The sequence below is a fragment of the Panthera uncia genome, chromosome C2 (assembly GCF_023721935.1).
Source record: "Panthera uncia isolate 11264 chromosome C2, Puncia_PCG_1.0, whole genome shotgun sequence".
Taxonomy (NCBI): domain Eukaryota; kingdom Metazoa; phylum Chordata; class Mammalia; order Carnivora; family Felidae; genus Panthera; species Panthera uncia.
The window spans coordinates 49,175,656-49,319,834 of record NC_064810.1 but is presented as its reverse complement, the minus strand read 5'-3'; positions in this window follow the sequence as shown (position 1 = coordinate 49,319,834).

The window sequence follows — 144,179 nt, the reverse complement described above, 5'->3', positions numbered from 1 at the left end:
GTGATTCCAGTAGTGGCTTCCAATTACTACATTGATCTGCGATCAGTGCCATGGAGGTTCTATATGATCCATTCAGACCATAGCACAATTACACTATCCTCAAGCCAATATGTAGTATTGGTATAATAGGTGAACACTTTTCTAACCTGCTGTAGAGTCATTCTCTGAGGGTTTGTTTTATTTTGATATTTATGTTTTTTGTTTGTGTGTGTTTGTAGTTGGAAAAAAAAAAATCCCTTGGATTATAAAGCTCAAGAACTGCCAGCCAACACAGTTCTATTTTGTGGGGTTTAGTGGCTAGAAGTATTGAAGTCAACATGCAAAGAAAGAGAAGGAAAATACAGTTACTAGTCCTTGAAGTTCTTGGAGAAGTGTAGGACCCACTTTCCTGAAGCTTGGTTTCTTAGCTCTTTCTTCAATTTAGTGCATTGAATAATGTTTATTTTTACATAAGTTAATTTCTGTTGCATTACCAACTTCCTTGCAAATCACACACCTGGGATCACTTGATTTGTGCAAATATACAGGATGGTCATCTGTAGTACCCTGGCAGTGATACCCATATAATATCCAATTTAGAGTCAAGTCAATTATTCTGAACTTTCAATAGAACTAGCACCAAGTGCTGTTTGCTTTCAAGTATAAAAATTAGCCCAACTCAAATCACCGGTATTAGCATTAGGATCATATTTAAATACTGAAACTCATATTGAAAAATCATTCAGGTTACATCTACCCTCAACTAGGGATCCTTTCCCTCAATTAGATTAAAAATCTATTATCACTATCACTTGTTCCTAAAATAGCTATCTAGTGAATTTTTCTATATGGTCAATTTAAATTATGAGACAGGTTCACCAATTTTATACAAATAAACTCATAACCTTTTTGACTTTTTACTATTTTATTTTAAAACATACTATCTCACCAATATCTTAGGGATCATCTAAAACTCTGTTGATTCTATCACCTTTCACAATAAAGTAGAACCTGAGTGAGATTAAAAAAAGAAATGAACATGTATCTCTGAGTTATATTTTCTATTTTCAATAATAACTTGCTTAAAGCCTGCATAATCATCAAGGATTTTAAAAATTCTTTTGTATAGTGTTTATAATGTAAGATAAACAATACTACCAAAATGTTTGCAAGTGAAGGCTTTTACAGACAGTCTGAAGGCTTTCCTATATCATTAGGATATACATTAATAGCCAAGTAGTTTCATTTTTGTTTTTATTTTTTGTCATTTATTGTAATTTTCTAGAAGAAACACTAAGTGCTACCTAAATTCAAAGTGTCACAGAAGGCTTCATGGAATCAGTGGAATTGGATTTGAGATTTGACACGAGTAAAATCTTGTTGGATATGCTTTAGCAATGACAAATGGGCAAAAGTATAAAAGCCATGTTTAGGGAATTGTGATAGAATAGTTTGCTTGGGATAGATTGATTAGCATGGAGCAAGTGAAAAGATAAGGCAGAAAATATGGGCAGAATTCAAATTATGGAAGGATCTGAATATCAGATATTAATCACTTCCTGGCCTTTTGGCTAAGAGCAAGTGAATATCAGATGTCAATCATTCTATCTGTCAATCAAAGTCCATCTTGAAACCATATCTACTGAGTATGTACCATATGCCAGGTATTGTGTTTAGCCCTGATAATACAAACTTAAATTTAGTCCTTAGAGCTATTAGGAGAATGACAAGTAACTTTGACATGATGAGGGATACTGAGGACTGAGAAGTTTTTCTGCAGGAATGGATATCTGAGATGGGTACTGAAAAATGATAATCCTTGACAGGATACTGGAAAGGCAAGATTGGAAGAGATATACTAGCTGAGTGCCAGAAAGAGGGGAGAAGGACAGAGCCAGAGGGAATATGACGTTCAGAGAATTACAAATAATTACAAAAAAATTCTGTAAACTTGATGCTTACAGTGTAGAAACAGAACTCAGAAGCTATATTTGGAGACTTAATTATTATGCCCTGCTATTAATAGGAAAAACGAGCTTAAATATCACCTAGTTCACACTGTTTTATTCTTACAAAGTTAATAGTAGTTTTGTGCGTATTATTTATGTAATCACTTAGCTTAGGAAAAAAAAAAACATTCTTCATAATATTCTTTAGTCCAGTTGTAGCTATATTATCCCAAAGTGTTAATTAGCTTAGTTTATGTGGTATGTGCCTCAAGGGCAGGATGCTTACCTGTTCTGTTCGCTGATGCATCTCAAGATCTTAGAGATAAGATCTCATCTTAGAGTAGTACCTAGGACAGATAGAGTATTCAGAAAATGTTGAATACAATTAATAATATATTAATATATTCTCAGAGACGTAATGTTTTTTTTTTTTTTCTCTTTACATGATGAGTGCATTGAAGTTTTTAAAAAGCTTATCATTGAGTTTCTGGGTTCAGAGATGCATAGGACTGAACTCCGTTTAAGAATAATGGAGTTTTATTTGTCATTCTGCAGTTACCTTTTGGATAAGGATCCCAGGGAACAAAACTCCTCCCCACTCTGATTGCTCCATATTGTCTGGGAAAGACTTCTCAAAGAAATACACTGAATACAAACCTGGACTGCATATGATCTGGGCCAGCTCTCAGCTTTGAGCATATTTAAATTAGTCAAATGCTTACTCTAAAAAGCACTGATGTGGGAGTACTCAACTTCTGATGCATTTTGGTTGAGCACTAATCAGCTGCTAGCCTCCTGTTACTAATTAGCTTTTGGTTTTCCGATGAGTTCAAGCTTAAAACTTGTAGAAGTTTATATTTCAAATGTCTGCAAATAGTTTAACAGTCTCAAACTCAACCTTTTTAAACTCTTAGAGGAAATAAAACAAAAATCTGTTAGTGTTTTTTCTTGTAAAATTAAACTCATCACAACATTTATGAAGGATATTAGAACTGTATAATGTGTACAATTGCCAAACAACCAAAGTCCCTTCAATCCAGAGCCCAAATTTCTTTGAAAAATAAAATGAGTACACTCAAGGATAAACTATCTGAAAGAATAAAGGCTTAGGATATAGAAGATAGGTGTCACTGTAGCAAGTATACATGTTTCACAGAAAACCCCTTTCTGTACCTCTTGTGCTCTTTTCCTTAGTTAATTAAAAGTACTTTGAGCACTCATCGTGGGTAGATGACTATTTATTTTCTCTGTCTCAAATATAGAAAAAAACCTTTTCACAAGTAACATATATCAATCAAGGGACATCCTTGCGAAGGCTTGTTTTGATAGCTGTTGTTTTCTATTTATTTCCAATTTCCGAAATCAGCCAACCTCTCTTTTGCCACAGTTTGGCCTGTGGTTATATTATACTTTCCTTTAGATGTACAGAGGTTATAGTAACATAACAATGACTTCATAAACTCTTGGATATATGGTGTGCATTTGTGCCTGAATATTTTCCAAGTAAATTAGCATTTATCAAGTGGTTATTACATGCTCCAACTGTGAAATGATATTTAATGATTGATGTTTAAGTGTATAGTTCTGAATTATTTATAAAATAAGATAAGACAGAATGCCAAAGAAATACCATTTCCATTTAAATTGAGGGACAGCAGGGGTGCCTGGGTGGCTCAGTCAGTTAAGCGTCCGACTTCAGCTCAGGTCATGATTTCACAGTCCGTGAGTTCAAGCCCCACGTAGGGCTCTGTGCTGACAGCTCAGAGCCTGGAGCCTGCTTTGCATTCTGTGTCTTCCTCTCTCTCTGCCCCTCCCCTGCTCATGCTCTGTCTCTCTCTGTCCCAAAAATAAATAAAAAACGTTGAAAAAAAATTTAAAAAAAAAAATAAAAAAATAAATTGAGGGACAGCATAGTGTAGTAAGCATACTATGACTTCTGAACTTGAATGATTTCCTATATTTACTAGCTTTGTGTCTTTGGGCAAGTTTCTTAAGTCTCTTCATGTCTCTTAGCATCTGTTTCCTCATCTATAAATTAGTGATAATAATAGTAAAGATAATACATTAACCTGCTTAGAACATTGCTATAACCTAGGAAGTGTGAGAAGGGAGATGATTCATTTTCAGAAATACCAAATAAAAGCGGTGCTGTCTAATTAACAATAGGTTTGCAACCTGTTGGAAATATGTATGAAACCCTGCCCCTTGCCCCCAAATGGAGCCCCAAACTCTTGACACTTTACTTCCTGGTTCTTCTTCCCCTCCTTGCTTCCCAGGCCAATTTCTCACATTTTGCAATGAGCATACGCGAAAGAACAAAGGGAGGAAGGACTAAAATTCTCTGCATCAGCTCAGGAAATGTACATTTGTTCCAATTAGACTGCTTTTTTGCCTTACGTGGGCATAGGCAACGCCCTGGTAAGGCTGTAACCTCTGTAGGACTCAGCCAATGAGGAACCGGGGGAGACTTACCTGCTAGGAGCTAAGTTGCCTGCTGTAACTGCCAATCCATTAGACACTTGCTCTTGCTAGAATGTTGATTAGAGCTTTGCTCCACTATACTTGGAATCTCCAAGTATCTCCTTTGATTGGGTCGATGGGCTTATTTCTAACAGAAGGAGTTAATAAACTCTAGCTACTATATCAAAGTGATTCCCACTGAAAAACTCCAGGACTCATTATTGCACTTTACTCATAGTAAATAACAACAAAGATATTTTGTGATAAAAAGAAAAAAATTAGTCATCTTTGGGAAAATGTAATTATCAGTTATATAATTCACAATTTAAAACAGAGAAAATCGGAGCATCTGGGTAGCTCAGTCAGTGAAGCATCCGACTCCTAGTTTCAGTTTAAGTCATGATCTCACAGTTTGTGAGTTCAAGCCCTGAATCAGGCTGTGTCCTGGTGGCACAGAGCCTGCTTGGGATTCTCTCTCTCTCCATCTCTGTCCCTTTCCCACTTGCTTTTGTGCATCCTCTTTCTCTCTCTCTCTCTCAAAATGAATAAATAAACTAAAAATAAAATAGAGAAAATAAATAAATTACCCAGAAGAACAATTCACTTTGGTGATAAGATCAGCCAGTAATTTCTTCTAGGGCTCCTGATAAAAAAAGCCATTGTATGATGAAATAAATAGTGCTTTTCACAACAGCCATAAAATAAGCATAATGACAACTTCAATCCTCAATATAGGCCGATGGCATCATAACAGTGCCCAATTCAGAACAACAACTCAGGAGAGGCAGTTTTGCAAAGGGTTGCTCTTCGTTCACAAAATTGGAAGCTTCCCAGGTGAAGTCTGAAACTAGCCCACATACATGGAGGGCAAGGAGAGACAAAAAAAAAAAAAAAAAAGAGGCAAGCCACTTCAGATTGGTTCAGATTGGTAGGTGGAGGTTTAACAAGCAAGGGAACTAACCTCTGAGGCCTATTGTGGGTGGTCACAGGACTAATAGATCTCTGCACTGGCCTGCCAGAATCCTAAGTTTATATAGATGCCTTCACTAGGTTCAGTCACATTTTCAGTTCAGATGGTCTCAACAACACCTTACTCTCAAGGCTATGTCTTTGAAATAGCTCCTAGCGGTGGAGTGGTGGGCAGACATACATTCCAAGGATGGGTGGGGTGAGAAGCCTTTGATCACCAGATCCAGCTCACAGGTCAACCAGCAGTCCTGTCTTCTCAGTGATTCCTCCAAAAGACGCTAATGAACTAGACAGCCTGCTTTCTGCTGTTTTAACTTCTTCTAGCAACATAATCTATATTATCTATAAAAATGCCTGACATTTAAGCAATCCTCTTTGAATATTTTTTTCCATCAAATAATGTTTTGAAAAATGAGTGACAGAGTTTGAGATGGTATTCTTGGCAGGGTAACTAATCCATGCTGCCATTTGAGCATACATATGTCTTTCTTACCAAATCATGAGGTAAAATCATTTTGTAGAAGCTGAGCTGTCCCATAGAGACAGTGACCTAAATATAAAGCCACACTATCTTTGCTCTGTAGTGAAGTTGTCAAGTATTTTCCACAGATGGGCATATTAAATACAGCCCCGCACACAGGCACATTAGAGGTCAAGTATCCAAGATTTCACTCCACGAAACACAAAGTTAATTATTTTATTTTGAAAAAAAATGTGGTAATCATAAACAAGTGCCTTGGGCAGAATAAACTGTATCTGTAGAATGCCTACTTGTGAGCAAAATAACTTCTAGATAGACTGCTTATGAGAGAACACCAAAGTAACCAAATGAGGTAATTTATTTTATGGCTTTGTCTTTTACAAACCTGTTAAAAGCCGGGAAATGTCTATCAAAGGTAATTGGTTCTGTTTTAGAAGCAGGGTAGATTGTTTCTGAACAAATCAAATTCAAGCTGATAAAGTTATAATAGACACTTATGTGTCTACTATTCAAAAAGTAGTGTCAGCTCATTAAGAAACCCACTTTAAAGAAAGGATAACAAAACATACCTTTTCACCCCTTTGAAAACTTCACTCTGGGTTAGAAGACTGTTCTTACCAGTTCTAATTACTGCATTACCAAATGAGGTGCAGCTTTTCCATGAGCAGCAAATGGGTCCGTAACTGTAGTTGCAGCCTGCCTATTACTAACTCACTAACTGATGACCACCAAGGTAGGAGTTTAGAAAACAATATGTAGATTTCTTTTCCTGGGAGTTTCCATGAGTTGATAAAGAATGCAATGCGAGTAAAAGCTATTCCTAAAGCCCGCCCAAGCCTTGGATAAATATTATCCTGAATATCAGAGATATTCAGATCAGACTAGCACCAAGCAAGCAGGACAATTTGGGATATCCAACCAACAAATTGCTCTATGCTTTACTTGGAACTGAGAGTTTTCCTTTTTGAAGTGAAATAACCATCTCTTAGATGAGATCTAAGACCATGCCTGTTGGTTAAAGTAATGAATGATAATAGGCAAGATTCCTTAGCAGCCTTACACAGGGTGAGGAAGAAGGGAGAGAATCTTCCTTAGATGCTTTATTCAGCAAATATTTTAAGAACAAAATGAGAAGGACCGTTAGTAGGATCCACTGAAAATTACATAGCATTTACAAAATTTAGAAACTGTTTTCTTTTGATTTTTTTTAATGCTTATTTATTTTTGAGAGAGACAGAATACAAGCAGGAGCAGGGCAGAGAGAGAGAGAGAGAGACAGAATCCAAAGCAGGCTCCAGGCTCTGAGCTGTTAGCATAGAGCCCAACGTGGGGCTCAAACTCACGAGCAGTGAGATCATGACCTGAGCCAAAGTCAGACACTCAACCAACTGAGCCACCCAGGGCTGCCCCCCACAAATGTAGGAACTCTTTATCTTTTTTGTAGAACTAAGAAAAATGAGTCCCCATGATGTCGTTAGAAACACAGGATCCTATACTCTCACCTCTTAGTTCTCCTTTATACCGGATTTAAAACCTTTAATCATACTACTCAATAATATTTTGTACTAGCTTAATTTTTGAAGCACTCTGAAATGTACAAGAATGTTACATATGTATATTAAAAGCATTAAATGTTCTAAGGTCTCATATTTTAATATTTTTTGCCTGATGCTTCACTAGCCTCACTAAAATATTTTGGCCTTCTGGTGTTCCTTGTCAATCCAAGTAATCACTAGAGTCTTGATAGTGTCTTGCTCATTGGTTCATCCCCAGGGTATTCGCTAGCAATAGTATCGTCTCCATATGTCTATTGTTTTGGAACCATGAGTTAGTATAATAGGCCTTATGCTTGTTCTGACCTTCTGGAACTAAGAATTATTTTAATTTATCTGACAGTAAGAAAGAAAATAAATTTCATCCTGAAGACACCCAAATGGAGTTTTATAAATCCTTTGTCAAAAAGCATTAATGAATAGAGATGGAATATTAATTCATTTTAATTATTTTTTCCCCTGGCTTCTCTAGTTTATTCATTTGTCCTGATAACACTCTAATGTAGAAATGATAAGGCTTAAAACAAGGGGAAATGGTATTTCTTTTTTTTTTTTTAACCTCAATCTACAACATGCATTTTAAAATTGGCACAGAGCAATAATGCATGGGATGACTAACCAGAATGTCATCTATAATGCTGTCTCTCTAAGTCAATATGTGGGTAACATTTCCCTTACATCTATCCTATATAGCATTGTATACCACCACCAAGTACTAATAAAAAATGAACTTACTGAGAAGTTTCCTATTAATAATAATGCATATGCTTCTCTGAATGCATGTCTTGCAGTGAAACAATACTTTCATTCCTGCCCAAAGCAGAACACTTTCAAACCTGACACCAATCCTGGTACTCAGAAACCTATAAATGATTATCTCAGCCATGGGCTACATAAAATAAATTAAGTTTTAAAGATCATAAAAACAAAACCATGTGTCTAAACATATGGCATGTTCATTGGCAGTGTAAGTGCTCATCATAAGAGAAATCTCATCCAGTTTGTCAGGAAACGGAATCAAATTTTTCCTCCCATGGAAGTCAGAGAGCTCAGTAGCAGCCCTCCCTAAGGTTTATGGTGAATGCACCCATTGAAATACTATCACTGACAGTACAGAGGTAAAAACCCGAAACCATAAATGTGGGAAAATAAAATTCTAAAATCAATACTTAGAGGAAATTCAAACCTCAAATGGATGCTCTTCCCCTACCAGAAAAAAAAAAAAAAAAAAAAATTGAACCATCCTGGTAATTAGTAGATTGGCTAAAGACTAGAATAAAAATGGTACCAGGCATTTAGCCACAAAACATCAGTACATCCTCTTATTAATGTTTCTTGAAAGTTTTAAAACCATCTGGTTTTACAGCTAAGTCAACCCAGAAGGGAAGAAAATTAAAGTTCCACCTGCTGCTTCTTAAATGTGTCCACCCTAGAAGTGATACACAATACTTTCCACTTGAATATTATTAGCCCCATCAAATCTCATGTGATTACTATCTTCCCACATGCATGGAAATAGAGCAAAGCTGGGTATTGGTATAGGCTTGTTACTACAATCAGACAGGACTTCGGGATTTGTGGAATTATATAAATCCACCTCTTTCCAAAGTACCTAACTATACCCTTGACTTACAGGAGAGTAGCCCCTTTAGCAAAGTATTCAAACTATGTCCACAATTATACTTGGGTCCAACAGACTTAAAAGGACTTAAAGTGAATTATGTACGTTGGTAAGAACCCAAATTGTGATGAGGGATAATGAAAGGGAGGGAAGAAGGCATCTGGCATTTTTGAGTTAGTCTCAGCCGTCAGGACTAAGGACTGTAGGCAAATGATGAGACCACAAACAGTTTAGTGATTATTCCATAATTAGCATGGTCCTCTTCTACCACAAAAATGCTTAAAAAAAATAAAAAAGTTTCTGGAGTAGCATAAATTTCCAAGGAGTCAAATGTCATTGTTTCCCATTCTTACATCAATCAGCCTTTAAAGACATCGGCTTATATAACTTCACAGTAGTCAATGAGTATTTGCCCTTCCTTATCAAGAATTCAATGACAGCTCCTTATCATGACTGATCCAGCATGCTCTCTCAAGTATATGAAAACATAGTTAAAATTGCCTGCATCCCATTCTTCTTCAAAATAGAAACCCTTCAAAATGGAAACTTCTTCAAAATAGAAATTTGATTTTTCTTTTATTTATTTATAGCTCTTTGCAAAATTTCAACTACCAGAATACAATCCTGAGAATAAAACAGATTTTTTTTCTAGATGTGAAGATCATAAGACATAGTAGGAGACATTTCCTCAAACTGGTGGGTTTCAGTTGCTATTTTTTCTTTAAAAAAAGAAATAGAAGAATCCTAAAACAGGCAAGTGAAAATAACCAAATATGTAAATGAGTATTACAATCCTCCTAGTGAAATTCTATGTCCAGTCTTCCTTTAAATAGAATTCCATGTGAGAACAGCTGAAATCCTAACCTACTCCCAACTGGTTGTAGCATGATCTTTAAATCAAAACACAGGCAATCAACTTAATGTGTCCCAAAAGGTATGAGATAGGGTGCCTAGGTGGCTCAGTCGACTAAGTTTTTTACTTTAACTCAGGTCATGATCTCAAGGTTCACAAGTTTGAGCCCCACATCAGGCTCTGTGCTGACAACACAGAGCCCACTTCAGATCCTCTGTCTCCCTTTCTCTGCCCCTCCCCTGCTCATTCTCTCTCTCTCTCTATCTCTCTCTCTCTCTCTCAAAAATAAATCAACATTAAAAAAAAAAGTACTAGTGGGGCACCTGGAGTGGGTCAGTCCATTAAGCCTCTGATTTCAGCTCAGGTCATGATCTCATGGTTTGTGAGTTCCAGCCTCACATCAGGTTCTGCACTAAAAGTGCAGAGCCTGCGTGGGATTCTCTCTCTTCTCCCTTTCTTTCTCTTTCTCTGCCCCTCCACCTCTCTCTCTCTCTCTTTTTCTCTCTCTCTCTCTCACAGGCATGCACATGTGCTCTTTCTCTGTCTCAAAAATAAATAAAATTTTTTTTTTAAAGATCCAAGATTTATAACTTAGTTTCAAAATCTGTGATGTTTCAGTGATCTTAAGTTAACAAATGCAAAATATAAAATCAACCTGTTTAAAACTTCACAAAACTAAATGTATAAATAAATAAGTAAACAAAAAGAATGAGTGGTATGTGCTAAATATCCTCAAAGTATTGCAACCTTTAGGAATGAATCTAAGTTTCCTTTCCATAAAATTCAAGTGATACCAGCAGAGTTAAAATCATCTGTCCCATGCCATCATAAATAGCATGATAAATATGCTAGTCATTCTGTTTTTTTTTCTCTTAAGAACTTAATGTTTCAGGAAACAATTAGGAACTGAAGCTAAACAATAATGTCTCAGAAAAAAAGGAATAGAGAGAGAAAGGAAGAGTATGCTAGCTAACAGTCCAACACAATGACTCTTAAATGGATTAGTTTAATAATTCACTCAAGAAGCTCATTTTGATTTGTACATTGTGCTGAAATGTGTGTATTTGTTCTCTTTACAGTGATGATACCATCTTCAAAAATCTCAATCACAGACTTGAGAATTACGTCTTTTAAAAATATGATAGAGTTTCATAATGGTGCTTTGACAGAAAAGAGTTAAAGACTGAACAATAAAAAAAAATTATATGGATTAAGATAAAGGAGTGATAGTTTCAGTTTGAGAATATTCCTTATTCTCTTTTAGGAATTATACTAAAGTTTCTTATTATAGGTCTTTATAACAAGTTATTTTCTCTGTGTTCTAACTGTAACAAATAGACTTAAATTAAAGCTTATGGGATCTTAGTTAGATATCTGGAAAGATCTGCTGACAGAGGGGTCTGTTAAGCCCTGAATATAAGTTTGGAAAATCTTTTCATTTATTAGGTTTTAAAAGGAGTGTGGAATGGCTTTTCCAACGGAATTTGCCTAAAGACAGAGAAGGCAGACTAGCTGACATTTCTGAAAACTTTTTCAGCATTAATTTTCTCTGATATGGTGATTATGTAATTAGATCCTTGGCATAAATATTTCCTTTATTGCTTTTCCTCTACTCTCAGCCATCACTACCATTCTTCACCATCTCTGAAAAAAATTTTTTAAACAGTTTCAGTGCAGAAAAGATAATGAAATTCAATTATGTTGTGTACATGAATTTATTATATAGGGATATATATATTTCCCAATGAGGGAAATTAATAAGACTTTATGTGACTATCAGTATTTAGGGATATGTATATATACATACAGCGAGTGGTTAAAATAATTGAAGAGCTTCACTCATTTTCTATATCTCTGGATTTTTATTTTTATGCTCCATTTGGCCATCCTATTCATAATTTTCAAATAATATATGTATGAATTGGAGATTCAGCTTTGCACTTCACAGTAACTGATTTCCAGAGGCACCCAGGTGATTTTATATACAAACAAAGTTGCTGCCTGTGTATTTCACTTGAGAAGTATCTTGGAAAATCTTTTATAATGCTGACTTGAGTTGGGTCTATTTAATTTGGTTTGGTCTCAGCTTTCATGAATTTTCTATTTGTGTCAGTGATTTTCAAAGCCCTTCTAGGATTTTTGTAACCTTCCCATCAGCCATGGAAAAGAATCTTGTTTGCTAAAGCTTTGTAAATTACTTTATGTCACACCCAGAGTGCAAAAGATTTTACCAGGCAGCCAGACCAAACTTACAGTCATTCAGACTACATTTGATTTCAACGATTCATCTACTTTCTTGTATGTGATCGCTTGTTAAATGTAATCCACCTTTTCCAGAGAGTTTTTGGGTAAGTTTGTGGTAGGAAGTTCCATTATTTCAAATATCCTATGTAATCCTTTACTATGATTAAGTGCTTATTCCTGATCTAGGTAAATAAATCTATTCCACAAATTTCTGCCTGTAATCTAGAAGCTCATGATAAGAGTCTTCTTTTGCTCCTGAAATGTTACATACACATGTCATATTTTAACTCACCTTCTTCTATCTCTTCTCTTCCTCCTAGTGAAATTATTATGCTCTTAGTTGATATTTTTTCCTTTCCCTTTGGTAAAACCACAACTAATCTTTTCCGAGCACTCCCTAGGTAACAAAACTCCTATCAATCACACAGGTTCGATTTTGTCATTATTTCAATTCAGTGAATTCCACTTACAATTGTTCTAGACATAACACCCTTTCCCTAAATATTCCCAGCCTGAATTCTGTATTCATTTTTAATTCCATTTTAAACTCCAATTTTTGGTGCTTTTGTCATAATTCTAAACACAGATGCTAATCTTTGGTGCTTTCTCTACATTTAAAAACTAAAAACTCAGGGGTACCTGTGTGGCTCAGTCAATTAAGCATCTGACTCTTTGATCTTGGTTCAGGAACTCATGGTTCGTGAGTTCGAGCCCAGCATTGGGCTCCACCATGACAGTGTGGACCCTGCTTGGGATTCCTTCTCTGCCCCTCTCACACTTACTCTCTCTCTCAAAATATATAAATAAATTAAAAAATAAATAAATAAAGTAGGGGCACGGGTGGCTCAGGTCATGGTCTTGGTTGGGGTTTGTGAGTTTGAGGCTGTCAGCCTGTGCTGACAGCTCAGAGCCTGGAGTCTCCTTTGGATTCTGTGTCTCCCCTCTCTCTGCCCCTTCCTGACTCATGCTCTCTCTCTCTCTCTCTCTCTCTCAAAAATAAATATTAAGTTTTTTTTTAATTCAACTGAGTAAATTTGAAGATCTAATTGGCTTTATTGAGCCATTCATGAATTAGGAACCCTCCCAACTAGCAGGTAGAGTGCTGAAGAGTTGTACCAAATGGAAGGCTTTTATAAGAAGGAGGGTGGGGCAAGAAGTCATTAGCAGAAGAAAAGGAAGGATTGTTTCAAGCTGGGTTACTTTCCCTTAGGGGGAAGTGCAGGGAATGTTATAAGGTGAATAAATCCACCTTCCTTTAGGCAATGAAAAGTCACAAGGACAGAATCAATGATTGATGCTGATCAGAAAACTCCAGATTCATTGGCTTAAAATTCCACTTCTGGAGAGGTTGAAATTGCAACTACTCAGTTTGCTATCCCAGGGGCAAGTGACTCCACCTTGGGCCTGTAGTTTTCTCTAGCAACAGTTAGATTCCTGCCATTCTGTCGTTGTATGCAATCCTTTCCAAATTGTGATCCATGTAAATCACAAAGCAGGTATGTCACCTATGGTCCCCCAGCAAAGGGGGACAAGAAAGAATGCTGTTCCCCTTATTCCTCCCTCTGTAAATCAAATACGATGTCATCAAATATAGCTCTTCAGTCCAGAATGTTAGTTCCGGAACGATACAGCTAGGACAGTGATAGAGATAAATTGGGGAGAAGCCTTGTGAGAGAATGGCAGAAGTCAAAAATACTGAATCTGCCATAACATGCCTCCATGGCTTCTTCTCCTGCCACAGTCTTCAATTAGCATTTCAACAACCAGCATATAAGTACAAAGAGGGAAAATGTGCATCAGGGCTTGATGCACAGCAAAAATGTAATTATGGTAGTAACAGAGCAATTCCCCGAGTGCCAAACAACCTAGAAAACGGAGGAGGCTGCTATAGGTAAATCCTTCTGAAAACGACTCCCCTAAACTTCACCCAAGTCATCCACTGACGAATGAAGTCCGTTCTAACAGCCTCAGCTGCATTCTGTGTGCTCCTACATTCCTTAGGACATCATAAGAATCTTGGCTCGTTTAATTCCAATTTCTAATTTGTTAATATCACTAATTTTTAAAAGTTTATATTAAATGAACTCTGAATGTCAAATTTTCTAAAAGTTTAATTATCGAATGGCTGGTAAAAATCTGAAACAAATTTTATAGTAGATTTTTTAATCTCTTTGTTTGATCAGGTACTTTTTTTTTTTTTTTTTTTTTTTGGATAAGGTACTTTCCAATGTTTTCAATGATATTAAACAAGTTGCATACCTACAGACACTATTAAAAAACAGAAATGTTTCTCCAACTCCTATTAAGTATGAAAATGTGAGTTTTGTCCAGTATGAGAAAGACTAGTATATTTTGGATATATCTGATATTGAAAGGAAAAGTTATGAATTTAATTACTTGATGGAGCTGATAAGCAGATATGTATTCATCTTAGGTTAATCATTTTGATTCAGGCAGTGACTGAAAGAAATTTCTTACAACTCTAACTTGACATTGCTGAACTTGGCCAACTCAAAGAACCTGCTCCTCTCCCTCTTCTCTCCTCCTCCTTTTTAAATTTAATTTAATTTAATTATTTTTTTAACAACCCTTTAAAAACATAAAAATGAGTCTTAGCTTGCTAGCCCCACAAAAACAAGCTGCAGGCCCCATTTGTCCTGCCAGAATGAGCTATAGTTTCCTGACCCCTATATTAGATAGACAGTGATTATTTCCATTCCATTTTCCTTCCTCCATAAAAAGCTTACAGATACTTAAATGGAGAGGCTAATACTATCTATCGATATCATGGAGTAAATAATTTCTCAAATTTAAAAAGTTTTTTTTAACTTTTTTTAAAATTTTATTTTTTGAGAGACAGGGAGTGAGCAGGGGAGGGGCAGAGAGAGAGAGGAAGACACAGAATCCAAAGCAGGCTCCAGGCTCTGAGCTGTCAGCACAGGGCCCAATGTGGGGCTTTGAACCCATGAACGTGAGATCATGACCTAAGCTGAAGTCAGATGCTCAACTGACTGAGCCACGCAGGTACCCCTATAATTTCTCAGAGGAGCCTGAGCAGGGAAATATTTTCAACGTTTATAACTCATGTCTATGTCCAGAGAAATTCAATTACACTGTTCCTTTATCATTTAGCACATGGAACATTTTTATGTTACTTCTCTGTTAATATGATAGGAAAAGATAGGATTCAGTTGGCAGAGAGGAAAAGATTAGGACCTGAGGTCCCTGGGTGGGGAAAAACACATTTTGGAACATTGGGAGTGTCTCACCACATCAAACCCCCTCAGGAGTAAGGCTCCTCTTAAGAACATAACAAGACACCATCTATCCCCCACTCAGGTTCCCCTCAGGAATTTGACAAAAGACCTGACTAAAACTAAGTAGACCATGAAACATATGACCCACAAGGGATAGTATGGCCATTGACTACCCCTCATACTATGGAAACCAACCCATCAGGAAAGACAACCCAGCACCTAGAGTTACCCAGCCAATAAGAGTAGAACCTGAGAAGGAACCAGGTAGGGGGATTAGAATCATACAAAACAAGGACCCTTGCCTATAGTCCCCGGACATTCACTTTCAAATGCCCCCTCTCTGTAAAGAGAGTTTTAATACTATACTTCCTATCTGATCTTAAATTCTAATATAAACTTTTGCCTACTGCTCATTTTGTGTCCACCTCTTCATTCTTCTAAGCCATGAGACAACAAATCCCGGATATTGAGGTAAAAAGTACTGCAACATTAAGATTTCTTTAGTAAACTTTTGTGTTGATTTGACCATTCTCTACAGAGTTTACATACAATGTATTCACAGAAAAGATGACTGTAAAATATATTAGTTTCTAATATTTGATCCTTTATTCATCACAGTGTAAGGTACTGGGAATATTAGGTTAAATATCACCAAGTATCTGCTTTTTCCACAGACTAGTAGAAAGGATAGACAGGTAATAATTAAAATATTTAAGCTAAAGAATTTGAAATTTAAGCAGGACTTGGATACATTTTCAAGTGGCCAGGTGCATGAAACAGAAACATATATTTATCTAGGACCCAGAAAAGAGATGTGGCCTAGAGAGATATATTTGGGACTTTTCAGTGTATATATGAGCTAACATTTTATACATACACAAGACCCCTCAAGGAGAGGGCATAGAGAGAATAGTGGCTGGAGGGACAACACCTGGAAGAGAAGGAAATGGTACACAGGAAGTCTAAACAAGAAAGGGTTGCAAAGAAGGCATGATCAACAAGTTCCAAGGCTTCAGGGAGCTCAAGTAAGATAAGGCTGGAAAGTGGCATTAGAATTTGCCAGTTGGGAGCCATCTCAGTGAGAAGACTCTGGGGAATGATGAGGGCTAACTGTGAGACATTGCATTAAGATAGTGATTCTCACATGAAAATCAGCTAGGGAGCATTTTTCAAAATTGAAGTACCTTGCTCCCAAAGGAAATATCAAAATGCAATATGGTAAAGAAAATGTGTTTTAAAATAAGCTTTCCATTGTTCTGCTACCTGCCTTCCTCACAGGGTGAAAACTAATGGAAAGTGGAGAGCTTGAGACAGCAAGTATTATCTTATTTTTTGAGAACCATGGCTTTGTTAGAAAGAAAAGAGATAAAACCATAGTGAAAGGGGAAGATGGGATTTAGGAAGAGCTTGCTTGGTGGATGTTTAGGTTGAGAAAGCTTGGAGAGCTACTAAAAGAACAGAAGCTAAAGATAAATGATAGGGAAAAGGAATCAGTGTCTTGTCCTGTCCCTAAGGCAGTGAGAAGTGATAAAATCCAAAGTAAAGGCAGAAGGGCATGTTAAAAGGTTTTCATACACGAGAAAACAATTTGTTAAGCAAGCAAATTTGCACAAAAACTTCTACGCAGCTTCAGTACTAAATTCCTCCACTTTAAGTTACATCTGTTTGAGAAAGGAAACTGAAAGGATGGAGGTGTCACCAGCTAGACCCTGAGATCTGACCGTTACTGCCCACCTGCTTGTATTCACCGACTTTTGTCTCACATTTTTCCTTAAACTCTTCTTTCCAGCCATCTCTTCACTCAGGCAAATGGAAAGCTGCCCCTCTGAGTGATAGAGACTGCCTTGACGAGACCTCCAGCCAGCCCAAGACCATCCATGGCACAAGCCTCATTTACATAACATACAATATGTGTATAGGAATGTTTCCTTAAGGCACATGCATACCACCTGTGCCCACCTCTTATCCCCTGACAAGACATCCCTATCTAAATATTTATCCTAACCCTAAATAAAAGGAACCCATCCACCTTTTCTCAGAGAATCAGGGCTTTGGAAGCCATTTCCCGTGATCACCTAACATGCTGCAAATAAAGTTTTTTTTACAAGAGAACTCACCTGGGCAGCTCCTGTGATTCCCCAGGGAGACAACTCATGTTGTTTCAGTTACAGAGGGGACGAAAAGCAGATTATAGGCTGATCTGTATAATGGATTTCTATTCCTTATTTCTCACGGTATTATAGTATTTTGGGGTCATAAGGGGAAAGAAAACTTATTGGTTTCATTTGGAAGATGATGCATAGAAGAAGCAGAGGTGAAGTTCACAGTCTGGACACCAATAATGAAATTAACAAGAACAGTTCATATGCATAATCTAAGTATTTCATTAACTAAATGAAATCAAAGCTGTGAGTCCTGATGCAGCAGGCTTGGTGACAAGTGTGGCACTTTGGAATACCACTGAGGATATGGAGACAGAAGGTCGCTGACAGATGTTTTCTAATCAAAGGAAATATTTAAATAAAAGTTTTTGTTTTGTTTGTTTTGTAGTCATCTGACAGATATCAAACATTTTATGGAAGAACTAATATTGCGAGTGTTAAAATTTAATAGTTTTCCCATTAATGCTGTTTAAGTGATATTTCAAGATCTAGCATATATTTGGAATATGTAGATTTTGCCTATAAAGTGTTAATTCGCTTGAGAAAATAGGATCTATGTCTTTGTACTACCTACAAGTCCACATGGAGAAAATAAACCACTAATATAATGATGGAGTATGTCCAAGTGCCATTTAGAGGCTGGTCAAGCACCTTGTAGGTATATGGCCCTTAAAATTCACATGGGGTGAGGTTATTGGGAAAAACAGGAAGGGATTCTAGAACTGATACAAATCATACAAAATATGTGATTATTCAAAGCTCCCACACTGCAGACTACAAGGGAGAGATGCTACTCCAGTTCTCCTTCCTTTAAAACATTAACTCATGTTTTCAGCCAAGTGGCAGCACTGAATCAGTGTGTGATTATGGGCATTAAACATTCTGTGTGCCATTTAAGCACCTTCAGCATCAATTTTGCAGCTGGCAAACTATTGCTATTTATGTTTTCAGCACATTTGAAATAATCTGGAAGTTATTTTACTTCCATTAGACATTAAGAAAAGAACCAAATGTAAAATCATTACTTTGCCAATTTACTGCGAAACCCAAAGGAAATCTCTCAAATGTATCATTTATTGAATGTAAAAATGAAAAAAGAAAGCAATTCTTGAAACTAGTTAACAACATTTTGGTCAGGTAGATTTATCAAAAGTATATTAAGGATTTGGAGACTTTTCCCATTTATATTGCTATAAAAATAGCATAAAATAGCTGATTAAATATCTCCTATATGCCAAGTATTATTAGTGATGTTATATTCCTTTTAATACTAAAAACCCAGCAAGGGAAGCGTGATCTCTATTTTACACATAAGGAAAACAAGGCTGCAACTCATTAAATTAGTGATAGCCGAGATTCCAATACAGACTTTGGAACACAAAACCAATGCTCTTATATTCTCAAGTGAGACCCTTTAGGGATTCAGATATATATATTTAAAACTCTGAAGATAACAGATACCTATATACACAACAGAATAAGATTAGAGTTAAGATTCCTTAGGTAAATTCCTCAACTTTCTTACGTCTTATTGTGTGAGAGGTGACAAGGTACAACATGTGAAGCTTCTGAGGTCTGATTATCAGTATAGTCTAAACTGTTTCAACTGCTTATCAAAGCGCCACAAATCAGTTCTCACTCCTCCACCTCTCCTGAGTTTTGTTTTCCCCGTTTTGCTTGAGCTGAGCATTGCTGGAGGAATATTTAGAAGCATAAAGATTTGATCCACTATAAATTTATCCTATTAAGCATCATCCAGATCCTGAATATTAATTGTCATCCTTTTATACCTCCTTTTTGAAATTCTCCTAAGCCCCAAGACTACATTTCACTTGAAGACTAATTTTCACTTGAAGCTTCCCATTGTGTACCTCTTTACCTTATATTGTCTCCTTCCTTGATCATATATTCTGAGCTCCAGCTTTTACCTTTCCTATTTCAGTAACTCACTTTCTCCATATATCTATGGATAGATGTCTGCTATCTTCCTTCTCTCCACAGGTAGACAAGATGACCTACCTCTCCTGACTCAGCTTAACTTGTCTTCAACAGCTGAGGCAACTTGTTATTATATTTTTCCTTTTCAGAGATTCAGTCTGTTCCTCTTCACTGAATTCTTCTACCTCCATTAATTCTTTACCTTCTCCCTACTTTCTTGATAAAGTGAACTTTTTATTCTCACAGTTTTACTAGAATTGCTCTCTTGGAGGCCCTTAAAAGGTAGTTTTCTTACCAAATCCATTGGAAGTTTTTCTCCATTTCTTCAACATTGTTACTATATCTGATTCTGTTGCTTCTTTTTTTTTTTTAATGTTTATTTATTTTTGACAGAGAGAGAGAGAGAGACAGAGCATGAGAGGGGGAGGGTCAGAGAGAGAGAGGGAGACACAGAATCCGAAGCAGGCCCCAGGCTCAGAGCTGTCAGCACAGAGCCCGATGTGGGGCTCGAACTCACAGACTGTGAGATCATGACCTGAGCCGAAGTTGGATGCTCAACCGACTGAGCCACCCAGGTGCCCATCTGTTGATTTCTTCTTACAGCTTGAAATTAGTTTTTTCCTTGGTTTTTCTGGTCTTAAAGAGGCACCTGGCTTTCCCTCTTTAGATTATTAAGAAAGGTGTGGCTACCTTGGGCTGTTGTCTTAAGAAAAGTTGATCTCTTCTGGGCGACTTTGAGACCAGTAGCTTCCTGTTTCTCTTTCACATCACTGCTTCCTTCTTCAAAAGGGTGAGAGAGTCTCTTTATTCTCAAGCCCTAATGCCTTTGCTCTTCTGTTAATTAACCTTCTCAGGCCATTTACTTGAAAACTTCAGAATGAGGGCAACACAATGATTAAGAGTGAGAATTTTTTTTTATTGAAGTACAATGGACATACAGTGTGATAATAGTTTCAGATGTACAACATGTTGATTTGACCATTCTATAGATTACTCAATGCTCATCATGGTAAATGTAGCCTGAGAATTTAACGGTGACCTCCTAAATTAGTTTTGCTTCTCTTCTAAAACAGCTGAATCAACTAGATTATATATGAGAAGAAAATTTTACTGATTTGAGTTTGTCTTCTTTGTGTTATTAAACGATTGAAGATTGCAACAAGCAAGGAAACTTCAAATAGTAAAGAGTTCTGAATAATCTACAAACTAAATAATAATACCTTGAATCTTTGGGTTAGTCATTCAGCCATAATTGATTTTGTTGACAAATGTGTAGTCAGTAAAAAAAATGTTTCTAAAGATCATAAAGTAGTTAAAACATGCTATTAATTTAATTCCAAGTGAAACAACTATTAAAAATGTATCATTAAAGATACATAAAATAACCTAAAGACAAAAAATATTTTAAAAAATTTACTGAGGGGTGCCTGGGTAGCTCAGTAGGTTAAGCATCCGACTTTGGCTCAGGTCATGATCTCACAGTTCATGAGTTTGAGCCCTGAATTGGACTCTGTGCTGACAGTGAGGAGCCTGCTTGGGATTCTCAATCTCTCTCAAAATAAATAAATACATTAAAAAAAATACTGAAATATTAGCAAGAATTAAGTACTATAGTTTTCTTTAATATTCACATATTTGTTTTATAAATTTTCTTTTTTTCCTAAATTTTTATTTGAGAGAGAGAGAGAGAGAGAGATCAAGAGTAGGGGAGAGGGACAGAGAGAGAGAGAGCACAAGAGAATCCAAAGCAGCCTCATGGAGCCTGACAGGGAGCTCTATCCCACGACCCTGGGATCATGACCATGACCTGAGTTGCAATCAAGAGTCAGACCCTCAACTGACTGAGCCACCAAAGTGCCTCTAAATTTTCTTTAAGTTTACTTATTTATTTTGAGAGAGAGAGAGAGAGCAGAGGAAAGAAAGACACAGAGTGAGAGAGAGAGAGAGAGAGAGAGAGAGAGAGAGAGAATCCCAAGCAGGCTCCACACTGTCAATGCGGACCCCAACACAGGACTCAAACTCCCAAATCAAAGATCATGAACTGAGCTGAAATCAAGAGTCTGGACACTCAACTAACTGAGCCACCCAGTTGCCCCTGTTTGTTTGTTTTAAAGGAAAGATTGGTTTTATTTTATTTTATTTTATTTTTTGCTTATTTTTGAGAGAGAGCATGTGCATGTTCACTAGCAGTTGAGGAGTGTGCAGAGGCAGAGGGAGACAGAGGATCAGAAGCAGGTTTTAAAACACAAGCAAGGGGCACCTGGGTGGCTCAGTCGGTTGAGCATCTGACTTCGGCTCAGGTCATGATCTCACGGTTTCCGGGTTCGAGCCCCACATTGGTCTCTGCACTGACTGCTCAGAGCCTGGAGCCTGCTTTGGATTCTGTGTCTCCCTCTCTCTCTGCCCCTTCCCTGTTGGTGCTCTGTCTCTCTCTCAGAAATAAATAAACATTAAACGATTTTAAAAAATTAAATAAAAAAGAAACAAGCGAAACTCAAATGGAATTTCCCATCAAATAACTTGTTCTCAACTGGATAACTTAGACACAACTTCTCCATGGCTCCTGACACTTAACATGTGTCACTTACTTTCTTCAACAAGCTAAACTAAGAAGCAATTTTGAACACACATTATTAGGGCTATCCCCGTGCTTTTTATCTTTTAGGCAACGAGGCACACATTGAATTATTTTTTAACCCATCCACACAAGTTTTATGAGCTTTTTAGGATGTGCTGTATGCACTTTAATAAATAAGTAGCCAACTAATGATATTTTTCTAATGCTTAATGAATCAAACAATAAAATACCACTAATATGTAATAAAGTGCAACTTAACAGAGTCTGCCTTTTTCTTTTTTTCAGCCAGAAATGCATGCTGAAATATTTATCTTTTTAAAAACCAGCATTTAAATATCTAAAAAGTCACTACAAAAGTGAAATAATCTCTACAAAAGTGAAAACACTGCATGTGAAAGAAATTCATCTCCTAGACAAAAAGCCCCCCATCACCACTGAAATAACATGATAAATCTGTGATAAACAGCAATGACAGATGCAGGCACTTTCCAAAACAATGCAAAATGTGGATTTCAGGGACATGTAATTTAATTTGCATCCCGGGGGTATATTTTCATCTTCTTGTCAAAGAATTTACATTCATAACCTGCCACACTCAATTACAGTAAAGAGAAGTCTGTGATGTGTTTGTGTTTCTTTCTTTCTTTCTTTCTTTCTTTCTTTCTTTTAACCAGGAAGCATACAACGATAACTTTGGAGTGCTGACCATAGTAAGCAAATAATTTGAAATTTTTCCCCTGTCATGCTAGCAAAGTAAATAATCCAATTTGCAAATTCCAGAGGTTTGGGGGATTACAGCAGTACTAATGTTTTGGACCACAGGTCCCTGTAGGCTCATACCTTTTCAAATCAGTGTTTTTGTAGTCACTACCCCTACTTCTCCCTTTCCACATAAATATTTACACATACTGAAACAATGAGATTCCTGGCATACCCATAGGTCTTCTTAATCTCTCTTTTGTTCTGCTTCTGTTCTCTGGCAGAATGAGAGAAAGGGATTTTTTTTCCTTCGGTCTTCATTTTAGTATAGCTTTTAAAAACTGAATGTTATTTACATTTCCTTTGAAATTGCTTTTTCAATTCATCACATTGCTGTGTGTTGATTTCCTTTAAGTTTGTATGCAGCTAAACATGGTCTACAAATTTTCTCTGGGCAGAGTGGATGCAATGTTGTCCAAACTTGATCCTTCCTCTTGAATTATAACTGATGTATTGACATTTAATTAAACCCTCCCAAGTAAATCACATTATTCATAATCCTTAGAGCTATACTGTCCAACACAGTAACCAATAGTCATGTGTAGTTATTTACATTTAAGTTTAAACTTTTTGCAATGTGGGGTGCCTGGGTAGTTCAGTCTGTTAAACATCTGACTCTTGATCTTGGCTCAGGTCATGATCTCACATCACTGTTCATGAGTTCAAGCCCAGCATTGGGTTCCATGCTGACAGTGTGGAGCCTGCTTGGGATTGCCTCTCTGCCCTCTTGTTCTCTCTCTCTTTCTCTCAAAATGAATAAATTAAAAAATAAAGTAAGGGCACCTGGGTGGCTGAGTCGGTTAAGTGTCCGGCTTCGACTCAGGTCATGATCTCGCAGTTTGTCAGTTCAAGCCCCGTGTCAGGCTCTGTCCTGACAGCTCAGAGACTGGAGCCTGCTTCAGATTCTGTGTCTCCCTCTCTCTGCCCCTCCCCAACTTGTGCTCTGTGTCTCTCTCTCTCTCTCAAAAATAAATAATAAAATATTAAAAAATAATAAAGTAATTGCAATGAAGTGTAATTTAATTATAACTAAATATAATTACATTAAATATAATTTAAAATTTAGTTTCTCAGTTGCACTACCCACACATCAAGAGCTCAGTCACCATATGTGGCTAGTGGCTATCATATTGGACAGCATAGATATTGTAGAACATTTCCATCACCACACAAAGTTTCATTGGACAACATTACTTTAGAGGAAGTGTCATAAAATGAGGAACTACAAAGCTGGCCTTCTTGAAGTGAATGAGGTCAGAGGTTTTTTGTTCCTTACCTAATATAGGAAATGCAAAATATACCAGGTAGAATGTGTTGATTATTATGTAGGTGGAAAACAAAACTGCCATGGTAAAATTTATTTACCAATACACATTACACAAAAGGGAAAACAAAACATCCAAGCGATTGTATACATACATTCCCTGCTCCTGATTAAAACTCTGATTCTTTTTTTGGGGTGCCTGGGTGGCGCAGTCGGTTAAGCGTCCAACTTCAGCCAGGTCACGATCTCGCGGTCCGTGAGTTCGAGCCCCGCGTCAGGCTCTGGGCTGATGGCTCGGAGCCTGGAGCCTGTTTCCGATTCTGTGTCTCCCTCTCTCTCTGCCCCTCCCCCGTTCATGCTCTGTCTCTCTCTGTCCCAAAAATAAAAATTAAAAAATAAATAAATAAATAAATAAATAAATAAAAATAAAACTCTGATTCTTTTAAATAATCCTTGGTACTGCTGAGGCTCATTCAATCCTAATTTATTACACACCCACTATGAACAAGTTGAATCTGCACATTTTGTTTTAGAGGAAAAAAAAATTGAGAAAACATCCTCCATTCTAATTGGGAAGATAGTCATGTACTTAAATATAGCATAAGCAGGGGCATACTCAGGCTTTGTAGGGCCTTGAAACTCATGCAATTTGGAAAACACTTAAAAAAAAAAAACAAGTGAACCTCTCTCCCATTGTAAATACATAAAATTATGATCACATGAACATCTTGGGAAGGCTACTCCCAGAATTTTGGAAGGAGCCTTACTGTAAAGCCACTTCTGAGTATGAAACAATATAACAAAGGACTATCTGCAGACAGCAGGAGAGATTAAAAGTAACTAAAAGTACCATGAAAGAGTAACTAGAGATGGCATTTTCACAGAAAAAGGATTGGGAAAAACGAAAACCACTTTGTATTTTTAAAATGATAGTGGTTGCTCTTGGTGTGAGGAATACTTGAGGGCAGAAAGGATTGGTTCCCTATTTTACTTTTTAAATTTCTCACAACTTTTACATTCTCATATTTACATTGAAAATATTCTGTGTAACTTGTGTTTAAAAATAGAGTCTGCCCCCCCCCCTTTTCTTTAACACACACACACACATACACACATAGAAACATAATACCTGAAGTAAGCATTGAAGACTGATGTGATAAAAGACGGCAGAGCGTCTTTGGCTCAGGCCACTGTGACAAATCCCACAGACTGGGTGGCTTCTACAGCAGACATTTGTTTCTCACAGTTCTGGACGCTTGGAAGTCTGAAGTTGGGATGCCACCATGGTGAGGTTCTAAAGAGAGCCCTCTTCCTGGCTAGCAGACAGCTGCCTTCTCGTGGTATCCTCAGATGGTGGGGGAGGGGATGAAAGTGTAGGAGAGATCTGGTATCTTCTTAAAGGACACTGATTCCATCATGAGGATTCTCACCTCATGACTTCATCTAAATCTAACTACCTCCCCAAAGACCCATTTCCTAATATCATCACACTGGGGCTTCCACAGACATTACGGGGGTTACAAATATTCAGTCCACATCAGAGAGGGTCAATCTGGAAGCAGGGGATAGAATTTGCGAGGATATGAAGTGAAAGGTAAGGAGAATATTCTAAGGTAATGCTGTATTCATGCCTCCCTGGTTCCAAATCACAAAATTCTCCACATGGGCATAATATAACCCCCATCTGCAATCTCATCTTGACATCCTCAAGGGTCATCAAGCTATAAACAATTAAAAAAATAAAGATAAACTATATATCCTTATACATATATTATTTTCCAGTCCTTGTGTCATCCTGGGCCTCTTTCAGGGATGTGTATTAATTTTTTTTTCTTTTTCGTGACATGAAGTAAAGATATACTGTGAAAAATACTGCAAGTTCCAAAATTTAGCTAAATGAATATTTTGAATAAAGGGTATCATAAATCTTTTCTCTGGGTGTTTTGAGAGAGACAAGAGAGAGAGCACGAGCAGGGGAAGGGCAGAGAGAGAGGGAGACAGAGGGTGAGAAGCAGGCTCTGGGCCGATAGCAGAGAGCCCAATGTGGGGCTCAAAATCACAAACCTGAGATCATGGCCTGAGCTGAAGAGAGACACTTAACCAACCCACTCAGGTGCCCCCTGAATCTCTTAATTCAAGGTTTAATTCAAGAACTCCAGTTATTTTTCATCTGGAATACTGATAGTCCCCAAGCAGGATCAAGATTTCAACTATTAAAAGTCATTCTATCAATGTTTGTGAAGCAATGACTTTAGCCAAGACACTCTCCTACAGTACGAATAGAAAACAATAAAACATAGTCCTGCTCTTCAAAAAGTCACTCTTAATTAGGTAACAGGAACTAAATGGGCAATTATGGGATAGAGTGAGAGAGCCTGTGATAGATGTTAGCACTCTGCATTTCTACAACAAGGTGTGCTACTGAGCTCCACCAGACAATGAAATAAGTAAACCAGGCAAAGAAATATTAAAGGTAAATTATAATGCAAGATGCTGACCACATTTTTTCTTGAATATTAATTCTTACAATCATAATTTTACATAACATATTTATTGTATATCCATATTTTGGAAAGAAATTGTTTCTGTTCATAGAATGGAATTGTCTTCACAAATTTCAGTGTTCATTAAAGAACATGTTGTTCTACCAAAACCATTGATAACTTGAACTGCTCCCACCAAAACTAGAATTGTAAAGCGCTCTTCCTGACTGACAGGTTTCCACAAAATTTACATGTAACCCAAATAGCATATGTTTTGGCTTTAGGCTCAGCCCCTTTCCCTTCTTCTATTAGAAGTCCAGCTGCACCAAATAAATTGTGAGTCTTGTCATTGTATTGGAAACATTTGTGGTAAAGGAAAAACACCACATTTCATGGATAACGGTATTTCCCTAGAAAAGAAAAAGAAAAAGAAAAAGAAAAAGAAAAAGAGAAAAAGAAAAGAAATATATATAGGTATGAATCTTCTCCCAAAATACTTGCCTTAATTGCCATCACTGTGTCCCCCCTCTTTTCTTCTGACCCGCCATGCAGCAGAGCACAGCTCAAACTTACTCTTTTCTTCCTTTTCCATTCAGAGTATCTTCTTCTTCATCCAAAAATATAGGACACAGACTATAGGATGATCACTTATCAACCTTACAGATAGCTTATTAAATATCTTTTCAAATATCATCTGCTGGGATGGTAACTTTTCCTAATACCCATACCACAAAGATAGGCCTAATTTAATTAAGCCTTCTAAATATATAGGTCTTTCTAGCCCTATGACTCTACATTATTAGAAGAAAGGAATAATAATAATAGCTAATATTAATAAATATTTCTTAGATGCCAGGCACTATTCTAATAGTTTTGTATAAGTAATATCATATAGTCCTTAAGCCAGTCTTATGATCTACATAGGATATCCACATTTAGCAAATCAGAAAGCTGAAGCATAGATGAGAAGCAACTTGGTAAGTTGACTCAACTAAGTGGCAAAGCTGTGACTTTGACCAGAAGCTCAGATTCCAAAGCACAAGGAATCACTTTGTCATAGGGCCTCAGCCACTAGCTGAACCCTCAGCTGTATTCTAATCTAGTAAGGGACATTAGAAAAAAATTATATAGACTCACAAGGAAAATGCGCTTTATATACTGCACTTCGGTGTAAGAAAAGGGACTTCAAAGGGTGGCTCGAAATCCTTGCACAGGGAAACTAGGCATTGAATCAGTTGAGCAGTCTGGTTAAATAAGAACGGGGTGGGGGGAGGGTGGAAATCACAGGATTTATGATAATCTACAATATTTGACATTAAAGGATGTGTTCTTTTTCGTTGTCTTTATGCTACTTAATTAATATATGATAGCTTCCAATTAAGGCAAGCACAGTGCTTTTATATTCTTTTCTGTCTTCCCAAATGTTAAACATAATTTTTCACAAAGGCAAAAAATCCATCAATGTCAAAGGAAGAAAAGACAGATGACAAAAGTAGAGTTATAAGAAAGTAAACATCAGCATAACTGGCATTTGTTCACCATTTTGTTTGAACCATCCCTCTCAGAAACTTTTACAGTTTGTCCCAGTTTGGAGGAATATAATTTTTCAAGGTGTTTTTATTCTACTTTTTCTCTTCCAGATGCTCATTTCTGTATAATTCATTATTCATAATTTTTCTATTATGATATGAACTGGAAAAATAAATGAGATAAAATTAAGACTAAACAATTTTACCACTTAGAGTTGATAGTTCACTGAGGACAAAGGGAAATGTAATTGGACAAAATCAGATTTTGAGAATTTTCCTGTGTATTGCAATTATACACAGTTCTTTTTAAAACACAATGCTTAGGAGTGTCTGGGTGGTTCAGTCTGCTAAGCGTCTGACTTGATTTTACTCAGGTCTTGATTACAAAGTCTGTGGGATCAAGCCCCATGTCAGGCTCTGCGAAGCACAGAGCCTGCTTAGGATTCTCTCTTTCCCTCCCTCCCTGACCCTCCCCAGCTCATGCCTGTGCTCACGCCCTCTCCCTGTCTTTCTCTCTCTCAATATAAACAAACATTTAAAAAGAAAACCCACGATGCTTAAGTACACATAGCTCTTCTCATTTTGACAACGTGAAACCACATATATTTCTGATTTTTTCCTCTGGAGAAACTTACAAAATGCTCTTCAAAGACATCAAGGAAAAACTGAACAAATGGAGAGCAATTCATTAACAACTACAAATATCATAAAGTGGTATATTTTCCCCAAATTAATCCAAATATTAAATGCTACTTCAGAAAATTAAGTCTTAAGTCTAGTGTGTTCTCTCTTAAACTTGGCTTGACCAGATATTGCTGCATAACCATAAGCTTCTAAAAGCAATTAGAAAAAGAGATCACTTATAATTAAATATAAACTATCTTTCCCTCAAAAATTTTCCCTTTTAGGGGCGCCTGGGTGGCGCAGTCGGTTAAGCGTCCGACTTCAGCCAGGTCACGATCTCGCGGTCCGTGAGTTCGAGCCCCGCGTCAGGCTCTGGACTGATGGCTCAGAGCCTGGAGCCTGTTTCCGATTCTGTGTCTCCCTCTCTCTCTGCCCCTCCCCCGTTCATGCTCTGTCTCTCTCTGTCCCAAAAATAAATAAAAAACGTTGAAAAAAAAATTTTTTTTAAATAAAAAAAAAATTTTCCCTTTTATTAATTTATTAAATCATGTGACAATATTTATTGAATAACTGTTTTGCATCAGCCATCATGTTTAGATACTAGACATAGGTTGAGACTCTGGTGAACTATGAACTCATGACCCCTGGTTTACAAAACCAGGGCTGTAACTGCTATCAGCCAAAGGAGGTTGTAAAGCTAATAATTATTCATTGTTTGAGCTTCTGGGAGAAAATCTTTATAAATCTGAGAAGAAGTTATCTTTACACACTTCATCCTTCTTAATGGCGTAATAATTTCAAGCATTATTATTGTTATTATTCTCTGTAATTGTGTAATAATCATGATACCTTATTCCTAACTCTCCAGAGAGATGAGGAAAAACTCCACTGGGAAGATGATGAGAGAGATTAGACCAAATGGTCTTGATAAATTTTCTATTGTAATTTTAAACAAAGCCCTAGACACCATCTGACTAATTGCAGATATTTCTGGAAAGCTTGAAGGTCTCCAAATAATTAGATTGGGAAGAGGGAGGAAATCGGTTAGGAAGCTGATATCTCCCCGGACACTGCTACAAACTGGCAAGTGGCCGAAAGGCCGCGGTGGCTCTGGCAGATTGAGTCCCAGGCAGCCCATCTCAGAGGCTAATTTGGTCTCAGATGCAATAGCATGTCTATCCAATTGGGGAAAGCATTTTGGCCGTGAGAAGCATTTCAAGCAAAGATTCATGGAAGAAAGAGGAAACTTGAAATTAAATTTAAAATGTATTTGTTATGAGCTGAACAAACAACAGTGTACTAACCAAAATGCTCTGTCATTCTTCATCAGTAACTGTTACATTCAAATTCCTTTGCTAAAGAATAAAAAGCGTCCAGGGGACTGGTAAATCTTTATTTGCTTCATTAAGTCTGCTGAAAACAGAACCAAACCAAAGTTGATAAAGGGATCCTATGAAGATATGGCTATCATCATTATTCTCATCTGACAAAACATTCTGATATAGTAAAAAGAAAGTGGATAGAAATATTTTTAAATATAAGGAAGAGATAATGATAAATATCAACATTGGCAGCAGGCAGGATGTTTTAGCTACAACATCTAAAGGAATGAAAAGTTCTCCCTTGCTGACAGTCTCCATTTCTTTATTTAAAATGCTGACTTTCTTGCACAGATCCATTTCTTCCTGATAAAAAAACTGATACTTGACTTTTATAACAGCCACTGCAGAGTGATATGGAAATCTGGCTTTTATATTTAATAGTTTCAATACATACTATTAGAGCCTAGATTCTAGAGTCTTTGCATATTTCAACATAGGTGTATTTGCTTCCAAGAACTGACATAACAAACTACCACAACTCAGAAATATATTCTCTCACAGTTTTGGAGGCTAGAAGCCCCAAATCAAGGCCCGATATGGCTGCTCCTTTGTGAGTTCCAGGGGAGAATCTTTCCTTACCTCCTGCTAGCTTCTGGTGATCACTGACAACCTTAGGCTTCCCCAGACTTGCAGCTGTTTCGCTCTAATCTCTGCCTGTGTCATCTCATGGCCTTCTCCCTTCTGGGTGTGTCTGTGTGTTTACAAATCTCCCTCTTATAGGATCACCAGTCAATGGATTTAGGGCCCACCCTAACCCAGAACAACTTCATCTTAACTTGATCACATCTGCAAAGACCCTATTTTTAAATAAGGGCACATCCAAGGCACCAGGGGTTAGGATTTGAGCATATCTTTTCAGGAGACACAATTTAACCCTTAACAATATGTTCAATGCAGCTCTGGATTCTCTGAACCTTGAAGGCAGGGACAGATGAGGGAAATGGCTATCAGAGCAAGAGCTATTTATTCAATTTAAAAAAATGTAATCATAGGGTGCCTGGGTGGCTCAGTCTGTTGAGGGTCCGACTTTGGCTCAGGTCATGATCTCAGGGTTTGTGAGTTTGAGCCCCGCATCCAGCTTTGTGCTGACAGCTCCAAGCCTGCTTGGGATTCTGTGTCTCCCTCTCTCTCTGCCCCTTCCCCACTCTCTCTTTCAAAAATAAATAAACAATTTTTTAAAAGGGCTTTAAAAATGTAATCATGAGGTTACAAGGAAGGAAATCTTCCCATATTTTCATGCAGAACAAGAGCAGACTGGCAATGCTGTGAATCCTCACATCCTCCATATAAGAAAAGTAAAGTGGTGTATATACATCCAGGTCTAGCAACAAGTTCCCAGCAGGTCATGAAATGTTATGCCTAGACTCTGGAAATAAGGGTAGGGGATAATACTGGGGAACAGAAAAGAGGTCTGTTATGCCTGTGTCACAGAAAAGGAAACTGAGGGGCGTCTGGGTGTCTCAGTTGGTTGAGCGTCTGACTTCGGCTCAGATCATGATCTTGCCTGTGAGTTCAAGCCCCGCGTGGGGCTCTGTGCTGGCAGCTCTGAGCCTGGAGCCTACTTGGGACTCTGTCTCCCTCTCTTGCTCTGCTCCTCCCCTGCTCATGCTTGCTCTCTCTATCTCTCAAGAATAAATAAAAAATTAAAAAAAAAAAAAAAAGAAAGAAAGAAAAGGAAACTGAAGAAGGGCACCTGGGTGGCTCAGTTGGTTAAGCCTCCGACTTTGGCTCAGGTCAGGCTCCAGCCCTGCATCAGGCTCTGTGCTGAGAGGGCTTGGAGCCTGGAGCCTGCTTCAGATTCTATGTCTCCCTCTCTCTCTGCCCCTCCCTCATTCATGCTTCATGCTCTCTCTCTCTCTCAAAAATAAAATAAATATTAATTTTTTTTCTTTAAAAAGAAAAGGAAACTAAGAAACAGAGAGGTTACATATGCTGTCCAAGGAGCCAAAAGGTGGCAGGATTGGGATTCAAATTTTTTGTCTAGTCCCAGAGTTTTAATGTTCTTCAAAATTGTGTTTCCTCTTAAAGAGCTGGTTCAAAGGAAATTCTTCTAGCCCTATATAGCAATACAAAATCAGCTGTTCCTTATAAGCTAATACACCCAAGTCCTTTTGCCTGTACCATCCCTGGGCATCTAATTCTCCAGGAAATCTTTTCATAAGCTATGATCACTGAGGTTCAATATTTCTGTTCCAGCCAGAGACTTGGTTGATGAATCCCTTCAGATCATGTTGTAAATATCTGGACACAGTTCTACTCCAGACAAGCCAACTTATTTGTATTTCCTCCAAAGTCCCACAATCCACAGACCACTGTGTTTTGCCCAAGGTGTCCACTTCCCTTATAAGAATTCATCACCCTTTTTCTCCCAACCATCTTGGACTAACTCCTTAAATTCCTTAGTTATTTCTAAAGTGCTACTCCCACATAGATTCACTTCCTGACTCCTTCCCCAACATACAAAGCTGAGGGTAATTCTCCTCTCTTGTGAATGTTTGGGACCTATCGCAGTGGTCATTCTTACCAACCAAACATTAATTCACACCTTCCTTCTTCTTAACAGAACCTGAAAATTAATCACCTTCACCCATAAATATAGGAAGCTCACCTATCTCCAGCATGGGGGATGAATTTGACTTCCTTTAAGCCTTTGGTAACATTTCAGTGTATCAGCCAGCTATTGCCAACCACAAATTTCAGTAGTTTAAGACAACCACAGTTTGTTATTGATCATGATTATGTGAGTTGGCTAGTCTAATCTTCTTGTCTGTGCCAGCTCAGCTGGAGTTGGATGGTCTAGAATGATCTCAGTTGGATGGCCTTCACCCTCAGCTGGGACCTTAGCTAAAATGGTTTGGAAAGCCGAATGCTCTAACTCCACTTGGACTCTCATCTTCCCGCAGGCAAAACTGGGCTTTTTCACTTGGTGGTACAGGGTTTCCTAGCAACAAGAGAGGGCAAACTCCAATGCATAAGCATTTTCAAGTCTTTGCTTTGTTTATAAACTTTAATGCCTGTTAGCCAAAGTAGTAACATGACTAGCCCTATATTCAAGACATGGGGAGACAGATTCTACTTCTTGAGTACCAAAGTCGTATTGCAAAGAGGTGAGTATATAGGAACAAGAGTTACAACCTACTTCATGAATAAGAACTACAGTGATCACTGTATTTGAAATTGCAGCTCTGCCCCATGCAAACTATCCTGATCTGCCTTGATCTGCTTTACTTTTTCTTATTTCCATAGTGTATGTCACATTCTATCATACAATGTTATTTACTTGCTAGGTATATTGTTTATTGTTCTGCCTCCTCCTTTAAATTATATGTTCCTAAGATAGAAATCTTTGTTCACTAATTAGTCCACTTAGGAGAGTTTCTGACACTTAACAGGGGCTTAAAAGAAAATATTATCTGAATGAATGAGTGAAAGGACCATTAACAATCTAAGACCAATGGGGATCTCATATTCAGCCAGAGAAAGTATCTCAAAGGGAACACAGACGAAATCCCCTACAATGGGGAGGGGAGGGTCTAGGTCAGAATGATTCCCTGAAGAATCCATTAAAGTATCATGAGAAATAAATTTCCATCTGAAAACATAAACAAACAAAAATAACAAGTTGAGAATCTGACCCCAGTTCATGACAGCATTAGTCAAATTATAACTTTCCTGCCTCTTTAGAGTGAGAAGCAGAAGTCAATGGGAAAGAGGAGGGGCCAAACAGCTACTCTCCCACCAACCCATTAGTGAATGGCTAACCTATAACAGAATGGCTAACCTGAGAAAAGGGAGGCAACTAGAATTCAAATGAATTTTAAAGTCTTAATTATCACATGAAATAAAGGAGTACTGTAAAGTCCTGACGAGAAAATTTTGATTGTCTGAAAGTGATAGAAAAGTCATGGGACTTCCCCCAAATTTCATCCAGGAGAAGGGAAAATATTAGTCCCATTGAAGAACTTAAAAGAACAGTGTGTGAAGGGTGAAATAAACGTGCTTTATGATTACACTCTACAAGCCATGCTTGTCAAACATAATGTTTACATTGCCTTTCCATTAGTGAGAGACACAGTTGCAAAATGACTAACTTCTCATTGTAACACCTGCATGGAAGAAAGGGCTGCTTACCAAAGATGTGAAAAAAGATAGCTCACATGTATTCAATATATGCAAGGGAATAGAAGCAGTCTAAGAATTATTTCATAATATCTTTTCCCAAAGCTATAAGCTGAGTATTAGTGTTATCATTTTATATACGAGGAAATCGAAGAAAAACTAACGTGTAGTTCAGACAGTTAGGAAGTGGTAGAGTTTGGCTTGAAACTGGGTTCTTGTTGATCTAACTGTCATGATCTTCTATCATAAGCCACAGCCTTCTACACTGAAACAGAATCAAACATAAATCCTCTACTCAATTAGTTTATAATCTTGCAATATCATAAGACCCTAGAGAGTATTCATAAATCACTACCATCAAGGTCCTAAGTGCTTTAGGACAGGCACTGGGGAAGTCAGAAAAGCAAGAAATTACTTCCAGCTGAGGATCAGGGAAAACTTCCGGGAGGAAATGGAATTTTAATTTCACCTCATAATTATGACAGAGTGAAGTTCTGGTTTGTTTTCCTTCCCTTCTTTCTGATCTTTGAGAATACTGATTCATGTTTACAGTTTTTCAAATGTTTAGTTTCTTAATGTTGGGTTTTTTTTTTTTTTTTGATGTTTATTTGTTTTGAGAGAGAGAGAGTGAGTGGAGGAAGGGCAGAGAGAGAGAGAGAAGGAGAGAGAGAATCCTAAGCAGGTTTCACGTTGTCAGCACAGAGACGGATGTGGCACTCGATCTCACAAAACCTGAGAAGATCATGATCTGAGCGGAAATCAAGAGTTGAACGCTTAACCAACTCACCAACTGAGCCACACAGGTGCCCCATTTTTTCAAGTGTTTGAATAATCTACTAAACTAAAAGTAACTTGGACTTTCTTTTTTTTTTTTTTTTCTTCCTGAATTTATCTTCTTTTCTTTCCACAAAATCTAAGTGGAAAAAATACAGGGTAGACTCCACCTCCCATTTCTTTGTATATATGACCTATCTATTCTGAAAGCAGTTTTGTTTCCTGCTTACTATTGAGATGATCGAAAATGAATGTAACTGCCTAACCCATTATAAATTTTATTAATTAATGTTTACATATGCTTTGACAAATTTAATTATTATTTCTAGCATTTTCCTCATTCTAAATTTTTAAGTTGTTCATTATGCTAAATTGGCAATATTAATTATATCCTTTCAAGCTAGAGGAAAGAGCAAACATTTAATAAACATCACTGTACATATCATAAACTATGATACTCCAAGTCCAAATGTCAAAAAAGGTATAGTTAAACATGAAGTTTGAAGTGATTGAAAATTATAGAACAGGTACTTTATTTTGCCTAAAAATACATATTTAAGAATATAAATAATAATCATTTTCATAATTATATACTTTAGCATTATAAATTAATATATAAAGATAATGGTGCACATTTATGTCACATTTTAAATGGCTGTTTGTAACTTGCATAGCTTTTCATTAACCAAGAATTTCAGAGTCCACTATGGGATAATAGACCAAATCTTTTCTATGTGAATTGATCAAACCAATCCAAACTTCTCTTTAACCAACCTAATTCTCCCTAAGAGACTAGTGCACCTGGGTCTTAAACTGAAACCATACTTAGAAATGAGAATCAGATGAATCCAACATTTTAACTTTGCCTAATTTGGACACAGTCATAACATGTGGTCTATGAATCACATAAATGAAGATTTACGTCTTCAACCAGATTAATAACTAAATAGCAAGAAATAAGGAAAATGTTTGACAGTTACTATGTACCAGACTCTTTATATTATCATTTCGTTAAAATAATGCATGGTAGGGCTGGATTTTGAACATACATAGTCTATTCCCAGAGCCACTCACTTAACCACTACACTACAGGTCTCATGCTAGGGGATAGCTAAGCTTTTATACCAATAAAAAATTGTTGATTGCACAGTATTGCAAAATTTTGGAACTGCTATTTTTATTTGGTTATTTTACATTTATTTATTTTTGAGAGACAGAGACAGAGCATGAGTAGGGGAGGGGCAGAGAGAGAAGGAGACACACAATCCGAAGCAGGCTCCAGGCTCTGAGCAACCTAGCAGCACAGAACCCAACGTGCAGCTTGAACCCATGAACCATAAGATCATGACCTGAGCCAAAGTCTGACGCTCAACCAACTGAGCCACACAGGTGCCCCTGGAACTGCTATTTTACCTTGTGTAACACAGTTTGAAAATATAAAGAAAATGACAGAGGAGTTTGAACAAAGGGTGCTGTTTTACCCTGGATCCATTTGAAAACTCCAATACATAGTTAAGAGCACTTCACTTGAAAAAGAAAAAGAAAGAGCACTTCTGATAGTTTAAGTTTGAACATTTTTCTAACTTGTTTTATTTTTTATTTTTTTTTTTTAATTTATATCCAAATTAGTTAGCACATAGTGCAACGATTTCAGGAGTAGATGCCTTAGTGCCCCTTATCCATTTAGCCCATCCCCCCCCCACAACCCCTCCCATAACCCTCAGTTTGTTCTCCATATTTATGAACCTTAATCCATCTAGCAAGGAAACTAGCCTTTTCCCCCTCAACTTCCTTTCTCTTATTCTTATACGAATCCACAATTAGGAATGTAAGACCAAGAAGCATGTGATGCCCAAAGTCTTGAAAAACACATCACCCCACTGCACCGCATGGTTGCAACTTAAGCAAAGGCTGACCTTCAGGTCTTGTCAATATCCCATTCATAGCCCACGGTGACTTCCTCTGTCCTTCTCTGCTACCACTTCTGGAGGTTCACCCTTCCCCTAGTAGGGCATCCACAAAGCGCCTTTGGTTTGCACATGCCACAGTGGCAGTTCAATAAAGTCACTCTCCTAGTTGTATACTGGTTGTAGGGTGGCCAGCACTGCTGCTGGAGTGGTTTTTGCTGTCACTTTCTCTCAATTTAACTCGTTCATTCACCCAGTGGTGGACTCCTCTAGGAGACCCCAAATGCATTGTCATACTTGTCCCAATAGAGAATTTTGTCATACTTTCTCTGTGATGCAGACCCAGGAATAAAATTGTTGGGCCATAGTTTGTATGCTATACAACTTGGCTAATAACTACCAGAATAACCACCAAGAAGAGTTGCATCATTCCTGCCAGAAATGCATGAAAATTCTTACTGGCTATTATTATTCTTAGACTGGTTGTTCCTAACTTAAGGTCTATACTTAGGGATTTTCTCTTTATTTTTCCTTTATTAATTTCCTAAATACAGCAATATTTCTGTCTTTCATGCCATTTTGGTCTTCTCTCCCTGTCTCCCACCTCCAACACAATGTTGAAGTTATTTAGAATTTATTTATCTCAATCTTCATTTTGTTTTAATATTTATATATTTATTTATTTTTTTAAATGTTTATTTATTTTTGACAGAGAGACAGAGTATGAGCAGGGGAGGAGCAGAGAGAGAGGGAGACACAGAATCCGAAGCAGGCCCCAGGTTCTGAGCTGTCAGCACAGAGCCTGACATGGGGCTCAAACTCACAGACTGCGAGATCATGACCTGAGCTGAAGTTGGATGCTCAACCGACTGAGCCACCCAGGTGCCCCTGTTTATTTTTAAGAGAGAGAGACAGAGAGGCCACAGGTGAGTGAGGGAGGAGCAGAGAGATGGGGAGACAGAGGATCTAAAGCAAGCTCTGTGCTGACAGCAGAGAGCCTGATGAGGGGCTCGAACTCACATGACCTGAGCTGAAATCAAGAGTCAGAGGCTTATCTGACTGAAACACCCAGGCACCCTCAATCTGCACTTTTAAAAATAATCATAACATCCTCTCGTTTTTTGGCCACACTGCTTCGTGTACCTCTTATAGCACCCTTGTGCTTTTATACATCATCTTATTTCAGGATATTCTCCAAGAGTTTTTCAAAGTGGTTCTCCATATGGTAATTATTCTCAGGTCTGTTTGGATATAATGCGCTTTGTGGTACCATGTAATTATGGTGTTAAGAAGGCTGATATAGGGGCACCTGGGTGGCTCAGTCAGTTGAGTATCCATCTCTTGATTTTGGTTCATGTCATGATCTCAGTTTTTTGAGTTCGAGCCCCACATGGGGCTCTGTGCTGGCAGCAGAGAGCCTGCTTGGGATTCATTCTCTCTCTCTCTCTTTCTGTCTCTTTGTCCCTCTCCAACACATGCCTGTTCACTCTCTCTCGCTCCCTCTCTCTAAAAAAGAAGAAGAAGAAGAAGAAGAAGAAGAAGAAGAAGAAAAAGAAGAAGAAGAAGAAGACTGATATAAATCTAAATGTTTTTCCTTGGAAGCTTCTATTCTCTTTGGTAGCATTTTCAATTTGCCTTTGATATAATACATCCAGTTAATAATAATAACTAATACTAAAGTAGTGATTATGAACAAGGCACTATTCTAAAGGCTTTACATATATGAACTCACTTACTCCTCACATTATTTTTTTTAATGTATTAAGATAGACATTTATCCTCATCTTATTGATGGGTAAATGGAGGTACAGAAAATTGATGGACTATTTTAAATTAGAGATCAGTTATCTTTTTTTAACTCTGGGATATTAATATTCTTTATTTCTTCAAATATGTCTTTTCTTACTCCCCCACCATGAGCATCGCCACGTTTCTTCTGTGATTATGATTAATTGGATATTAGGCCTTTAATTTTCATTTATTTTTACCCTCCAAATCTCTTAGTTTATTGTTACATTTTCTCTTTTTCTGTTATCTTCTGAGCGTGTTCAATCTGATCTTCCAGCAAATGAATTCTTTCTTCAGCTGAACCTTTTGGATTACGTATCCTATTTCTTCTGGTTTTTTTTATTTCAACTATTATATTTTTCATATTTACTATTTCTACTTGGTTCTTTTTTATGGCTTCTCCCACATTTAATTAACACCTTTCTTATCACTGAGTATTTCAGTTAAACTTATTTTAAATTCTTAGTCCATCTGTTCCAAGAATTCTGTTTCATATATTAGTTTATCTCCTTTCTTTTATAGGTTGTTGTTGCCAATATCTACATTTTCCCCTCTGAGCTCATGACACTGTCTAATAATACGAATTAGGAAATGGCCTAAGTTATATTCCTCCTGATGAATGTAACCAGAAGGGAAAGAGTAAGACTAAGAGGGATCCTCCACATAACAAAGAACCTGTCTCGGTCACTTGTCTGCTTTTGACTCATTTTTCAAGATGGCACCATCTCCTTAAAACACAATCCTGGGGTGCCTGGGTGGCTCAGTTGGTTAAGCGTCTGACTCTTGATCTCAGGATTGTGAGTTCAAGTCCTGTGTTGGGCTCGGTGCTAGGCCTGAAGCCTACTTAAAAAAAAAAAAAAAAAAATCCACTAGCCCTAACATTTAAAAGTAACTAGGGAAGGGAAATAAGATCCTGGCAGCTGACATCTGTTCCATTAGCCTTCTCACCAGCAGAACTTTTGCAGACCCTATATTATGCTGCTGGCACTGGTAGGTCCAGGGTATTGCTGTGCATTTCTAGGCAGATGATGAGGCAAAAACAGTCCCAAGTAATGCACAGAAGAACAAGACTCAAGAGAACTAAAAACCTCTTTCCTAAACTTTCTTCTCACAGCTCAGGGGTTTCTCATAGCTTTATATCATTTCCAGATCCAGGCTTCTCTCTGCTTCCATAGTTTTTCCAGGTAGTTTTGGGGGAGGGAACATCAGAATGCTAATTCTCTTTCCAGGAACCAAATGCCACATTTCTGATTTTTCTGCTTCTTTTATTTGGAAATGGGAGAGAAGAAAGAAAAATGCAATCAATCTACCTAGATTTTAAAAAATGGCTGATCAGGCTTACTTCCAAACAGCAAAGCACTGGCTCCTCCTTTTGTGTTTCAAGCATCCAGCTTCCTGACAACCTAATCAGCCAGAATCACCTTTCCAGCTACCAGAGGGTCTGCTTATATAACCTTCAAGCCCCTCCTTTTCTGGTCATAAAATCTTCCACAGCCTAGGCATCAATATATACATAAAGTCCTTTTTAAAAAAAAAAAAATTCATTTACTTTGAGAGAGAGAGCTTGCAGGGGAGGGGTAAAGGGAGAAGGAAACAGAGAATTCTATCAGTCCAGAACCTGATGCAGGGCTCTATTCCATGAACCATGAGCCAAAATCAAGAGTCAGAGGCTTATCTGACTGAGCCACCCAGGCTCCCAAAAGTCCTTGAATTAATATGTTAATTCCAAGAACTTAAGTCCAGAATTTCCCATTTTTCAAGTTATTTTGGGAATTACTTTGGATCTGACATTTTTCACTGGTTCTTCAACTACAAGCCTCCATAACTTATTCAATACACTAAACAGTGCTTTCCTACCTTAAAAATTAAACAAACAAAAACCTAACAAAATCTTCCAAAAGCTTTAGATTGCTTCTGATAAGCACACAAGGAAATTCTCACATTTTAAATTTGTTTTGCAAAACTGCAAAAATCTCACCACAACCTTGGCTATTACAAGTTGAAGTTCAGGATAATCTAAATTCAGAATTTCTTCCTTCAAAACATTCTTACTGTTAATGAATTACATAGGTATTGCACCTTCTGTGCCTTTCCGTTCAAAAGGAGAAAAGCTGTTCTTTTCATTTGGAGCAAAGTCTGTGATTACGGACCAACTAATTAACTTGTCTGATATGGAAGGGATGATGTAATTTCCACTTCTAGCTTTTCTTTCTTCCATATGGACAGGGTTGTCGCTCATAAACACCACGAATGCTGTTGGGCAAAAGCTTGTTCTAAGAACTTGCTTTAAGCTCATTTCTATACCTACCATTAAGCTCCCTTAGCAACAGAGAAAATTTTTAAAAGCCAGCCAAACTAAGTTACCAAGTTAAATTTCCACATATTCTTATTTATGAAAGGCAGGATTTTCCCTTAGCATTTTTCTGAGCTTCCTTCCAGCCTTAAATATTTTAATAGACTATCATTGTTACTTAACAAAGCAAACCATGGGATGGGAAAGAGATACGACTTATGCTTTCCAACTGCAGTTGGTCATGACAAAACCAAAGGAGAAAATAAGCCTTCAAAATATTCCAGCTTCTGAAGGTAGTTAGGAGGAGGGGGGGTCTTACTTTGCCATTTTTGTTAGAAGCTTATTTCTCTCTTGTAAAATGACAATTTCTGTTGTATTGATTAGATATTACTCTTTGTCAAAGTACAGAATCAAATTAAAGCTAAAGCTACTTAGTGATACTTGGTTAAAAAAAAAAAAAAACGAAAACAAACAGCTTAGCAATTAACATTTAAACATTTTGCAGAGAAGAAGAAAAAGCCAGCAGCATGCTTCTCATTGATCCAAAAGAAATTTGTCTAAGCCAGATATGGATAGACACATATACTTCATCTAAAAAAAATATTGGCAATTACATTAATATTGATAAAAATAATAAATTGCCTTCTAAAGAGGAAAGCATAGACTACAAAAAAGACATCTGTGATGTATAGCTGAAGAACTCAAAATTTAGATCCAGGACATAAGGGATGTTGGCTGATTTATAAAATGCCTTACTGCCTTGGGTTCGAGTGCCAGTAAGTATTTTAGATCATCAATACTATCATCCTTAATATATGCTTCTTAGAACATTTAAATAGCTGATGCAGTATTTCATTTATGGCCATCCTGAGCAGGATTTCTTTATGCAGTCTATAGACTCAGAGAAGGAAGAAGGCTGGTCATGTGATTAAATGCACCTCAGAAATCAGCAGTATTTCTGACACTGCCTAAACCTGTAGTGTGACCTTGAGGACCTGCCATGAAATCTCAGGACCTAGAATAGACCATAAAGATGTCTATTCCAGCCCCTCCATGGTCCTGCACTCTCCTCTGAGAATAGTTCTAAGGCTTTGCTCATACCTTCTATATCACACTTGGCAGATAATAATTATTAAGTCTTACAATATGTCAAGTACCATTCTAAATGTTTTCCATGAATCAGCACATCTAATCTTCAACGTAGGCCAGTGAGGAAGGTACCATTTCCGTTCTCATTTTTCAAGATGAGGAAGCTGATTTCTAAATGTTTTAAGTTACTTTTCCAAATTTACACTGAAACTCCAAAGCCTGTACTTAAACATTTTAACTCTATATTAGTGTCATACTGAACTCTATTTCTAACAAGTAAACTCCTTGAGAGCACAGACATCGTTGTTTACATTTGAAATACTCTCCAGGACTTAACACAGTTTTTTGTTTGTTTGTTTTATTTTTTTTATGTGTTTATCCATTTTTGAAAGACAGAGAGAGAGAGACAGAGCACAAGCAGGGGTGGGGCAGAGAGAGAGAGGGACACAGAATCTGAAGCAGGCTCCAGTCTCTGAGCTGTCAGCACAGAGCCCGACGTGGGGCCCGATCCCATGAACCGTGAGATCATGACCTGACCTGAAGTCGTATGCTCAACCGACTGAGCCAACCAGGTGCCCCTTAACACAATTTTTAGTAGGCCTACAAAAATACTGGTTAATGAATTCATTCTACGGAAGGTAAATACTCTAGATATTCTCTGTCCCACCAGAACTTTCTATTACTTTCCACTCTGCTCTAGGCCCCTAGGAGGCTGACTTCCCTAGACTGTTTCACCCAGGTACCTTTGCCCTCTGCCTTCTGCTTGGGTCTGGCCCATGAAAGCACAGCACAAGATTAAAGCATGGGAGGAGAGAAGTGTCAGTTATTTTCCCCAGCTCCATCACTTTGGCTCAGGAGATTGTCAGTGACTGTGTTGCTCTATAGAAAGCTATAGTGTCTTCCAGGTAGCTATAGCTATGGCCACAGCTCTTTTTGGGTCCCAGTAGCTACTTCATGACCTGGCCCTTCAGCTAATGCAGCCTTTGTTAACCCAAAGGTGAATCATCATCCCTTTTTGATTTTGCTTAACCTTTCCCACAACTTTATAATGAGTACCTTTGTTAAATTCTTGTTTTAATTACTGTTTGTGCACGCCATCTGTTTTCTGCCAGATACCTGACTGATAAATAAAAATAAACCTTAGAAAAATTAAGCAATTTGCTAAGAAGTGTCCTTTATATCTCCCTTAGCTGCTAGTAATGTTATTGAGCACTTCCTATATGATGGGCACTATTCTAAATGCTAACAGCCACTTGGCAATAGAGTTTAAGATACTCTTTAAGAAATGTATTCCATTCTATGTTCATATATTGCCTGTTTTCATTATAATTAGTATGAACTTTGGCAAGTCACTTAATTAGTCTGTATCTCAAGTGCTCATCTATAGAAGAGGGATAATAATACCTACTTCATAGATTTGTTATCAAATACCTGGCACATGGTAAGTACTCAATCAATTCCTATTAGAATCTGCGCTCTGGGGCTCCTGGGCGGCTGTTAGTTAAGTGTCTGACTCTTGATTTCGGCTCATGTCATGATCTCACAGTACATGAGATTGAGCCCCATGCTGGGCTCTGTGCTGATGGCATGGAGCCTGCTTAGGATTCTCTCTCTCCCCCTCTTCTCTCTCTCTCTCTCTCTCTCTCAAAAATAAATAAATAAACTTAAAAAAAATAATCTGGTGCTCTGAACTTGGAGTCGTTGCCAATTTTTAAAGAATTTGAGCCTTTTAGACACACAAAAAACAAAGAAAACATTATCATTCAATCTACTCTCCATTTAATTCAGACTTTCCAGTACCAGACTGACTCCTCTACTATGAAAATTGCTTAGATGTTTCAGGGAATGCTAAGGCATTTATATGTAAATATAAATCTACTATCCATAAGATGCATATAACATATTCTAAAGTCCAATATAGAAAACTGGCTAAATATGGAAAAATGGCTAAACTAAACCAGTTACCATTTTATCATATTAATACTTACAGTAAATGTTGTGGATAAAGAGAAATGAAACATTTTGTCTATATTGGCCAAAAATTATCAAATATTAACAATTAAGTGGTCTTTGGGAATTATTGGAGACCACCCCCTCTTATTCTTATAAGAAAACTGAGGTTCAGAAAGGCAAAACCAGATATAAAGAGCTGCACACTGGCCAGTGACTAATTAGGTCTAGGAATCAGACCTTTTAACTCCTAAACAAATAGTGGTTCTTACCCTAAAAATACTGACCTCTTTAAGTTCCTCATATAAATATTGGTACAAATGTTTTAAATCCATTTCTTTTCATATCTTCTGCTACCCGAATGTTCATATTTTCACCCAGGTAAACAGTTTCATGAAATAATATTTGGTGTTATAATGAACAGGACTCCTGAGAATATCTAAAATATAAGACAAGTACCCATGGCACAAAGACATACAAAGAACTTAAATTTATATAAAAACATTTTAAATAGAAATTCCTATCCTATGGGCTATTATAGGCTAGTATGTTTGTTTTGTTTTAACTGAATTATGCATCTATTAGAATAGCCTAACTCTGGAACATTGACAACACTGAATGCTGAAAAGGAGGTGGCACAATAGGAACATTCATTTATTGCTGGTGGGAATGCAAAATGGTATAGCTCGAAGTTAATGTAACAGTTTCTTATGAACATATTCCTACCATGCAATCCACCAGTAGTGCTCCTTCATATTTATGCACAAGAGTTAAAAATTTATGTTCACACAAAAACCTGCACGTGGATGTTTAGCAGCTTTATTTATGATTGCCAAAGCTTGGAAGCAACCAAGATGTTCTTCAGTAGATGAAGGGATAAACTGTGGTGCATCTACACAATGGAATATTATTCAAAACAAAACAAAACAAAACACTATCAAGCCATGAAAAGACATGGGGGAAATTTTAAAGCATCTTACTAAAATGAATGAAGCCAATCTAAAAAGGTTATATACTGTATAATTCTAACTGTATGACACTCTGGAAAAGGCAGAATCATGGAGGCAATAAAAGATCAGCAGTTGCTGGGGATTGGGAATGAGGATGGGAGGGTGGGAAGGATGAAAAGGTGGAGAACAGAGGTTTTTGAGGCAGTGAAAATACTTTGTATGATTCCATAATGATAGATACATATTATTTTACATGTGTCCAAAACAACAGAATGTCCAACACTAAGACTGAAACATAATGTAAACTATGGACTTTGGGTAATTGTGATGCGTCAATGTAGGTTCATCAATTGCAGCACGTGTACCACTCTGGTGGAGGATGTTGATAATGGAGGAGACTATGCATGTGTAGGGTCAGTGGGTTATATTAGAAAGCTCTGTACTTTACCACCAATTTTGCTGTGAGTCTAAAACTGTCCTAAAAAATAAAATCTTAAAAATATCTTTAAAGATATAATAAAAAATTAAGGCACTAACAAATTGTTGCCAAATCTTTATTTTTCAAATATACATTCATATATATGTATGTGTGTGTGTGTGTGGAATATATAATCCATAAAACAGCAGAAATTATCCATTTGCAAGAGAGAAGATAGTAAAGTGGCAGAGTGAAATAATAGTCCCACCCCCACCATTTCAGCAGCTAAGATTTTTATGTTTTATAAAATAAAGTCATTTACAACTTATTCTCTCAAATAGGAGCACAATAATATCAGAGTAAGACAATTATTCCTTGCTTCACATCTCAGGATAGAGCAATTTCTAGGACCAGCTATTGGAAATTACAACTATATAACACTGATATAAAACATTAAGTGTGTAATTTATATGTCACCATGAACTAAGAATCTTAGGATGACTTTGATTAACTGGGCCCACTCCTCACACTTCTATGCAAATGTTTGAGGAGTATGTTGTTTGTCATCCAGATCTCTAGTTTCCTGTGCCTTCCCAAAATGAAACCAAAGCTCTGCATCAGGCCCCTCCACTTTTTCCCTCGAGACCAAACTATACAAAACTTCAGAAATTTCATCCCTGAGATAATCTTTTCCTGTTCAACAGCTATTTCTCTGCCATTACCAACCAGTCTCTTGAGAGTTTGAAAAAAAAAAATACCTCTAATTGTTGCCTTACGGTGATCTGGCCATACAAAATCATCCTACTTTATTTACTTAGCTTTAACCAAAGTGTGATTTCCTGTCAATAAACTGTTAATTCTGCAGTTCACAGGGGAGTAGAAAAGACAAAATTTTGCTGTGAATTGCCATTATTTATTTATTTATTTAAATTCAAGGTAGTTAACATAGAGTGCAATATTGGTTTCAGGAGTAGAACCCAGTGATTAATCACTTAGATATGACACTCAGTGCTCATCCCAGCAAGTGCCCTCCTCAATGCCTATCACCCATTTAGCCCAACCCTCCACCCACCTCCCCTTCAACAACCCTTGCTTTGTTCTATTTAAGACTCTCTTAGGATTTATCTCCCTGTCTGTTTTTATCTTATTTTTCCTTCCCTTCCCCTATGTTCATCTGTTGTGTTTCTTAAATTCCACATGTGAGTGAAATCATATGATTTCATATGAAAATCATATGATTTTCAAGTAGCATATGATATTTGTCTTTCTCTGACTGACTTATTTTGTTTAGCATAATACACTCTAGTTCCAGCCACATTTTTGCAAATGGAAAGATCTCATTGTTTTTGATTTCCAAGTAGTATTCCATTGTGTGTGTGTGTGTGTGTGTGTACACAATTTCGTTTTTGTTTTTTCCAATTTATGTTCTTCTTGTGGGTAGAGAGTTCATTTTCTATCACAATTGGGACAAAGGCTTTATTTTGTTCTCAAATCTTTATCTTTACATAGCATATTCTTGTAGATATTTATCATAAAAGTTCTATAATCAAAGGTTATAGCAAAAGAGAATAAATGAGAGACAACCTTGAGTAGAAGTGCATGGGAAGATACTGTCCTGAGTATGAGTAAATCATACTTGAGAGAGCAAGATGGACCAAAACATCATATCATCATAATACAAGATCTACCTAATCTACCTCTTTGACTTCATTCCCTATCACTCTTACACTAATTTATCCACTTCTCCATCATCTGGTCCCCATGATGTTCCTGTATAATACCAAATATGCCTCTGCCTAAGGGTTTTGTCCTGCTCTTTCTTCTGTTCAGAGCACAGTTTTCCCCATAAAGCAATGATGTTTTACTCTCTTACCTTTTTTGGACTTTGTCATCTTAGATGACACTATCTAAAAAAGTATCTGCCCATCATGTTCTAGATACTTTCTCTGCTTTATATTTCTTTAAAACTGCACTATCTGATGTTGTATTACCTTGTTTATTGATCTTATTTTTACTACATGATAAGATCTGGAGGGCATAGACTTTGTTGATTTCATTTTTTGCCATATTTTCTGTTCCCGAAGTAGTTCATACTCTGAATTTGTTGACTGATGGGGTGAATGAGTGTATGAATAAATGATTATCACCAGTTTTCATTGTTCAGATTTAGACTGCTTCCTCTTTTGCCCATTCCCTCAATAGGTTTGAGAAAAAGACTACCAACTATATCCATATATAAGGAATAGCTCCTAGATACATAACAAGTCAATGAACCAACTTCTCTTCAACTCATAGACCCCAACAGAGCACTTCAGTGCTTTCTCAGATCACTAAGATGAGTCTTCATGTTGGCAAAGCTCTTAGGTGGAAGAGTTATATGAAAGTTCAGAGGAAGATGTTAATATGTTACTCTGTCTTCTTTCAAGAATCTTTATGTTCTGCCTTATGGGTAAAGGCAGTGGGTTCTGGCAATCCATCTTCTTATGGACTTTAGTAACTCAATGTTACCCTCTGAAATTCATGATATCACAATCTAACAAGCAGCAACGTCAAAAATCAGACAAACCTGGGATCACCCCCCAATTCTATTACTATATGATTTTGAGTTAATTTTTCACCTGGTCAAGTTTCAGCTTTTCAAAGATAATATTGGAATTAGTCAATGGGTTAGTAAGAAGATTAAAAATAATATGTGTAAAGTATGAGACACTCAAGAAACATGTTTTGTTTTTTTTTTTTCCTTACAATCTAAAAACCACCTACTCTGCAAGGTCTAAGTCCGTGGTATTTAAGTTGTAGACTACAGATCCCTTGAGTTCTGCGAAGGAATATCAGTGTTTGCATGGAGAGGGGTGGTAGTGGGTAATGAGGGGATGGGAGTGAGGATGCAGGCTGAGGGAGACGGCCCATGCATTAGACCTTCAGTCAAAGCAATTCCAATGTTATGTGTTTTGTTTCGTATTTTGAAATTTCTTCTTTTTTTTTTTTTTTAAAGTAGGCTCTATGCCCAATCTGGAGCTTGAACTTATGGCTCTGAGATCAAAGGTTCATTCTCCACTGACTGAGCTAGCCCCGCACCCCTGTATTTTGTAATTCTGAATGTAGTTCTTTTTTTTTCACAAATAAAACACCTTTAGATTTTGTATCTGACTATATAAAAACACATTATCATTTAAAAACTCTTTAAGCATGCATAAAAGTAACCCATACTTACTTTATTGAAAGAGATTCAGTAGAGAGCAAAGGGAAAGTAGTGTTACCCTTTCTAGCTACTTCTTTAGATCTCTCCTCTTGTTTTCTCCTATAACTGAATGAGATTTCAAGCAGATCCTATAACTCTCCTAGTCATTTTCATAAACTAACAAGTGATCTAAACTTTCAGAGAATTAACAAGTCTATGATGTTGTCTATGAACAAAATTTCAGCATCTTATTCAATTTAAAACTTCAGCCTTTCCTGCCAGGGACTGTGCCAACAAGATTCTCATTTTCACATATTTTTATTTATTTATTTTGAGAGAGAGAAAGAGAGCAGTGGAAGAGGGGCAGAGAAAGGAGTGAGAGAATCTCAAGCAGGGTTCTCACTGTCAGTGCAGGGCCCCATGAGGGGCTCCATCCCAGGAACAGTGACATCATGACCTGAGCCAAAATCAAGAGTCAGATGCTTAACCAACTGAGCCACCCAGATTCCCCTCATTTTCACATATTTTATGAGTCACTTTGTCCCTTATATTCTGGAACACATGCACAACTTTCTGATGGTTTTCTGAAGTGCACTAATTTGAGAAAACTCATCCTCCAAACTGATAGGAGGGGCAAGACCTCAGCAAACTGATTAAAAAAATTATTTTAACATTTATTCATTTTAGAGAGACAAAGAGAAACAGAGTGTGAGTGGGAGAGGAGAAGAGACAGAGGGAGACACAGAATTCAAAGCAGGCTCCAGACTCTGCTCTGTCAGCACAGAGCCCCATTAGGGGCTCGAACTCATGAATTGTGAGATCATGACTTGAGCCAAAGTTGGATGCTTAACGGACTGAGCCACCCAGATGCCCCAGTAATATGATTTTAAAAATCCCTTTCTCCAATATTCAAATATTCTTTTATGCAGCTTGGAAATGTGTGATCAACTAATGTTGGCAAGGACTGAGGATGGTCCTACAGTTTTCTGTTTACTGGTACATGGCTTATCCTTTTCCCTGCTTTAGGTCCTCAGCTATAACCACAAGATACCAATTCCTAAAATTTCACCACTCTCAAATAACCACCAGCAAATTGTCTGGAATGTTTCCTAAATCAAAATCATAGCAAACATACAATTTGTATTGATTTCTTCCCTTTTCTTTGATACCTTTGCCTTTCTCCTCTCCCTCTGTTCCCCTGAATAACCAGTATTGACAACCTGGTGTAAGTCCTTCTGCAACTTACAATACATAATAATAAGAGTTTTGTTATTTGTTTTACTAAAAGTGATAACCTCATGTTTATCATTCATATATCTGTCTTCTGGTTTTATCATTTAACATGACATCTTATAAAATCTCTCCCAAGTCAACTGTGCCAGAAAAAAAGTTATATTTTCCCTAGCTACATTATTTGATGTTGTGAATTTACATAATTTATTCACTCATTTTTCTTTTGGTTGGACATCCACTTTGTTTTCAGTTTTCATATAACCTAGTGGCTTATTTTTCTGTAGAATAGATTCCAGCTGAGGCAATGCTGGGTTGAAGTGTATGTGTATTTTCAGTTTTAATATTGGTTGCCAGATTTGTTTATAAGGCCATAATAAATAACATTTCTCCTTGCAAAGTATGAGCCTACCTTTTATCCTGTGATTTACAAAGAGTGTTATCTCTTCTTGTAATCTGGTTCAACCTTGTAAACACAAGGTATATGTCCTTTTTTTAAGACAAGCAGTCAGGACACAAGTGAGGCTGAGTCTCTGTCAGTATGTTCATTGATTCTCTGGATTTACTTTTTTGTAAACTACCTATTCATAATGAACTTTGTTCATCATTCTATTGTTTCTCATTATTTTCTTATCAGTTTGTAAAAGCTCATTTTATTCTAACATGGTTGTCTCTATATATTGCGAATTTTCCCCTCATTTATTATAGTCTTTGTTTATGGCATATTTTGCCATAGAAATGTCCCTAAACATTTATGAAAGTATGTCTATAGGATTTTTTGTTTTTGTTTTGCTTTTGCTGGCAGATTTTTGTATTATATAAGCCTTATATAATTTTTAAATATTTAAATTTAAATATACAAACCATCTATTTCTTTTTTTGTTGAAGTAAAATTTTCTTCTGGAAGATTGACAATTGTGCTTGAAATATTAAGTAAAACTATTATTTCCCAAATGAAAAAAAAATTACCTTTATGATATCTTATCTTTCTGGGTTTTCTATTCTAATTTACCACTTATTTTTTTTTCTATTCCAGTGACAACATCATACTGTTTTTATTGCTATGTCTTTAGAATCTATTTTAATCATTTAAAAAGCAAGCTTCTAATCACTATTTTTCTTCTTCATAATTTTCTTAGCAGTTTTCAGATAATTTATCCTTTCATACTTAATATCTAAAAATGTTATCCACTTTGGAAATATCATGTTATTTGAAGAAAAGTTTCCACCAAAAATATTTGATAAGCCACTCTAGGAGAATGGAAAAGTTACTTAACATTATAAATATAAGCCAATGGCTTCTTCCCTAGGTCTGATGACCAGTCAGCAGAAAGGATACTTGAGAAGTACTGGTGAATTCCTTCATTGTAAGGAAAACTTAAATCCTTAGTTTTATCATCGTAAATAACCTCTCATTCTGATGCTCACTTTATCTGCCATAATCTCCTTCAGAAATTTAAAATGTCTTGAAACCATTAATTGCAAATGAGCATGCAGACTGAGAAAGTGTCTGCAGAACCTAATTCTTATTTACTCCTAGTCCCAAGACTTTCATTAAGTATGCATGTGCTGGATGCCGAGTGAAATGAGGAATCAGTGGATCAGAAGGGAAACCAAGGATTGAAGCAGAGGAGAGAACAGGGGGATTTGGTATGAAAATTGCTTGTATTTTTCTCCTCTATTTGCTTGTATTAAATAATTCCATAGATTTTATTTCAGTAAATACAATTGACATTCCGCATTTACCTTTTCCCTTAGTTCCACTCGCTCCTAAACATGTCCCTGAGCGCTACAGAAGTCATCTAGGAAGAGAAGCACTCACTGCTGCTCCTTGCTATTTTGTTGTTTTAGGAGTCTAATTCTTTGGAAACAACATCAAGACAAATAAGGTCATTCAGCGTTTAATCACGGATGATGTAAATCATCATGTCAGTTAACTCTAGGGTCCATATATCTCTAAAATTGTGGATTTACGACATAGGGAGGCAATTTACCAGTATTGGCTTTTTCAGTTTGATTAGAATGATGGGCTATGATAAAAAAGAGTTTTGCAATTCTGCTCGCAACCATACCAAAAACGGAGACTCTCAAGCTCACAGTCTGTTGGTGCATTGAGTATCAGCTTCACGTTTTCCCTGTTCGGACTAATTGCTTCTTTAATCTGTGATTGCTGACACACATGTGCAGTTGTGCAAGTTAATAAGAAGGAAGATAATTCTGATACTTTTCAGTTTCCTTATATTCTGTTTTTAATTGTCTTCACTGCTAAGGCACCATTATTTTATTTGATGGTCTAATAAGCAGGAAATCCAACAATAAAATTTAAGTGTTTAAGATAGCTATGGATAAACACTCGAAGTGCAATATACCCAAACAGACCCAAGGCCAAATGGATTAATTTAAATTATGGATAATTGTGCAGAGTGGTAGACATTTACCCCTCACCCTGGAGCTTGCTCTGGTTTGCCTTGCTTAGCTTTTCAGACCACCTATCACAGCCAACTTTCAAAATCTCTTCTCTCAAGTTTCCATCCACTTACCCTAATCTCATAGCAAGCACGCACGCACGACGCTGAGTCAAGTGCCCTGCAGCTGACTGATATACTGATGCATTTTTAGAATGGAACAGAGTGAAGCTGAACCAATGCAGTGTCTAAAATAAGAAACCAATTTAACTCCATTGTAAAGACAGTCACCCAAATCATCTCCCCCAAATAATTCAAAATGTTGGCTTGCAATACTGAAAACACATATTTGTTCCTTTTTTGCCATGCATTTTTAAATATATGTATGTGTGTGTGTATATATATATATATATATATATACATATACATATATACATATACATATATAGACATACACACACACACACACACACACACACTTCTAAGTCTTTCCCTCCTACTGCCTGAGAATCTCATCAGCCTCTTGTTCTGGAGGTTTCTGAGCTGTTATTATATCCACACTTTCACATGATGCCTCTGTTAAGTTTGGTTCAGCATTTCCATTATAAAACCCATAAGCTTCCAGAACAGACTTATTATAACTGTCTATGTGGGAAAAAAAATTTCTCCCAGTTGAAACTTAGTATATATTACATTCATTTTCAGTCCAGAAGGCACTTGTTTTCTTTAACATATTATAAAATAAAATTTCATACCATTGCTTTTACTTTCTTTAGTTACTTCTGTCAGTATGATAACATGAAAGAACAAAGTAGGGAAGCAAAGAAACATGCATCTCACACTTTGCCCCTTTTCTGCAAGACACTGTTCCTTTTCCATTTCCGAAACAATGTTCAAGTGTCAGGTCTTAGCCGAGTGTCCCTAAAGGTTACTTTCACTAGACCAGTTCTCGCTACTGCTAGACTATTGGCTTACAGGGATCTGGTTAATCAGGGGACCACACAGGAGGGTTTTTATTCACCCATACTCAGGAGCAATCGTGAATTAAAATACATAAAATATATAACGCTAGAAACGTTCTACAAATGACTTCAGAATAGAACATTAAAATATACTAAGCCAATTCAAGCAATCTCATTTTGGGATTAAGTATGTAAATTTTACAGGGTATTTATTTAAATTATTTTACTATCTGATGTTGGAAAAAAGGAAAAAAAGAAGGGAAGTACAAGCAAACTTGTAAAGTGAGAATTTAACAGCTGCATATGGTTATGATTTTCTTCCTTTAATAATAACAGTTAAAAAAACAGTATTTTTAACATGACTTGAACCCGAGAAAAAATTCTCACTGGTTAAATAAACATTGGATTCCTAGTATGTCTTCATAATTAATTATACTAATGTAATCAATGACAATTGAACTCCCACTCTTCTGACTGGGTGTGAGGGGGAAATACATCACCTCTGGTAGATAGCTGTAAGAGAGAAGGTGCAAGGGAAGACGTTAATGGGGGTTAATGGGGAGCCAGGGGCCAGGTGGAAAAACTACAAACTGGTGATCCCTGATCTAGTCCTAAATTGATGTGTTTGGCATCCATTTTCTTCTGGCTCTACTCTGATATCCACTCCTATTTCTATGACTCCCCACTGAACAGATGATTTGTAGAAGGCTAGTGTAGGTACTTTATGGTCAAGAAACCACTTGTAACTCTGAATCTGCCAAAAGCCGCTTTCATCCTGAGGCAAAGGATGTTGTGTCCACTCACACTCCCTTCTTAACACTTGGACCAAGGGAAGTTTTGTTTCTGTAACCAAGCTCAATCCGGAAGCCAGCGTGCAAGAGAAGCTGATATTTGTATTCTGTTGTGACAGGCAAGTTGATTCAAAGACAAGTTTCAACACACAATGCAGGTGTCTACAGCATCCTACGGTAAAGTAAAATGGAGAGCTGATACTTCGTGTAGACACAAAAGAAGCTACATCTATTTCTTCATGTAGGCTATCAGATGGTATAGAAACCTATCCAGAAACTTCTTTGAGAACCAACTTCAAGCCCAGCAGTGTGCCAAGAGTTGAGGAGTGGAAGATAACATTTGTGCCCCGAAGCAGTTAACACTCCCATATCTATAAACCAACAAAAATGTCTTGACTCTCAAATTAGATAATCTTTTAAAGCCATTTAAATGCTATCCATTTGTTGGTAAACACTAATAAATAACTCCTGAAATAAAAATCAACATATTTTAATTTTTCAGGAAAATTGCTAATCCTCAAAATAACGTATCAGGTTGACACTTTCTACATAACATGGTATATAATTTGCTTTCATAGAAAGAAAATGGACTTTGAAGCCTATCTCTGGTAATATACTACTTATGTCACCTTGGTAGGCAACTTTGATAGTTTTGAGTTTAAGCTTTCTCATCTCCATAAGTGGGAAGAAACTTTTTCTGTTGATAGATGTTGTATGGATAATTAAATGAACTAACATGCCCAAAGCACCCAGAATGATGGCATTCCCTCTACCTGCTCCTGAAAACAGATCACAAAGTCTCTCTGCTCCATTTATATCTGCATTGTGGTGATAAGAATGATAAGCAAAACAGATTGTTTTGTCTTTACTTTTGTTTGCTGAAAGGAAGGGAAAGAGCAGTCTTAAATGCAACTTCTAAGACACCAAAGTGTTGGATTTTGAATCTTTTTTTGAAAATGAAAAATGACCAAAGAGGAGTCCTTCATAGCTGAAGAGAAGATTACACTATGCTTTTAAAAGTCAGAACACATTAGAAACCACACACTCCAGGAAACTTCCATTTCACACTTCTATTCATTTTTACCTTGCTCAATCCTGGTTTAAAAAAAAAAAAAAAAAGCCTCTGTGAACTTAACCTGAAACTTGATGATTTTATCATGTTAAGTTCCCTAAAGGACAAGTCATGGTCCTTCTTTACCTGTAACAACCACAGAGTGACGTCAGGCTCAAACTCTAATAAGTTACCCTCAGATTTCAATCCAGAACCAAGCAGAAAGAGTGGGTATGAGCTTGCCAATTGCACCTGTGAAATGATCAACCCACACTCCAATTTACCTCTCATTCCCTTCTCCTCAGGCTTTACCAATCATTTGGACCTTAATGGGTCTCTTTCGCTGTTTATCACTCTCTATCCCCATCAATTTTCATTGCTCTCTACAGCTTCTTTATCACTTTTTGTTGTCAAGAACATAACTACTTTTGGATCAGATGTTTGCCATAAATTCCTGAAATAGACATCTAGCTCGTAAAGAATAGAAATGAATAGGCTAGTTTTAAATGTCACTGGTAGATAGTTCATCTCAGTAGGCGTGATTGTTAATACTTTCACATCTCGAGTTCAAAATTGAAATTTTTCCAGTGCCCTAGGCATAATTATTTTCCTCCAAATGACTTGGAAGCCAGTATTACAGCATCCACCTACACATTATATTTGACCAAAACACTGACATAAAGCAGAATCACAAAAATATATTTACGTATGCTCCTTAGTGTTGGCAGCCTCAATTTCTTAGGAAATATCATCTATTCAGATGGAATAAAATTTGATTGCATTGGCAATTACTGACTTCTGCTTTAGATTAATGTCCACATATGCAAAAAAAAAATGGAGTTTTGTGATTCCAAATGTTGAAAAAAAATGGCAATGACACTGAAACTTTATATACCACATTTCAGCTGACAGCACAATTTAGGGTTGAGTTACACACCCTTAAAATGAAAGGTTCCAATAGAAATGCTGACAGACCCTTTACTTATAGGGAAGTATTTGCCTCTAGAATAATAGCAATATATTATATTTAAATGGATCCTTTTATAAAGCACTTTAAAAACTGTCAACCTGTATCTCTCCTTCCTATACACATGTATCTCTCATGAAAGTCAATAGCAAAGCTATATATCTATTATTTATTTAGTTAGTTATTATGTATTTATTACATTTATGAGATTCACCCATCATTTATTAGCCTCTGGGCACCTTTGTAAGTTTCAGAGCTAAAAAAAAATAAGAAGACAGTCTGTGTCATTATGATTTGCAAGTTATTCTAGACATCATGAAAACAAGACATATTGCTTCCAGCCTTATTATCTTAGAAGCTCAACACACCTTCAAAAACATACATTCATCAGAAGAGAAACACTTAGACTGATGTAGTTGAGAATTATTTCATGTTAGAAAAAGAAATCAGAAGTAATACCAAGTCAAAGATATTTGATATTTTTTGTTATTTATATTTATGTGTTCTGAAGTGTTGTTACACAGAAGTTGATATAAATGGGATGTTATGGAGAAGTTTCCCATAATAATGTATTCAATTTTCTACATAATTTTCTCAAAAAAAATTACGTGGCATCACTACTATGTGCTTGGTGTTGTGCATAGGTATAAAATTTCAATCTTAAACCAAGTATTGAGTGAAACTGTCTAATAGGGCTAATAGCCAGAAAGAGCATTCCAGTTCAAAGATAGTTGATAATACAATTCAATTTAGTTTCTCTAAGAATGTTCTCTTCATATCAAATATTTTCATCCTAATAGATTATATCAGTAGATTACATGGTTTCAAAAGAAAAAGAAAGAAAGCAAACAGAAATGACCTCAGATAATCCCTTTCACTCCTGTTCACTCAATGTCTCTATAACCATCCAGGAGAGATCCTAGGTCTGATTTCCACTTTAGTCTCTTCCTGGTTCTCCCATGGAGAACGTACTAGGGTCAGGGTGGAAAGAGACTGAAATAGCAGGATAAAAAAAAAAAATCATAATTCCATGTCCCAGACTTTTTACACCAATGTAGTAAGTGACGTTGGATTAGTTAGAAACCTAGTGAGTCAACATCCTAACATCTTTGGTGGGGGAGTAACTTCCTTCAACTAGTTAATAAGTGTGTTTAAAATTGTTTTGAGATGTTGGAATGAAAAATGCTCTATATATACAAAGTACATGCACAGTGTAAAATTCCACTTCTGTCTTTACTGGTAGAGCTCATTCATCATGACCTGTAGCACCTTTGTTTTTCTATTACTATCCTTGCATTCGGTTGAAAAAGCTTGTCCATACTTCTAATTGCCAAGTGTTAAACCAACCAGTATATACTAAACTAAGCCTGGAAAAAATTTCCTGCACTCCTGACCACTACCCAATCAAGATCTAAATGTAACTCCCCAGGAGCAGAGAACAAAGCATTAATTTACTATACTTTGGAAAGTTTTTAGTGACTCCCTTGTTCAATTTCTTTAGCTTCAAGTACAAAGGAACTCCTCCAAATGCGATTATGAAATGCATTTGCAACCTAAACCTAGCCCAGAACACTTGCAGAAAATTATTATACATTTGGTTTTCAGATGGTGGAAAGACAGATAAGTGAGGCAATTATGTAATGTAAAATGAAATAACCTTTAGGAAACCATTGTTCATATTTTTCCCAGACTTTTCCCAGAGGATCATGTTTCTAAATAGGAGCAAGTGCAAAAGCATATTCAACTTTAATATCTAAAGATGTGTGCATATGTACAAGTTATTTTTGTTACTTGTTAGTGATTCATTAGAATGATACCCCAAGGGCCATACAATAGTTTGTACTTATCTCTGAATTTGATTACTTTCATAACAATTTTATAAATAGTAGCATTAAACACTTTAAAGCACTGAAAATACACCAAATACAGAGATTATGATCCTCCTAGCCCCATCTCTATCCAGACTTAAAATTAGTTTCTGATTAACTCAGGAATTTTCAGGTCACGATCAGAACCCTTCAGTTCTCAGACATGACCTTCACCACTTTCTTCTCGCATAGCATATGCCTTCAACCCTCGTTACCAAACCTGATTTATGAAGTCTGCGAGCAGGGTGAAGTGTGTTGATGTTAGAGGCGAGATTTACATTTCCTCTTCTTTCTTCCCTTCTAAAATGTTCTTTCACTTTATCATGTCAGTCATGCAGGCACCTCTTTGACAAGGGACTTGAAGGAAAGTGACAAGTACCAGAGTAGAAGATGCTGGATCAAAAAAAGACTGAAGTTTTATGAATACTTCCTGCAATTGCAGATGTTCTTTTAAAAATAGAAGCACATTAATTATTGTAAGACTATTTAAGGTATTTGCATTTTATTTCTCAAAAAAAAAAAAAAGTAAGTGAAGCCAAAAGGCAAGGTGGGGAGATGGAAAGTCAGGGCTGGTAAAGAAGGGTTGTAGTGGGATTTTTATCCCTTATGGCACCTTATACTGCACAACAGGTGGCCAACGGGAATTTCATCCCATTATCTTACAAGTGCAGGAAGCTTTGCATTGCAGCCCCCTAGGGTGCTCTCTGCAGGTCTACTGCTATTCCCCAGTTATTTTTGCAAGCAATACTGTCAAAGATGCTATTACTCTGGTTTACAATAGTTGATCATTGCTGTGAAATTCAGGCTGTAGATGAAAGGGAATCTTTGGGGGTAAAAAATGGTCAGGGGCCCAAGAAACCTCATAAAGAAAGCTCTTGGACAAGTTTTGCCAAATGCTCCACTTCAGAAGCCCATTAAGCCTTTCTGTATTTCCATCTCTATTATAACTGATTGGTGATCACCTAGTTCCAGGTGTCTAAGTTGAAAGCCTGTCTCCCATTCTTCTATATGGGAATGGGAACTATTCCTGAGGGGTGCAAGGCTCTCTTTTCTCTGCCCTTTGAGACTGAATTCCAAACAAAATGCTTACTCAAGAATGTTTGTTGATTATAAAAGTTTGGCAGTTTAGAGCAAAAGAAGGGTTGTATGAGAAGGAGTACCAACTTTTTAATCTGAGGTGAGCAGAGATGGCTCTCATTTCCTTTATATGCGTGTGATGCCACGTTCTTCATTATGCCAAAGCACCCCAGAATCTCTTTACCGCCAGATCTCCTTTGATGCATCAGCCCTGTTGGAACAGGTTTATCATTTTACATACCATACAGTATTTTTATTGGTAGTGTTTATTTACTTATCTGTCTTTCCTGCAAGAATATGAGATCAGGGCAGGAAGGAATATATCACTCTTGCTCATCATTTTATTGCCATTGCCAAACAGAAGACCTGGCACAGGGTGGCATTCAATTGATTTTTACTGTACAAATGAACAATGGATTTGTCTTTGTTTAACATGGTTGTCTTTGTCAAGTACCACTGTAAATAGAGCAACAGAGTTTACAAGAAAAATAAATTGTCCACAATGAACAACCAAACAGTGGTTCAAAAAGTAGATTGAACTCTGTACTCGTGAATCTAAAATATCACTTGTGGGGTAAAATTCTATATCCTTCATTCACTGGCAGATACAATTGCAAAGCTAACAGACAGTTTGAAGAATATTTTATTCATCATGACATTCTGTTGGAGCAAGCCTCTTCTGAAACCAAAGCAAATAAATTGTAGGCATAGCTAATAAGGTCAGGAAGTTGCTAGTACCAAAATCCTGGGAATATACTCTAAATCCCCAAATTACTTTTAACTGGCTTAAGTAACTGCTTTATAAATGGATAGTCACCTATAAATAGTTATTCCAGAATAGATGTTTCCCTTTTCCCTCTGTGAACACATGCTGTGAATTCTCTCTTGCCTTTCCACACCCTCCCCATAGAATTCAAGCCCCCTTTATGTCTTATACAACAGTGGGTGTGAAATGGTTTGAGGGTAAAAACCCAGGCTGTTGCAGCCAGCAAGGAGTGTTAGGTACTATTACTCTGTAAGGTCAATAGATTGCCTGTTATTTTAAATGTTATTTAAATTATCTTCCTAAGGAGATGATTTTCAGCTGACTCTCCATCTTTTAAAAGAAGCAGAATTTTACACACCTCACTGACTCTGCATGGTGAGAAAATAGACACTGAAGCAATGGACAGAAAGGACAGGAATAAAACCAGAAATTCATAAGGACTATGCAAGCAAAGTTAGTCTAAGATAATTGTTCTCAGTGTGAGGTTCCCAGACCAGCAGCATTAACCTCAATAGGGAACTTTATAGAAATGCAAATCCTTGGGTCTCATTCCAAATTTACTGAATCAGAAAGCCTGTTGGTGGGGCCTATCAATTCTTAGTTGAACAAGCCACCAGGGGATTTTAATGCTTGCTGAAACTTAAGAACGAATCATCTAAAGTGATCAGTAAGCAAAACCAGGCATTTTTCAAAACTATGTAGGCAACATCAAGTGACCTACCCATATAATTCGTGAGGATTCTGTTAACATCAGAACTTAATGAAACTGCAAATGCATTAATTATCTTGATACAAGAAAGTGTCTGTATTAGTGCAATTGTGGGTAGAAAATACATGTAAACTCATACACAACAGAAAGAGAATGTCAAAGGAAATTATCTTATCAAAGATCACTTGATATTATAACTGCATTAAAAAATTTTTAGCAAATACTTTTACTGATTTTGGTGTAAGAAAATTTTATTGACAATGCACAGAAGTCTCTAACTAGAAAAAAAGTTGAAAGCTATATGTATATTTATTAATAAATTCCATTAATTAAAAGATATACTTCAAAAGGAAAAAAAGCCAAGCCACACCCAAAGAAGATTTTTATAATACATTTAACTGAGAAAGGAGGGGTGCCTGTGTGGCTCAGTGAGTTAAGTGTCTGACTCTTTATTTCAGCTCAGGTCATGATCTGGCAGTTCCTGGGACTGACCCTCTTGTGGGGCCATGTGCTGACAGGAAGAGACTGCTTGGGATCCTCTCTCTCCCTCTCTCTCCCTCTCTCTCTGCCCCTCCCCTGCTCATACACACGCATGCACGTTCTCTCTCTCTCAAAATAAACTTTAACTAAGAAAGGATTAGTATTAAGGACATAAAAAAAACTCCTACAATTCTCTTGCTAAAAAAAAAAAAAAAAAAAAAAAGAAAACAATAAAAACGTGGACAAAACAAATGAAGTTCACTTGGCCAACAAATACATGAGGAAATAATTGCACATGTAACTAGGAAAGTCAAGACCACAATGATATACCATTTCCCCCTATTCGTTGGCTAAAATAAAGAAGTTTAACAATATTATGAGTTGAAGGAGAATTAGATTAAAAGGATCTCTTTATACATGCAGATATGAATGTGATAGTTACAAGTGATCTTGAAAACAACTTGAAATTATCTTTCCGAGTTAAACAATGATAAACTATGGCTCCAAAATTTCACTCCTGGAAAAATGCTTGAGAGTATCTTATATATGAGCATCAGAGGACAATGATAAGAATATTCACTGTAGCATTAATTGTAATTAATCACTAAAAACAGAAAACAATATAAATTTCCATCAAAAGAAAGATTAATGACTATATTACTGCAATTTAACACAATTGAATGTTGCAACATTGAATAGCAAGGGGTAATTTTAGTAATATAAAATAGAATTTTAAAAAGTCCAAAGAGACTACAAAAGTAGGATACCCTTTTATGATGTTCAAAAACAAGTAAAATTAACAATATACTCTTTAATCATATGAAGATGTTCAAGAGAATGATGAACACAAAATTTAGGATAGTGGTGATTTCTATGAGGAAGTTGAGGGATAGTGGAGGAACAGAGAGTTTTTGTGAATTACTGTTCCTTTCAGATATTTAGTTGAATGCTCATTATATTATTTAAAAATAAAGAAAAATTACTTAATATAAAAAGAAGACAATGCAGGCAAGAAAGATAATGATGTATAATGAACTAAATATTATGATGAAACTAATTCTATATATCTGAGGTCCTAAATTAAATAATAAGAAAGAAGGAAAGAAAGAGGGAAAAAGTAGAAAGGAGGGAAGGAAAGAATGAGGAAAGGAGAAAAGGAAGGGGAAGGAAGGAGGGAAGAGAGAAAAAAAATCAAATGTTAAAAAAGAGAAAGTAGTTTGTGCTGAATATTTTTAACCACTTAGAGCTAGGAGCTTCTAATTCCTTAAGAGGAGTTGGAAGGTGAATATGTGTGGGCAGGGAGTGCATATGAAAGCTCTGTGCCTTCCTCTCAAATTTGTTGTGAACTTAAAACTACTCCAAAAAACTTCACCTAAAAATAAAAGAAGAGAAAAACTCCACTGAAATTTTTTTCAGTCCATGTTACATCTAGTCTGTGGTATGTGTACAATATATCTAGTCTATATTACATCTACAATAAACTATATATCCTTTTCATCTGTAGTATGGTTAAGGCATTATTAAATATAGTCTTGACTAGATTGGACTTCCAATTTGATTAAGTATTATTGAGAAATGAATCCTTGATTTATTTACTTATTTACTTAGAGAGTAAGCATTTGCTTGTGGACCCCAACGTGGGGCTCAATCTCACCACCCTGAGATCATAACCTGAGTGGAAATCAGGAGTAAGATGCTTACTCAACAGCCACTCAAGCACCCTGTCGCGACCGGCGCAACAAACACCGAGGTCAGGGTCCTGAGGATAGGGGAATGCAAGAAAAAAAGAGAAGAGAGAAAGTTTGGGGACAGGAGGGTCCCCTGGGCTGATGGCCCAAGTGACGGCTTTATTGTTGCTGTACACAATCTTTTATAATATAAGACTCTTATGGATCAGGTCATTCTAAGAATAAACAGGTTTCACATGATCACTGCCAGCCAAAACATTTAGTTCTGTGTACCTTGTGAACTTTCTGAACGGGTCACAAGACCTTGTTGATAGATTGCTAGCAAAACACAGTTCCCATGTTTGTTTCTATCTGACTCGGGGTAGAAGAAGGGAGGTAGCATTACTGCCAACACCTGCAGACCACAGGCTTCAGGAATTAACTTTCTCAGCCTTGACAAGGTTTTTGTATGCCCTTGAAAGTGGGGGAATGGGAGGGGGAACCACCGGGTTGGCTAAGTCAACAGGGAACATTGCTCGACCCGGTCTCAGCCTGGCACCGGGGCCCGGCCCCCCCCCCACACCCCTGGATCCTCTACTTATAAACAGTCATCTTCCAGGGGCCTCGTTGTGGGGACCCAAGGAATTTAACAAAAATCCCCTACCTCTGGACAAGCAGAGCAAGACTAACTCCATTTTGTGCTACACCCACCATCTCATGTGTAACCCCCACATGACCTACTTATTGCTTAAGACACTCCCCCACCCTAGTCAAGCCGCTGAGCACACCCTTACTGGAAATCGGCTCATTTAGGAATGCGGAACCCCTAACTGCCAAAGAATGTAAACCCCACCTTTTGCCCACCAAACTTGTGAGTCAATTCTGACCAGAGTGATAGGCTAGTTCAAACAGTTACTATAGGGTAAATTGTAATTCAATTGGTCACCTGCGTGTGGACTGACATGACTATGCAACTTTCTGTGTGTGTTACAATCTCATTGGCCACTGGCCCCTATAAAACTGCTACGCCTCTTAACCTAGGGGTTCAAGTCCCTGCTCCGCTGTGTCGGGTATACTTGGGCCCAAGCTCAGCTTGCAAATAAACCCTCGTGCGTTTGCATCGGTATCGGCTCCTTGGTGGTCTCTTGGATTTGAAATCGGGGCATTACATCGTGTTAGCGTCCAGAAAAGAGTGACCATGAAATCGAGAAAATGTGTTAAGTTCAGATGCTGATTTACCCTAAAGGTGCTAATGCTTCGGCTTCAAGATCCCTCATGTGAACAGGCCACTAACCATGTGTCACTGTGAACCGTACAAAACTAGGGTATTTTAACCAGACTCTGTTAGACAGCTATGTCTTTCCACTCTGCATTTCCCTGCTGTTGGTATAGTTTGGAGTAGTCATGCCAGTTTGAAAATCCAGTGAAAGAGAAGTTTGGGTACATATTTAGTGTATTTAGTATAATATATTTTTGTGATTTCATAGTCATTTCCATTCTTTTTTAAAATTTTTTATATTTATTTATTTTTGAGAGAGAGTGAGGGAGACAGAGTGTGAGCGGGGAAGGGTCAGAGAGAGAGAGGGAAACACAGAATCTGAAGCAGGTTCCAGGCTCTGACCTGTGAGCACAGAGCCCAAGGCGGGGTTCAAACTCAGAAACCATGAGATCATGACTTAAGCTGAAGTCAGATGCTTAACCGATGGAGCCACCCAGGTGCCCCGGAATTAAAATATTTTTTTAAAAAGTGGTTTTTTTTTAAGCATTTAGTCATTTATTGAGAGAGACGATGCAAATGGAGGAGGGGCAGAGAGAGAGGCAGACACAGAATTCAAAGCAGGATCCAGGCTCTGAGCTGTCAGCACAGAGCCCAATGCAAGGCTTGAACTCATGAACTGTGAGATCATTACCTCAGCCAAAGCCGGACACTTAATCAACTTAGCTACTCAGGTGCCCCAGTCATTTATGCTCTTAATAAGTTGTTGCTAGCTATCCCAGTTTAGGAATGGTTTCTAGGAGTAGTCTTATAAACTCCTGTATTGATTCCCTTGCACCTTGACATAGTACGATATGAATGTTTTCCCCAGTGCCCTGTACCACAGGTAAGTGGTAAGTAGGGAAGAAAGAAGATTTGAAAGGTAGTGTCAGAAGTCAAATCTATGGGAAATAGAGATGGGAAATAAGCAGAGGATTCAGTTCTCATTAATACCTAGTCAAAGTGGAAGTTCCATCCTGTCAGGAATATATTTAATAATGCATCACATACAAGTATAAATGTATAACACTTTTTTATGGGAATCACATGAAATATAACTCATGGAATCCTTTGAGGTCATAGACCTGTAATAACAATATAAACTATAAGCATTTCTGTATGTGAAATTATATATTTATATACCCCCATATCGATAAAAAATTAATCATGATAGAAGATTAAATTATCCTTCTATTCTTGATAGAGAAGTGATATCATAAAATCATTATCATACAAAGTGCCAAAGAGAAAGCAGCCAAAATATGAAAAAAATAAATAAATAAAAAGGAGTGTTATACAGTTGTGCCAGAGAGTTAATTAAGAAAAGTGTTAGGTGGCTTTGGATTTTGTGATGCTTGTGGTATTTCTCAGCTTTTGAAAATCTTTGATTTGGTTTAGTTTTGTTCTCATCTTAAATAAATATTTACTTTTTAACCTAATTTTATATTCATAAATTCAAATGTTTTTATTTTTTTTTTTTAAATTTTTTTTCAACGTTTTTTATTCATTCCTGGGACAGAGAGAGACAGAGCATGAACGGGGGAGGGGCAGAGAGAGAGGGAGACACAGAATCGGAAACAGGCTCCAGGCTCCGAGCCATCAGCCCAGAGCCTGACGCGGGGCTCGAACTCACAGACCGCGAGATCGTGACCTGGCTGAAGCCGGACGCTTAACCGACTGCGCCACCCAGGCGCCCCCAAATGTTTTTAAACAGAGAGCCCACCACAATGTAGAAGCCTTCAACACTTTAAAAATCTTGGTAAGTCCCTGTCTGAGCCTTTAAAACACAAGTAGCATGATCTTTCTACTAATTCCAACCTGAAACACCCAACCATTCCTTCCCCTCCCTCTGTTCTTGGCTCTGAATGTCTTGGAGGCACGGCCTAACCAAGACACCAGATAAAGGCTATATATATATATATATGTGTGTGTGTGTGTATATATATATATATGTGTGTGTGTGTATATATATACACATATATATATGTCAGTGAAAAATATATATATATATATGTGTGTGTGTGTGTATACACACACACACACATACACACACACACACACACACACACACATATATATATATATATATATATAGATACACACACACACACATATATATATTTTTCACTGACAACAGTTTCGAGAAAAGATATAACAAAGAATGGGATGGGAGTAAAGAGCAAATATACCCTAATCTGTACCACCAAGTATTGCATTAGTGACTCTACTGTACCTCATTTTGGCACCATAAGCCATATTCTGTGCATTCCAATTTTCCATGCTGAATTAATCTATTTTTCCCATAGAAGTGTCGTTAAAAATAAAATGTGTGCGCTCTACACCGACCTTCATTCAGAGCCACATTCTGATTAGAAGGCATACTAAATAGATATTCTGGAAGTTTTCCTACAGACACTCAACCATTATGCATAACTTGACTTTTTATGGGGAAATGGATGCTCAGTTGCAAACAATAGATTTACAAAAGACCTTTTGTTTTTTTTTTTTTTTTTTCCAAGTATCAGTTTTTTATTTTTTATTTATTTATTTATTTATTTATTTATTTTTTAATATATGAAATTTACTGTCAAATTGGTTTCCATACAACACCCAGTGCTCATCCCAAAAGGTGCCCTCCTCAATACCCATCACCCACCCTGCCCTCCCTCCCACCCCCCATCAACCCTCAGTTTGTTCTCAGTTTTTAACAATCTCTTATGCTTTGGCTCTCTCCCACTCTAACCTCTTTTTTTTTTTTTTTTTTCCCTTCCCCTCCCCCATGGGTTTCTGTTACGTTTCTCAGGATCCACATAAGAGTGAAACCATATGGTATCTGTCTTTCTCTGTATGGCTTATTTCACTTAGCATCACACTCTCCAGTTCCATCCATGATGCTACAAAAGGCCATATTTCATTTTTTCTCATTGCCACGTAGTATTCCATTGTGTATATAAACCACAATTTCTTTATCCATTCATCAGTTGATGGACATTTAGGCTCTTTCCATAATTTGGCTATTGTTGAGAGTGCCGCTATAAACATTGGGGTACAAGTGCCCCTATGCATCAGTACTCCTGTATCCCTTGGATAAATTCCTAGCAGTGCTATTGCTGGGTCATAGGGTAGGTCTATTTTTAATTTTCTGAGGAACCTCCACACTGCTTTCCAGAGCGGCTGCACCAATTTGCATTCCCACCAACAGTGCAAGAGGGTTCCTGTTTCTCCACATCCTCTCCAGCATCTATAGTCCCCTGATTTCTTCATTTTGGCCACTCTGACTGGCGTGAGGTGGTATCTGAGTGTGGTTTTGATTTGTGTTTCCCTGATAAGGAGCGACGTTGAACATCTTTTCATGTGCCTGTTGGCCATCCGGATGTCTTCTTTAGAGAAGTGTCTATTCATGTTTTCTGCCCATTTCTTCACTGGGTTATTTGTTTTTCGGGTGTGGAGTTTGATGAGCTCTTTATAGATTTTGGATACTAGCCCTTTGTCCGATGTGTCATTTGCAAATATCTTTTCCCATTCCGTTGGTTGCCTTTTAGTTTTGTTGGTTGTTTCCTTTGCTGTGCAGAAGCTTTTTATCTTCATAAGGTCCCAGTAATTCACTTTTGCTTTTAATTCCCTTGCCTTTGGGGATGTGTCGAGTAAGAGATTGCTACGGCTGAGGTCAGAGAGGTCTTTTCCTGCTTTCTCCTCTAAGGTTTTGATGGTTTCCTGTCTCACATTCAGGTCCTTTATCCATTTTGAGTTTATTTTTGTGAATGGTGTGAGAAAGTGGTCTAGTTTCAACCTTCTGCATGTTGCTGTCCAGTTCTCCCAGCACCATTTGTTAAAGAGACTGTCTTTTTTCCATTGGATGTTCTTTCCTGCTTTGTCAAAGATGAGTTGGCCATACGTTTGTGGGTCTAGTTCTGGGGTTTCTATTCTATTCCATTGGTCTATGTGTCTGTTTTTATGCCAATACCATGCTGTCTTGATGATTACAGCTTTGTAGTAGAGGCTAAAGTCTGGGATTGTGATGCCTCCTGCTTTGGTCTTCTTCTTCAAAATTACTTTGGCTATTCGGGGCCTTTTGTGGTTCCATATGAATTTTAGGATTGCTTGTTCTAGTTTCGAGAAGAATGCTGGTGCAATTTTGATTGGGATTGCATTGAATGTGTAGATAGCTTTGGGTAGTATTGACATTTTGACAATATTTATTCTTCCAATCCATGAGCAGGGAATGTCTTTCCATTTCTTTATATCTTCTTCAATTACCTGCATAAGCTTTCGATAGTTTTCAGCATACAGATCTTTTACATCTTTGGTTAGATTTATTCCTAGGTATTTCATGCTTCTTGGTGCAATTGTGAATGGGATCAGTTTCTTCATTTGTCTTTCTGTTGCTTCATTGTTAGTGTATAAGAATGCAACTGATTTCTGCACATTGATTTTGTATCCTGCAACTTTGCTGAATTCATGTATCAGTTCTAGCAGACTTTTGGTGGAGTCTATCAGATTTTCCATGTATAATATCATGTCATCTGCAAAAAACGAAAGCTTGACTTCATCTTTGCCAATTTTGATGCCTTTGATTTCCTTTTGTTGTCTGATTGCTGATGCTAGAACTTCCAGCACTATATTAAACAACTGCGGTGAGAGTGGGCATCCCTGTCGTGTTCCTGATCTCAGGGAAAAAGGTCTCAGTTTTTCCCCATTGAGGATGATGTTAGCTGTGGGCTTTTCATAAATGGCCTTTATGATCTTTAAGTATGTTCCTTCTATCCCGACTTTCTCAAGGGTTTTTATTAAGAAAGGGTGCTGGATTTTGTCAAAGGCCTTTTCTGCATCGATTGACAGGATCATATGGTTCTTCTCTTTTTTTTTGTTAATGTGATGTATCACGTTGATCGATTTGCGAATGTTGAACCAGCCCTGCATCCCAGGAATGAATCCCACTTGATCATGGTGAATAATTCTTTTTATATGCTGTTGAATTCGATTTGCTAGTATCTTATTGAGAATTTTTGCATCCATATTCATCAGAGATATTGGCCTGTAGTTCTCTTTTTTTACTGGGTCTCTGTCTGGTTTAGGAATCAAAGTAATACTGGCTTCATAGAATGAGTCTGGAAGTTTTCCTTCCCTTTCTATTTCTTGGAATAGCTTGAGAAGGATAGGTATTATCTCTGCTTTAAACGTCTGGTAGAACTCCCCTGGGAAGCCATCTGGTCCTGGACTCTTATTTGTTGGGAGATTTTTGATAACCGATTCAATTTCTTCCCTGGTTATGGGTCTGTTCAAGCTTTCTATTTCCTCCTGACTGAGTTTTGGAAAAGTGTGGGTGTTTAGGAATTTGTCCATTTCTTCCAGGTTGTCCAATTTGTTGGCATATAATTTTTCATAGTATTCCCTGATAATTGTTTGTATCTCTGAGGGATTGGTTGTGATCATTCCATTTTCATTCATGATTTTATCTATTTGGGTCATCTCCCTTTTCTTTTTGAGAAGCCTGGCTAGAGGTTTGTCAATTTTGTTTATTTTTTCAAAAAACCAACTCTTGGTTTCGTTGATCTGCTCTACAGTTTTTTTAGATTCTATATTGTTTATTTCTGCTCTGATCTTTATTATTTCTCTTCTTCTGCTGGGTTTAGGCTGCTTTTTCTGTTCTGCTTCTATTTCCTTTAGGTGTGCTGTTAGATTTTGTATTTGGGATTTTTCTTGTTTCTTGAGATAGGCCTGGATTGCAATGTATTTTCCTCTCAGGACTGCCTTCGCTGCGTCCCAAAGCGTTTGGATTCTTGTATTTTCATTTTCGTTTGTTTCCATATATTTTTTAATTTCTTCTCTAATTGCCTGGTTGACCCACTCATTCGTTAGTAGGGTGTTCTTTAACCTCCATGCTTTTGGAGGTTTTCCAGACTTTTTCCTGTGGTTGATTTCAAGCTTCATAGCATTGTGGTCTGAAAGTATGCATGGTATAATTTCAATTCTTGTAAACTTATGAAGGGCTGTTTTGTGACCCAGTATATGATCTATCTTGGAGAATGTTCCATGTGCACTCGAGAAGAAAGTATATTCTGTTGCTTTGGGATGCAGAGTTCTAAATATATCTGTCAAGTCCATCTGATCCAATGTATCATTCAGGGCCCTTGTTTCTTTATTGACTGTGTGTCTAGATGATCTATCCATTTCTGTAAGTGGGGTGTTAAAGTCCCCTGCAATGACCACATTCTTATCAATAAGGTTGCTTATGTTTATGAGTAATTGTTTTATATATCTGGGGGCTCCGGTATTCGGCGCATAGACATTTATAATAGTTAGCTCTTCCTGATGGATAGACCCTGTGATTATTATATAATGCCCTTCTTCATCTCTTGTTACAGCCTTTAATTTAAAGTCTAGTTTGTCTGATAGAAGTATGGCTACTCCAGCTTTCTTTTGGCTTCCAGGAGCATGATAAATAGTTCTCCATCCCCTCACTCTCAATCTAAAGGTGTCCTCAGATCTAAAATGAGTCTCTTGTAGACAGCAAATAGATGGGTCTTGTTTTTTTATCCATTCTGATACCCTATGTCTTTTAGTTGGCGCATTTAATCCATTTACATTCAGTGTTATTATAGAAAGATACGGGTTTAGAGTCATTGTGATGTCTGTATGTTTTATGCTTGTAGTGATGTCTCTGGTACTTTGTCTCACAGGATCCCCCTTAGGATCTCTTGTAGGGCTGGTTTAGTGGTGATGAATTCCTTCAGTTTTTGTTTGTTTGGGAAGACCTTTATCTCTCCTTCTATTCTAAATGACAGACTTGCTGGATAAAGGATTCTCGGCTGCATATTTTTTCTGTTTAACACACTGTAGATATCGTGCCAAGCCTTTCTGGCCTGCCAAGTTTCAAAGGAGAGATCAGTCACGAGTCTTATAGGTCTCCCTTTATATGTGAGGGCACGTTTATCCCTTGCTGCTTTCAGAATTTTCTCTTTATCCTTGTATTTTGCCAGTTTCACTATGATATGTCGTGCAGAAGATCGATTCAAGTTACGTCTGAAGGGAGTTCTCTGTGCCTCTTGGATTTCAATGCCTTTTTCCTTCCCCAGTTCAGGGAAGTTCTCAGCTATAATTTGTTCAAGTACCCCTTCAGCACCTTTCCCTCTCTCTTCCTCCTCTGGGATACCAATTATGCGTATATTATTTCTTTTTAGTGTATCACTTAGTTCTCTAATTTTCCCCTCATACTCCTGGATTTTTTTATCTCTCTTTCTTTCAGCTTCCTCTTTCTCCATAACTTTATCTTCTAGTTCACCTATTCTCTCCTCTGCCTCTTCAAGCCGAGCCGTTGTGGTTTCCATTTTGTTTTGCATTTCGTTTAAAGCGTTTTTCAGCTCCTCGTGACTGGTCCTTAGTCCCTTGATCTCTGTGGCAAGAGATTCTCTGCTGTCCTGTATACTGTTTTCAAGCCCAGCAATTAATTTTATGACTATTATTCTAAATTCACTTTCTGTTATATTATTTAAATCCTTTTTGATCAGTTCATTAGCTGTTGTTATTTCCTGGAGATTCTTCTGAGGGGAATTCTTCCGTTTGGTCATTTTGGATAGTCCCTGGAGTGGTGAGGACCTGCAGGGCACTTCCCCTGTGCTGTGGTGTATAACTGGAGTTGGTGGGCGGGGCCGCAGTCCGACCCGATGTCTGCCCCCAGCCCACCGCTGGGGCCACAGTCAGACTGGTGTGTGCCTTCTCTTCCCCTCTCCTAGGGGCGGGATTCACTGTGGGGTGGCGTGTCCCGTCTGGGCTACTTGCACACTGCCAGGCTTGTGTTGCTGGGGATCTGGCGTATTAGCTGGGGTGGGTAGGCAAGGTGCACGGGGGGTGGAGGGGCAGGCTTAGCTCGCTTCTCCTTAGGTGATCCACTCCAGGAGGAGCCCTGTGGCAGCGGGAGGGAGTCAGATCCGCTGCCGGAGGTTTGGCTCCGCAGAAGCACAGAGTTGGGTGTTTGCGCGGAGTGAGCAAGTTCCCTGGCAGGAACTGGTTCCCTTTGGGATTTTGGCTGGGGGATGGGCGGGGGAGATGGCGCTGGCGCCTTTGTTCCCCGCCAAGCTGAGCTCTGCCGTCCGGGGGCTCAGCAGCTCTCCCTCCCTTTGTCCTCCAGCCTTCCCGCTTTCCGAGCAGAGCTGTTAACTTATGACCTCCCAGACGCTAAGTCGCGCTTGCTGTCGGAACACAGTCTGTCCGGCCCCTCCGCTTTTGCCAGCCAGACTCGGGGGCTCCGCTTGGCCGGCGAGCCGCCCCTCCGCCCCGGCTCCCTCCCGCCAGTCTGTGGAGCGCGCACCGCCTCGCCGCCCTTCCTACCCTCTTCCGTGGGCCTCTCGTCTGCGCTTGTCTCCGGAGACTCTACAAAAGACCTTTTGAAACAAAACCTTTTCCTCTATCAGAGGCTGAAGTGTCTTATTGTGCTTCTTACCTTTTCTCTTTGTACCTAAATTTCCTTGTCAGTAAAACAGAAGCAATAATCTAACTTGTCTCCCAGGGAGAAGGTGAAAAAAATGAGTGGGATAATTAAGACCTAAAATCTAAGACCCGGTTCTATTTTTTCTGAGTGCTCGAGGTCACAAATGTGTACATGTGAGTAAAACCTGAAGAAGAAATAACTTTTGGTTAACATCATACCCTGAGACAACAGCTGTTTTTTTTTTCTTTTGTTTTGTTTTAAATGTATAAAGATCATTGGTCACTGAAACTGGGGATTTGGGTTCTAGTTCTGACTTTTTCTGTCCCTTCTTTGGGTTTATAGAGATTAGGAAAGTCAATGTCTCCAGTCTGTAAGACTAGCTAGCATCAGGATAATGGAGGTTTGGACCATGTGGTCTTTAATCATATATTCTGGTTTTCATAATCTCTTATTTTGTGAACAATGTGACCAGAAAACATTCATTTTAAAAAGATGTTAAGAAAAAAAATTTTTTGTTTTAACCAATCTCAATGATAAAGCAAATTCCTGTGATATATCAGACTGTTAAAATCCAACAATCCCACCAATATGTTTTTCATATTTATAGGGAGATCATTAATGATCCATCTTTAAACGTTTGAGAATTTAAAAAAAAATGTCATTTCAGATGTCAGCTATTATATGACTCATGACATCACTGACTGATGAAAACAAAAGGTAGATGACTATAATAACAAAGTAAATACTCAGCAATTTTTTCATTGATATTATCTAGCTTTTAAGAGTCAAGATCAAGAAAAGCTTACAATTTGTTGTAAAGTTGCCACATTTTCAAAATTTAAATAAATGTAACATTTACAGGAAATTTGAGCCTAATGCAATAAAAAAAGACATTGAAATAAAAATTTTAAAAAGGTCTAAAAGAAGGCTTATACTTCTGAAGCATGAACACTTGAATTTGGAATATAGTTATTTTACTGCTATCTGTACAAGTGTTTCATTTTTAGCCAAGGCAAGGAAAATTAAAAATATCCAGGCAGTATGTATGTCATAAATGTAACTACTGTTTATTTTAAATCATTTCATTCCCTTTTATGCTTTTTTTTTAAGCAGCTGTTGCCATTGCTGCATGTTTATACCAATCAATCAACCCCTTGCTCCAACATTTGCAACAAAATCCAGAAACTACAAGCTGCAATGTATCTATCTACTCATCTTGGCAGCCATGAAGAGAAATCAAATGAAAAGCATTTTGTGTGAAAGGGGTAAAAAAGTTCCATCTACATTTACATTTATATTTAGCTGCACTGAGTTTGCAGCACAAGTTTTGGGATGAAATAGGGGCAAAATTTTCTGAAGTTTTGGTCTGAGACACAATTGAAATTCACAGTATTTCAGAAAGCCATAAAAGCTGTAGTCCTATCACGCTTTGTCTACAGAAAGTTGTCCACCATTTTAGCTGAATCATGCCCACATCCTTCTCAGAACTTTCTTCACCATCCATAGGTAAGCAATGTGCAGTATATGATGCTTCATTGCTTCTCCAGATCCCAGGAGAAAGTGTTCTAAATATGCTTAGGGATCAACTTCCAGAGTATATATATTTTTAAGTTTACTTATTTACTCTGAGAGAGAGAGAGAGAGAGAGAGAGAGAGAGACAGGAGGGGCAGAGAGAGAAGAGAGAGAATCCCAAGCAGGCTCTGTACTGTCAGTGTGGAGCAAGACATGGCTCAAACTCATGAATTGGGAGATCATGACCTGAGCCTAAACCAGGAGTCAGATGCTTAACCTACTGAACCACCCAGGCTCCCCTCAACTTCCAGAATTTATAGATAGGAAGAGAGAGAGAAACTCAAGAGAAGCAAATGAGTAGATACCTGATAGCCCTCCAAATATTATTTTGACTGTCAATGTAACAATTGTTATTTTCTAATCAAAACATTTTTTTTAACATTTATTTATTTTTGAGAGAGAGAAAAAGAGCAAGTGGGGGAGGGGCAGAAAGAGGGAGACACAGCATCTGAAGCAGGCTCCGTGCTGTGAGCACAGAGTCCAACGCGGGGCTCAGACCCACGAACCAGGAGATCATGACCTGAGCCTAAATCAAGAGTCAGCCACTTAATTGACTGAGCCACTGAAGCACCCCTCTAATTAAAACATTTTAACAAACATAATTTTCTAACACTTAGAGAAGGGAGTGGCCAAATATCTACTTTTTATATAAATCCTGTCTTCTGTCTTAATATTCCATTTATTATGAAATGGGGTGGAAGACAAATTTTATGTTGGGCATCAAATCGATATTCTACACCTGTCATGGTGACCTGTGCATAGGTGGACATTGCTGTCTCCCTTCCTCTGCACACTAATCTTTCCGGTGCTACAGAGCAGGCCTTGCTGATTTATGGAGTACAAATACAAGAATTCTGTATCCACATAACAAAGGCTGTCTCTTTGCCAAGAAGATTAATTCTAATTAATACTAAAGTAGTACAATTCTTAGTTTTAATTTAAAGTTGTTACAACTACTCAAAGATGATCTCCATGGGAGCAGAAATATTACCCATCTTATTTACTATACTACCCCACTATATCATACCTGGCAGTAAATGTTCAACAAATGTTTGTTTTTGAGTAAGTGTACAAATAGAGTTTATAATTAGGAGATATACTGACATTTTCCTACCAGAAACTTTATAAATTATTGTTTAAAACTGGTAAACATGTATGTATCTATGCATTCATGACATAAGATGGTATATTACAGCAAGAGGTAAGAAATGAGGTAACATAGGCCTTTAATAGAAGACACTCATTAAATATTATTCCCCTCTCCACTATATTACACTGCCTCTGATTTTAAAATCACTAAATACATATAAAACTCCCACCAAAATAAACCATCCTAGGTACTTTAAGTTCCATGTAGGCTGGGGCAACATCCATTTTGATCTTTTTGTTTTGTTTTGTTTCCCTAACTCTTACCATGATATGCAATAAGTATTTGTCAAATAAATAAAATATGAAGGAAGGAAGGAAGGAAGGAAGGAAGGAAGGAACATCCCAATGTTATTAGAAAATGTTATTGGAAAGTAATTTGTGTTTGTTTATTTGGCAATCTCCTGATGTATGGTATTAAAGATCCCTTTAAGGAAAATCATTTGCTTAACATTACCAGAGCAGGATGATATAAGCAATTTATGGGTAATTGTAAAGTAGAATTTTATATACAGAATTCCCTGTTTTAAACATTCCACAGCAAGAAGAACCAGACAACGAACATGTTCCTAGACCCAGGAGCTCTCCAGTGGGTTGAACATTCTCATGACAACCTTGAACTCTCCACTCTTTTCCAGGAAGAGTTGAGGAAAGATCTAAAGGGAATGAGAGGCTGGGCCATCACAGCAAGTTACGGGGTTATGTAACAAGCTCTTCCTTTTACACAGTCCCATTCATTGCTAAACTGCTCATTGTCAGTGGTAGCAAAGATCAAGTCCATTGTGCTTAGAGAAGATTCTCTTGGTATTAGTTACTGTTTGCAAGCTAAAAAAGAATTCAAGAGTTCTATACCTACCATGTTAAAGTAGTCTTGTCCTTGATTTTCTCCACTAAATGAGAGAAGGATGAGGAGAAATATCTACCTTAAATAAATACATACATCATACCTAGTTTTAGATCGACAACATGAAGAACAACTGAGCAATGCAAATAGGATCCAAATTATGTTTATAATCTGCTTCAGAATAGTCAAATGAAAAAGCTATATCCCTGAAAAGAACTAATGTATGAATTCTCAGAGAGGATTATCAGCCAATATCAACAGCAAAAGCTTCTGCACAGACATCTTGTACAGATCTTACAGGGTACCACAGTGGCTGTGGACCAGCACGAAAGTAGGGATGTAAAGATGGGAGGGAAAAAAAATTCAGTATGAGGAATGGCTTTCACCACGTGGATAATGTGCTCTTAGTAAGGATGAGACTGGAACTCAAATTCATTTAAGCCATTTCGTCACAATATTTTCCATCTCTCTCTTTCCTTGGAGCAAGAATTTTAGGGGATTCTGTCTTTAACAAAATGGTAAAATTCTCCTCTGCCCAACTTAAAAAATCTCTAGAGTACTCAACTCACTCCACAAATTCAAAATCAATTTCTAACACCTCAATGTATACAGTTTCGCAATCCAATGGTTTTATTTCTGTGAAAATAAACTTCGTTTCCTAAAAAGAGAGCAAATCACAGCCACTAAACATCCAACTCCAATCTTGGGGAAATCTCACACCTGTGCTTCTGACCCCACCTCCTTGCTCCTGGCTGTCTTTGCCAGCAGCCAAGAGAGATTCCCACGTGTAGGAGGATCCGCCTTGCACAAGTCCAGAGCTAAGCGGAGCACAATCAAACTCTGTGTCCTCACCAACCCAGCCACAGCTCTCAGTGCCTGTGCCCCTTTGCCCTCCTGCCTGATATTCAGCCTGGCAGCCTAGAAAATCACTTAAGCTTTTCAGTCACAGCACCCCCTGTGACAAACGTGTGGAGCACCACATGACTTCTTCAACCAGCTGGTTTTTCTGGCATTTGAATAAAAGTAAAAATAGAAAACAAACAGGGAGAAGAAAAGTGACAAGCTGAAACCTGCTAAGAGAGAGGACAAGGTACGGGGAAATTGGCTTCAGGATGCTGGGGAGGGGGTGGGGTATGATGGGCTGATGCTGCCATCTCGTGGCCACATGATACCTGGGGAAAAATACTAAATCAATCTCCAAAGGAAGTGATGTATTTACTTTTTTAGTTCTAGGAAAAAAGAGAATACTTTAAAAATTGAGCCAGGACTATGAGGAGGACAAATGGCGTTTGCATTAGCAAATGGCTTCCAACTTGTTTGGTAAACTAGGGAAGGATAGGAAAAAACCTACCACAGTGCCTTGCTCCCTTAACAAGTGTGTCCTCAGATTTTCTATTTGAGACTTCAGTAGAATCTACCTCTCTTCAAACATTAGCTTTCCCTCATCCAAGGGTTGCCAGATTTAGGGGAAAAAATATTCCACTAGTTAATTTGAATTGTAGATGACTAATAATCATTTTAGTATAAATATGTCTTATGCAATATTTATAACATACTTACTAAAAAAAATCTTTTCTTTTAAATCTAAATTTAAGTAGCCATCTTGCTTTTTATCTGACAACCCTGCCCCACCCCCAAGTAAAGGCAATATTCAACCAAAATTTTAGTTGACATGTTTCCATTAGGACTGGACCGAATGACAAATATATATTTATCGTCATGGCTACCATTTTTTTTACTATGATTACAGGTGTTGTTTGGATAAATGCTAGAAAAAGGAAAATTAATAAAAGTAATATTTTAGGCATTGAACCAAATTAAATCCATATTGATCTTTCCTGTTGAATTCCTGTTTATTTAGCAACACACATCTCTGAGCTAGGAACTGGTGAAGAGCAAAACAAGGTTCAAAGATCTGGTCATGAAAATATGCCCCAAACTAATAACCACACAGTAATGAGAAACCTATATAAATTTGTTAACACGACCTTTACGTTGTTGGTTCAGAGCTTATGTGTAGGTGAATAAAGAATTATGAAATGTGGCTAAAAACAAGCCGTGTCTCAGAAAGACTCTACTTGCCAGGAAAATAAGAATAAATAAAAAGACTTCAGTGCCTTAGCAGCTTTATTTTTTACCTTTGACACACTTGACCATTGGACAATCAAATTTTATTTTTTAGCTTTTGACTTTTGATGAGAACATTTCTCTCATTTCATTTTGCTGAAGGACAAAGTTTAAATGTCCCACTGAATAATGATGCTTTGTCAAGTGCTACGCAGATGCTGTGGGTTGAATGATCTGGGGTATTTAGGACAACCTATTCAATTGATGGATGAGGCCAAATCTTCCAGAATTTACTGCAAATGTATTTTGGATGTTGTACAATTGTGGCCATTTTTCTGTTTGTGTCAGTCATCAATAATAATGGAAAGGCCCCGTAAAATGAGAAACAATAATCTCATTTGGTTTTGAAATAGCCACAGATCCAAAGAGTACTTCTGAGTAAATGATCAACACTACTCACTGCCTTTTGGCTGCTGGGCTTTAATTCACTTCAAGCCGGCAGAGACTTCCACTCTCTTCCTTGCTTTTGTCTCTCTCTCTCTTTTTTAACATTTCATGCAGGAGCTGAGATAGAAAATGAAAGCCATCCTACTCCCCAAACCTCACACATCCCCTACACGATACCACATTAATATCTCTTCTTTACTCATTAATAGTAGACACATAACCAACTTTTTGTGGCTTAATTTTGTTCATCAGGTGGGCTGAAATCTAACCTGCTTTGTCTAAATTAAAGAGCCTAGTAATAGTAGGCAAATTCCTTTGTAATTCCTGGAGTAGAACACATTCATTAGGGTTTAAATTCTCCCAAATATTAAAGGATGTCTTGGCCTAAAAATTGAGCACATTTAGAAGTTATACACCTTGGAAACTGGGCACCTAAGTATATTATGCATATAATGGTATTCCAACACAGGTGTTCATTGCTTAACATAATAGGTGTAGTCCTGGATAGGGTATCAATTCAGATAACCTTTTTATATTGATTTCTAATATAAATTGGGGAGTATATTATCTTTATTTCTATTCCTCCTTCGACTGCCAGTGATCACCAGTATATACCCTTATATTTAGCTCCTTTGCCCCTGGTCAAATAGCTAGTAAAAAATAAGCAAAGAATATAAAATAGTATTTGGGAAAAAAATCATTTTTGTATTAATCTTTTATTTTATAAGAATTACTCTCTTTCAATGTCAATTTGTATATTTGAGATTTTTCTCAAACACCAATATACTTCATCAACTAAGTTATTTTTAGGTTTTGGAAGCTACATTAGTCTTATCTAGCCAACAGAATCATTTTATAATTAGAAAAATCTATAAAATGGAAAATATAAGATTTGCCTTATTAATCTCACAGAACTTGTGTCAAATGAGACAGCATGGATAATAGGAAACAATATATGGTTGGGAGACAGTTCTCTGTGGGTCCTTTATGTGAATATGCACATCTTGTCTACAGAGTCACTAATAGCTTTTGTTCCAGTTCTCTTTTCCAAAATGTCTTTTAAGACATTCTTTTCAGGAGTGGCAAGCAGCCTTGGCAGATATATGTAGTGTCACCCTCCTGAGCAGAGGGTAGATTTGTTTGCTGCCCAGTATAATAACATTAATAAAACACAGTGAGGGGGTACCTGGGTGGCTCAGTCACTTAAGCCTCTGATTCTTGATTTTGACTCAGGTCATGATCTCATAGTTTGAGATTGAGCCCTGTGTTGGGCTCTGAGTTGACAGAGCGGAGCCTGCTTGGGATTCTCTCTCTCTCTCTCTCTCTCTCTCTCTCTCTCTCTCTCTCTTTGTACCTCCCCCACTCACTCTTGTGGGCATGTGCTCTCTAGCACAGAATAAATAAATAGACTTAAAAACAAAACAAAATACAGTATGACCTCCTTCCAGGCACAGGTTGGGCAGGATTGCTTGTAGCCCCTTTAAAGATTGGAATTTCTTAGCTGTGACACAAACACACTGTGCACAGCATCTACTTGGATCCATCTCCAAGTGACTCCCTTGGGATCTGGTGGTAGGAAAGGGAATCAGTTATGCTGTCTGATTTGCCATGAATAATTAGGTCCTTTGTCTCTAACCCAGGAACCTTGTCTTTTTCTAGCATTCATGAATCTATGGTAGGCGCACCCTTAGCTCATAAGTAGGGTGATATCTCAGACCCTCAGGGTTCTTGACATAAAGACATCAATGTGAGCTTTTTAAAATTACTTGTAGGTCTGATGGGGCACCTGGGTGGCTCAGTTGGTTAAGCGTCCAACTTCAGCTCAGGTCATGATCTCACGGTTCGTGAGTTCGAGCCCCGCGTCGGGCTCTGGGCTGATGGCTCAGAGCCTCAAGCCTGCTTCCGATTCTGTGTCTCCCTCTCTCTCTGCCCCTCCCCTGTTCATGCTCTGTCTCTCTCTGTCCCCAAAATAAATAAACGTTAAAAAAAAAATTTTAAATTACTTGTAGGTCTGAGATAGTATTCTGAGATAGTATTATTCTGAGATAGTATTATTCTGAGAACTCTGAGATAGTATTATTACACTAGAGAATGACCTTACAAACTAATAATGTATGTGTCTGTGTGTGTATCTGGGTTTATATACTGTGGGTGGGAGAAAAGAGCTGAGTCCATGTCTCCCAAAGGTAATTTTGGTAATATGAAGACCATTGTAGCATGCCTAAGTCCAGCTAGCATCTTGACACTTCAGCCCCATCATTTCTACTGAATTCACAAAACTCCTGGAGCAGAAATACGGTGTACTGCTTGGGAGTGCAGACTAGGAAGTCCGTTTGTGCTGTCCCAACTCTACACACTGGCTGTGTGACCTCAGACAAGTTACTTCACCTTTCTTTGAGGTTAGCGATATACACCTCATAGTGCTGTTGCTAAAACCTGGTAGTCGGTAGTTGTGTTGTTTTTACCCACATAATTCAATCTAATCAAATAATTCAACTATGTTTGCTTTTCCTGAGTCACAAAGATTTGACACATACTATATATTGGATAAGTCTGGCTTACTGCCTTAATTTTGTGAAATTCAATGCTCTTATTACTATTTTTTATTTTGTAGTTTTTAACCATTGCTGTCTTTCACACCTCTTTCAAGAGTTAACAACCATGAAACTGGTGTGTTAAAATACCTTCCTAATCAGTCTAATGAAATCAACATTAAAATTGCCTCTCTCTCCTTGAATAGCTGTTTATTTTTGTTGTCAAAAAATCTTTGTTTCTTACCACTAGTATTAAGTGTAAGTATTGTACATACACATTTTTTCAGATAAGGATTTGTTGGCAATTATTACTTATTGTCTCTTCTGCCAAAATCTGAAAGTTACATTCCAAAGAAGCCTCAAATTAACCAAAATCCATGTAAAAGTAATGATTATAACGGGGAGAAATAGAGTTTCAGACACTACTGTGCTGTAATCAGTCTGAGACTCACAGTATCAAATTTAATTTTCCTGTGGGAATTTTAAGATTAAATGTAGTTTTTATGCTTAAAAGTTATTTTCATTGTATCATAAATTTCTTGATTAAAGTTGGAAATAAGGGACTAATTCTTTGCCTTTCAGTCCACATATATGAGTCTTATAAATTTTACATATAGTCTCATAATATACAAAGTACACCTGAAATAAGATGCTTTTTTAAAAAAATCACAAAATAGCAAGAAATCATAGTGTAGTTTATAACTGCCATCAGTTAAAAAAATAAAATATGATGGTAACAGTAGCCATAACTTGTAAAGTCAAAAAAGTAGGTAAGCATATTTATGTTACCTATATATTTTTTTTTTTTTACCTTTAAGGTCACTGCATTTCCCAATATGGATCCTTATATCCTTCAAGGTCACTGCAATTCCCTGGTACAGGGGCCATTGCACTATTTAAATATGTGTTATTTATTGTCTTTCCAAAGATAGTTAAAAGGAGGATCAGAGTCAGTGACACTCTCCATACCCCCAAGAAAAGCCCAATATATTGTCATCAATAAACAATTTTAGTGAAACATTTTAGTCTATTATTTATGAAAACGGAATAACTTATATATACTGATATCCTCTTATTTTTTTCCTCCACATACCACACAGCTCATACCTACCAATTTCCTAAAGAACTTACATCTGACAGGTGGTGTGGATGAATTGCTCTATGCTTCCTTATGTGTTGCCAAGAACAGCAGCCTAAGTAGCCATTCCAGGAATTTAGAGTGAGGAAAAGTGGTTAAAATTCAAGATATGGTCCTACAAAATCTGAAAAGCTACCTGTTCCAATTATATGACATAGTCATTGAGGAGGCTCAGTGGGCTGAATAGACAGAGATAAGGACCCTCTGTTGTCCTCTACTCTTTCTGCAACTGGGGAATCAGCAGAAGCCTTAAGCTTGGGGTTTTGTCATTTGCCCCAAACACACGAATAGGCTCTTCTCTGGTCATTGCCAGAGTTGATTCACTATGCAAACTATTTTTACCACCATGGATTTATTTATGTGCTTATTTCTTTTCTTCAAAATCTGTAAAAACAGTGAGGGCAAAATGGCAAGAATTGCCCATGGACAGGTGTGGAATCAAGCCATGAGACAGAGATATGGGGAGTCTACAATTTAGACTCCTGAGCCCATGACCATTCCAAGCCCTCACTTGTGTGTTCTGGCTAAGGGCATATTAATATGCACTGCCTTCCTACAGCCAACAATGCAGCTGGGAGAAAGACAAATTATCCATTACTGCAAAAATATTATTGACAAATAAAGCATTTCAAAGTTTTATTCTTAAAATGTCCTCTCAGAGCAGAATGTTGAAAAGCTTTACTGTTCTCAATTCCTAAGGAGGGAGACTGAGGCAGGAGGAGGTTAAGTGAGTTGCCCAAGGTCACCCAGGAAGTCAGTGAATTAACCAGAAATAGTACCCAGGACTCCTGCCTCCTATACCACAGCTCCAACCGCTGGGCCATGTTTCCTGATGGCAGCGTAGCGTTAGACCACAGTGGTTTGCCAGCAACATCAAAGAGCATTTTGCCAGAGTAATTTACCTCTTTCGGAATTAAATAATAATATCATTTTACCTTAATCTATCACCTTTCGTCCCAGAGGAGTCTAAAGTGCTAAGTGCTTTAGTTATGAGTTTTAGCTGCTTACATATAAATCACTTCACACACCATTAAAATGCAGCTGTCCTTGGAGTCAATGTTGCAGCTGTTAAACATAAGTATCCCAACTGTTAAACATTTATTGAGCACCAACGATGTGCTAAATGTTGGAGAGAATGGAAAATTTGAATTTAGGGAGTTTACAGGGACTAAGAAAGAGAGGAAAACTACTTAAAATGTTGATAACATACAAATAGAAATCAGACTATTACTGGAACACACTTCTGTTTCTAGTGAACGTAATCATCAAGGGGCTGAAAAAATTGCCTTTGGTTGTAAAAAGGATTTTTAGATAAGTGCTCTGAAAATGTGAAAGCAATAGTTTACACCGCAAAGACATTCCAGACTCATTCCGAGTTATTCCACGAGTCTTACCTGATTCCTTGCATTCATTTTGCATCCTTCCTGGTGTTCTCAGGCACTCACCATGACAAATTTTAAATAGCCAAGTACAATAAGTTTAATATAATCTGATCTGATTTTTCCATGGAGATCCATTATATAGCTAGAAGCATTTCTTCTGGGGGCATAGGCAATAGCGGTACGAAATGGATCCAGAAGACCAACAAAGCACACTTTAGCATACCATAAATAATGACATGGTTAGTGGCAAAATAGTAATTTTGTGATAAATAGTTGTTTTTTTTTACCACAGCTCCCACACCATACACTTTACAATATGACATGCCATAATAAACTCTATGAACCTAGTGAATATGCAAAAGAAATTATGAAGGACATTAATTAGGATTATTTTAATTTGCTTTTTGAGAAAAATACAACTACATGAAAAGTTAACAGGAAATAAAGGATAGTTCAAGGAAACAGAAAATTCCAGATGAAGAGTGAGTTTCTATTATACCAGTCCACTATCCTATGGTTTGAGAATATACTTTGGTTGCCTAGATGTTGTTTTGTAGTACTTTGTACCAAATTATTGCTTTCAAAATGAACAAGTTGATCTGATCTTCAGGGAGCAAAAGATACAGAAACACAGTAAGGGAACCTATTGGAAATGTCATGGATGCGAAAAAAACAAAACAAAACAAAACAAAACCCTAAATGGATCACATGGTCCAAAACACAGAGTTTGGGAATAGAAGCAAGAAAGCCCCTTCTTCCCCTACAGTAGTCTGTGCTATCAAAAAAGAACAAAATTAAACCCCAAAATCTGCTTTACCACGTTCTCTTTGTTGATTTTCAAGTATCTTATAGCTTACATCAGAAAGTTTTACATAAATAGCTACTAAAACCTCCCTGGAGAAGGGTAATCTGAAAGAATGAAGGACGGGATTAAAGTCATAATATTTCATTGTTTTGAAGCACCTGTTGTATTGTGAGTTACTATAAGGTCTACTCTGGATGAATAAATAGTTTAAAATAATTTGGAAATATTTCAGATTAAAATATACTTTTAAGATCTTAATTTTCAATGTACAGTAAGATTACAATGTATGCATGTAGATGTAGGTGTAATAGAGAAAAGTGAAGAAGTCCCAGAAATGTAAATTGGCAAGGTGTTCAGCATGATTCCGCCATATTAAACAACTACTAAAAAGGCTGAAGGGAGTCTTAGTCTGCAGTCACTTATCCATTCACTCAACATCGTTTATCAAGTCTCTAGTTTGTGCCAGACCTAAGGTGAATCCGGTAATGAATAACAACACATTGGTCTTATCTCAAGGAACTTAGCATTTAGTGGGGGAAATGGCTATAAAATAAATCATGAATGAATGACTGAATAGATACAATCACTGTTCAATGTCATGTCTGCCAAAATAAAGGTATATATATAAAATGATACTTAAGAACAGAGATAGGCAGAGAGGAGATGTCCAAATTCTAAAGAATGAATAGGATTCCACCAGGAAAATATACTCAGGGTTGGGAGGGGTAGAATTTAGAAGCAAAGAATCTAAAAATAAGGGAGACAATTCTCCCATTCTACTTGGTGCAAGTCAGACTCCCTGGGCAAAGGAACTGTGTCCAAAAGAGACCTCTGTGTTGACAGGATTTGTACCCTTCTCTTTATGGAACAATTAGAGTCAATGCAAGTGCTGCATTTTCAAGGAAGAAAAGAAGAAAAACATCTGCGTTCTCCCTAGATATTTAAAGATTCTCGCGTAAAAAGAAAAGAGAGAGAAAGAGAGAACAGCTTGTCTTGTTTAGCTTCAAAGAACAAAATAAAGAAGAATGCTGGAGAGAAATTAGAGCGAAGCAAGCAAATTTGGCTTGATACATGGACAGACATAACCAGAGCTGTTCCCAAATACAATGTGTCATCACCATGACTGGAGGTGTTGAGGCTGAATGAATTATTGACAGAGATATTACAGAGGAAATTTAACCGTCATGTGGTGAACTGACATCTACAATCCTTACCTCTTCTGGGAGTCTATAAAAAGTAATGTGAAACCAGCCTGAAGAGTGTGGGCTTGGTTTTCTTTACAAGTACACTGTTGTCTTAGTTCAGGCTGCTATAGCAAAAATACCTTAGACTGGTTGGCTTGTCAACAACAGAAATTCATTTCTCACAGTTTTGGAGCTGGAAGTCCAAGATTGGGTTGTGGGCATGGTGGGTTCTTGTGAGAACCCTTTTCCAGGCGGCAGACTGTTGACTTTTCCTTGTATCTTTACATGGTGGAGAGCCAAGAGAGGAAGCTCACTCTCTCCTGGCACTTATAAGGACACCAAACCCATTTTTGAAGGCTCCACCCTCATCAACTCATCTAATCCTAATTATCTCCCAAGGGCCCCACTTCCTAATAACATCACATTGGAAGGTGGAATTTCAACATGTGAATTCTTCCATCTACAACATTCTTCCGTCTATAACAATTGGTATGTTACATTAGGTTTCTGGCTTTCTAATGAGGCCCTAGAGATGAGGGCAATGGATCACACACGCAGTTTCCCCGCATATATTCTAAAATGTGGATAAAATCACCTTAGCTACCCTTAGCCTGTGGTCTGCCTCTGCCCTATGTGAAGAAAGTTAAGAAATTCAAGAAAGGTTGATCAGAGGGGAAGGGAATTATTAGAAGTAAAGAGGACTGTGGCATTTTTCTTCCCTTCATATGGAGGAAGAGAAGAATATATGTTTTCTGTCGAATTCTAAGCTAAGTGAGAGGAGCAGCAGGTCACCCTTTGAAATAGAAACTGAGGGTCAACACCAAGGAAGGGATACTGACCTCCAACTTAATATTTTTGGAGCTTTGAGACTGTGGATTGGATGCCACCTGCTATAGAATGAATGTTTATTCATATGCTGAGATCCTAACTGCCAGTGTGATGGTATTAGGAGGTTGAAACTTTGGGAAGTGATTAGATCACAGTAGTGGAGCCTTCATGATTGGGATTAGTGACCTTATAAAAGAGACCCCAGAGAGCTCCCTCCCCTCTTTTGCCATGGTAGGACACAGCCAGAGGACAGCTGTCTATGAACTCAGAAGTGGGCCCTCAACACATACCAAATCTTCCAGCACCATGATGTTGAACTTCCCTGTCTCTAGAACATTAAGATACAAATACCTGTTGTTTATAAACCACCTGGTTCATAGCGTTTTTTCAGAACAGCCTGAATAGACTAAGACATCCCCATAGGACCATGAACACATGCAATGGAGGAGGCCTTTGAAAAAACTGGCATATGTCCCTTTGAATCTGGGGAGCACGAAGACCAGTGTATGATTCTTGCCTGAAAACAAGGAGAGAATGTGAATGATACACATTTCCAGAGTTTGGTAGAATAAGCCTATTAGTTTCCTTAAAAGCCAAATATGCACTGCCAAAGAGAGCTGGGATAGATCCTTTATGAAAGGATTCTGCCCTCAAGGGCTTCTTGCTGGCATGAGAGGACTCCAGAGTAAATCCCTAGGAAGGAGTCGAGGGATTTTTTTTGTATGTTCCAAGACAGAGGTCTGCAGCATGGATGCAAGGGACTGAGAGTGGGGAGTGCTTCTTGAGAAGCCACAAAAATCCCCCCTGAGAGAGAGCTGCCTGGAAGAGATCAAGAAATGAACAATCAAGAATTATAAGCACAGCCAGGAAAGCAATGTTTTGTCTTTCCCTCTCTGGCCAGAGGAGCCTGAAGCAGAAAAGCTAATAGGAGAGGAGTTGACATAAAGAAAACTTTAAGAACCATAGTTGTTCCCCTGCTCGGACACTGGTCTGGGAAGCCTTTGCTCAGGCTCGACCTGGAGAGAGGCACAGCTTTCAACTGCATGCAGGACAGAATTTTTTTTTTTTTTTTTTTTAGGTAGACCTCACTACTTAAATCTGAAAAGGATAGTGTTCCTAATATCAGAAAAGTTATGTCATCTGCCTAAGGTATCCTCAGCATATGGGGAGTGGAGATTCAACACAATTTGTTAAAGGCAAGAGTGGAGAAACGAAAACTCTTCCCTGAATGCATTCCTTTCAAGCTATGTTTTTAAAGTGACAAAATAAACACATCCCATCAAAAACTTCTCTACGCATTTCATTTATTCAAAACACCCCATATTCATTTAGAATATTCATATATCTTCCATAACATCCATTATTATCCACCAGATTTTGTGGCAAATTTTAAGGAAATTCAAAATTAGAGTTTATAACATATTAAAAGAAACGTATTAATGTTTGCATTTTGAACTTCCTTATAAATGAGACACAATATAGCAATTATGGAAATCAGGTTTAGGGGAGAGAAATGCGAGAGAACAAACAGGGTATGGTAATTAAGTTTTTGTTCTGATCTGATCTCACTTGCTTTGCAGCAAAAAGCAGCAGGATGAACTTCCATTCTCGGAAACATTGGCCGGGGTTATTGGTTACTGAGAGTACATTCCCCGCATATGCTCCTAACCACAGTAGGAGCCAGTACAAGTTTATGCTATGAGCCTGTATTACATGTGATGACTTGGTAATACACAGCCCATTCAGGACTGTTTCCTAGAAGCTTTTTATTGGGTCTCACAAAATCCACACTGTGCATACAATTTAGAGTCTATCAAAGCAGACAAGAACATATTACACTTACTGTTATGGCGAACAGTTTTAATCCGTGTCCTCACTCCAGCCCAGTGTTAGTGGCCTCCTAGAGCACTGTGCTGAGAATGATACTATTATCGCAGCAGGGTGCAGCAGAGTACCAAAACAATTAGTAACATGTACCACGAACAAGGAGAAGGGAGAGGTGGCCAGTGGGCCACATATTTGTCATCTCCAAGCGAAAGCCTATTTTTCCTTTCACTATAGTTATTGATATCAAGGTAAAAGCAGGCTGCCAATTCATGCTAAAATGAAGGAGAAAAAAAAAAACTACGGTTTGACCTAAGTAGATAGCATTAAGTCATTTCACAATATCCAAAAAGGCATGTTACTTTTGATCTCAACTGTTTGCCGAATTATGAACCCAATGTCAGTAGCAGAAAATGAGCAACTGAAGACTTAGTCATTATAAGCTCATGGGTCCATAGGGTGTGCAGACAGATGCCCAAAAAGCCACCCCCAATCCCAGCATTGTTGAGAAGAAACACTCCCCCCACCCAGCACACACACCAGTTCTTGTTATTCACAGTAGTTATGTCCTATAAACTCACCTGAACACTGAAGAAGTGAGTACTAAACACTCACTTGTAGGGGTAATACAGGATTAGGCTCCTATGGGCCTCCAGTCAGATTTTCATCAACTGATCAATAAATAACCTTATTTTATGTGTGTGTTTCCATTTGAAGACATCTTAGTTAATATATATCGTCATTCATCAACATTGAGCTCACCCTCAACAACACTATAGCTGATGTCTGAACAAAGCTGATCTACCATGTATTTTCTCTGCAAGGTGCATCATACCTTCCTGCACTTAGGAACACTGGACAGCACTTCTGCACTATGCTTGAGGGCATTTTAAAAAAAAAAAATTTTTTTAATATTTATTTACTTTTGAGACAGAAGGAGACAGAGCATGAAGCGGGGAGGGTCAGAGAGAGAGGGAGACACAGAATCCGAGACAGGCTCCAGGCTCCGAGCTGTCAGCACAGAGCCCAACGCGGGGCTCGAACTCATGGACTGCGAGATCATGACCTGAGCCGAAGTCGGATGCCCAACCGACTGAGCCACCCAGGCGCCCCTTGAGGGCATTTTAAACAGTGAAATCACCAACAAAAAAAAACATTAAAAAAAACCCCCAAAATAGCACTACCTGGACCTTGAAAAGAAGACTTGTTTACAGTATGGGAGCAGAACACACACACTGGGTAACTAAATTTTTTGGAGACTCTGTGCAGGTGCACAAATGATCATGAAAGCACCATGAGTATTGATGACTTTGAAGTTACAAATAAATTGTAGTGAATAAGTGAATTCGCAAATACAAAATCTGTGAATAATGAAGATAAGCTCTGTGTGTATGTATCTATAAATGCAAGAATGCCAGGAGTTTTAATTAGAAACAAAGATGCACCTTGCAATTGATCTCAAGCGTTTACATTTAATTAAATAATTAGGGTTAGCACAAATAAAATATTGAAAGGAAATATAAGCTGGATATATAAGGAGACTACATTCCACAATTAAAATACAAATAAAAAATTAGGGGTTTGGAAGACTCAAAGCAGGCATATATATATATATATATATATATATATATATATATATAATATATATATATTTAAATAGTGGGACTTTCTGTTAGTTCTTGAGTCTCGCACAGAATTTGTCTAAGAGAGATGTAGCAGTTAGGATATTCCTGGTAAGGGTTCAACGTGAAAAAACGTTTGGAGGCAAGAAAGTTGCCCTGAGGATCCCCTATAGTGTTCAGAACCAGTAAAACATAGAAGCAGGGATGGGGAAGACAGAAGGACTGAGCCAACAGGACCACACAGAGCAGCAGCCTGGGGGCTTCATTCTGTAGTCAGAAATACATGCCAACCTGACCTTCATGTTCTGATTTCAGGCTCAGGCTCCTCCAGAGTAATGGCTGTGCCTTTTATGTCTATGTGTATTTAGCTAAATTAAGCATGGAACACTCTGCACAGGGAAGCACTTGATAAATCTGTTTCTTGGTTATTCCTTCACTCCTGTCTCATACAAGAATAGTGAATGATTATAGTTTTTCCCCCTTTCCCGGCAGTGTCACAGTGTGGGAGTAGAGTGTTCTTTCTCACTGCCATTCCCTCTCCCCAGGATAAAGGAGAGAAAATGACTTGAGCCATAACAAATATTACCCCAGGTATGGTACTAAGCATCCCCAAGGGAGTGAAGACTAAATAAATCTACAGTGTGGTTTTCAGAGTTGTGATATAGTCAGAGGCAATGTCCATGAGGATTTTATTTCTGAAGGCTTCCTGAGAATTTGCCGTGATTAAACTCTGTGCTGGCATTCGAAATGAGGGGATTCAATACTCAGCAATTAATAGCTCACCCTGTTTAAATATCCTTCATTAGATGCACTATTTTAAGACATATAAATGTTGGATAGTTGTTGTGGTTACTACGAAAGATCCTATTTATGAAAAGAGGGTAAGCAGATGGATGTTGCTAGGGTAAAGTGACAGATTCAGTCAGTCCTCTTGTTGCAAGAGTCCACAACATTTTTGTGAATGTCTGGATAATTAATATTTTAGGCTTTGCCTGAGAGTTATCTCTTTCACAACTACTCTATCATAAGACAGCAGCCACAGATAATACATAAATTAATACATAAATGAAGGTTTATTGGCTGTGTTCCAATAAACCTTATTTATAGGCATAGGTATTTGAATTTTAAATACTTGCCACATGTTATGAAATATCGTTATTTTGATTTTTTTCCAACTGTTTCAAAATGTAACAGCCATTGTTACCTTGCCTGACGTACAAAACTGATGTGGCCTAACAGGTTGTAGCTTATTGACCCCTGCTCTTAGGTAAAAGAGAATAAACAACTTTCAGAGGCTAGGAAACAGAGCTCTGGGGCAGGCTAAGCATATAATCATGAATCCAGGTAAGAGGACAAGGTTCTGGGTTCCTAAAAGGCTTACGCCCTGCCCTGTGAGGTATTCTCCAGGGACTAGAGTCACCAGCTCAGGCTACGTTAGCACCCTAGAAGGATACCAAAATAGTACCAAAGTAATTGCTCCATCAGTCAACAAGCTAAGGCTGCCTTTTAAACCAGTAGCATTCAGGCATATAATCTTAATTCTGGCTTGTTTGTCCCAGCTTCCTGGGCTTAATTAAATTATTCTCAATGGCCTCTGACAGGCTCTGCCTCGATGAAATTATCTTTTGGAAAAGGCTGTCACTTGGGTGGGTGTGGCAGCAGTGACAAGAGGTTGGTTCTGGCCACTTGGTCATTACTACAGTAATGATCAAAAGAGTAGACAGAGATTTCCGTTATAAGAATTCTAACAATAAGGATGGTTAAAACTGGGGCACCTGGGTGGCTCAGTTGATTAAGAGTCAGGCTCTTGATTTCGGCCCAGGTCATGATCTCATGGTTTGTGAGTTCGAGGCCCACATCAGGCTCTGTACTGACAGCGTGGAGCCTGCTTGGAATTCTCTCTTCCTTTCTCTCTCTCTTTGCCCTTCCCCCTCTTGTGCACTCTCCCTCAAAATAAATAAATAAACTTAAAGAGTTAAAACTAAGAAAAGATGACTTTCACATATGGCTTTGCATATGCAGTTTGGTTTTGCAAAAATAAACTCTGAACCAGGTTATTCCACCCCAGGAACTACACAGTCTTTTTCCTGAATATATGTGGCAAAGCTGACCTTGTCCTCATATAACAATAGTCAGTCTCCCTACAGTCATTCCAGCTATTAACAAGTGTTAAGCCCTTAGCATGCACCAAGGATCTCACACTAGAGTATTTGATTTATATACTTCACAAGACCCTTGACACTGATCACCATTATTATGACTGCTCTGCAAATGGCTAAAATGAGGCTCCTAAGTGTCATGTGGCTTGTTCAAGCTAGTGAGCAACAGAAACAGGATTCAAACCCATCTGGCCCCATTGCCATATGCTGATTACTTACCAATTTATAACATGAAAACATTAGTAAGTTATACCACTTTCTGAGGGTTTGGAGACTTAAATTTTCTAGAACCCAGCTGAGAAAAAAAAAAAAAAAACGCCTCTAAACAGTTTCAACAAATGTCAATGCTCAGGAATTCAGTCTTACATGTTGCCAAAAGTCCATCAGCCATCACTCAGAGACCACCTATGTTTATGAGAGACATCATTTAATCAGTTGCAGTACCTGGTTTCCCAATTCTGAACAACATATTACAAAAGAAGAAAGGAGAAGCTTGGAGAGAGGTGATTTGATAGCTTAACAGCCGGAAAACAGAAAATAATTATGACATAAGGATGCAAAATATATAGCTGTCTGGGACCATTTAATGTAGTGTCTTTACTCTCTTTTATATCGTGGAGTAGTAGTTAATTTTCCAAATTAAAATGAGTCATCAAGAAATGCTTAATTTTTGCTCATCATATTCTGCTTATGAAAGCAAGAAAGTTTGTGAAACGTTTTTTGGATTTTTTTTTTAAATCAAAACTAGTTTAAAATGTTAAAGAAAGTTTGATAGCTTAAAAGGACACATATCAGTTATAGACAAATCTTACTCTATTGCCTAGCAGCACTGGGCACTGTTTATAAATCCAAGTCTCAGGAGATAGTTACCCAGATATATGTCCCAGGAGAGCCTTGTAGGGCTCTCTGTAAGGGCAATGCATATGCACGGGAAGCCTAAGAGCTGAGCAAACAACTTCTCACCAAAGGAGTAATCCTTAGAGGCAACATGCCAAAGGGAAGATATAAAATCAGAAACCATGAAACAGAGTGAGAGGTTAATTTCCAGGAAAGGAATCAAGCATTCTTTCAAGTTGGAGAGTTAAGGCAGGAGAAGGGTGAACCAGACAATGAGAAAGCTTTCTAAGTGTCCCCAGAAAACAAGTGGATAATAAGAAGAGGGTTTTACCCATGAGACCATTTCACCTTTAGATGAAAACCAGAATGGTGCCTTATTTGGGTCATAAACTTCACAGGCCCAACTGGTTTACGATATGCACTGGAAACACTTCCAATCTATTCCAGCATTTTGTTTTGCAGATTTCTGGATTTAGCTCCGTTTTCACTTTCTTATCTTGTAGTAGGGGGACTAGAGGAGATGTCCCAAATTTATAGCTCAGCTAGATCTCAGCTTTATTAATTAGTGCATTCTCTTATGTTTTTGTCTATATTCTAAGCTTCTGCTTCAACATACCTACAAAAATTCCTGGAGTAAAGAACCTAGCTAGTTCTGATATTATAAACCTTAGAAAAAGGATGAAGAGGTGCGCCTGGATAGCTCACTCGGTTGAGTGACAAACTCTCGTTCCAGGTCAGGTCTTGATCCCAGGGTTGGGTAATCGAGCCCTGCATTGAGCTCCATGCTGAGCATGAAGCCTGCTTGAGATTCTCGCTCTCCCTCTCCTTCTGTCCCTCCTTCCACTTGCACACATTCTCTCACTCTCAAAAAAATTTAAAAAATTAAAACAAAGAGGAAGGATGGAGATATCACACATGGCTTTACAATACGCTTTCCCTATTAAATATCCTCTTAATTGGCCATAAAAAATATTGCTCCAGAAGTATCAATATTTCAAACATGAAATCTCAGATTTCCCCATAACAACTAGAAACATGGCAAAAGTCCATGGGAAGTAGAAACCAAGAATCTATTTAGCCTAATTCATTTTCTGTCTTGGTAACTATAATTTGATCACCATAACTTAAGGCACATGTCAATATTTTTAGGCTCCAGCTGAGAATGTCTAAAGTTAATGATGGAGCATCAATAGATTACCCAACTGTTTGCTCTTTTATCTTGAACTTATATCACTGAGAGTTGCTTTTATTGGAAAAAAATAAGAACTACAGAACTACTCAATAGACTTTGGCTTTATTTCCAATGGACGTTTTCTGATTACTTTTGTAGCTCTTTACCATTTCCTAGCCCTTTCTCTACCTCTATGTATTCTTATCATCTGAAGTCTTAAAGAAATGCTCACTTCCAGTCTGGCCACTACCCTACTTCCCTGCTCATGGTTGGCATGCAAAGACAGGGAGAATTAGCCCTACATCTTAAAGCAAATTTGGTGCTTGGTCCAACTAATAATTCAAATAAATAAATAAATAAATAAAATCATTAAGACATTGAAATTCACTGTGTTAGCGTTCACTAATTCACCAGTCTACTTTATTGAATAAATGTAAGCTCTGTGAAAGACCATGTCTGTCTTGGTATTTCAGCATCATCTACAATATGTGAAATAAATGAATGGATCAATAAATATATGCTAAATAAATGAATGAATAAACCCTTCTAATACAATGCCCCATCACCTGATACCACTCCAGCAACGTATAGACTTGATTAAACATATCAAGGCTTATTAAACAGAAAAGTAAGCCTTCATCAGAAATATAAAGCTTCTGTTACTTTCTTCTCTCCTTTATAGTTAGAATAATGGCAGGATCTTTAAATGTTTTAGAATAATTAAAAAATATTTTAACTCTAAAATGAAAAACTTTGATAGGAATCATAAAATTAGAGAAATAATGATAGGTGTGTGTAAATACATAGTGTTTACCAGCTAAATCTCTTTAATAGACATACTATTCATTTAACAAAGAGTATAGCACAGAGGGCAAGAGTAGTGGCTCAAAAGTCAGACGGCCCTCCTTCATACCCACTTCTTCCACCAGTTGGCATTGGACAACTAATTAAGAATTTCTGGACCTTAGTTTATTCATTTGAAATTAGGAGTTACAGCAGCACTTATCTCACAGGATTGTATGAGGTTAAACAATTGTGCCTATTATTTGCCTATTGTCATTTAGCCCCAATCTACTCTTCTCACCTATGTTCCCGGTGCTGAGGAGGAACTCTGCAAACTATATCTCTCACACCGCTTTGCCAGAGAGAACCTATACGTTCTACCAATAGGAGACACAAGAGGGAGACTGAAAAGTAGGAGGAAGAAGAATGGACCTCTTCCTCTTTCTTTGTTTTTGTCAGCATTATTCACAGCAGCTTGTTTGTGTTCCCAGCTTATTTCAATACACCTGCCCTCTTAGAGATATTAGCAATAGCCAGTCCAGGCCATTGCTTCAGAGAATGAAATAACGGCTCCATGACGCTGTTTCTCAAATTCATAAGATGTTGAAGGCAGCCAAGTGACTCTCATCAAAAGTCTGAGCACCCTCCTATGATCTACCAGATTCTATTAAACCCAACTTCTGCTGCTCTCCCAGCTGTGGGGAACAGACCACATGTAGCTGCTTCATATGGTTATTGTTTCAACCTTCCAACACCTATATAACCAATTTCCTAAACTGTCTCTACCTGAATACCTGTTGTGGTTTATTTTTCTGACTGGACCATGATCTATCTTAAGTGGATATTTGTAAAGTGCTTAGAATGTCACATGGCACATAGTAAGTTTCATTAACTTTTAGAATTATTAGCATACTTCTGACTTATTTATTAGGACAACAGCACCTGATCCCTTGTTTCCATGGTCAGGAGAAAAAGTACCTGAATGGGGGAAAAAAGCTGATCATCATTTTCTCAGCAAACCCTGTGAATGCAACACACTACTTTCAGGACAGAAAATAACATGTAGTGGGCATAAGATAAATATTCGCTAAAGAGAAAAGGTAAATATATGTTTCCCTTAACTCTTTATTGTAGCGCTTCTCTATCTGTGGTGAAGAAACATTTTATTTTTATTTCTAGGCCATCGCAGACTGTTATGTGGCCCCCTGAGCATGTTATCTTTTGTGGATTGGTTTAAATTGTCCAGAACACACTTTTTGACTAGTACTGCTTTATAGTGAGTTAGTGCTATCCACTCCTTTTGCTAGAAAATTCCCATTGAGTGAGAGGTTTGGTCCTTCTTTGATAGAACCGTGGGTTCCCTTTAATTACAGAGTTTTCTAAATACACAGAGAGAAGACAAGCTTGGAATATACTGGAAGACATGTGAATAGTGAATCACTTAGGCTGCCATTTTATTTTTTATTTTTTTAATATTTCTTCTTTTGGAGGAGAGTGCAAGTGAGGGAGGGGCAGGGAGAGGAAGACAGAGGATCCGAAGCAGGCTCTGCAATGACAGGCTGACAGGTTGAGAACAGCAAGCCCGATGTGGGGCTCAAACTCACAAACCAGGAGGTCATGACCTGAGCTGAAGTCGGTCACTCAACCAACTGAGGCACCCAAGTGCCCAGGCTGTCATTTGTTTTTAATGTTTATTTATTTTTGAGAGAGAGAGAGAGAGAGAGAAAAGAGAGAGCGAGCGTGAGCGGGGGAGGGGCAGAGAGAGAAAGGGAGACACAGAATGTGAAGCAGGCTCCAGGCTCTGAGCTGTCGGCACAGAGCCCGATGCGGGGCTCAAACCCACGAACTGTGAGATCATGACATGAGCTGAGGTCAGATGCTTAACTGACTGAGCCACCCAGGCACTCTGCCAGGCTGCCATTTTAGAAAGAAAGGCACACAGCATCTCTTACTTAGGTCTTATGTCAGGAGTTAAAAAGTGCCTCATCTCACCCCCCTTTCCCCAAACAGGAACTACCAACCATACCTTATACTTCCTAATCTACAGTACTTTTAACATGGGGTATCTGACACTATAATGCTCCCTTCTTGATCTCTACCTATTTATCCTTCCAAGCTCAACCCAAAGTAATTTATGCCATGAAATCCTCTCTGATCCCCCAATAATACTTTATTTACCCCCACATACCTAACACATACTTTCTGGTACTATAGATTTTTAAAATTTTAATTCATGGCTTATCTTCTTCAAAAACTGTTAGTTCCTTAAGGAAAGGACTCTCATAAAACCTTGTGTCAGTCTAAGAAACCACATGTGAGGCTCTACATTAAGCTGTTTTCTAAATGTAGTTTCTGGGACTCCTGGGTGGCTCAGTCGGCTAAGCGTCCCTTTTTGGCTGAGGTCATGATCTCCGGTTCATGAGTTCAAGCCCCACATCAGGCTCTGTGCTGACAGCTCAGAGCCTGGAGCCTACTTCAGATTCTGTGTCTCCCTCTCTCTGCCTCTCCGCCACTCACATGCTGTCTCTCTCTGTTCTCTCTCTCTTTCTCTCAAAAATAAACATTAAAAATCTTTTTTCTAAGCTAAAAGATTACAGCAAGATGTCTATGTTCATAGAGAATGGTACTAGGAGCAGGGAGCCTAAATTTGAGTACCAAGAAAGTACCATTAAATTTGAGTGCACCATACTGTTTTGTTTTGTTTTGTTTTGTTTTAAACCAAACAATAGTGAGACCAATATAGAGTATTTGGAAACCCTTGAGTAAAAAAAAGATATATATATATACATATGTATACGTATACATATGTATACGTATACATATGTATATATATATGTATACGTATACATATATATATACATATATATATATGAATGTAGAATACCATTGAATATTTCCAATTAAGAAAAGAAGAACCATAAGGTAAAAATTAGTCATATGAATAATATAAAAAACCATAGTTATATTTTCAAAGTACAATAAAGTTTAAAAAACTAACTTTTTTATTAGGGAATATAGTAAAATGATTTGTCTATATGGAACATAATTATTGGTGAGTTCCAGACCTCAAGTAAAGATTTTTTTCTTTAAACATTTGGGATATTTCAATAGTTTTAAGCCAAAAATGGTGGCTAGAAAACAGCAGATTTCTCTACCTATATGGAAGGATTTTCCAAACAAGATGAAGTACAATTAAGTCTTTATCTAAATTATTTAAAATCCCTTAATATTAACTAATGATTTATTTTTCTGACATGAATATGTCTAAGGAATAGAAAAAATAGTTCAATTTACAGTGTGTGTGTCTATATATATAGACACATACATATGGGACAATATATGTATTGTCCTGTAACTTACCAGTTTTGAAATTCTCTGCATATCTCTATGCTTATCTAAAAATGAGGTTTTTGAATGTATGATCTCTATGGTTCTTCTCATCAGAAGAAAAGTATTCCGAAATCTCTAAGATGAGAAGCCTCAGTGATTGTTGAACTACACCAAGGGGCAATTTGACATTTCCTCAGTAGTTTTTGGATTAAGTCAAACCTTTTGAACTTTTAAAGGTGATAGAAAGAAAATGACTCAGGCTAATGGTTTCAAAATCTGCCTGGCTGCTGGCATGTTTGGCAGAATTATTTTAACCCTAACCCTATCAGAACCCTTTTTTCAACAAAGTGTATTTCTTTGGTATCAAACCTTTCTTTATAAGCTCTTTATAAGACATATGCATCTAAAAACTATGCTTTGACTTTGACTTCAATTTTGAAAACATACTTCATGTTGTGGTCCATTTTAGGTAGAGCCAATAATAATGGAAGCTATTGCATAATTTCTGACTAGTGCTCCATAAATTACTTAGACTACCCCTTTCCCAGGAATAAAAAGAAAGCTATATTCATTAAAGTTCCTCAGGGATTACACTAGCAATTCACCTATGGCTGTGTATTTTCTGCCTAGTTATATGTTTTTTTAGTGATTTTTTGCTGTTCCTCTAGTCCTTGAGAAATATAGGATCCATGAAAATTAGGAAATCAGATGATAAGATTCCCATTCAAATGCAATTAATCCTATGCAAATATTACTGAGGAAAAGGGTGACAAACCACCTTTTGTTTGGCACTCATGGCAGGGATGTGAGTAAATATTAGCAAATGGCATGCTGATCAAATAATTAAGATTATAAAAACCTACATTCCCTCTGGCACTGATTGCAGAGAAGGTACATGCTTTTTCACATGCCTTCTTGTTTGTGCTGCTTTTGTTTGTCCCCAGTATCAGGGATCATGTATAGTTAGCATGGCTTTTGAACAATATGGCACCAAATTATAGTTACCATGTATACAGGTGAGCTCTTAATACTAATAGTTGTTATTAGTACATCCTCCAGAGAAGAAGACCTCTGTTCCGAGACCAACAGCACTGCCAGAAGTATATTTGTAAAAATATGCAAAGAAGGAGGTTACTGGAGTTGTGGGCTTATTGCTATGTCTTTATTCCAAATGTGGGACAGTTACATCAAGAACACTATAGAAATAAATAAACAGACAAACTAACATAAATAAATAGATAGATAGATGAATAAATAAGGGGAGCCTGAGTGGCTCAGTTGGTTTAGCATCCAACTCTTGATTTCGGCTCAGGTCATGATCTCATGGTTGCGAAATTGAGCCCCACATTGGTTTCATCACGGGGTATGGAGCCTGCTTCAGATTATCTTTCTCCTTACCCCTTTGCCATCCCTCCTCAAAAAATTTAAAAAAAGAATACCATTTAGTTATAGATGACAGACTGATGAAATTTCAACCTATAGATGCTTTCTGTGCCAGTAATTATATATGGAAGATGTTCCTTTGCCAAAAGTATGGTAGATAATGTAGCTATAATATACTGTGTCTTTAATTCTACCATTATAGCAGTTATAGAAGCTTGCCCTGTATTTTTTTTCCACACACACAAAAAAAAACACTAGATGCTAATGTTAAAATTAAACAAAATTCAACTGATTAAATCTTGAAGATCATATTGGTTTTATTCAATGATTCATGAATCAGGAAGCATCTAATTTAGTGGACTGAAAGGATCTCTGAGGAGCTATGCAAACTGAAAGACTTTTATGGGCAGAAGGGAACAGGAATAAGGAAGTTATGCTAGCCAAAAAAGCAGGTTGGTTACTGCAAAATTACTTTCCTTTAGGATATGGCAGGGGTTTATCAGGCAAATTACTTAACTAGTGCTGATCAAGGAATTCCTGATTGACTGGTTTAAGATTCCATTTCTGGGAGAACCAAAACTATAATTAAGTCTTGGTTTGGTGACATGGGGTTTAGCATAAGTGACTCCATTTTGGCCCTATTTTCTTGTTTTTAACACTAAGAATAAAAGAATGGCCCAGTAGGAGAGAAGAAAAAGCTATATGAATATTTGAAATAGCATGTGCAAAGCACTTTCATAGAGATATGTTCAGTGCACACTGGTAGCACAGTGGAGGGAATAAATAACTTTCCATAGCTTTGAGGGAGGGTCTCAGAATAAGAGGATATTGTTGAGAAAGTTCTTTCAGATGAGTAGAAATTTCCCAGACAGTGGAGTAGAGTGATAGGAACAAAAAAGACATGAAACAGTATGAAACAGCAGGATCAGACACAGAACTCCAAGGAAAAATTAGAGGGCCTATTATGCCACTCAGTAACTTGGGACTTTATTCTCTAGGCAACAGGAAGCCCCAGATGCTTTCTTAAAGCAAAGGAATAGGATGATCATGGTCACCTCTTGGTGAGAACACTCCAGCTGAAACATACAGAATGGACTGAGTCATGCCAATTAAAGGTAAAATGAGTGGTTTGGAGACTCTTGTTATCATCAAAGCCTGAACTAAAGAGGTGGAAGAGAGTAAAAGGAAGGGACATTATTTAAAAGACTCTCAGGAGGAAGAATGGACACATAACAATTACATTAAATGAGATGGATTTATTTATTTATTTTGTGCTTTCCCTAGGCACTCTACTAGTTCTGCGGGATGCAAGTAACTTGAACAGACACAGAATGTGTGGCCTAACAGAACAGAGACAGTTTAAACAAGTCTTTTCAATAGGAGGTAAGCACTATGATGGGGTAGCAGGAGTTGCCATGGGAGCAGAGCACAGGGTCTCCAAAACTAGACAGGAGATTAGGCAATGTTTTCCAGGGAGGATAAAATCTAAACTGACACCTAAGAAGGGACATAAAGGAGGTTGGAGGGGATATTTGCAGGAAGAGAGGAGAGCATCTGAAAAGGTCTTAAGGTAAGAAATGGTCAAATAAGAGAGAAAACCCAAAGGGAATGTGTGGAAAGAGAAGAGGCAAGAGAGTTAAGCAGAGGCCAGCACATGGAAGGTCCTGAGGCAAAGTTAAGGAGTTCTGTATTCACCTGAAGCGCCCTGTTAAACCATTTTAATCACAGGAATAACATATATATCCGCATTTTAAGAAAATCACTCTGGATGTGATAAAAAAGAAGTCACAGCTAGAAAAGGCCAGCCCTGGTGTTATCTATGTCATCAAATTTTCCTCGGCTTATTTGTTTAAAGGATGTTTGTCCTATTAAACTATATAATTCACTAAGAGAAAATATATTTGTGTGTGTGTGTGTTTATTAATCTATTTCTATGCAGGTATTCAACAATTTTTTAATGATATAATGAATGAATGAATGAATGAATGAGACACAATTAAGATGTTATTAAAGGATTGCACAAAGTTAATTCAGGGATCTTGACAAGAGTAGAGACAGTGGACATAAAGGTAATTGGACAAATTCAAGAGGTATTTAGAAGCAAAATGTACAGGTCATTGAAAGTGATGGGAATAAATTTATGAAGAGGCAGGAACAACTTCTAGTTTACTGCCTTCCAAAGCTAGGATGATGGTGACACCTTGTCAAAAGCCTCCCCTGAGCCATCTAACTTTTATCTCTCGTGATGCTCCTGCCCTCAGCTTCATGCTCTTCACCATTTTTTTTTTACAAATTATTCCTAAGACCGCCCTGCACAATTAGCCATCTTCATACTGGGATCTATATCTCTTGACCTCCTCAAAATAATATTTAAAACTCACACTTTCAAAGATTTGAACAAAGAAAAAAAGTGATAAAAACTTAGGAAACACTTAAGCCAGAAGCAAGAAGATATCACACAACTGAAGCTTAAAGGTAAAATAAGCTTAAATGTAAAACTGAGTGGCCATCATCATTAAAAATTATGGTGGAGGATGGATTATGTGTAAGATACTGGATACAGATGATTAAAGAGCTGTATTCTTCTAGGGTTTTTTTTTTTTGAAATTTTTAATGCTTATTTATTTTTGAGAAAGAGAGAAAGAGAGAGACAGAGCACAAGCAGAGGAGGGCAGAGAGAGAGACACACAGAATCTGAAGCAGGCTCCAGGCTCCTAGCTGTCAACATAGAGCCCAATGTGGGGCTTGAACTCACCAACCACGAGATTATGACCTGAGCTGAAGTCGGAGGCTTAACCAACTGAGTCAACCAGGCACCCCTGTATTCTTCTATTTCAAAGAAAAGACATTTATGTCCCATAATGCATATGTGTATAAAGAATATACAGCAATATAAGTGCCAAAGGAGAGGCAAAGGTAATAAGGTCCACCTGAACTCAACTGTTGGAAATATTCTTGTGTAGTGGGATGCAGAGAAAGTTTAAGAAAGGACTTGGGAAGCTCCAGATGCCCTAAATCTTTTCTCTATAGAGCTCTGGATCCCTGTTAATGACTATATCAATCCCTATCTGGTGGGTTTTTCCATCAGAAGAATATGATGTACCCCAAGTTCGAAGTTCTTGCTCCATCCTGCAGCTGGCAATATTCCTGAGCAGATACAGCTAATATCTAACAGCTGAAAGTATTTGGATTGGTATTCAAAAACATTCGTAGTGCCAAATGTGAGAAGCACTGATACTCATGCCACTCATCAAATGGGCAAATTAGTTATTTAATTCTCTGAAACCTCAGAATCTTTTCACACTCATATCCTCTTTGCTAAAAAAGAGATATCTGGAGAAGTGAGATAAAATCAGAACAGGTCATCAGGTGTATAGAAACTAGACTATTGGCATTAATATTTCTCTCTCAGTTTGGCATGTTCACCTTAATGAAAATACCAGAACAGCAAGCAGTTTTCTTCTTGTCTCTTGGGGAGATAAAGTGCAGCAGAAACCTAATGTTTTTAATATGATCTATACCATTTGAATAGTCTAAAGTGTCATGGGAGAAATGGATGCAAGAGATAAACTCATTACAAAAACAAAAAACAGAAATGACATGATAGGTAATGTAGCAACCAAGAATGAGGATGTAAAGAGAAGAGAAACAAGACACCTAAGAAATAAACCATACATACATGTCTGTAGATCTCATGAAACTGTGTGTGTGTGTGTGTGTGTGTGTGTGTTCTGCTAGTGTGCATTGTTTTTTTTTAAGTGTAATGAAGAAATAGCCAGCAGCCTTTTCTTTCTACTAAAGATATTCTCCAAGCAGAAAAGTAAATATATAAAGAAGAAAAGAGAGCTAAATACATCTTTTATGGTAGCGAAAAATTCCAGAAAGGGGAGAGAAGGGAGGGTAGCAAAAATGAACAAAATCAAAAACTATCTAATGGAACTGAGGTGGGACTGAGAAAGGAGGATACAAAGAAATGATACTGGAGAAATTCAAATGGCCTAAAGTGAAACAATTTAAAATTCAGCCAATGTAGGAATTCGATAGGAAAAAAATGGATGTATTAACTAAATGGGAGCAAGCACTCTTATATATATGTCTTGGTAATATTTTTACTGTTAATTTAAAGGCAAAGATTTTATGAAATTAAAATTAATAAAGAACTGTAATCAGACCAACCTTTACTTGCTAAAAGGTGAGAATTCTTCGGGTTAATTTCCATAACTTCCAACCAAATCCTGTTACCATCATGGAAACGTAGAGAAGCCTCCCACCCTTACAGCTCCCCAGAAAGTGGGTCTTTAGAGCAAACTGTGGTGAGTACAGCAACAGGATAGGCTTCCTAGAAAAGCAGGGGTAAAAGAGAGTCACTAACTCAGTTTCCAAAGTCAACCTGAACCCAAACAAGTGACTTAACACATGTTAACAAAAAACAGCATTTGCATATCTGAGTAAATAAAGTCAGAAAAATCAGCAAGTATGTCACTCTAATATTTGAATGGCAGAGAAACATTGTGCTCAGTTCCTCAAAGGCAGTAAAGTATGGAGTTAACAATGAATCTGTCAGAAAAAATGGTTGACCTCCACATCAAAGCTATATTCGAGGAAGCATGGCAGGGTAAGGAAGAAGGAAGGTAGAGAAGACCAAGCCTGGTTGGAATCCCAGCTCTTTCCTTACTCATTCACTGTGTGACTTTTAAGTGCTAACTAATCTGAGACGTTTCTCCTTTTGCAAAACTAAGACAGTAATACCTATTTATACAAAGGTATTTTAACATGTGAATATAAATAATTTGTTTATTCAATAAATACTTTCATCATGTGGATGAGACTGCATGGGCCAAGTGCTGTCACAAGTATTGGTAGTTCAGGGATGAACAAGCAGAGATGGTCCCTGATGTCGTGAAACATTCCAGTAGACAATATAATAAATACATATATGCTCAATAAATTGCAACTAGTATTTTATTTATTGAAGGAATAAGAAATGAACTCAGGGCAATAGGAAAGAAAGTCCCTTTGTATACCATAAACTATCACCTGCATGTAGGTGGGTCTTTCCTAAATTGAAAGCAAATGTGGATGATCTGCCAGAGACTGTATGTACTATTTTGACACATGTACAGACATGTTTGACAGAGTAGGAAAGCTAGCTGATGAAAGAGGTAGATGAAAAAAACATGCTTGGATTTATGTGTACATGTGGCTTCTGTAAAAACTCATCCCAGCTGCCCCATTACATATTTAACAAGATTTCCTAAATTGAAGCAGATACATATTGTGTTACTGCTCCCCTACAGACTCACTGTATCAAGAGAGTTTTCAGTATAATAAAAAACAAAATCAAATACTGCTCTGGGTTGGTGAATAGGTTGCATATTTAGCTCATTGTAGTAGTAGAAAATTGACTTATTCAAAAAGGATCTCACAATCCATACTCTTCATGGTGCTAAGTCTAGAGAAAATTTCTTCTCTCATTACATAACTGCAAGAGCTGCCAAAAGCAAAGACCTTGAAATTGAGGATAGTCTTCCTTCTGTTTTCAGAAGTCTCTGGCCTTTAACTCCAGCTTCTTGGGATTCTGTTTACGTTGTTACTACTGCAGTGACAGCTCTGTTGAGCTAGCCTGCAGTTCCAGAGTCTGTCTCTAAGCCGAGGCATTAGAACAGCTTCCAAGGAAGCATTACTTAATGTTCAGAAAATTTAAAAAGGTGTAAGTCTAGAAATCTCTGTAACAGCAGTGGTTCTATCTCCATGCAGGACCCAACAAAAGCCCAATTGGAGTTTCTCACCGAAATTCCAACAGCATGCCTGCATTTCCATGGTACCATGAAGAACTACAATGAAGAAATTTTAAGGAGCAAAGGCTAAATAACAATTTTCTATGGAAATGAAATGAAGAAAGAGGTCAAGTGGAGTTAAGGAGGCAAGGAGAATGAGGAGTATTCTTTACAGGGATGCATTTCTATGATAATTGGAAGACTCTTTTCTCTGGTATTTGTAGGAAAAAACTATATCATCTCTATAGATATGTTTGCATTCAATTCAATAAATGATTCACGAAAAGGAAACAAAACAGTAGTCACTTATGTTTATTAGGGTTACAGGTAGGTTTTTTTTTTTTTTTCTTATTTTGCCTCTGGTGTTTTCTTTTTTCTAAAAGAGATGTATATTGATGTACATATTTGGTCAATAAAAATATATATTTTTAAAAATGAGATCAAATGATAGACATCATGAGTTCCATGAAGACATGTCAAATATCTCTGCTCGGTCAGTCCCTTGTGATACAATTCTTTATAACTCATCCACCAAATCCGTATTAAACTCAGGAGCTCATTATCCCTACATATGAGTGAAGCAGGGCTGCAAATCCCAGAAATCATTAAACTAGGATAATAAAAGGGGAGTGATTTATTTCATAGCAGGATGGAGGCTATGTCTTGGAACCCAAAACCCAAGAAAAGCAGTGAACTTGTAAAGGGATTGGAACTAGTAACTGGAACCAGTTATTCTCTCAAATCTCCCTGGGGTTATTGGGCTTTCAACTCTGCTTTTTTCTACACGTGCTTCATTGACACTTTCTGCAAAGAAGGTTCTTCCACTTTTCCATTCATGTAATGGAAAATTGCTGTCCTTTTCCAATTGGTTCCATTATGCCTCATACTAGACCCAAGGAATAAATAGAGAAGCTATGGTGACTTGAGTTCAAGCACTGACCCCTATTCATTACACTCAGATTTTTTTTTTTTAATATATGAAATTTACTGTCAAATTGGTTTCCATACAACACCCAGTGCTCATCCCAAAAGGTGCCCTCCTCAATACCCATCACCCACCCTGCCCTCCCTCCCACCCTCCCCTCCCTCCCACCCCCCATCAACCCTCAGTTTGTTCTCATTTTATAACTCTCTTATGCTTTGTCGCTCTCCCCCTCTAACCTCTTTTTTTTTTTTTTTTTTCTTTCCTTCCCCTCCCCCATGGGTTTCTGTTATGTTTCTCAGGATCCACATAAGAGTGAAACCATATGGCATCTGTCTTTCTCTGTATGGCTTATTTCACTGATGCATAGGGGCACCTGTACCCCAATGTTTATAGCGGCACTCTCAACAATAGCCAAATTATGGAAAGAGCCTAAATGTCCATCAACTGATGAATGGATAAAGAAATTGTGGTTTATATACACAATGGAATACTACGTGGCAATGAGAAAAAATGAAATATGGCCTTTGGTAGCAACATGGACGGAACTGGAGAGTGTGATGCTAAGTGAAATAAGCCATACAGATTTTTTTTTAAAGTAAATTTTGCTCAGCAGTCTCCGCTGGTGACAAGCAGATGCTAGAAATCTTATCAGGTTCCACTGATCCATGACATGTTACCCCTATAAAAAACAGCCAAATTTGGCCACTACTCCAAAGCTTCTGTGACTATACAAAAACTTGAACTAGGACTTTATCCATTTCCTGTCTTCTGGAGCTAATGAGCCTAACAGGCTTATCTTTCTACTCTCCAAAATGATCATTTCACAATTCCTCCTTGTCCTCTTCTCATAAAATTTTTAACACTTCCTCATACATAACTTAAAAACATATGCAGTGAGGTGGGAACTACCTCAAATTCCCACAACCAGACATAACTATTTGTCTTTCTTTGTGTTTCAATAGATAAAATTTCCATACATTTATCTTACACAAGCCTCTCTAGCTATACTCCATATCTGCACTGTCCAATATAGTAGCCACTAGTTTTATGTAGCCATTAAGCATTTAAGGTGACTAATCAGAATTTATATGTGCTGTAAGTATAAAATGAACACCAAATTTCAGATTTCATATGATAAAAGGAATGAAAAATATTTCAATAATTCTATATTAATATATATTTAAATAATATTTTGATATTTTGGGCTAAATATATTGTTAAAATTAATTTCACTTATCTCTTTTTAGGAATTTAATGTGGCTACTAGGAAGTTTTTAAATTACATATATGGCTCACATTGTATTTCTATTGGACAGTGCTGCTCCATATCCTATCCCTACTTGCCTACCCAACGTCTTCACCTCTGTCATTATTCCCCTTTCTTTTCAGTAATATCAGTTTGCCACCCCCCCCCATTGCTCGATCATTCTTATTAGCATACAAATTTACTTTTTTTATTCTATTTTTTAAAATTGTTTTTTTAACATTTATTTATTTTTGAGAGAGACAGAGGGAGAGAGACAGAGAGACAGAGTGGGACCAGGGGAGAGGCAGAGAGAGAAAGACACAGAATCCGAAGTAGTCTCCAGGCTGTCAGCACAGAGCCTCATGTGGGGCTTGAACTCACCAACCACGAGATCATGACCTGAGCTGAAGTCTGACTCTCAACCAACTGAGCCACCCGGGCGTCCCTTTTTATTCTACTTTTAAATAAGAATCTCTTTTGGTTTTTCTCTGCATTTCTCCATAGCTCTTCAGTACAAAATTCCTCAAAAGATGTCTGTATCTATAATTACTATCACCATTTCTCTCCTCCTATTCTCTCCTAAAGAACAAGTTGGGCTTGATTCAGGTCACTGTGGCATTCATCTTAAGGAGTCATATCATTTGTTCTACTCTTCTTATTCAATCTCTTGGCAATACTTGACATGATTGACTACTCATCGATTGTAATATACTTTTCCCTAGTCTTTTCTGACTATATAATGTCTCCCAGCATCCTTTTCTGGCTTCCCTTTTTCTTCTGCACTAAAATGCTTTAGTGACTGAGAGAACAATCCTAGACACCTTGTCTATCTTCCTCATCTAAACTTCACTCACTCATCAACTTCTGCTCTTGGTTTTAAATATTATCTATATGCTGATGATTCCATAATTTATTTTGGGACCCAAAATGCATCAAGGAGCTCCAAGTCCATAAAGCCAGCTGTCTCCTCAGTCTTTACCCTTGGGTTGTGAATAGGCAGTCCAAGCCTTGCACAATTAAAATCTACTTCTTGATATCAATCCCTCAAATTTGCTTCTCTTTCATCCTTTACAATCTCAGTTATGGCATCATATCTACCCAAATGCTCAGGCCACAGATCTAAAGGTCATTTGTCACTTCTCTCTCAGCCCCCACATTCAGTGTGTTCTCCTAGTCATTTTTCAGCATCATCACTACAGCCCAAGACACTCTCATGTCTCCTAGAATATTACAAAACCTGCTTCTTCCCTTGCCCCACTTTAATTCTTCTTGCACAAAGTATATACAGTGTTCTTTTTAAAGCTCAAGTGAGTTCATATTACCCTTCTGTTTGCAACTCTTTAGCATCTTTGCTAAATCACAATTGCAATAAAATCCAACTGTCTTAACACGGCCTGTAAGTCTGTATGTTATGTGACTTTGGTAATTTCTTTGATCTAGTTTTTCATGATATTCTCCTTTTGCTGGGCTCTGGCTATTCTGAATCTCTTTCTACCTCTAGAACACACCAAGTATGTTCTCATCTCACAGTCTTCACACTTGATGTTTCTTCCTCTTAGAATACTCTTTGCCCAAATCTTTGCAAAGTTGGCCTTTTCTTATTATCCAGGTTAAATATATTGCAAGAGAAAACTTCCTTAGTTGCCCTAGATAATGTGTTACATATCTTCCACTTTCTATTCCCTTTCTATTCCCTTATTTTATTTTCTCCACAGTATGTGAAATTTCTATCCCATTAGAATATAAGCTCTTTAAGGAGAAACTGTTTTAATTCACTATTGCGTGGTCTATGCTCAGAAGAGTGCTAAGATTCCACTAACACTCAAGACTGATTAATGAAGAGATGAATGAATAAATGAATGGATAATACAATGAACAGAGATAGGAAAATAATGAACTGTTCTACAATTTGTTATCATAATATGTGAAGAATGCCAGTTCCCCAAAGCCCATACTGAATCCTAGCCCAATTTATTGAAGACACTATACACTGGGAAATTGTATCAAGTTCATTTATCATGATATGCCCACCAAAAACCCATGTAATAATCTAATAAAATTGAGGTCTTCTATTACCTTCAGCTTCTCCCTCATATCATCCCAAAAGTCAGAATTCTGCTTTTTGCTGGACTGTGTAGTTTGGTTACAGATGTAGTCAAAATAGGGCAGAAAATTCACCAGCTGCAATTCAATATAGCACTCAACTGATTTCTTGCTCTGAATATCAGAAATTTTAGATTTTAAGACAGTTTATAGGCAGATGGCATTTTTCATGAGAGATTTTTATATTTGCAATGCTATACCCTTTTTTTCTGGGCTGGTGAAGTTCCTTTCCCATAAGACTTAGTCTTATTATATGCCAAGAAAATATGGGAGACAGTTTATTAAGTGTTTCCCCATCCATCCATAAGTAAAACCATTCTGCCGCTTTGAATGAAAAAATGTTCACTGTCATTAATATTCCACATTTTTTTCTGTCGGATAAATTTCTGTCAAGTTACATTTGGTAGCAAGGCATACAAACTCACTTAACTTAAGCAAATCAGAAAATGTATCATAAGAATACCAGAAATGTAGCCAAACTTTCCAAAGAATGTAATCATTTGGGAACCAAAATTACTTTCTTCAATTTTCTATTTCTCTCTGCAAATCTCTGCTAGTCTCCTCTCTTTCAACAGTGACATTTTTCTTGATTCTTTGATTAACATAGCAGACTAGTCACATAGTTTTTCTGCTCTTTATCATCCTGTAATTTAAGTATCAACAAAAACTAATAAATTCTGACTTCAAATTCCAAGATCCTGGAAAAGGAGAAGGGTTGTCTGGGTTTGGATTATGACTCTAAGTCTGGTCCAATGGCTACATTATGGAGTCACATAGTCCACTGCTTACTTGGCAGTTGTTCTGGTTGCAGACTTTTAAAAAGAGAAAAAATGCAGATTCTTTAGGAAGGTAGGGTGGGGATAGAGAAGTGATAAAAAATAAAAAATTTTGCATGTCTAATATAATACCAGAAATGGAGGAAAACCTCACTTCTATTGACTGCTTACTGCTTCCCTAGAACACTTCAGTTATCAGGGACCATGCATTTCTACTTGTCAAGCAATGCCAAACACATTACATATAGGAACCCCAATAAATATGTGTTTCATAAATGAATGAATGAATACCATTTGTCAAATAGGAGATGAGGCAGAAATAATTATAACATAGAAAATTGTAAGCCAGAAGTGAAGAGGAAAAATCATAGATTTGTGAATTAAAGAATGGATAAACATTTAATAGATATTGGGGTCTGAGAGCATAATCTTGCAAAGATAATGTAGTAAAAAAAAATCAAAATATGCAAATAATCTTTGAATTATTAAATAACCTATACTTTATTTATTAAGGCATAGGAAGCAATTGTAGGACCTAATGCAAATCAAACTATTATAATCTCCTAATTGTTCTCAGACTTATCTCTCCAATCTTCTAGAACATCACTAGAATGGTGATTATAGATATGTTGGAGATGGGCAAGATACCAAAATGAGTTGTGGAAACTGCTAATGATAAATTTAGCATTATTGACACTAATATTTTCCAAATACTCTCCATCTGCATAGCTTTTAACCTTTATCCGCAAAGCTTTCATATTTTTCTCTTTTCACCTTAAGCATAAGATTACTAATAGAAATTTTATACCCTACATTAATAGGATAAGAAATGGTGTTGGATTTTTGTTAATAGGTCAGGTACATTTACAACTGTGTTTATAATTGTACAGCCCTGAGGAGCTCAGAGATAAGCTGTAGGCTTTTTAGGGTGTTCACACATATCACAGAGGAAGGTAAAATGAACAGCTTATTGTTTGCTCCTCAAACAAATGAAAACATGATAAAACAACACAGAGATGTGCCTGCCTCTTGAAAAGGTAACTCACATCTTTTAAAGCTATTTAATATACTAGTAATGTTGTTTGGTTTGAAAATACATATTAAAATAAAGTGGATGTCCTTGATTTTTCTATTTACAGTGGTGAATCTATTTTTGAATGACACAATTCCTTCAATTTAAATCTGTAAAGCTGAGTTCCATTATTCATAATTGTTAAACATTCACACTTAATGCATTCATAGGAAAACTTCATTTATATTTTTCCATCTTACTCTCATAATTATTCTTTAGGGAATGTAAGGTTGACAAAAATATATTGTTCAATCAAAAAAAATCAGGCATTGTCAAAACTACTTAAATAAAAAAATTAAAAAAAACTGCTTGCCCTTAAGTTGCTACTGGGGGAAACAGCCATGGAATCAGAAAAGTCGGAGAATATAATGAGAATTAAAGTAGAAGTTAGTAAGGATGTTCGGGGAGTCCTTAATGTACACTGGGAGGATCTTACCCAGTGAAGGAGGTAAAAATCAACCTGATACTTTAATAAAAAGAACAAGGCAGCCAGGCAAAGAGAATAAGAGGCTCCCAGGAAAGGTGGAGCCAAGAGATATGTGCAAATATTGTGCTTATTTGACAAATGATCAATATATGGATTTAGCACATAGTAACTCCAGGATTGCAAGTCATATTTCTTCTGTACTGGTTCATTTACTTTCCACTATGTTACACTATATCCCTTATACAAAGGTATGTCATGATTATACAAAATGATTGGAAGATTGAAATTATCTGATGACTGTAGCTTATAGAGCTCATTAAAATCTGAACTGAAAATGAATACTTTTGGCCCTTTTAGCATTTTGGTATCAGGCTTATCATTGTTTAAGCACTGTGTGCTATCTCATTTAATTTTACAATAATGTTAGGATACATGCACTATTTTCTTCATTGTGTAAATAACATTGAAGGAGAAAAACAGGTTAAGAAAACTGTCTAAGAATGTACAGCTATAAAGCAGCAGGGATAGTATTTACATTTAGGCAGTTTAACTCCAGTGTCTGTGCATTTTGAAACAATATAATATTGACTACCAGACTCAACATTATTATAACTAGATTTGTGGAATAAATAGACAATGAACTGATACATATTTTTAAGTGGTATTTCATTTGTGTTCTTCCCATGTATCTTATGTTGTCAGATAATAATTCAAGTGTTTGTTCATGTTTAAAAAGTTGCTGGAGCAATAAATCCTGAAATAAAGACAAACTACAGAAAGGGCACACTGTATACTTGTGAACCTAGACCACAAATAAACAACACTGAGGCCAAACTTAGTGAAATTATTGGACTTTAAGGAAAGAAGTTCTTTAAATATATAGAATAAAAATGTAAGTTACTAATAAGGAAAAGAAAATTGGATTTTTATTAGAGTTCTCAACAAAAATATTTTTAAGGAAAGAAAAATATGTCAACATTTTATATCAAGCTAAACTGTCCTTCAAGTATAAAGACTATAGACAGTTATTAACATGTGAAATCTTAAGAATGTTGATACCAGGAGACTTATCTATGAAATGAAATAGAAAATAGGCTGTAGAGCTACAAAATAATTTCAGAAGAGTCAACCTACGATTTGCAGTTTAACATTAAATATATTTAGCTACAATACCAATATTAGAAGGTGTACATCATTGTGACAAAATAATATTAAGAAACACATGGTTTAAACACATAGAACTCAGATAAGGAATAAAAATGGGAGGAAAATAAAAAATAAAATCCATAGGCAATAAAGTGTGCTGCTGCATTTATAAGTATTATCTGAAAGTAAAAGTTATCATTTGAAACAAACAAGAAGAATAAATTAAGTGCAGTTAATATCATACATATTAAAGCAAAAAATAACTTTAATAATATAAAATTGGAAGGTAGAAGACAGGAGGGAGTGAAAAAAACAAATTCCCTTATTGCTTATGGTGGAACTAAGAAAGATTTCAAAGAGGAGATATTAATAGAAGTATGCCAATATACAGATATATAAGCCTTCCTAAATTCCAAAAACAAAACAAAAACAATAATTTGTGTAGTGAAAACTTCATTAATTATAACATAGAAAAACATGAAACAACTCAAACCAAATACAAATATATAATTTATGTTAAGTTGAAAAGATGAAATAAAGATTACTTACTAATGAAATGAAGATTTTTTCATATTGGTTCACAAAGCAAAATCCAACTCTACTGTTAGATTTTTATGTTTACAAGAGGCACACATAAACCACATTTATTCACAAGGCAAATATGAAAAGAATAGGTAAAAAATATACCATGCAAATACAAATAACATATTCTAATAAAACACAGTCTTAATGTAAAACAAGGTAATATTCAGGACAAAAATTTCTAACTGCAACAAAGGACACTTCATAAAAAAAAAGGATATTTATAGCAACAACTTTCATATACCAAAAACTACAAGAAATAAAAGAAGTAACAAAGATGTACACTACTCACTAATAAGAGATTTTAATACACCTTTCAAAGCTAGACGGATCAAGAAGACAAAAATATTAATAAAGATATAGAAGACTTGAGAAAGACATACAATATGTAAGCGTAGTAGATAATAAACTGAATTGTTTCTTATGAAAAATGTATCTTTTTTCCCAAGTGTACATGTAATTATTATGCAAAACTATCCAATATTAGCTCAAAAAAGACCTTAAAATTTTCAAGAAAATAGAAATGCAAATAAGATACTCTAATCATAATTAATGAAATTGGAAATTAATACTCAATCAAAAAATGAAGGGACTGCAACTCCCATCTGAAACTGCAATTAAGTATCTATGCACTAAGTCTGACGTGGAAAGGCCAGCACCGATACTAAAACAGGAAGAAACAGAAAATTTGAACAGACTGATAACCAGCAAAGAACTTGAATTAGTAATCAAAAAACTCTCAACAAATAAAAGTCCAAGGCCGGATGGGTTTCACAGGTGAATTCTACCAAACATTTATAGAAGAGTTAATACCTATTCTTCTCACACTATTCCAAAAAATAGGAAAGAAACCTTCCAAATCCATTCTATGACATTATTTCCCTGGTACTAAAATCAGATAAAGACACAACAGTAAAAGAGAACTGCAGGTCAATATCTCTGATGAATGTAGATGTAAAAATCCTCAACAAAATACTAACAAACCAAATCCAACAATACATTAAAAAGTCGTTGACCACAATCAAGTGGGATTTATTTTTGGGTTGCAATGATGGTTCAATATTCATAAATCAATCAGTGTGATATATCACGTTAAAAAAAGAAAGGATAAGAACCATATGTTCATTTCAGTAGGTACAGAAAAAACATTTGACAAAGTATAATATCCATTCATGATTAATAACTCTCAACAAAGTAGGTTTAGAAGAAATATACCTCAACATAATAAAGCCATATATGAAAAATCCACAGCTGACATTATCCTAAATTGGGGAAAATTGAGAGCTTTTGTCTATAGTCAGGAACAAGACAGGGATGTCCATCTCACCCTGACTCAACACCACTTTTATTCAACAACTATTCAAGACAACAAAAATAAATAAAATACATCTAAATACCAAGGAAGAAGTAAAAATTTCATTATTTGCAGATGACATGATACTCTACATGGAAAACCCGAATGACTCAAAACTGCTAGAACTGATCAATGAATTCAGTAAAGTCACAGGATACAAAAATCAGTGTACAGAAATCTATTGCATTTCTATATCCCAACAAAGAAGCAGCAGAAAGATAAATTAAGGAATCAATTCCATTTACAATTACACTAAAAATAATAAAATATCTAGGAATAAACATAACCAAAGATATGAAAGTCCTCTATGTGAAAACTATAAAATATTGATGAAAGAAATTAGTCACAAAGAAATGGAAAGACATTCCATGCTCACTGACTAGAAGAACAATTATTGTTAAAATGTTGATACTGCCCAAAGCAATCTACACATTTAATGTAATCCCTATCAAAATACCAACAGCATTTTTCATAGAACTAGAACAATCTTAAAATTTTTATGGAACCCCAAAAGAGCCCAAATAGCCAAAGCAATCTTGAAAAAGAAAAACAAAACTGGCAATATCATAATTCCAGACTTCAAGTTATATGCAAAGCTGTAGTGATCAAAACAGTATGGTACTGGCATAAAAATAGATACAGATCAATGGGACAAAATAGAAAACCCAGAAATAAACCTACAATTATATGGTAAATTAGTCTTCCACAAAGGTGGTAAGAATATGCCATGGGAAAAATGCAGTCTCTTCAACAAATGGTGTTTAAAATGGGTGGAAGTTATGAATATACTTTTCACCAAGGAAGATGTACAGATGGATAACAGACACATGAAAAGATGCTCAACATCTCTTATCATCAGGGAGATGCAAATCAAAAGTACAATGAGATCACTTCACACCTGTCAGAATGGCTAAAATAAAAAACACAGGAAACAAGTATTGGTAAGGATGTGGAGAAAAAGGAACCTTCGTGCACTGTTGGTGGGACACCAGTGGGCACTGGTGTAGCCACTGGAAAACAGTACAGAGGCTCCTCAAAAATTAAAAATAGAATTACCATATGATCCAATAATTACACTACTGGATATTTACCCAAAGAATATGAAAACATTAGTTCAAAAAGATATATGCACCCCTATGTTTATCACAGCATTATTTATAATAGCCAAAATATGGAAGCAGCCCAAGTGTCCATCAATAGATGAATGGATAAAGAAGATGTGATATGTATGTGTGTGTGTGTGTGTGTGTGTGTGTATGCATATATATATATATATATATATATATATATATATATCAGGTAAAGACACAACAATGAAATAAATTATCATGTAAATGTGTTTCATATATATATAAATATATACACACACAATATATGTATATACATACACAATGTATTTTATATATATAATGTATATATATGTATATATATATTATACATATATACATATATACATATATATACACACATATATACATATATATAAATGTATACATATATGTATGTATATATATATACACGTATATATTTATATATGTGTATGTGTCTATACACATACATATACACACACACACACACACACACACACACAGGACAATTACTCAGACATAAAGAAGGATGAAATATTGCCATTTGTGAAAACATGGATAAATCTAGAGGGTATAATGCTATGTGAAATAAGTAAGTCAGAGAAAGACAAATACTATATAATTTCACTCATATGTGGAATTTAAGAAACCAAACAAATGAGCAAAGAAAAAAAGAGAGAACCCCCCCCAAACAGACTCTTAAGTATAGAGAACAAACTGATAGTTACTGGAGGGGAGGTGGGTGGAGGAGGGGTTACATAGGTGATGGGGATTAAGTAGTGTACCTGCTGTGATTAGCACTGAGTGTTGCATGGAGGTGTTGAATCACTGTATTGTACATCTGAAATTAATATTACACTGTATGTTAATTAACTGAAATTTAAACAAAAACTTTAAAATCTTTTTTTTTATTTATAAAAAAAGGCATGCAGTCTGTTAGCTCATTATTGCAGCCCAAGCAGACTAATACAAGCAATGGACTGAGATTGAGAGAAAAGTGTAGAATTTGGTCCCAGAGAAGGCTGGAAGAGCAGGTGAGCACCTCTCTGCAGAAGATTTGCCTTTATATGAAGATCAATTAGAAAACCTGTGAAACGTTTTAAGAATACTATGATTCAATTCACATTTCTGAGCAGAACATCTTAACAGAAGAACGGAGGTGAACCAAAATGTATAACTGTTCAAAAAAGATATTGTTGAAGTCCGGGACAGAGAAACTAGCAGCTTGGATTAGGATGGTGGTGGAAAAGCTAGAGAGGAAGGACCACGGGCAAAAGGTATTTAAGAGGTAAAACATAAAGGACTAAATAATGAAATGAGTTTCTTCATAATATTAAGTGAAAGAGCCAAATTAGAAATTATAGATTCATTATGATACAAGTAAAACCCTGAGAAACATAGGGTAAAATATATAAATTCTAGATAACATTCTCATTTTTCTGTTTCCCGGGGTAATAAAAATGTGGTTATGTTATGCTTCTTCTTTTAAAATAAAAATAATATTTTCATGTAACCTCCACACAATTACTGTGAGGGTCACTCCTCAAGGGTAATTGAAATGTAACTGTAGGTTTTGCTGAGATTTTGTGTAGAATTAGTAAAATAAGGTGGGGCCTGGCATTAGGAATTATCTCTGACATTTAAATATACCGTGGAGAGTCTACCGGAAAAGTGGTATTCTAGCATAAGAAGATCCATACAGAGCTGAAATCATTAATAAGGCTCCCCTGGTTAATTTTCTTGAGACAGCTTTTTTTATATACAGGTAGACAATTATACCTCTTTTACCAGAGGCAAGCTTCCCAAACCTTCTGAGGCTTGGCTTCATTTATCAAGTAAGGGTCCTGCTTTCTCTGTAGAGGTGTTATGAAGACACGATGAGATTAAGCCAGGTAGAGTCTTTTGAACAGTGTCCGTAGTATGCTAAGTACTCAGCCTGAGAGTAGTAGTAATAGTGATGATGGGTTAATAATTAGTAGTGGTAGTTCTCTCCATACTTAGATTTTTAATGCATGGTATATGGTCAAAGTAAAATGAGTTTCACTTTATGTAGTTATGAGACGCAGGGTTAAGTCGAGAGAAATTATTCATATCACATGGGAGAGAAAATCTGTTTACTGGGATTTTAGGAACGGACGTTTGTATATATAATTTAGTAGAAGTCAGCAATTCCAGAACTGGTTGTCTAGGTATTATTCGGTGCTCACAAGTAGCATCTTCTGCTAAGATGTCATTTGATCGTTCTTGAATGAGAATACTTTGCTTTTTAAACCCACAAGGACAACTTGGGAAACAAGTTCAAAAAAATCTAAATCCTCGGGAAATGGTGTCCAAGTTATCTAGAGAGCCTTGAAAGGTCAAAGGTAAAGGAAACGGATGGAGGGATTGCATTGAAAGAATGTATCAGTGTGATCCTCTAGCAACATCAAGGCACTTACTAGATGAGCACTACCTTTTTTATGTTGTATTCATTAAATAACATGTTATATAAATAAAAGTACACTTTCTGAGTAAATGATGTCTTGTCCTCCTGGTTGGTCATCCACTAATAGACATAACACTAGTTGTTTAGTATCAAAATTCTGGCTTTGCCTTTCTACTCCATCTCTTAATGTAGGACCTGGAGCAGGTACCCAATGACTCTGAGCCCTACTGTCTGCATGTGCAAAATGAGGAGCTCACAGTTCCTTCACATGGCTGTTGTAAGAAGATATAAATAATATAAAATATAGAAAGGACTTCACAGATGGCCTGGTACATAGGACAAGGTTATGAAACGGTCATTTCTCTCCCCTTGCTTCTTAAATCCATAACTATTTTTTAGAACATTTTGTCAGAGGAATACAAAATAGTACATCGGTGTACAATGGAATAAAACATACAGTTTCAGATCCTTTTCACTCTTAAATTTTATCTCTATACAGGTGCAAGAACAGATGATTGTTTGTAGAAATATAAATTTTCAATTAGGATATACTTAACACAGATTATAAAATTTCAATTAGGATATACAGAAAGCAGATTTGATTGATGTCTAATGGACACATTAAATCCAATATTAAAACTACAATAAAGAATTTCCAAGTTCAATGTTTTGTTATTCCATGTCTTTATTCTATTTTCAATTGAGCTGGAAACCTCTTCCAAGTTCTATTCAGGGAAAACATTCTGAAAAGAGTATTTTAATGAGACCATTTGTGTTCCCAGTGCCTTGCTGAGTGACAGGTTACGGAAAGCATAGATAAATATTGTTTGAATTAAGAATATAAAAACGGAAACATTTTATAAGGTTTATCAGTGTCTCACATTCAGTATGAAGTACTGAATTTCCTGAAATGTGCCCCAAATATAAAACTGTAAAAGAGGGAAAATCACTATCGCCACTCTTCTTTTCAACAAGAAAATTTGGAAATGTCATTCGCTGGTGTTAGTTTTCAAGCACCTCTTGCTGTTAGGTTTCTTTAAAAGTTTCTAAGTAAGCAGATAAAATATTTTCCCCAGTTGTACAATACTAATAATGCTAGTTTGTTTCAAAGGGTTTTACACTTCCATCAAGGCTTTCCGTGTCTACATGAGTATGTATATCTCATTAGAAATTGATGTGCCATAATCTATGTAACTGAAAAAGCTATTTATTCTACAAATTTATTTTGCCTTATAATTTCTTGGGCCTGAAAAAGTACTGATAAATGACACCCTCCTATTTTCCCAAATACCAAGTATAAAATACTCTCTGTCTATGCCTGCATTTAGTATTGATTCTTCAAATGGCAAAAGAATCTAAACACACACACACACACACACACACACACACACGGGAATCAAGAAGGCTTTTAGACTCAGCAGTAGATTCAAGTAGAGAGGGCAGGCCAGAAGTGCTTTTAAGCTGCCTGGAAATTACTGTGTAGCTTAAAGGTCTGGGAATCCACAATTTGTTAGTAAACCCAATTCTTATCATGAAAGCTGTCAAATCACTGATACTCATGCTAGTTTTGTTGTTGCATTTAACACTTTATAAATTAGTAGTGTAGGATCAGATCGCTCACGTCATTTCATGAAATACTGGCCTCAGATTACAACAACCCTTTATTCTTTTTTGTATCCTTAGATCTGTCCCACAGAAGCTTTCAACTCAGAAAAACAACTCCACTCCTTGCAGAGTGTGGACAAAGGGGATGGTCTTGGGCTACAGCCATGGCAGAGGAGTCTCTTTTCTTAAAAAGGGCAGGTGAGAGGTTACACTAATTGAATCGTTTAGTGGCTGCTTCTCTGTGAGTGCTTTCCTGGTTGAGGGGCCAAAATCTATATTAACACCTCTGCCCTTAGTCACGCAGTTTTTCAAGTCAAGAGCTTTGCCCACAAGTCTTCAAGGACTCGATAGGGCTCACTAAATAAATAACAAGCAAGTGTGAATGTGACAGTCTAATGGATTGTGTTGGATCAGAACTGATAGGAAAAAAAAAAATAACAGGAGCTGGTACCCATGATCAGTTATAAAATGTCTCCCACCTGCTTCCACCAAGCCTGAGTCATTCACTCTACTGCATTTGAATTAGAAAACTGGCATGTTTTGTCCAAATGAGTCAACTGATCTGTGAATGTTAATTTGTCAAAGGCATTCTTAAAAGAAGAGTTAATGGTATCCTTGACTCTTGAACAACAAGGGGGGTAGTGGTGTCGACCCACTTCCTTCATGCTGTGCACTCAAAAATCCACATATAACTTTCAACTCCCCAAAACAACTTCTAAAAGCCTATTGTTGACTGAAATCTTTATCAAAAATATAAACAATTAGCACATATTTCGTATGCTATACTTATTACATACTGTATTCTTACAATGGAAATAGGCTAAAGAAAACGTTACTGAGAAAATCATAAGGAAGGAAAAATATATTTGCAGGACTGTACTGTATTTGTTGAAAAAAGTCACATATAAGTGGATCTGCGCAGTTCAAAACCATGTTGTTCAACGGTCAACAGATTATGCTATTCAAAATCTCTACCTTATGTCTACACAATACTCCACGTGCCTGCCATAAGCATGGAACTACAGGTTTAAGGAGCAGGTAAGACCAACAGCCCTGAAAACTGGGCATACAGGAGTTTGAGGTACCTTGCAGATACTTTTTTATTGTGGGAAGGCTACGGGATAACAGTATTGATTTCCTCAAAAGCAGTATTTTCTAAGTTTAGTATATTATTTGTTTCCATTTTCCACATTGTTAGTTTCCAAGCCAGTTGATTTCAGAGTTACTTCTCTCCTTTCTCTTCTTTATCATGCTTGTGAGACTTCCTTGGCTTTATGTGCTGAATTAGCAATTCATTTGAATGTAGCAGCAGTGAATTTTTTTCAGATGTGATCAAATTATATTAAAATTCATCTAGGAGAATTAAAAAGGTGAAGCAATACCTATCATTTATTGTGCTCATACTGTATGCCAGGTCAGGTATTGAATGAAGCACCTTACAAATATTAAAGAACAGTAGACACTGAATCAGATACATTTTTAAGCTACAGTATTTCTTCAGAGTGGATCACATGCACATAGGGAGTAGAGTTTGATTTAGGTGATATTAGGAAGCACCATGCCTCAATGTTTCTCTCCAAAAGACCCTGAAATTTTACTAATCAAGACTTATTTCTTAGATTCTGATATCATTCCTTAGGAATACTTTAAGGTGAACAACTCTCCCAAGTTCTAGTTCCCTAAGGTGCTCTAAATCTCCCTTTGCTAAATCCCTGACTTTTCCCTCTCATAATTCTCCATCTGTCCACTACTTTTTGTCTCCTATAAATTAATAATCTGCAAAGAGTGTTATAAAGTCCCAGGAACATCTGCTTATTTTAGAAGAAATCCCACCCCACTATGCTATATTCATTTTTTTTTCTCGCAGAATGGAACAATTCAGGTTTGTTTATTTATTTGTTTTAATGTTCATTTATTCTGAGGGAGAGAGAGAGAGAGAGAGCTGTCAGCACAAAGCCTGTCATGGGGCTCAAATTCATGAACTGTAAGATCATGACCTGAGCCAAAGCTGGATGCTTAACAGACTGAGCCACCCAGCCACCCCAGAACAATTCAGGTTTTGCAGGAGAAGTTCTACCTTTGGTGCAAACCTTCAAACTGTCTTAAACAGATGAAGTTGATTGAAAGTATAATCTTACAAATTCATTGGAGGAGGATGTCAATGCCCAGGAAAAAAAATAGAATGGATATTAAAGATCTAGAAGGAAACAGTGCAGGATGAGGAAGAATGAATGTCATCTAAGTTAATGGAAAAGAACATTACAGTGTCTGCTTAAGACACTGGCACACATCAGAAGATTTGAAAGGAAGGAAGAATTGGAATGTGCTATTGGAATATCTCTGTGACCGAATGAGGGATAAATGGGGCTGGAGGATTTGAAATTGGGAAGAATTTACAGCAAGTTTGATTCTGTAACATGTTTTGTTCTAAGCAACTGGTCTAACCAATATGGAAGCCATAATACAGCTGTCAGCTCTAATATATTCTTTGACACAAGAAGAGAGTGGGAGAAAATTCAAAAATTTTACAGCAGTCTTTATTTGAACCGTATTTTTCTTTGCAGAGAATGCTTAGAGCCCTTGCTCTACCAGTAGGAAACTATGAGAATGTCTACGACCTCCTTCCTGAAAACCAGTCATGTCCTAATTCGTGGGCCAAATATGATCGGCATTTCTCAGACTACCCTGTCAGCCAGACCTTACACATAAATTATGCTTCCACATTAGGACTTCCTTACTCTGAAGAGGACTCTGAGGTGACCCTGAGACTTATAATCAGGGACTAGATCAGTGCATTTCAGTGATGCCCATAGCCATTGAGAATCTCTTTGTCTCATTTTTTTTTTCCCATGTAAACTTCATGACATGGTTTCTGTTTTGTTTCCTGTTTTGTTTTGTCTTGGCAAGCCCATTCCCAGGTTCCTAGAATCCTGTTGACACTTTTTGCCTTCTTAGGTGTACTTCTTTCACCAAATTCAACAGCTAAGCCTATCTCCATAAGACTGAATTCCACCTTTCACTTACTACATGTTGCTGGCCAGACACACAGACACATAGTGAATATTCCACAACACCAGAAAAAGACTAGTGGGAAATAGGGAGAACTCAACAGTCATCAGTTGACTAGGCATGTAAGGCATGGCAACTTGTAAATAAGTAAAATCAGTGCAATCGAGGCAAAAAAAAAAAAAAATCTCTGCTTTCCAGAAATAGAGACACTTGTAAACGGATTCAGGAATAAAGGTATGTTATGGGCTTGAATGCCTCCCCCGCCAATTCATATGTTGAAATTCAACCTCCAATGTCATGTATTTGAGGTAGAGACTTGGGGGGGGGTGTGGTAATTAGGTCACAGGGGTAAAGTGCTCCTGAATGGGTTTAGTGCCCTTATAAGAAGAGACCAAAGAGCTAGCTCATACAAGGAGCTGTCTGCAACCTACAAGAGCAAACTCACCAGAACCCAACCATGCTGGCACCATGATCTTGGATTTCAACCTCCAGAACTGTAAGAAATCAACTCTTCTTGTTGATAAACTACCCTGTTTATAGTATTCTATTGTCACAGCCCAAGCTAAGACATATGAGCATGAAACTCTAAAGGGCCCAAATATCAAGATTATGAAAAGCCTGCAAAGGGAAAGAGAAGTTGTATGGAGAAATAAAGTTAGCCACAAGTAATTCTTACCAAATGCATTTAGCTAAACCATTTTAACCTCTGCCAGGACAGAAATCATCAGATGTTTTGCCCTACTCACTTCTACTATGCCCCATAAATCCTTGCTTGAAAGACAACCTGTCCTTTCCTTTGATTTCTCCCCATTAGAACTAGTCACTCAAAACTTGCCCATTGTATTAAAAAAAAATTCTGCCAGCAGGCTTCTCTATTTTATATATAGATGATACAGATATAGATATAGATAGGCTAATAGATGTCTATATATCATCTCTATATATACTATTTATCTGCAGAACAAGGCTTGTATTCTCCTGCTCTCTTTCTCTTCATCTCTCTCTTTCATTACCTCCCTTCACTACCTTCCCCCCGACTTCTTTTTATCCCTCTCTCTTTCTTTGTGTGTCTCTCACTGCCTCAATTTCACAAAACTCTTTGCCAATAGACGTCCATGACCCGGGTCCTCATTTATTTTGTCTAAGTGAATAATACATCTTTGGTTTACCCGCAATCACTCTCTCAGGTATAATGTGTTTTGATACCCTATACCTTTATTTATTTATTTATTTATTTATTTACCTATACCTTTAAGTGGGAGGTAACAGGCAGACTGTATTGATGGTATTGATGTACTGACCCAGCAAGGAGCCAAGTTGCTTCAGAGTAGTTTCCCTAGAAAGCAGACCAAGAGACCCTGCTGCAAGTTTAATGGGGAATATTTTTAGGATCAATATCTGCATGAAATGGAAAGAAGTAAGATTGGACAGAGGGAGATGGAGGGCCCCAGGCAGTCACAGAAAGGGCTCAGTTGACTCCTCGGGAGCTCTAAAGAGGACTAGCCCTTCAAAATTGCCCTGAGTTGGAGCAAAGGGGTTGAGCCTAAGACCTTTAATTTGGCTGCAGATTTCTGCTGGGAAGGGGTGTGACCTTGGGCATGATGGGTCTCTTCAGCTAAGACAAATTCATAGAAAGATTAGACAGTTGAAGACTATTTTGGGGAAGCAATCCCAGGAACTAGGAGAGGTCTCTCAGTGCCATGGAGAGGTCTGGCCTACCAGAACAGCAATTATGGTAGGATAGGCATAGGGTATTTAATGTGGGTGTGGATATGTTCTTGAAGTACAGATTCACCCCCTACCGTCTCTCTCTGCCAGCAGGGCACATTCGGACAGGGTGGGCAGTGAAAGTAGCTAACAGGACTTCCAGACCTAAGGTTTCTAAATCTCATGCCTGATGTGGAGACTAGGGTTTTAGAATGGCAAGGTAGAGAACTGTGGATCCTAGATCAGTAGGGAGCTGACCTTGGAAGACAGCAAGAGAAGAATCTGTGCATTATTTCTAACACAGACGTCAGAGTCCCCAGCTCCATGAAAATAACTGTCCGGTGAGGAGTGGGATGTAAGTAGGCTCTATAGATGAGCACAAAGGACATATTGGTAGTTACAGGTATGGTCACACAACCATTATCAGTCAGTCCCCCTCCCACTCCAATAAGAATCAGTGGCACTACATCAAACCCTGTCATCTCTGGTTGGGGAGGGGGGTGCGGGGGGAGGAGGAAAGCCCAAAGCATAGCAAAGCCTGAATATCTCACTAGCATGCAGGATGAGGGCTTAGCATTAAACTAATGTTGTCACAGGCAATGAAAAAATACAATATTTCTTGTAAACCTAAGTTTCTGGCCTCAGGTCTACATCTGGTTGAAATCTATGTGGGACTAGCTAAGAAATGGAAAATCATTGCTGTGTAACACCTCTCACCAGTATAAGATGTACCAAGGGAGTTTCACACCATATTTAAAAATTGTTGCTAATGCTGATGGACAGAAAGTTCCAGTCTGCCACAGAAAGCATTGTGGCAGAGCGAGCTTGCTATAGCTAGAGAAATGAGAGACAGAAAATGTTCTGGCAAGTCCAAACAGCTTGTGGAAGCCATAAAAATACTGATCCGAAGAGTAGGATAACAGAAATCCAACTGAACAAGACAAGGTTTGAGAGTTCATCTAAAAATGGAAGTAATCACACAGGCAGTATGTACTATCAAAATTTACTATTTCTTTTAGCGTTTTAATAAAAATCAGTACAAAATAAACAAAATTTTTAAAAAGAATGAGAAAATACCTGGGTATTTCTGCAGGTGCAGAAATGCCTAGTTTTTAAGGAATAACAGTGCTTTTGCTGTGAATCCAACATAGAATGTGTTAGAGATTATGTAATAAATCTATCATGACGTTAGCCCTAATGCATAAAGAACAAGATTTTTTTCCATTTGTTTCAGCTGTTTGGTGTGCCTGTTGGATAGCAGGCTTTAGCACTGGGGTATTTATAATTTTCCAAAGGAATGTTAAATTCTGTCAACTCAATGTGCCGATTTTTAAAAACTCATGCATACATTATATATTATACCACAAGTACTCTCTAAATTAAAAGGCATATAACTAGGAGAGAAAACAAGGAATCTTAAGGAAAAGCCAAAACAATAAAAGACAGTTTACTAGTGACACTGCATGCAGAAAAATTCTGAACTTGCCCTCGCAAAGGGATAGAATTTTGAGATGTAACCTAAGAATTGCATCAGAAAAATCTAGCATTATGCCAGCATTTACGTATGGCAATTCTGTTTGTATTCCATTAGAATCGACCTTTTATGAATTTGAGGCAATGTTGGAAGAAGTATCAGCTCTTCCTGGTATGAATGGAAAAGAAATGCTGATAGGTTTGCTAGTGGGAGTCATTAAGCAACCGGATGTGGAAATCAATAAAACTATGCATTTATGTAAGAGAAGGCTATTGAACAAAAAATTGCAAGATTAACAGTAAGGTTCTGTTGAGAGAGAGGTTTGTGTTCAAGTTAGAGTTCTCAGAAGCCCCCTCTCATGGCATGCTCAGAAATAACTATAGCAATATGCAGGAAAGCAGATGGAATTTGGCACCATTTCAAAGACTGCAGATTGGATGCTATGTCTTTAAACTACATGTAATTGGGAAATTATGAATGAGTCTTTGAGATAGAAACTGCCAACCATTTCCTGTTATACTGCAATTGGTTTGATTTATAACAACTTTATAAATAGTAAAATAAAAGGAAATGTACGTACTAAAATATTAGAGCAGACTAGGAAAAGATCGGTAAAGCTCTCAATTACAAAGAAGGCCATTTCTTTTCAAATGGAACATGATTGACATTCAATTAAGAGACAAAAGTAATAAATAAGTTTGCCCTTGCATTACCAGCCTATCAAAATGTAGAAAGCATTGTGATAGGCCAAAAAACCAAGAGAGAAAGATACAAAATAAATAACGCAGGCCAAAGTGTAGTTTTGAAAAGAGGGAAGAAAAAGCCTAATTGCAATTTTTCCCCATTGTTCCAAAGCCAATCTTTTTGTTCTCTGATATATCTGCAGATAGTTTATTTTGTTTCTGACTGTGCAGTAATCAACGTCTTGCCCCAGGCATAACTGGTTACTCAACCTGTTTCTCTGGGGACTCGGTAGGGAGGCCAACAGTAAAAACAGGCAAGCACTAGGATTTAACATGTTGACTAAAAATTCAAGGACCGCAGCTTGGTGAGAGCGCTGATTTTTCTCGGCGGTAATTGTACTCCACAACAAAAAGGATACTTGGGTTTATATAGTGATTGAGTCAAGAAGCCAACCCGCTCTGCATTTACATATCATGTTCTCTTCAGTGTTTTATCTTAGAATTACTCCAAGCCAGGACTCAAAGGCTCTTGCTGTTCAATGAGAACAGTTGGCAAATGAAACCGCACTACTGTAAAATTTACCAAAACTTGGCATCTGACTCAGGAAGTACTCCTGTGTCATGTTCTCTCATCAGAAGCCCTGGTTCTAAATGATGTGAAAAAGTAATGTTTTCTTCCTCTTTCTTTAGGAGTGAATGGTATCCCCTATCCAGCAGTGTAATCATGGATCATCGCTCAACCCTATATAAATTCTGGATGTTCAAAAGATTTAGAAATATATTGAGTGGACTGCCCTCTAGCTAGGCCTTTGTCTGGTTTTCCAAAGCTCTGAAGAGGTTTTTAAAGAGCATGTGTTCCTCCTCCTGTCCAGTCACTTCAGAGGCGGTTCCTGCTACAGGAAGCAGACAAATCCCAGAAAGACCTACACCAGGGGACCCTTCTCTCAACACCCATACAGAGTCACTATATAAAATGGGTATTTAAACTGCACGTGGAGCATAGAGAAAAGCAGTCCCCCTTAAAAATCATAAATAAAAATCAGCAAAAATTGTTTTTGGAAAAAAAAAACATTTGTTACTGTCAAATAATAAAACGCTTCTGGACATAGGAAGGAGAGACCTTATTCAAAAGAATAATTGTAAGTGGTGAGAGGGACTATCAGAATAGGGAGATATTGCAACAGGAGTAAGCTGTGACCATAAGATCTGCAAGAATCTCAAGAACTATGCAGAAAGTGTTTTTCTATTATCGACAAGGCCAGACAGAGAATGAGATGTACGTAAGGGTGGTGAAAAGTGGTGGGGTCAGATAGGGGATAAGAGAAAGTGTCACCAGATTCTTTTCGAGCCAACCCATTTTCCAATTTTCCAGGAGGGACCCTTCTGGGAAGTTCTGTGCTAGGTCAAGCTAAGCGTGGGCCAGAGTTCAGGGACTTGGGGGAAAGAGAGAATCTTAACCAAAATTTGGTTAATAAGCACTTTCTGTTGAACTAGTAGGGACAAAACAGTTAAGCTAATTGTTTATGAGACAAGGAAAGGGAATGTGGAGGGTCTGGCCTTGTCGATAAACAAAGGAGGCAACCCAGAACCTTATCTAAGTTTATCTAAGTAAATATGGGGAAGAACAGTGCTTTTCAGTAAGTGTTTTTTTTCAGAACAGAGAAGGGTAAGGGGATTCCTTTCAATTTCACAATTTACCAGAAGCACAGGGCTTAGGGAAAATTCAACTTTGTCATTTTTTAATGTAAAGATGTATTTTATGACTATAAGAATTGCTCATCTTGGAATCCCAGTCTCTAGCATTGCTGGCCAGACATAGAAGAGATTTTCAGGGTTTTGAGAGGTCGAGGGCAAGACTTCTTATCTTTTATAAGCAAGGTTATGAACCTCTTGTATATTCTCAAGTCCATTTCTACCTTAGTCTAGAAATGTTAACAGGCAAAAGTCTAGTTGTAGGAATATAAAAGAAATCAAATGTTCCCAAGCCATCTTAACGTTAAAATCCTTAAAGTTGGTACAATCCTATTTAAGATGTATTTGACAAAGAATAGAAGGGTCCTGTGATTGCTAATTAAGATCACAGACCACGACAAAGTCTGATTCTTCAGGAGAAGTGTGAATTGATTTTACATGAACACAAGCCAGTTTAAATTGACATAGGAAACCACTTCTACAGACCCTCTGACTTCTTACTCAGAGACACCTCCATCATCATGGCCACACTGCCTTGTTTAATAATTGAGGTTATTTGTTGTGGTTACTGGTGTCACTTGTGTTACTCTTATCTTCTTGTTTCACACTGATCTGATCTCTCCACAGAACATAAGAAACATTAAAAGTACCCAATTGACCTTAATGTATTCTTTCACTCCTTCCTGCTAAAATAAAGGCCCTTTGTGTACTTAAAGAGTCTCGTGTAACTAGAGATGACACAGTGAAGAGGAGGGGGATTCCGGAAGGAGAGAAGAGGCTCTGAACAAAGCAGCATAGTTCTTAAGGTGGAGAAGACATGCAATATAGGTCATTTTATTTTTTTTTTAATTTTTTAAGTTTATTTATTTATTTTGAGGGAGATAGAGAGAGAGATCCCAAGCAGGCTCCACACTGCCAGCGTGGAACCCAACATGGGGCTCAACGTCATGAACCAAACCATGAGGTCATGACTTGAGCCAAAATCAAGAAACAGACTCAACCGACTGAGCCACCCAGGTGTCCCTAGGTCATTTCATTTCTTATTGCATTCAGTCTTCATTATGTACCCTCTCTTTAATGACCAAAGTTTTATAGGTGACTTTTTTAGAAATATCTTTCAAAATAATGTTGTTGACCTTAGCCCTTACCTCTATCCTATGTATTTTTCAGAGTCTAAGAATAGTAGTTTCTGCAAAGTCAGAATTTATTCTTCTACACATCTGTCAGTAATGGGATAGCTGAAAACAAATAAAAAGTTCCTAGGTTTGGGTATGGTGGGTAAATCATTTGGCTCCAGCTCACTGCTAAAGATGATTATGTCTTTGGCAAATAATTTTGATTCTGAACCGTAAGGCCTGACTTCCTCGGTGCCAGAGGACAGGAGTACTATTGTTTTCAGCTGCTCCCTATGCTACACCTCCCTTTCTTTCCCCAACGCCTCAAGTGGCTGAATGAATCAGCAGATTAAGCCATAGGCTTCAATAACCCCCAGTACCTTCCTGAAGTGCATGAAGCACTTTGAGTACCACCTTTGCAAGGTAGTTTTGGAAGACTTTATTGGTGACTTGTGGTGTTGTGGACAAAAGGTGAAGTGGTAACATGGAGCTTGGAAAGAGAAGTCCAGGTGTGCCAGGGCCGTGTTCCCTCAGAAGCTGATCCTTTATACCTACTTGGATTTCTACTTCTAAGACATATACACACACTTATACATACAGACATTCTCTGCTTTCTAGTGAATGCCAAAATGATTCCATCGTAAATGCCATTTTAAACCATTTAAACCGAAAACAATTTCACTATCTTCAAATTTATAACTTAAAAAAATTTTAACAGTTTTATTTAGTTTTGAGAGCCAGAGACAGCACAAGTGCAAGCAGTAGAGGGGCAGAAAGAGAGAGAGAGAGAGAAAGAGAGAGAGAGAGAGAGAGAGAGAGAGAGAGACAAAGAATCCGAAGCAGACTCCAGGCTCCAAGCTCTCAGCACAGAGCCCTACATGGGGCTCAAACTCATGGACTGTGAGATCATGACCTGAGCCGAAGTCAGACACTTAACCAACTGGGCCACCCAGGCACCCCAAATTTGAGTTTTAGATTTTTAAAAAAAGTTTTTGTTCCCCTCTCCTTCCTTTGGCTTAGGTGCTTGATAATCCCAATATCATCTCATTCATGGACAGATCACTCTTCTAAAAATGAATACTGGGCTCAGGTGCACTCCTAACATGTTGTGAATCCTTCACCTAATTAATGAGAGGTTAGTCTCTTAACCTACTGCCCAGGTCCCATGGCAGATTATTAGCACTACTGCTTTGATGGATCTTTTTAAGTGCTCCTCTTGGGAAAGATATTTGAAAGTCACATTTAAATAAGGATCCAAAAATTACCGAACATTAATTCTCTTCTAAGTCTCAAATGCTATTTCTGGCGAAGGTTATGGAGGCAATTTTAATGGGAGAAATACACCATTATTTAGCTACCTTTGCTTCCCAATATGCAGCAAAGGACTCTGCTAATCTTCCCCCCACCCCCTGACCTTCTCTAATGATATAATGGATTTTTATTCCTTTTAGAAGTACAGAGAATGAAGTGCAAAAGGAAAGAACTGGAGCTCATGGAAGTTTATTCTATCTCTATCTCAAAAACAGCCCTCGGGGAGGTGGCATCTTGATCAAAGCATTCCTATGACTCACAATTTAATGTTCTATCCAAGAAAATTCTTAACTTTTTCTCTCCCCTGTCTTATTCTCAATTGGTACATTAGAGTAAAACCAAAGAGGCTTTTCTCATATAGAAATACAAAGCTGAAAAGAACCAAAACTCAATTCATTAAAAAAAAAAAAAAAAAAAGACAAACTCAGAGTGTAAGTAACTTGCCCAAAGATACAAGCTTGCTAGCAGCAACACCAGGACTTAAGATCAGGTTTCCAGATGCCCAGTATTCTTCTCCCTGCATGAGGCCACTTAAGTATAGCTTGTGAATTAGTCATTTTTTAAAAAGTCAAGATCATCCTTTACTGCCCTGCCTTAAGACAAAATTGTAAATTAGTAGGTTCAGATGTCAAAGAGAATAATTACAGAATTATAATAACATTTCAACTTTCTAAGTGTACAGTAAAAGCTGTTTTTGGAAGAAAAAAAAAGAGGAAACATAAAATTAAAAAGGAAATGAGTTTGAAACTTTCTTAAATTTTACAAAAATCTTAAGTAAAGAGATATATTAAGGAACAACCAAAATACTAACTAATGGCAGGGGAAGACACTAAAAATACAAAGTAATGCTAAATGCAACTTCACAGAGTGTTTCAACTGTCAGGAAGGCAAGAGCCCAAGAAGGAAGAAATGAGAATATTGGTGGGTGAAACTGGAAATGAAGATGCTCCGGGTTGCAAATAGCTCATCTATTAAAAAGAGGAATATAATTCACATATTAAATGAACACAAAGTATCTGTCATCAAACATTGATTTTACATTTAGGCATCATATAGGGTACCTCAATCCAAAAGCAAAGATACTTAAATTAGGCCAACAGTGCAAAGCCACAGAACTGGAGGAAAATGAGCATAGAATTTTATTTCAGGGAAAATGAGAGAACAGTTTATGTAACAGTTTAACAAAAGGCTGATTTATCCTTCTGTAGGCACATGGAAATCCTATTATCTTCATAGGGACTTCGTGCATGTCCAAAAAGCCTCTGCTTTCTCCCTTGAGTGAGCAAACAGGACTGTGTACACGGCAGCATGCTGGTAGAAGTTATTGGTGGTATTAGGAAAGTCAAGTCACAGATAGGACTTCTTCTAAGACACTCATCCTCAATAGAAAAGGGCTTTTAGATAGGAGAGGCCACGGATCACTTATGTGGCACAGATTTACATCCAGTCCTCAATGAGGAGAGCATTGAATTTACAGGCCAGATCTTAGAATGTCTATTGCCTGTAAGACACAGGGACTTTCTCAGGTGAACCCCAACGTCTGCCATTTCAAATGTACAACATTCTCCCTTAGGCTCAAAATTGGAATTGAAATTATTTATAATGAATCTTCTAAAGTGTATATCCCAAAGCCTTTTACAATTATAGATAATACTTAAAAATTACACATTTCTGCCAAAAAATGCATGTGCTTCTTTCACATACTTCTAATAAATGAGACACAAAATCACATGGTAGAGTTTTCAATGGCCATCAGTAAATATCACCACTATGTAAAAGTGTATGTAACCATAATTAATGGAAAGAAGTAAAGTTTAAAGTTTTCAGAGGCATCAGTGTTAACTTTTTAGGACAAATGTTAATCACATACAAGGAGTTAACCAGAAAGTCCTCAACTGGTAACAGTGGGCAGTTTAAGCTTCATTTGGAATACATATCACGTGGTATGGGGCTGTAAGGTCAATAGGATACTTGCTCAAAGATAGTATCTGCCTGTTGCGATAACACAGAGGGTAGGAGCTCGCCTGATGGTTTGGCCAGATATTGCAGGTATTGCAAAGTGGTTCTTTGCAGCCAGGAGACTGGCTCACTCACTCTCTTTATCCACCTTGTGATCCCTACTGAGTAAATTGAATATATGAGAGATTTCCTAGAGAAGCTTGGAAAATGACTTAGCCTCCAAAGATTGGCCCTAGGATTACCAACTTATGAAGGACAGAGAGGAGAAATGAAGTCACTTTGGGAAAGAAAAACCTTCTTGAGGAGGACAGCATTCAGTGCTCTGGAACTGATCCCAGATAGTGATTATTACTGAGGAAGCAGGCTTTAGAACAGTGATTTTGCTCATAGTTGACTTCATAACCTTATGTAAACAGTTAAGAGGTACTCAATTCTTTTATAACACCCTCATTACTTTTTTATCCTATGGGCTGTCCTATAAAAAAAAAGGACTTTATGCCTTATGTGTCTGAAGTACACAATTCTTAGCACACCCATGGGGGCATGTCATGCTTATGACCATCACCAGTCATGTGCAATGAATCAGGGTGTAACACTCAGATAGTGTCATTAAAAGCCCATTCTCCAGTTTGAGAGTAGGGGACATGAGAGGTTGGGGGAAAGGAGGGAAACACAAAGAACAAGACAATCCTTCAAGAAGCAGAATGAAGAAGCAGAAGCCACTGTGAGTATTCTGTCTTCTTCTGAAGAGAAGCTTCCATTCCTGCTTCAGATGGTTTTGAACTTTCAAAATCAGAAATGGTAGCACGCAAACAGCAACTATTGCATGAGGCGATAAATCAGAACAAAGGATTGTGGGAGTGGCAGGAAAACACAGAAGGCCAACAGAAACAGTGTGCAAGAAACCAGGACCATGCCTATTAAGGACATGATGTATTTGAAGACCCCAGGAATTGTATTAATTGAAGCTAGGAAATCAACTCCCAAAGCCAGGTTAAGAGATAGCCAAACACTCCCTCCTCTGTGCTTTCAAAACATGTATGAAAATGCAGAGTAAACAATTATTCATCTACTCAACTGTCTCCCTCACGAAATTGTGGGTTTCTATAAGGGCTGGGTACATATCTTATTCACCTGCCCATCCCCAACTTGGCTTAGAGTACAGGCCCATAAATGTTTATTGAAAGACAAAGTATAAAGACCTTTTGAAGAGGGGTGCTGAATAAGAGAAAGGACACAGTGACAGTACTGAGGCGACTGCCTGTTATAATTCTGCCTCTGGCAGTAACCAGCTGTGAGACCTTGGAAAGCCATTCAATGTTTCTGAGACTTGGTTTCTTTATTGGCAAAATAAACACATTCATCCAGATTACTCTAATTTCTATTACTTTGAAAATAAGGTCTAGATGTTTTTGAAAGTTTGCTTATTGTAGCTAAGTAACAATTTTTAGCAGATTTAGCACTTCAAAAAATGGTATATGGTAAAAACCCCAAATTTCAAGATTTGAATTCATCTTTGCAAATGTACTAAACACTTAAAGTTTACTGAACTACTGCCTCAATGGTAAAGTCAATGAGTTTTGAGAAATACATTTTTAATCTCTCCAAAATGAAAATATACTATTCTTCCTATTCCCATGTAAGAGTTGTTATTTTGCAATAGTTTCATTTCTGACTGTAAAGAGAATTATTAAGGTTTTGCCTTAAGTTGATGAGTTTTATTAATCTTTCAGATGATGTCTTTGTAGAAGAATATAAAAATTGCAGGTACTCTGAATATCTTTATTCTTCCCAAATGAGGGTGTTTTGTAAAGACTGGGAATGTTTAAAATGAATTGTGTGAGAGCATATTTATTTGTTTAATTATCTGTGTAAGCTACAGTATAATGAAAATATTGTAATTGTACCACTTTTCAAAGAAACACTAAGGAAAAAATTGTAAACATCATGGATGGGGGGAATTACGCACACAAAGACTAACAGCTACAATAATGTTATTCAGAACTGTACTGGTAATTTGCCCCTTACCGGGTAAATTTGGGACAAACTTATGTATAATGTTGAATCATGTGACTCTCACTCAATGGGTGTTGTACCGCAAAAGCCACACATACCACATTGAGCATTCAGTAATAATAATTTCTTTTAGTTATTCTCCTGGTGGCTTCTCTAGTATCTATAATTGCCACACTCTCAAAAATAGCATTTGTCATATGGTACCTGCCCAACAAGTAAAATGGCCTGGTGGTTACAACATAGAATTTCTTTCAACATTTCATTACTAAGGGCTTCTTCTAAAGAGAAAAACATAAAATGAGTAGATAAGTTCTATCTCTAGACCTAGGAATCTCAGCTGGCATAATAGTCTTTTTGTTAAGTGTTTTGCTTAGGGATTATTTGTCAAATATGTTAGAGACCATGGCTTGCTTTTTGGGTAGAAAAACAATTTATGTTTTATTTGGAAATTGTGCTGACTATTCTCCATTTGCCAGTTCTTATCCATTCTTTGCTCTTCTCATCCTACTCTTTGCCACAGGAGACTAGCCCTTGTGTACTGCATCTCTGAGACTCACTTGTTAGGTGATTTCCAGCTGGGTTGGCCAATAGAAGACACCAGCCTGTAATCAAGGGCTTCAGCACCACCTTTCTGTCAGTAGTTGTGCATCTCCAGGACTATAGCTCCTTCTGATGCTGATATTCCTTTGTCTCTCCAACTCTCATTGGGCTTCCATATCTCTCTACTTCTCTTGTCCTTTCTACTCCAGGGGAATTCATTGCCCCCTACTGTTGCTAGCCTCTGGGTGCCTCACTATCCCTATACATCCCCTGACCCATCTAGATCTTTGAAGTGCTGCTTTCATAGAACTCACTTCAGATGGTTCAAATGACGAGCTGTCTTTTTCTAAGACACTGGCCATAAGTCCTAACAGTGTGTGCACTTAATGATAGCTAATGATAGGTGATGTTTAGCATGTTTTAGCGTGTTGCTTGATTATAAGTCAAATATTGCTATTACAGTTAACTGTGCACTGTTTCTTCGTGTAACAATGTACTATAGTGGATATTGTGCTGCTCCACTCAAAGATGTAAATGATTAGGTTACATAGAGGTAAGAAGTTTTTTCCCTTTGCCTCAATTTAGGATAACTCTGAGGGCCATCCCAAGTGCAGAGCTTGCCACAGATTGACTAATGCCTCATTAGTTACCTCATTATGGATCAGCTTCTCCCTCTGTGCAATCCTGCAGATGTATCTCCTGAGAACATCCCCTAGTAAATATGCATGCAATTCTCAGTTTCTGGGAATCTAATCTAAGTCATGCAGTGACTGGGCTCAGCCTAGACCTGAGCAAGCAGAAGAATATAGCTAAATCCCCAAACTCAGCAAATACTTAGACTGTAACTATAAGAATCAAATCCTCTCGTGGAATTTCATGAAAAAATTTGCTGTAGGCATTAGTGCAGCTATCACTGAGGATAGAGTAGACTTTCTCCCTTCTAGTGTCTGAGTTGTTTTTACTAGGCACCCCCAAATGATGACTTTAGTCTCTAAGAAATCGTCTTCCATCAGGGACTAGGTGGGTGAACATTTGCATTGTGCCAACTAGAAACCACCTCTCCTGTTTTCTGGCCTCTATTCTCCCTCTTTTCAGGGATTGTGGCCATCCTCGTCTGTTGCAATGGGTTGATCCCATGGATTCAAATTAGAGGGTTCCTACCCGAGGTAGCCAGCTTGTTATGACTCTGAGAAGTAAAGCAAATCAGTCCTTAAAGAGAGCTGATCAAAAGTGATCACTGAATCAAAAAAGGGCAGAAATGGGTTTAAAGTGTGAATTACATAAGATAAAATATTTGAAAGGGATGGTTTGGGGTAAAGAAAGTTCATATGAAGAGAATTCTGAGCATCTGCCATGAAAAGCAGTAGGCCTTAGAAACTCCCTTACCAGTGTGTTGATGAGGGTGGACAGGGCAAAAAAAGCAACAGGCCATATCCATTATCACAGTCCCTCTCCTCTCAATGATTCCTGGAGCCAGAATCATTAGTATGATAATGGTTCTTTTCTAAAAGAAGCCAGAGAGGCTTGGAGAAGCTACAAACAGGGTCCTCAGTGCAAGCAACTGCAGTCAGCAAGACTGGGTGGGAAAATCAGATCTTTGGCAGAGATAGAATGGGAAATGAGGAAGGCAGAAGGAGGGAGGGAAGCATTTAAATCTATGGCAATGTAATCAGCATCAAGAAAGAATGTCAGCATAATATGCATATAACTGGATATCTGAAATTACATTTAAATAAATTAAGTCCACTGAAAATGATCAATAGTAATTTTAAGACTGTAAGATCAACCTCACACAACTCTTAGAGGCTTCATTCCAAGCCGAACAGTATGAAAGAAAATCAAAACAGGGAAAAAAGATGACCATAGTTAGTGATTGAAAAAACCCTAAATGACCAATCAATTTTCTTTGGAAATATATGTTTGAATATCATAGCTTAAAAGCTTACATCAGTTTCTGTTTCAAAGCTTGAAACTTAGCAATAGAACAATGCAATTTTCTTTGCAGTAATGATAGTCTTGCTGTGCCTACTTAATATAAACAAAAGATAAAAATTGCTCAATAACACAACGTGTTTATTTACCTCCCATTCTCTTAGGCAGACTTTAGCTAAATAAAAAAGGTAATTTAAGGTTAGTCTTTCATGGAAATGCTCTCTTAATGAAAAATAAACCATTTTAACTAATATTCATTCTAAACAGATTTCAAATTAAGAATCCTCTTTGAATTCAGTCTAATAAATCAGGTTGATTCTAAGTACTTGCAGTCCAAATAGATTTTTACCAAAAGATTTGTTATTGCAGCAGGGCAGATTTAGTGGGACTGACCCCACAACCAATGGGGATTCAGAAACACCAAGAGTTACTCACAAAACAGTCCTAATGAACTGCGACTAAGTGTAATAACCATTTTGCAAGGTGGTTTCTGCCCAATTTAACCACATTCATGGAGGCAATACTTTTAGGAGGGGTGACCTTGAAGTCTTCTTTCATTTTAGAAACTCTCTATCATTTTCCAGGTCTTTTAATCTCATAATGCTCTAGGTGACTGCCATGCTTTCCCACAACATCTCAATGAGGAGCAGCACATTTGTGTTCTGTTCTCTGTGGAAGTCCATTGACACACATGGTGCCTCCCATGGCATACTTCCCCCATGTGTGCAACTTTCATTATGGAGGGAGACAGGGGGTGTGGAGCCTGGATTCTGAGGTGGCTCACAATGTTTCCACCCCAAAGTGTACCTACCCTGAGTAATTCTTTCCACTTGAGTTTGAGTGATACTCACTGATATGATGACATAGTTCCTGTCTTAAATAAGTTGTGTTATACGGCAAAGGTGGTGAGATTGTCACTCCTGCTGGGCTTGAAGAGTTAAGTTTGCATGTTGGGGAGAGGGCTACGTGGCGGGGAATGGCGGGTGGGTTCTAGGAGCTAAGGGCCTCACCCTACAATGGTGAGGAACTGAATTCTGGAAATAATCACATGAATTCAGAAGACAATCTCAAGCTGCAGAAAGAAACACAGCTCAGCTGACATCTTGATTTTAACCTTGTGAGATCCTGAAGTGTCTCTTGTTTGGGGGAAGATAATAAATGCATACTGTTTTAAGTTGTTAAGTTTGTGTTAATTTGCTACACAGCAATAGCAAACTATATGGAGGAGGTCAGGGAACAATGGTTGGGGTCTTGTGTAGTGTTAATGAGTCCCCTGGTTTATATATATATATATATATATATATATATATATATATATAATATTTGGAGTTTCTCTAAGCTTTCTTGGTGCAGGTCCTGATAGCAAAGAGTCGGCAGTATCAGAGTGGCTCAGAGAATGGACCCTGGATTCAAGCTGTATAGTTTCAATTCCCATTCTGACACTGAATCACTGAACTCAAATAAGGAAATTAACATATTTATGCCTCAACTTCCTCATTTATAAAATAAAGATAATAATAGTTTCTAGGGTTGTTGTAGCTACTAAATGACCTAATCCATACAAAGTTCCAAGCTGGGGACATAGTAATTATTCAAGTGTATTATCTTGCTATTATTATTTTTCAGATTCCTGTCATAAATGGGAAGTCTATCTCTCCAACCTCAGCACAATAGAGTTAGGATACTTTTGTTGCAGGAAACTCTAACACACTAGTTTAGATGAAAAGAGACAAAAAGTTTTTTTTTTTTCCCTTTTGTCCCGGAAGACTCTAGCAACTGGATGGTTTCAGGTACTGAGTGGGTGACATACAATGTCATCAGGGCATAACTCTCTTTATGTCTTGGTATCTTTCCTTCTGTAGGTTGGCTTTATCTGCTTTTTGATGCCCCTAATGTTTAGTGAGATGGCTTTAGTAGGCCCAAACTTCAAATCCTTTATTCCATACTTTGTCTCCAAATCAATTAAACAAACGAACAAATAAGCCTCTTTTTCCCCCCAAGAACACTAGAAAATATCTCTTACTGTTTCAATGGTTTTGACTGAAATGTATACACACCCAGAACCAAGAGTGGGGTCTGGGAGATGAGGCAGATTCTCTGACTAAACCAGTCATAGTTCTTCCTTAGAATTGAGAATTGGTCAGTTGATTCCTAATCAAAAGCTTGTGTCTGAGAATTGAGAGTGTGATGGTTCCTCAAAAGAAAATCAAGACATTGTATCTTTTGCCTCCCAAAAAAGGTATATTGTCTACCCAAAAATGTATATTGTGTCTCCTCAAAAAGGTAGGTTGAAGTTCTACCCCCAGTACCCATAAATGTCACCTTAAATGGAAATGGGCTTTTTAGAGATGTAATCAAATGAAAATTAGTTCATTAGGGCGAACTCTAATCCAACAAGACTCACGTCTTTATAATAAGATGGATGTATGTACACAGACACACAGAGAAGATGCCATGTGAGGACAGAGGGAGAGATCGCAGTGATGTATTTACAAACCAAGGAAGAGCAAGGACTGCCATCAAACACCAGAAGGTTGAAGGGGTAAGAAATGATTCTTCCCCAATAGGTTTCAAAGGAAACATGGTCCTACTGACAGACTAAATTTCAGCCTCCAAAACTGTGAGACAGTAAAGTTCATTAAGCCATCTATTGGAGAAAGAGAAAGGAATAACAGGAAAAAAGAAAAAAAAAAAAAAAAAACCTCAATCTACAATGAGCACCAATGTATTCCCAGCTCTTATCTCATTTGATGACTGCAACAAGTAGGCTGAATATTAGCTTGTAAAATGATCAGGTTTGCACATGTGATTAGGAATATTAAAATGAGGGACTGTCTTGGATTATGTAGGTGGGCTCTTCATGCTATCACAAGTGTCCTTATAAGAAAGGCAAAGAGAGAGACTATACCAAGGAAAGAAGAGGTGATATATACGGATTGGTAGAGATAGGAGTGCTACTGCCAGAAGGCAACGAATGCCAGTAGCCACTAGAAGCTGGAGGAGACAAAGAACAAACTCTCCTTTAGAGCCTCCAGAGGGAGTGCATCCCTGCCAATACCTTGACTTCAGCCCGATAAACTAATTTTGGACTTCTGTCCTTCCTAGCCATGAGCAAATACATTTTTATTATTTTAAACCACCAAGCGTGTGGTAATTTGTTTCAGCAGCCATAGGAAACTGACACATACACCGAATCAATAGGTATTAGTGCTTTACTATGTCCTGGGCCTGGTAAAAAATATTATGCAAAAAACCTTAGTGGGCCATTTTATAATTCACATTTTATAGAAGGGGAAACTGAGGCATGAAAGTTACAGGTATCAACTATACCAGTTTCCCCAGGACTGTCCCACTTTTAGCATTGAAAGTCCTATTTTTCAAGAAATCTCTTCTTCCCAAGCAAATCTGGATATTTGATTACCCTACGGAGAGACTTAAATCCAAGCAATCTGATGTATAGATGGTTTTTAAACCACTTCAGCCCATATCTTCATTTCAATCATCGTCATTTGGGTGGTAAGTCATGGTACGATTTTATTCACCCATGACTGGTGCAGTCTATGCTTTGTTGTCCTATAGCACACTACATCTCTGACTCCACAGCCATAGGCATTTGGCAGAAGTTTACTTTGCATTCATAGAATGGAAGCTACTCTTTGTCTCCTAAGAAATGTGGCAGCAAGATGCACTCCTCCCCACCCCTCTCTCTCAGGACCACTTCTCAAAGCAGGAGGGAGTTTTTATTTGCCCAGAGCGTTCCAGGGAATATGGGTAAAATTCATGTTTCATCATAGGCTCCTCTCCTGAAATAGGACATAGAACTCACCAAAGTCTCTGAGTGCAGAGATAGAAGTGACAGGTTAGCTAAGTCACCTGGTCTGTGATACTGTGACTCAACCTCAGCACTTTATTTCAGAACAGGTCAATCTACAAGATCCGAATGCTCTTTATACACTATGGATTTCTTCTAAAAAAAGACCTTCTAATTCTATTGATATCCATTTTCTGATGGCTATTGCTCTTGTTAAAAGTCCTATGCCACAGATAAAGCCATCTTTAAACACATTACCAGTCATATTAGAAGAATAATTTCAGGTATTCTCTTACATTTCTTTAACCTTCCTGAACTAAAAGCACTTTACTTTGTGGAGGTTATCAGAAAGAAAGAAGAGCACTAAAGGCTGAATTTCCACTTTTCTGATTCAGTTCCTCTCCTCTCCGTGCCTTTCCCCTCCCACAAAAGCCTCCCTTATTCTTCATAGTTCAACCTTAATCTTATCTTCTCCAGAAAGACTTTACAATCTTCTTTGTACACAAATAATTATAAAATGTTTATATTATAAGATTTTACTAAGTGCCAAACACTATAGGTAAGTAAATTGATAATCTTTGATTAAGATCACAATCTTAATTATATGTTTTTATAAATATATTTATTATATATAAATATTTTATATATACAGATATCTATTACTAGAAGATATATATTATTAGATATAAGATATATATATATATATATATAAATATATCTTCATATTCCCCTATGAACTAGGAAGTATTCTAATTATCTTAATTCACAGATCAGAAAATTAAGTCACAGAGAAATTAAATAATTTGCCCAAGGTCACAGAGCTAGTCAGAGTCAAGGCCCAAACCCAGATCTGTCTAAAGGGAAAATATGTATTCCTAACCTATAACTACCTCATGGTAATTCCCCAAACGTTTACTTCTAGAAACACTCATTGAGTATGCTGCTCCATTGTGGTTTAGCATATAAGTGATACCTGGATATTGTTAGGTAATTTATGTGCATGTATTATTCACCCCAGGTATATCTAAAAACTCCTAGATTATAGGAACTTTGCTCTATGACTCTTTGACTATTCAGCACTTAGCATAGTGCCTTCCTGAGCATGAACCTTGGCCTTAATCCTAATCAAATATTATGTTAGTATTTGTCTTGGAAGAAATGCAGGTAAAGGTTGATTAACACAGCAAATGAGCATCTGATTTATAAACACACATGTTTTGTTTGTGTACATAATAATTATTAAAATATTTTAAAACTAATGAGAGAGATTATATTCATTATGTGTTTGCTATTATTTATCAAACAAATATTTATCTGCATTTCTTCTTAAAAATAATTTTATGAGCATTGAGTAAATGCAAAGATGAATCAAATGCAGATTTTTGGCTTAAAGGATTTTCAATCTATAAGGAAGCTAAGGCATGTACATAAATGATTAGGAAGTAAAATAACTGAAGATTACTTACGTAAGAGGGACAGATATTCGTATCTGTACTGCTACAACTTGTGTTACTTCAGTGATCTCTCTGGAATGAAAATCAGATCTTCACATCCTAGTTTAGAACTTTTCAAATTTTTCTCAGTGCCAGCAGTATAAACTCCAAGTTCTTCAGATCCGCTCCCCCTCCTCCCACCGCTCTAAACATGCCCTCTATATTTATAGCCCTGGCTATGCCATACACTTCACTTCTCCATGCTGTTCCCTTGGTTTAAAATACTTTCCTCTATTCATCCTAAATGATTCTATTTAAATGTCTCCTTCTCTGCCCTTTCCCAGACCCCAGCCATAAAAAAAAAAGTTGAACATTTCACCACTCTATTATAGTACTCATTCAGTGTGACATTCATTTCTTTACATAGTAGATATTTCTAGTAGCCTATATTATCTTTAGGGCAAGGATAGCATCCCATAAAACAATGTCTGGCATGCTTGGTACTCATAAATATTTATTGAATTAATTAATTATTTGTAAACTCAGAGTATGATAGGATAGCTTCTTAAAGGCTAATTCTTCTCCAGTACAAGAACCAGTCAGTGCTGATATCACAGCAGTTGTGATACACAGAATAATTCCCTCCTAAAGATGTCTGTGTTCTAATTCCCAGACCTGGGAATATGGTATGTTTCATGGAAAAAGAGAATTGCATTTGAAATGGAATTAAGGTCCTACTATCTTAATTCCTTAATTACCTTGTACTGAATACCTTAACTACCTTAAAATAGGGAGATTATTCTCGATGATTAGGGGAGGGGCCCAATCTAATCAAAGAGGTCTTAGAAGTGAAAGAAGGCCCAGTAGTATCAGAGAGAGAAAATGTGAGGACTCAATCCTGCATTGATGGTTTTGAAGATGGAGGAAAGAAAACATGAATCAAAGAATAAGGCAGGCTCTAGAAGGAAGGAACAGCCCTCAGGTGATAGGCACAAGGAACTGAATTCTACCAAAATCTCAGTAGACAAAGGAAAGAATGTTTCCTAGAGCCTCCAGAAAGGAACACAACCTACAAACAGGGGAGATGTCTCCTAGATTTCTGGCCAATAAAACTGTAAGATAATACGTTTGTAATTGTAAGCCACTAAGCTTGTAGTAATTTCGTATGGCAACACAGAAAACTAATATAGTAGATATTCAATAAATACTTGCTGTGTACATAAAAGGGCCAGCCCACTATAATGAGTTGCATGGGAGTTTGAAGGTATATGTGGTCCAGCCTCCTATCTCAGGGAAATTTCTCATTCAACTATGACTATTATGAAGTATATCAAATGTCTAGGGATAAAGACAGAATTGCTTTCCTCAGCAGGCAATTTCAGTGTTTTATCACACAGACGATCTGGAAGTACCTCCCATGTCCAACAGAGCTCTCTCTTGCCAGTGATTTAAGATTAGTTTCTCTTGACCATTTCCTTGTGTACATAGAGTGTAACTGGTCAACATCCCCCTACTAAATGCCCTACAAATTCTCAAAGACAATAAGCAATCTAGTCTGCCCTTAGGGTTCTTCTCACCAGAGTTTAACTTTTTCTCAAATGACGTTTCAATTTGTATCATCATTTTTACTTCCCTTGTTTGGATTCCTTTTTAAATAATTAACATGAGGTGCAATATAGTTGGTCAGTACTAAGGCTAGGATAG